Genomic DNA, 142,459 nt, shown 5'->3' on the forward strand with positions numbered 1-142,459 from the left:
TGTCATAGGAAATATTAAGACGCCATTGTATAAATTTACAATGAAAATTAAATTCAGACTTACACAAAACTGATTCGCCTGAAGAGTTAAATCTTTTTAGAAAAATTGTTCCATGAGAATCTTCAGCTCTAGATGTACTAAAATTTGTATTTCAAAATAATTTATCAGAAATGGATCCCAGTGCAGACACAGCCTGTAAAATACTCTTCAGAGCTCCACTAACAGTTTTATCAGCAGAAAGATCATCCTCAAATTAAAAATGATCAAATATTATTTGCAGTCTTGCAGCCGGCAAGGTTGATCGACATCGCTTTCAACTGAGGATGAAGTGGCTCAAGGTGTAATTTTTGATGACCTAATAAATGATGTTGCAGACTTTTGCAGAAAAGAGAGCTGGCAAGATCTTATGATCAATCAAAAGATCATATTAATAAAGTATTATTAATTGTATTATATAAAATTATGGCACAATTTTTTTTTTTGCAACTTGTAACTTAACGTGGTTGCTCATATAATCATTTGCCCCATTACATCTTACAAGTAACAGATTTTTGTAAAGGAAAAAAGTGTATTTTAGTATCTTAGTGTATCATATCAGGTGGTAAATGATGCCTCTGTTGTATTACAAGTGATAGTAAGTTTGAAAACTTGGTTAAGGGCTGTCCACCGGGTTTCTAATTCTCGTGGGGAGGCACTTTGAAGCTATGCCGATATCATGTTTCTTATCACATTTCTGCTTGCCTACTAATTTTAGCATCCATTGCTGATTCTTGCCTGCAACGATTATTATTATGGACCAAAATACCTGAGATATTCTTCACAGAAGTAGCAGAAATAATCCTGATTTGTGTGGAACTATAAAAGACCCTCAAGAGTCAAAGCAATCCAGAGAAGGAAGCTGGAGGTATCAGGCTTCCTTATTTAAAACTATACTACAGGGACTACAGGTGGCTCAACGGTTGAGTGTCTGCCTTCAGCTCAGGGCGTGATCCTGGGTCCTGGGTTCGAGTCCCGTGTGGGGCTCCCTACATGGAGCCTGCTTCTCCCTCTGCCTCTCCCTCTCTGTTTCTCATGAATAAATAAATAAAATCTCTCTAAAGAAACCCCTATACTACAAAGCTGTAGTAATAAAAACATTATGGTACTGGTGCAACAATAGATACATAGACTGGTGGAACAGAATGGAGAGCCCAGAATTAAGCCCTGGAATATCCAGTCAACTAATATTTGAGAAGGGAGCCAAGGACACCCAATGGGGAAAGGACAGTCTCTTCAACAAATGGTGTTGGGTAAACTGGAGAAACACAGAACAATGAAATTGGACCCCTACCTTAGACCACTTACAGAAACTAACTATGAATGGATCAAAGGCTTAAATCTAAGATATGATACCAGAAAACTCCTAGAAAAAAAAAAGTAGGGAAGCTCACTGATACTGGTCTTGGCAACGGTTTGGACCTGATGTCCAAAGCGCAAACAACAAAAACAAATATCAGCAAATGGGATCACACAAAACTCAAATGTTTCTGTCCAGCAAAAGGAGCAATTAACAAAATGAAGACAACCAACAGAACGGGAGAATATTTTTGCCAACTGTGTATCAGAGAAGGGGTGAGGTTAAAAAGTGTGCAGAACTGAATAGTCGGCTTTTCAAAGAGGACATCAGAACGGCCAACAGGCACACGAGAAGATGCTCAACATCACTCATCATCAGGGGGACGCAAAGCAGAACCGCAGTGAGATCCCACCTCACACTTGTCAGAAAGGCTGGAATCAAGAAGACAAGAAACGACAGTGCTGGTGAGGATGCAGTGAAAAGGAAAACCAGATACATTGTGTGTGTGTGGGGGATATAAATTGGGCCAACTGCTGTGGAAAATAATACTGAGGCTCCTCAGAAATTAAAAATAGAGCTATCATATGATCGAGCAATTCTCCCTCTGGGTATATACACAAGGGAAACGAAAGCAGGATTTCCGTGAGCTACGTGCATTCCGACGTTAACCGTGGCATTATTTACGATACGCAAAATACGGAAAAAACCCGAATGCACGTCAATGGTTGAATGGATAAAAAGCATGTGGTATATGTATGCAATGGAGTATTATTCAGCCATGAGAAAGGAGGCTATTCCACCATTTGTGACAACCTGCATGGACCTTGGGTTCATTATACTAAGCGAGACAAATCAGGCAAAGACGACCGCTGTAGGATACCATTTATATGTGGAATCTGAAAAAAAATAGGACCTGTCAGAACAAGAGTAAGATAGTGGCTACCAGGGCACGGGGTGTTGGGGGTCGAGACTGATAGCGTTTGAGGGTACACGCTTGTATTGAGTAGCAGATAAACCATAGAGACCGCACGCGCTGACCATAGGATCACGCTCAATCCTTGCAATATATAAATGTATCAAAGTAATATACTGTAGACCTTAAGTTTGCACAGCGTGGCGTGTCAAGTTTATTCCATAAAAAAATAAATAACAACAAAAAATAAAAGCACCCGTATTAAAGACGTTTACGAAAGTGGTACTTGCAGGATGCATTGAGAGTTATGTCACGGGTTGGGAGTGAGAGCTCTTTGGTCATGCTTTTAGAGAAGAGTAGATAAACACTTGTAATAAAGTTCATAACGGTGGTCCCTGCTTGGGATGAATTAAAGTGTGTTTTTAAGTGGGTGGGTGGGGAATAAAAAAAAAAAACGTTATTGCCTCAGTGTTTGCTAATGGTGACTTCCTAGTTCCGTCACTCCCTCTGTACTTGAAATTTAATTGTAGTAGGGGAGGTCCGGTCTTTTTTCTTTATTTGTTTATGGATATCGGCACGAATGTATGGATATATGTTTTATTCTAAGGGTTACAGTGTATTGCTATTATTTATTTATTTTTATTATTATTATTATTTTTTATCTCTCAGTAATTCCTGAGCACCACTAGCGCTATTATTTATTTTCTCCCTTAAATTGTCCTTGGATTTGGCCACTGGGAGCTCCTCCAAGCTGACTCAGGCGGGCGGGGTGGGGGGTGCTTCTCAGTGTGTCCCCTTTGTCACTTGCTGGCATCACAAAATTTTTCCCTACCCCAGCCCTGAGATCTCCTCTTCCATGTTGCCTTTTCAGGGTGAATTCTGGGCAACTCTTCACAGCTCTGAAGATGAAATGGGCGTGTGTCTCATGATGTGCCCACGTCAACACGTGGTCTGTTCTTCGGGTGGCTGGTCTGGGAGGGGCCCCATGGCCACTAGAATCCCAGAACCTGTGTGTGTGTGTGGACACGGGTGGGTTATCATTATGCAAATGGGTGCTCCTCTTCTTAACCCTGCCACCAGGATCGGAGAACTACTTTCTGGAGCAGCCTGAATGAGTTGGAGGGACTCTACGGGTCTGTTGGGGGCTGGGGACTGGGGCTGGGCGTTGCCCATCTGTTTCACTGACTCTGCCTTGAATGCCAGAGTGTGTCCAATTCTAGGGCTTCCCTGACTCTTGGCCCAGCCAGCCCACCTCTTACCCCGATTTTAACTAGAGCTCTAGCTGCCAGCAGATGATACGGTGCCAGCACCATTTTCCAGAGGAATAAACCCGTGTTGCCAAAAGAGAAATCTAGTTCTCTAAGCAGAGACTTGGAGAGTAAAATCTACGTATTCCAAATGTTTTTAAAATTAAAGGAAACATAGATGCACCCCCACCTCCCCCAAATTATCTTGGGTAGTGGTGGCGGTAGATGGAATTTTGAGAACAATGTAGACTATTTTAAAGTCACTGACTACCATTTAAAGTCCCATTGTTTTGGGTAGTATAACACTTGTAACGCCTCATAATTTTATGGCATCTTCTAGATGGACTGTTTAGGTTTATGGCAAAATCGAGCTAAATGTAAGGGAATAGTTTATTCAGGAAATACTTAAATTTTTTCCAATTAAGATGTTTTAAGTTTTAAAAAATCTTTTAAATTTTGTTAATAAAGGAACTAAACTTTGCTGCCTGGTGGAGACTGTAGCCTCTGCTACGTTTCTGGCTGCTGCAAGCAGTGCAGTTAAGCAGCTCAGCTGGTGTCAGAGGAAAGCAAAGACTGTGATTATGTTTTTTTTTTTCTTTTTAAGATTTTATTTATTTATTCATGAGCGACACAGAGAGAGAGGCAGAGACACAGGCAGAGGGAGAAGCAGGCTCCCCACGAGGACTCTGATGCAGGACTTGATCCCAGGACCCCGGGGTCACGCCCTGAGCCAAGGGCAGATGCTCAACCGCTGAGCCACCCGGGTGCCCCTGATTATGTTTTTAATACTCAGAACGCTTCATGCAGCCGAGAAGGAGCGGATGGAGAACGAGGAAGGCCCCTCTCCCCATCCTCCCCATCATAGGAGGGAATAAATGCCGAGCAGAGCCAGGTGTGAGGATCAAGGTCTGCGAGCTCACTGACCCTGAGTGTCGGCTTCCTGTGATGTTTAATTGTTAATTGCCTTCATTTGGAGAAAGCCTTCCTTATACATCTGTGTTTGTTGATTTTTTTTTAAAGATCTTTTTTTTTCACCCCCAGTTTTGGCCATCTCTACTCAGTCCCTTGACAAAGTCGTATTGATTCGCTACCACATGATAGACGCAATAGGCATCGCGGGGAGCGGGAGGCCGAACCAAGATCTGGGCACCTGCTCGGAGGGATTTGTGTGTACCCAAGGGAGGAAGGACAAGCCCAGCTGATTCTTGGCACATCGTACAGAGGACGTCCCTCTGCTGTATCTATGACTCCATTTGTAGCTCTGCTTGGGAAGCCAGGAAGACCAGGGCTGAGGAATCAGGGGCTTTTGCGCTGAAATCTGCCTTTTACCTGTTTAAATCACAATGCTGAATAATTATGTATGTGTAAAAACTGTCAAAAGTATGCTTAAGTCGTACCTCTGCCGTGCGCTAAAATTACTTTTCATTATGACCCATTTGTACAGCGTTTGAACCGAGTATCTCAGCCCGGAAATGTAAATGTGTTTTTGTTTTTGCTCCGCAGGTTAGGTCAGCAGACGCCTGCAACAAATATGATTGCAAGGGTGAAGGTGACATGATTTACTTAAATCAGGCAATTTCTCCATTAAAGCACTGAAGCCTCAACTCATAAAGACACTCTTTAGCAGATGAACTATCACGTCGCCCAGCATTTGTCATATTAGGTGATTTGAAAGGAAAGAACAATTATAAAAAAGGAATGGAATTCTCCGTTGAGGAAGAAAAGAATCCAGTTTTTGCAGCAGGGGGTGGTTAATTTTGCACAGATAAAAACAGGTTTTAGGGCAGTCCTACAGCTCTACCGTTCTACGAGGGAAACATGGGAAGGAAAGGGCTCCCCCGCCCAAGCAGACGGCGGGAGGAATTAGGGGCCGCAGCTCTCCCCCTCCAGCATCAAAGGGCGTTCTGCTCCCCGTAGGAACAGCTCCGTGGCCATAAACTGTGCCGCTGTCCCCCAACCCCCCACCCCACCCCGCTCGGTTCCGAGCTGCTTTCAATTAGCAGGGATTATTAAACTGGAAACGTTTCCACTGCTGCTGAAGCTGCTTCCCTGCGTTATGAGCTGAGCTAGGGGCGTCACAATAAAAGCTGATTGATTAGCAACGAATGTACTTACAGCAACTGATGCCCAGTGTCATTCTCCATGCGTGTCGCAACCTCTCTCCCCGGCCCGCCTTGGGTTTTGTGTTTTCCCTCGGAGATTAACCTTGGTGTTTGTCTCTCTGGAACCTTCGACAGCCCGGAGGCTCTCCACTCCCATCTCAACTAGCTTGCCCTGGACCTTAGGTCTATCTTCCGAGCCTTATTTCCCAGCTGGACCCCAAGGTCCAGAGACCCCAAGAGCCCAAAAGGATGGTATTAGGGTCCCGTGTCATCAGCTTTTTTTTTTTGGTGTTTAGCAGTTGGTGCATTAGAATGACAGCGCCGACGACACACCTGGAAAGAGCGCAGGCCGCAGAGCGTCCCCGGGGTGGAGGCAGGTGGGCAGGTGTGTCTGTGTCCTAGTGGAGGGTTTACAACACTGCAGGCATTTCCCTTGAAGCATCGTCTCATCCTCAGTCATCTTCTGGCTTCTCCTGAGCTTTCAAAAATTGTCTCGTGTTGATCTTTTGTCTCTCCAACTAACCGAATTAATTTTACAACACAGGCTCTTGCTTAGCTCTGTGCTAAGCTTTGACGACGTATATTTATTTACTCTATCTTATGTGTCTATTTTTTTTTTACTATATGCTTATTATACATTGACTCTATATATTTATTTACTTTCCTACATGTCTATTGACTATTTATTATACAAATACATTTGCTTGTATATACAAATGTATTTATATATTACACGATATTTAGATAAGACATATATTTATGTATTTTTTATGTGTAGCATTTAATATATTTATAGATCTCATTCAGCTCGAACAACAATACTCTGAGTTAGGTGTAGTTAAAACGCCCATTACAGATGAGCGAACACAGTCTTGTGAGGGGCTGAGGCTGACTTTGAAATGAAGCAGAGTGCTTACCTGCCGTGTGGCTTCTTTGTCCAAACCTGTCCCTGCTCTGAGCTTCAGATTCCTAATCTGTCCCAGGATGGGTTTGGAACGGATCCTTGCTATACTTTTCCGGGTTGTTCACTTAAAAAAAAAAAAAAATCCACCGGTTTCTCCCACATGTGCTGGGTTGCGTGCCCCCTTGGCGCCGGGCGTGTCCCCAGGCTCTGGAGTGAGCCAGTCAGGAGCAGCCCCCTTCTCTCTTGGGATCAGGGCTCACGCCCTGGCTTTCTCTGGTGGTTTCTGACCCGCGTGCAAGGTAAGGGCCATCCCTCCTTTGAGTCTCCCTCCGGCTCTCGGGCTCGGTCAGGAGCAAGTTTGGCTTGCTAAGAGAGTGTGGGTCCTGAGTCAGGCCTCATTTACTGCTCGAGAGAGAGGATGCTGAGAAGGCACGTGCGACCGAGCTGGGGCCAGCTGAGGGTCACCTGCCAGGCTGCGATGGATGCCTGTGCCCGCCTGGCCACGCACCACGCAGAAGGAGGTCGGGCTTTTCGACTTTGCATAATCGCCTGAGATGTAAGGCCTCGGCTTGGGTTCCACGAGGGCCGCCTGCAGCCCCCCTACGCCGTCCCCGTGGCAGGCAGAGAGGGGGCTGGAGTGGAGGCCTGGAGCCGGTGGGGGGGTGGGGGCTCGGGGAGGGGAGCTGTTCCCCTGGAGGCGGGGCCTGGGGCGAGGCCCACCACAGTTATTTCTGGATTATGACTCAAAGCACACAACAAGAAGCATTTATTACCTCCCAAGTAGAGCTGGCCCTGTAGTGCTGAATGGAGAGGTGAGCTATGGCAGTTGTTATCTCTTGAACTAACTGCTATTGCGTGTCCCATGACCAGCCGTGGCAGGGTTTTTGTTCCCATGAATGAATGGGCTATAAATCTGTCGGACTTGACACTAGCAGCAGTACTAGAGGGTGTAAAGAGAAAATGTGCAGGAGAATCTCGTGGTCTTTGCTTGCCTGGAAAATGAGTTCAATAAAATGGAGGTGATCAGTGCTTATTTATAGGGCAGACGGATACATCCAGCATCGGCGCCGGAATCCAACTTGCTGGGTGCTCGTCGACGCTCCTCCGTGATGCACATCCCTGCACCGGGCCGGCGGCGCGCGTGTTGCTCGGCGGCAGCGGCGGCAGCACCAGCAGAAGAGGAGACGAGGCGTGTTTTCCCTGCTTCTGAGGTTCAGGAGCCGCCGTCAGCGGCCACTGGCCGGGGCGGGAGGGGCGCTCCGTTCGGAGGTTTGTGACCAGCAGGAAAAGCCAAGCCCGAGCACGGTTCTTTATTTACATTTCGGTTTTGAGGGTGAATGACAGGAAATGGGATAAAATTAATTGCCGTTTTTCAGGCCTCTGAAACGATAAATTCCAGCAACCATAAATTTGGAGCTGGGTTAAGTACTGAAAACAATTTATTGCTAATTTTTCCCTTAATTGCATTCCCAAGAAGAAGGTTCGGTGCTTACTGGTGGGATTATTATATAAAAATTATTTGTTGGAAAGCACAATGAACTGTAAATCAGAAGCTTACCTGAGACGGGGTCAGGGTTCCCCACAACTCATGCGTCCCCCCGACTCGGGCCGTCCCCGGCGAGGGTCTCAGCAAATAGAAGGATCCAGGGTAACGCACCCGCCGGCCCCTCGCGCTGCCCCCGTGCCACCTCCGGGAGATTGAGTGTTGGCTCCGGAGGAGGCCTCCTCACCTCCGAAAAGCCACCGTGTGACTCACACGCGGAAAGGGAGCAGAGAGGACCTAACGGGATGGTCACCGCGTGGCCTCCCTGCCTCGCTTAACCTGTTTTGAGGCTCAGGCTAACTGCCGTGGAGGCCAGGGGACAGGCCCCCCACTGTCGGTGGGGAAAGTTGAAAAAAGCCCATCGCGTTTGTACCAGAATCGGTTTGGGATGAAGCAATAATCTGTTCCCGGGTCCCCTCGGGTGCCCATAGCCGCGTCCCGGGTGAGTTTCCTCTGCCGGAAAGGGACGAGGCTCTGAGAGCTGGCCCGGGCCCTGGGGAGAGGGAGGGGCGGCCCCTGGTTACCGTAGGCTTCTGGAGCCGACCGGGCATCCCCCTGGCTCTTTGGGGCGGGAGGCTTGGCTCCGCAGGGAGGATGGAGGGTCGTCCTCCCGCACGTGCCGTCTGTGCCCCCTGGAGATCAGAGGAGGCCGTCGGGTGGGACTTACCTGCCTGGTCCGTCCTCCTGGTACCTTGCAGGCAGGCAGGGTGCTTGGGGCGCCCGACCAACACAGCCGGAGATAGAGCCTTGGCAGAGCCTGTGCCCGGGCGGGAGCTCCTAGAAGCCGAAATCCCAATTTTTGTAGCCCTTTGGGGAAGGGCCAGTGGGTGATCCTGTAACAGGTGCATGTGGCCACACATCGGCGGGTGGTGAGGTCAGGGCTCCTTTCCCCTCTCTGACGCGCCTCCCGTCTCAGGCCAACGGCAGCTGTGGTGGCCGCCCCCCTGCTGCTGGGCGCAGGTGCGGCGGGGGTGCTGTGCCCCATCTAGGGAGTGCCGTGGTGTCCAGGGACCCGGCGAGGGGGACACGGGGCACACAACAGTGGTGGCACGTCCTCAGGGTACTCAGGAGGTAGGGCTGTGCGAGGGGAGATGAGAGAAGCCTGGGAGCCAGCTGGGAGGCAGCGCATGGGGGGATGACCCGTGGTCCCAATTAGCTCCATGCTGGCCCAGGTTGTCCGCCCATCCCCAGAACCCCACGTGCTCTGGTGACACGTTCAGGGCCTCAGACATGTTGAGACCCCAGCAGGAGGACCAGCGGATTCCAGTCTCCTTCCCAGGCCACCCCAGGTCGGGGCCCACAGATGGGGCAACAGGCAGCAGCGTCTCCACCCACTACCCAACGTGTCTTACGACGGGAGCCCAGCAAGAAACTCCTGTACCCGGACAGACGCACAACCTGAGTCCTCTGTAGCAACTTTCTGGCAGGACCAGGGACAATTTCTTACAGCCCATTCTTCCTTCCTTCTTTTTTTTTTTGGTTTTGTTTTTGTTTTTTAAGAAAAAATTTTACTTATTTATTCATGAGACACAGAGACAGAGGCAGAGTTACAAGCAGAGGGAGAAGCAGGCTCCATGCGGGGAGCCCGATGCAGGACTCGATCCCAGGACCCCAGGGTCACGCTCTGGGCCGAAGGCAGATGCTCAAGCCCCCAGGCGCCCCCCGTACTTGCTTCCGTCCTCCTTCCACCGTGTTGCTTCAATTTCCACTCCTGCCGTGAGCAGATCTCCGAGAAGGTGCTTCCGACGGCAGCTCCAGCCCCAACCCCAGGGCTCAATGTGGTTAAGGGTGGGCTAGACAGGGCCACTGAGCTCCATGGGGCAGACCCCACACGGCTGACGGTGACCCTTTTTCCTCGTGGACCCAGAACATGAGCGCTGGACGCCTGGTCTGGGAATTGTAGGTGGGGGCTGGGGGATGAGGGTGCGGGCAAACCACAGAAACAAGGCTCAGAGGCCCTAGAGCTTGGGTGGAGGGCAGGCGAGGAGGAGGAGGAGAAGGAGGAGGAGGAGGAGGAGGGGAAGGGGAAGGGGAGGAAGGGAGGAGGACGAAGCCTGCTCCCTGGCTCAGCCCGGAGGAGAAGCCGGAGCGAGCTCCCACGGAGGTGGGGTAACACGCCGTCCGCCGTAAGTCATCCTGACAGCGAGTGCTGTGGGGGTTCAGCGCGTGCAAAGAACAAAAGCCAAACACTGCTTTCTGAATAGGGGAGGAACACAAATTTATTTTCGAACATTTGAAAATACAGGCAAGTTTCAAGAAGAAAATAAAAGCCGCCTGTAATCCCACTACCCAGAGATAAACATTGTTAAATTTTTTATGCATTTCCTTACAGACCCATGGGCATTTAGATGTATTATTATTTTTTCAGAATTGGGAATCTACTCTACATACAGTTTTTATGTCCTGCTTTTTTTTCCCCCTTAACATATTGTAAACATTTCCCATGTCCTTAATGGTTTCCACGAACTTTTTTTTTTTTTTTTTAATTTTAAGAATCCACAAAATCGCATTTGCTGGATGCACCGTATCGTTTAACTGGTTCCTCCCTGGTAAACGCCGAGTTGTTTCTGATTCTTTGACGTTACCAGCAGGGTCGTGACAAACCTCCTTTCGCGTGGACGGCTGGTTGCACCTCTGGTTTTAACTGGTCCTGAATTCCCAGCAGAGGAAGTCCCGCATAGGGAGGCCCCTTTATTTTGAAAACCTCGTCCCCAGGGAGGGTTGGGCCTGTGAGGCGCCTGGGAGACGGGCAGCCCCGCTTTCTCAAGCAGGGGATGGTCTTTACGAAGCTGCCTGCTTGATAGATGGAAATATTTAAAATTGGGATTTCTCTTATGATTGAGGTTGAATACATTTTCATATGTCTCCTGCATATGTATATTCCCCCTCCTGTGAATTGTTTGATCATGTGCCCATTTTCTTTTTTTTTTTTTGTTCTTTGAGGAGCGGGTCTCGGAAAGAGCCCTTTATAGCATAAAGATATCAACTGTTCAGCAGTTAATCTTCCCCGGATGGGGCTGAGAAAGGAGGCATGGGGTGGGGGTGGCTGGGGTCTGAGGCAGGCCTTGAGGAGTTGGGGCTGCTTTGGGTGGTGAGATCTGATCTTGGTCCAAAAGGTACCTGGTGGGTGAGTCACGGGGGGAACGATCCGACGAGAACCACAGGATCGCTTTGTGCATCCAGGAGAACAAGTCAAATGAGCGAGGGCAAAATGCTTTTGGTCTTGGTCCTGGCTGAAAATAACACAAATGGCCAGGAGCGCTTACCGATCCACGAGGGGAGGCAAGGCTCCGTGGACGAGTGTTGGATCCCAGCGCCCAACTGGTTGGATGTTTTACCTGGCTGCTGCCCCCTGCAATTTTTGAGGGGGCAGGTTGGGTTTTCCAGGAACCTCCCCCCCTACAGGGGCCCCCCTTTTCTGTGGCCACGGCCCTGTATTTTTTGTGTTTGCACGCACGTGGGATTTTGGGAAGTACTTCGCTGGCTGGTTCCAAGTTTGGGCCCACTCTGGCTCCATGGTAGGCTGCTAATGATCACAACAGCATTTCAGAGGGTGTTGGCAAGGCGATAATGCAATTAACATCTCCCTCTTTGATAGAGAGTGAGGTGAGGACAAGCTGACTTTTTGGAACCTGATGATCACTGATAATTAGGGAAAACCCTTGAGGGGAATGCACTGGGTTGTTTGAACGTTGTACCCAGACGTGCACACAGTGAGTCCGGCTCTGGAGCAGTGGGCGAGGCCGACGAATGCCCACCAGGCCCATCCCTTTGGGGTCGGCGTGGGCACGGCCGCTCTGCGCTTTATTTTTAGTAAATGTGTGTAGCTCATGTGGCTAGAGCCACTGGTGATGTTTCAGGAAATTTATTTAAAATTCAATTTGTACATCGTGACTTTAAGCACTACTTTTGGGGAAGTGTGTTTTGCATTATGCCGTATCAGTTCGGGATTATGGACTCCGAGGGAATATGTATAATTTTTATGCACTATGTTTATTGGCACATTTGTGTTAATAGCCAATAAGATGATATTGCCATCTTAATACCTTGCGAGTCTCTGTGACTCTGTGGCTAATGAGAGGGGGCCTCTGAGTACCTGACTGAGGGGGAGAGGGAGGCGCTGCGGGCTCCAGGGTGTGGGGAATGATGTTGGAAATCCAGATACTGGCTTGGCAGGTTGTGTCCCTGTAACACAGAAGAGGAACCTGTAATGTTAGAGGGGAAATCTGGGCTTAATCAGGGGACAGACCACCAAGGAGGCATTGACATGCTTGTGCAGCAAAGTGACCTTCCTTCGGAGAGAGAAAACCATCCCAAAGATATTTAGTTCTCAATTAAATAAAGCCACGTCCTCCTGACTTGCTTCCAGCGACCCTTTTGCTCCCGGGAACTGGGATCTTGCTTTTTGCAGTGAATTTACGGCTGCTTCCGGACAGATAACAAGAAGTCGGACAGCTGACCCTCCAACTTTGCTCCGGCTCCTTCGTCACTGCGGATTGCGTGTGATGATTTTCCAAGACATACCTCTCGTGTTGAATTATTCATGGAAATGTCACCAAGAAACAGCATAATGTCATACACACACACACACACACACACACACACACTCAGCACAAACATCACATTACTGCAAACCATGTTCATTGGAAAATTAAAAAAAGAAAAAGAAAAAAACCCAAAGCAGGACATGAGTGTTCTCTGCTCCAAGAAACGTGTATTGGTGATGAGGTCTCTGCGTCTCCTTGTAGGTGGCGAATAGAGATTTTGGGCCGCAGGCTGGCCGCAGAAACTCTTGCCTTTACTGGGGCACCAGAGTGGAACACGGCGGTTAAGCAGATTACAGACTTTTTTTTTTTTTGACCTATATTGTCCGGGTCCTGTTGTGAGTCCCTTTTGCACCAGGCTGGGCGATCTGATTGAATTAAAATGTGAAGAAGTCGTCGTATCGACAGGGAGCTTCGACGAAGACAAGTCAAAGAGCAGAGTGGCTTCAGAGGCCTCTGTCCCCGGATTGCCACCGTGTGCTCTTGGCTACGACACGGCTGACTCTGTGGCCGACTGGATCGGAGGAGCTTAGCTCTGTGTCTTGCCTTTGCCCCCGGGCGTTGACCCCCAGGCAAGTAGCACATCCTTATTCTTGATGGTCTTTGCGTCACCTACGACCCAGGGCTTGGTACCCAGTAGGACCTCGGCCAAGATCTGTAGGTTGGCAGGATCCGGGTTAGGGAGCTGTAGGGAGATGCCCCCGCAGCCTGGCCGTCCTGGGGGCTGCCCTGTCTCCTCTCCTTCTCTGCCTCGGCTTCCTTCCCCCCACCCACGTCAAGGTGTATCTGCCCAACGCCCATCCCGTCTGTGTGCCGTCGCGTTGAAAAGAGCCAATATTACTTCTGCAGAAGGTGACCCTCCCTCTCGGGGAGAATCTGCATCTTAATAAAGGAGGTTCAAAGACCATGCTCTTCCCGCCAAAGGGAGAGGCCGGTGACGGTGATACTCTGAGCAGCGGGTCGGGCCGTAGCTAGGGATATTTTGCAAATCCATTCGCAACCCAACATTAGAAAGATGTTCACCTAATTTTCACCTGGGATTTTAGTTTTTTTTTTTGTTTTGTTTTGTTTTGTTTTTTGCCACATTTAAACCTTAAACTGCCTGGGCTTTATTATTGTCATTATTTTAATGGTGTCACGTATGGGTAACAGTGCATTTTAGTTTTTGCAAATGGCCCATCCACAGTGACGTGGGTTCCGTGTTGCCGTGGAGTCCACGGCTCCCGCCCTGGCAGTCACCTCTTTCCCCGGGGCCTGCAGAGAAGCCGAGATGAACAGAAATAGTCCCACAGAATGAACATCGGAGCCGGTGAGATCTGGGTTTGAATCCAGACTCTACCGCGGGCCAGCTGTGTGGTGGGATGACCTACCTACCTGCTCCAAGCCTTGGCCTCCTCATCAGGAAATGGGTCACAGCCCTCCCTGGCTGGCGTGGGGCCCGAATGAGATCACGCATGTTCGGGGGCCTCCTCGCACTTGCGGGGCCGAGAGAGTTCCCAGCCAGTGCGGGTTGCTGCTGTCGCTACAGATCCCTTTAATTTTCACTCAGTTGAAAGAGCAACTGTAGGACCTACACCGCCATTCTCTCAATTGCATCACCGCCTCCAAACTGGCCCCCCCTTCCCCGTGCTGATGCCAACCACCCAGGCATCCGAGGAACCCAAGAAGTCAAGAAAATAAGTCCTCCTGGCCCTGCCTTGTGGTCCCATGGCCACTTCTGGCCTGTCAGGGAGGTGGCCGGGAGTGACCCCAAGCAGGGCTGTAGGGGCAGGCTCTCCCCTCCCCCCTTCCTCTCTCTGGCTTCAGACCCGCTGCTTTGCATCCACGAGCTGGGCTCCGGCCGCCCCCCACCTGCACCTGGATCTCTGTCCACCTGCTGATTGTGCCAGAACACCTTCCCCACCTTCTGTGTCTGTTGAATGCCAAGCGGTCAGCTTGCCTCCTGGAGAAGGGCTCCCTCATTTCCTTCCTTTATGTCCTGGCATGTAGTCTCTGCTCCAGCTCCCCGATTGCTGTAGCTCCCGCACGGGCTGCAGGTGAGGGCCCTCCAGGTGGGGCTGGGCGCCCCTCACACCTGAGCACTGTGCCTGCAACACGGCGTGTCGGTTACAGTGGTGAGAAGCATGAGAACTCCCGTTTCTGGGGGCTGGGGGATGAGCAGAGTCACAATCGTGTCCTGGGACTGGCTGGTTCGGACCCTGACGATTGCAGACTCCGGGGGGCGGGGTGCTCTCAGCATTGGGGGGGCCACGGTGGGAGCCACAGATAGCAGCTAATGCTGCTAATGACCTTCCATTTAGTACCCGGCGCTCCGCGGAACAGCCTTCTGTGTTCCCATTGTACAGATGGGACAGATGGGCCACGTGGCTCAAGGGACAGAGGAGCAGAAAGGGCCACAGGCTGCGGAAAGAAGGCTGAAGATGGGGAACAGTCACTGACATACTTCCCTGCAAACCTGACTCTTCCCAAAGTTATCGCCAAGCAATGACCGAGTCCTCCTCTCGCCTCTCACGGGTACCTCCGGGTCCCGCCCCGCCGGGCCGGGCGGTGCTTGGGGTCTGCTGCTCTGAGGGCCAGAGGCGGTAGCCGCCGGCGGGGCGGGCGGGGGGGTGACACTGGCCACCTTCCCTGCGCCCACGGGCGGCGACGATCTTGTCGGCGCTCCAAATTTCTCCCTTTTACAAAATTTCCGATTTAATAACTCTACTTAGGTGTTTTTCAGACCCCATAGTGTTCGCAACAAGCGTTATGGCTCTATTATGATAATACAAGAAAGTTGCATTACGAAATAAATGCATTTTTAGGTTTTTCCCTGGCAACATAATGTAAGGATCATTCTGCATGTTGGTACTAAAGAATCAAAAACAGTTTAGTCAGTGGATGTGAACACTGTTTCTTGTCATGCAGTTAATGGATCTACTGTAGTATTTGTGTTCCTTCCAGCCTTGCTGCCGTACATCAATGAAAAATTATGTTTTTTTCCTCGGTGCTACAACACCCGTCATCTTTATAGGCAACGCATTCCCCTTCAAGTCGTGCGGTGTAAAATGCCTACCATTTCTCGGCCCCTTCCCCTCCCCGTCATTTACCTGGTTCTCGGCAATAGAGGGTCAGTGCCTCCTCTTATTAATGTTCTGTGTAATAGAAATCAGCGTGCCCGTGTTACTCATGTGGAAGCCCCAGCAAGCAGCGGCTGTTAGTGTGCAAAGGGCAGACAGGAAGCCTGGCTTTATTTTTTTAACCCTCTTTGTTTACTGGATCCCAGCAGTCAATCACAGCCCCTCCTTGCATTTAGAGCAAGGCTGCCTGCCTGCCTGCCTCTCGGAAACAGCCGCCAGCTGAGCACCCACTTGCAGTTAAGACGGGGTGCGCCCGGATGCCGGCCTCCTTTCAAGGGGACCTCCACAGACCTGGCCTCGCCCCGCCGAAAATTTGAATCCCCTGACCTGTCAAGCTTTCCCGGCTCCCGGGTGACCTGGGGAAGCGCAGGGGAACCCCTCTAGCAGGAAAATTGGCTCTCCGAGGTCATACTCTATTTTAAGGCTACGTGATGGTGCGGGTTGCCACGGCCAAGCATCAGCCTCCCTCCCGTTTCCTCATCATGTTGAGATGGGTGGTCAGCATCTGTGGTCACAGATCAGGCGCCTGCGGGGACCAGGCAGGTGGCTGACATCAGTGGCATCCATGACGCGCACGGGCAAGGGCCACCCTGCCCTGCCCCAGCCACCCACGTGGCCGGGTGGGAACGGGATCCAGTTTTGTCAGGCCTCCGCTGTTTACATAGGAGCGATAGCACTGACTGCAGTACTTAAAAAAAAAGAAAAAAAAAAAGGCACAACCTTCTAAATTTTAAATGTCGGGCAAGAGAAGTGAAGGATACCTGCTGTGTGCCAAACCGAGCTGGACCATTTCACCCCCTGACCCCTCCTCCCATTTCCTGGGTTTGCTGTGTGAGCCCCGTCTTGGCTTCAGGGAAGAGGACGGGGATGGAATTGTCTGGACACCGTCTCATCCCACCTGCCTTGCTTGCATGGGTTCTCACGGCCTTGGGGCACTCTGGGGGTGTGCAGTGTGACGTGCCCCAGGTCCTCGGGGAGGGCGGCATTCTCATGACAGCGATGCCACCCGGGGACCTTTCTGCAGCCCCAGCTGCTGAGGTCAGCTCTGTGCAAACATCCCACTAAACCGTGGCTTCCCACACCCATGCTTTGCCAGGGGCTTCCAGGGGTATCGGAGCCTGGGTGAGCACGAGGCAGGAGACACCTGGAAGTTGGGGGAGTCTCACCTGACATCCTGGGTGCCCCTGGATTTGCTGACAAGGTGCTGTTGGGAGTGGGGCCTGAGGTTTGGTTTCCTGTCCTCGCTTGGCGCTATGACCTCATGGCTCTCTCTCCCCATTCTATTCTGAGATCCTTAAGGGCGGAATGAAGGCTTTCTTAATTTTTTTTCCCTCCTTGCTCAGTGTCTCACACTAGCCTCTGCGCTGGTAGATATTCGATTTCAGCTCTTGCTTCCCTAGGGGGTTGTGAGCTGATGGGCTGCTGTCATTAGAGAGAGAACAGCTTAGCCCATCGTGAGCAAGCTGGCAGGTCAGCTCCACGGTGAGAAGAGGTGAGGGGCGCCCAGGGACAGGAGGGCAGCTGGAAACCTTGCTGCCCACGGTCCCGACAAGAACCCACTGAGCAACATCCCATTTGATTCTCGGGGCTGCAGGCAGCAAACATAACCTACTTTAAAAGCAATATCCTTCTACAGAGAGACGACTGGAATCTGCTGGCACAGTGGCTCCCGGCCTGCTCGAGCCAGTCTCAGGGCTGCCCGGCGCCACCTCTTGGGTGCCGCCAAGTCCGATTCTGCTGCTCCGTCAGCTTTCTTGGAGACGACCCAGAGCAAGAGGCCTGTGCACGGGAGTCAAGGCTCAGAGTGTCGTGGTGTCGGTCTCTGAGGCCCAGTGGCTGCTGCCCTAGAGGCAGGTGTGGGTGCCCGAGGGGCTAGGCTGGGCGGTGTGGGTGGGGTATCTATCGGGGTCAAGGTGAGAGACCTGATGCTGAGCCCACGGTGTGGTCTGTCCCACCAAGTCCTGATGGGTCCCAGAGCATTGGCGGTCCATCCCATTGCCACAGCTTCTGCCTCCCAGGGTGACGTAAGTTGCTGCGTGGCCGGGGTATGCTGACTGGCTCTCTGGTTCTGCGCAGGTGTCAACCCTCAGCAGCCGACGACAGCATGGGGACCTGGCCTGATGTCTCTCCCCTGGAACACTGAGCGGCACTGCTGTGTGTTGGCTTTCCCATTCCCAGGTCCCAGTGCAATCCTGGTGGCCTCACAGGGGGTCCTCACAGGGAGAGCACGAACCAGGGCATGCGATGGGGTGGCTGTGGGGCTTGGCGCTCAGGCCAGGTTCCTTGGAATGTGGTGGGATTCCTTGGACATGACCATCATCTTCCTCCCGATGTGGCTTTCTCCGCTTTGTTCTGTTCGGGGCCTCTTCTGCCTTCTGATTCTCTGTGGGGACACCCTTGCAGCTGCGTGGGCTCTGCTGCTCCTTCATGCCTGGGTCGGTGGGCCCCAGCAGGGCCGGGCTGCTCAGGATGCGTTTCATCCCAAGCCGTGGCCGGTCAGCACAGGGTTGGGCCAGTCTTCGCCGGTCGGTCCTCTCCCCCGAGGTTGGCTGGACTGTGGGCTGGCGCCGGCTTTGGTCACCGCGACCTTTGTCTACAGCGACTCAAGAGGACAACATTGTGCCCGCTGGATGAGCAACCGGGCAAGAGACGTTCAGAGGTCTGGGAAGCGGGGGTTGGGGAGCTGTCACCCAATGCTTCCCCAGGACTCCTCAAGAGGTGGTGCTCCCCAGCACGGGGATGGTGGTTCGGGTTCCTGTCCACGCTGGGCCCCCCGACCCTGTGGCTCACCTCCCCCGCTGGGCTCTGCGGGGCCTCGAGGGCCGGAAGCAGAGCTTTCCCTGTTCTGTCACCCTCTGACTGCCTCCCCCCTGCCAGCTCTTCCCTCCCCGACTGCCCGGCCACCCTCGTCATCCACACTTGTCTTCCTCAGCTGGAAACAGAAGGCGCGCTGCTCACTCTTCCCCGCAGGCAGATGTGTGATGTGGCCCTGGAGGAGGGTCCCATGTCCAGGTGATGCTGCAGGGAGCCTCAGGGCAGGGGTGAAGGGGGACTGGCCCCCGCACCTGGCCTGACCTCCAAGAGCCCTGGGCAGGTGGAGATTTGCCGTCCGTCCTGGGAGAATTGCATGTCGCATGCCTGGCTGGCCCAGCCTGACCCCTTGGTCTGTGCTTTTCCAGACTGGAACTGTCTCCCGCCCCCAGAGGCCCTGTTCAGCTGAGCGAGGCCTTGGTCAGCGCCACTTAGTGTTTCTGCTTCATCTCCTGGACACAGGGTGAGCTGCCTTTCTTGAAAAGTCTCGAGCCAAGTGGAAAGCTCTGTTTTCAGTGGTTTCTGTTTTTTTGGCTTTCTTTTCTTTTCTTTTGCTGAGGAAAAGGGAAGACCTCACTATTTGCAGCATGGGGGACATACCCAGGCACCCTGACCCCACTCAGATGGTCACGGTAGCCTCTTGGGCGCCCTTTGGAGGGGGCCAGGGCTGAGGATGCTGGGGTATGGCCTGAGTGCAGGGGACACTCACCGGTTTTGCTGGTCCAGTGGGGGGTTGGGTCCCACCCTGTGGGGTCAAGGGGTGGAAGATCTGGTTTAGACCAGAGAGAAAATGAGTTTCTTTCCTCTCAGGAGGTCTGTTGAGTGAAGGCTGGCTCTGTGATCCTGGGCAAATCCTTCATCCTCGTCAGGCCTCGGTGTCTCCCCTTGCTCCATTAGGGCGAGAATGCTCTCTGGCACTTGGGTAAAAGTGTGAGGAGATGCTTTGCACATGAAACTCATGGTGTGGCCCATCATCAGGAGGCCATTGCTGTGGGCTCACAGCCATGGGAGTGGTTTACTCTTGAGTTACTGTCTTACCGGGTTTAGAGTCATCCACCCACTCATCCACCTGCCCATCTATCCACTTTCACTCATCCACCCATCCCTCAGTTTGTCCATCAATCCACCTACCCATCCATCCATCCACCCACCCACCCACCCATCCACTTCCATCCATCAACCACCCACCCATCTACCCAACCATCCATCCACCCATCCATCCATCGTCAATGGTCTTAGACACCATATGGGGCTGCAAAGATTCCTGCCTCCGTGTCCCTGCCCTCAGAGGGCAGGACTCATAATTATGTGCTTGTTTTACTTGGCTTTTTACTCCTTCTGAGTCTTATAGGCTGGAGACACACAAAGTTCATTATTTACTGTAGCTTAGGTAGCTCATGGTGAATGCTCAGAGGGGAGGACAGATCAGTTCTGGCTGCAGGGATGGGGAAGGCTTCAGGAGGTGCCATGTCAGCCGAACCCTGAAGCCCACACGGGAGCGGACACAGCGATGGTGAGGCAGGGGTGTGTCTGGTGTGGGTGTGGGGCTTGCTGCTTATGGGGGGGGCCCAGACGTGGGGGCTGGTGAGGGTCTCTCTGCAAGACCTTCCCTCAGGGGAGGAGCTGGCTCTGACTGCCTCTCCCCTCATGACACTCAGCTTCCCCTTGGTGGCCTATGGGTGTCTGCAGGCCTGTCCCTCGTGCAAGACAAACCGACTCTGTGAGGAGAAGGCTCTCAGAGGAAGGCCATCTTTTCAGACCTTGGGGGAGCTCCCTCTGCACCCAGGTGGGATTCCTGGTGGCCACGTGAAAAGGTGCAGAAACACCAGCGCACAAGGGGCCCATGGTGGTCTAGAAGAGGGAGAGGGCAGTTGGCCGGTCCATTGGTGGATGGGAGAGCTGACCCCCCAGGGCCCACCCTTCCCAAGCGAGCTTTCGGGTTAGCTGGGGAAACTTTGCCCAACTTAATGAGAGCAGCAAACAAAGTTGCCGGGCTGAGTGATTGGTATGCATTGTTTTGTTTCTTTCATTAATTCCTGCTGCCATTCGGGATGCGGGGATGAACAATAGCAGGGGCCTGTACAGATCAATACCAGATTGCTGATAGTGCCTATCTGTTCTTGGAGCAGATTATTTGATAAATGGTGTGGTCCATACGTTTTGACAGGTGTTCGCCGTACAGCCCAGACTGAGCCGGTTTGCTGGAGCCCCATCCCAGGAAGCCGGGCGAGCAGAGAGGATATTTCCTTTTGGGCACAAACCCATCTAGAAATTGTTGCTTTTAAGCTATAGGTAATGAATCTCCAGCAAGAAAGGGAAGGAGGAAGGTCAGGAGGGACCTGGGTGTTACTTCCCCCGTAAATTAATCCCCCCAATGCCTTGGGGTCTACTGGTCCTGGCTTTGATAGGGAAGAGTGGGAAGGGCTTTATTGGGAAGGCCAGGCGGCGCCCAGTGGGATGACTGTTGACAGGTGGGACGAGCCTTGCGTCTGCTGAGTCTTGATAGGCCTTTGGGGGAAGCCTGATGGGGCCACAGAGGGTGGTGTGGGTCTGAGGTGGGATTTGCAAGAGGGACAAGGGGCAGACAGAGTGGGGGTGTGGGGCACGGAGCTGCCGGGGCCCAGGAGAGCCCGGCCAGTGGGTGGATGCCATTGGGCGCAGGCCGTGCACACCCTCTTCATTTCTCCTGTGTCCAATCCACATTGGACCCATGTGGTGGGCTTGGCATGCCCCTGCCCCGCTCAACAGAAGGGGATGGAGGTCCCCGCTGTGCAGCCACCGGGACCAGGCCTGCCGCTGCCTGTCTTTCCTCCGGGGGACGGTGGCTCATAGATGGCAGCAGGGGGTAGGGTGCCGGCAATGCCCTTCACCCTCTTGGCTGCCCTGAAACCCACCCCCTGAGAAAAGAGGGGGACCCCAGAGGCCCCCATGGAGCCGTCCTTCCTGGAATGCCGAGTCCTTCCCCCGAGGACTTACTGCTGGAGGAGAGGCAATTACACAGGGACGGCGCCCCTCGCCTCACAGAGAATGCCGGGGAGGCGGGGGCGATGATCTATGGGACGGCAGGCGTTATATTTTAGACTTTGCTTTTAAAAACCTCCAACAAGCTCCTGAGGAATGATTTGACATCCTTAAGTTCAACACCGGGCACAAATAAAGCTTATGGCAAAATTAACATAAATCATTAGCATGAATCACGCAGGGTTATTGATAGGCGGTGTGGGCATGTGTCCCAGTCCCGGCCAGGGGTTCGGGCTGGCGGCGCAGCTCGGGGCGGCAGGGCCGGCTTTCCTTCCTTTTTTTTTGAAAGATTTTATTTATTTATTCCTGAGAGACACACAGAGAGAGGCAGAGACCCAGACAGAGGGAGAAGCAGGCTCCATGCAGGGAGCCTGATGTGGGACTCGATTCCAGGACCTGAGCCAAAGGCAGACACTCAACCATTGAGCCCCCCAGGGGCCCACGGTTTTCCTTCCTAACCCTCCTCCACAGCACCAGCATCACAGGTGCTCCCGTTCCGGGGCCCTGGTGCCGGCCACCACCTGGATCACCTCCTTCTCCCTTGGCCTCTCAAGTTTTGGAAACCAGAATTCCCGTTAGGGTCACAATCCATCACGGTCCATGCCTGTCACCTGCCACATGACCCAAGAGAGCAAAGCTGCTGGATGACACTGAGCGGTGGGCGGCTGCCACAGATGGGTTTCAATTTGGCCACCTTGACTTACTTTTACTTACACGCTCCTCTCCCAAGCCCGGCATCGCTCCCCACCGAGCCCCCACCCTGCTGACATCCATGGGCTCACGCCGCACCACCCATGGGATGACACGTGTGCACTCACACAGGCCTAAGGTGGTGGTGGTGCCCTGGAGATGTAGAATGGAGTGAGAAATGAGACGCTGTCACTGTGGATGGCACTGGCGGAGCAGGTGACCCTTGTCAAAAAACGAGGAGGATCTGACCTCGCCGTAGTTCTCTCCAACTACGATGCCATTGTGGTTGTATTCATGGGAGTGGAGTAGAAGGAATGGTGGAGGTGATAGGAAGGAGCTCTATCCTGCTATGCTGACCAAACCACGCTGCGATGTGCTGTGCTCTGTGAAGACTGGGACAGGTTCAGACACCCAGAGCAAGGGTGTGTGAGAAATGAATAAAAAAGGTTCATGGCAGGGGGACCCTGATTTCTAGCTTCGCGTGTTTGAAGAGCTTCCAGGGGAAGAGGGAGCAGTGAGTTCTGAGCAGCCCTGAGGGTTGGAAACTTCAGAGGTGTGGATAACCGCCCAGAACAAGGGAAAAACTTGAGACTTGGCACTGACTAAAAGCAGGACCGTCTCCAAGGGAGGTGGGCAGGGAGGTCTCCATCAGCAGACACGATCAACCTAGGTTGTGTGGCCATTTGTAGGAGGGACTGGGGAGGAAAGAAACGTTGAATCAGAGATCTGGTTCTCCCCATGCAGAGGGGAATTCTGGAATTCTTGGAAACTCTAAGAATCTCGTGGAGAACTCAGAAGTTCATGGTTGTACCCTGACTTGAGTGACAGAAAGAAACGACAGAGCGGTATTTCTCGACCTCTCTTTCCTGCAGGATGTGGGGCCCTTGCTCACATCTCCTCTGTCCCCTTTTTCATAAGCCTTTGGCTTCACGGCATTGCAGTGGCCTCAAAGCACACGACTGAACCTTGCAGGGCTGTGTGGTTCCTTTACGGAGAACTTGGCCGGTGGTGGTGGTGGGGGGTGGGGAGGGCATTTCTAACCTGTTTCCTCCTCACGTGGGCCAGCAGAATCCCAGAGAGGCCAGCAAGCCCGGTTACCAGGGGTGAGGTAGTCAACGATGGGCTCGGACAGCTCAAAGAAGGGATCATTTCCAAATCCCAAAGACTGGGATGGTCTGGGGTTTGTGGAACAACCGAGGTCAGCCGCAAGCAGTGGGGGCAGCGTGACCTGGATGGCAACCAGCCCTGACCCCTGGCTCTCCGAACGCCATGGGGTCCCTGTCCTTGGAACCAACACAGCTGCCTCTCTTGGCCATTGTTATCGGCTCTTGAGGAACACTTGCCTGGAGTTCAGTCATCTCTAGGTTCGCATGTGCCGCAGGACATAGGATTGTAGAAAGGACCTTCTATGTTCTGGAAACGCCGCATGAAATGAAAACCGTCCAACTCTCACTGGGTTAAGTAAGAGAGGGACGCTTTGGCCTCCGTGAACAAGAAGTTTCAAGGCGGCAGTTCTGCTTCAGGTGAGGTTCCATCCAGCAGATTATAGGACATCACCAAGGGTGCGCTTGGTACTGGCTTCATCACCAGCTTCGGTGGAATCTTACCTCCCCCTCCCAATACCTTCCGTGAACGCAACGTTTCTGGCATCGCAAGCTTTGTGTTTATACACAACCATCAACGACTTGGTCAGGTTGGGTCGTGAATTCCTGTGGTCAGTGTAAAGGCAGATATCGATCGATTTAGGTCAAGTTAGGGTCCAACTTTGATGCCGCATGTGGCGTCAGCCCGCCCCAAACTTCACGACTGAGAATAGAGGTGAATCCTTCACCAAAGGCAAAGGCAATTTGGGGCAATTATTCTACCTGACGGATAAAGATGGACTCAGGGTGGAGAAGCTAAAACACGGCCACCTCAACCTGAATGCGTCAAGTCCTTGGAAGCTGGTTCCCCACCAGAACTTTTCTCGTCTCAGGTTATCTGGTGGGTGGGTCTCGACACCTCTTATTTTTTTCCTCTGCCATCTTTCATCCAAACTCTTTGCAGAGCTCAGGCTTTGAGGCGTCTTAATTTTCTTGGAGAAATTAAAGGAGGTGAATGCAGCTGGGGAAGAGCCATTCTCTTGATGCACATCTTGTTGGGCCATTTTGGAAGCACCAGAAGGAGCCGATGCCCCACCTTCCATGAGTGATACATTTGTACCATGCTCCTTGGAATGGGGCTGGCTTGGCCTGAGACCGGCAGTGCCCTTCATCGGATACGTGCAAAAAGCTCAAGGACTCCTAGAACCTGGGCCAACCGGTCAGCGGGATTTCTTGATCTGGCTCGTGCGATAGTTTGCCCGGGCCTTGGTCTGCTTCCTGTGGCACTGCTTGCTGTTCCCTGGTGCTCCCGGGCAGCCTTGCAGAGCATCATAATGACTGGGAGTGGCACCGTGGACAGGCATGAATAGATCCCTTAATTTCATGGTTTAAAAATACGTTAGTTGACCTCAGTATAATTCCTATATTTTAGTCATTTACGTGTCATGACTCAGTACTCATTCATTAAATATAGTGCTTTTCAAATGAAGAACGGAGATGAAAATTTTTCTTAATGATGACAAGTGATATAATTTAGTTTTATTTCTGTCGTATCATGGTGCCCGTGAGCCTGGCCGTAGCTAAGGGTCTGTCTGTGGCGCCATTGTGAGCTCCTTTTAGCAAAAGGCTCCATTGGGCGCGTCGGGCCAGCCAACTCTGGTCCTGTGGGTCCAAGCCGCTCCCGACTTCGATCATGCCTGCTGTTGAGTTTTCTGGCTGCGTGGAGGATCTTCTCGACAAAGACACGCCTGCTCCGAGGTGGGAGGCCTGGCTGGGGCGGGAGAGGGAAGGTGACCTGGGGAGGGGAAAGGATGTTGCTTAGAATCTTGAGTTTTATTGCCACGAGGGCACTGGGCAGAGGGCTGGAGCTGGGCCTGGGGATGCATGGGGCCCTCTTTTCCTCCGTAACGCCTCTTTCTGGCCTTGCCGTGTTGCACGCTGTTCCCAGAGGAGGGTGGCTGGCTCTTCAGAGAGGCTCAGTTTGGGATGCCATGATTTGCACTGATGGAGCTGGTTTTTGTTAATACCCTGGAAACGAAGGCCTCAATTTGAAAATGGGAAAAACACCCCCTCTCAACAGCTGCCCAGATGTCTTTTCCCAAGTCTGAGACCAGGGACACCGGGATTACCCTGTAGCAACCGGAGCTCTTGCCCCTGGGACTCGACCCCCCTCCAAGGCCCACTGCCCTATTTTGTTAGTTTCTTTGGGGGAATTCAGTGCTACTTGGATCTGATTGCTTTATTCTGTGTTCATCTGAAGGGTATTAAAACCATTAACGCTTCACTGACAGGGGTGGGGGGCTTGGTAGAGTGAAAGGAGGTGGGATCTACGCCTTTGCCACTAAACCTCCTATGAGGTTTTAGTTTTCACCAGAAACTTTTATGTTTTTTATTTCTTTATTATAAATTTATTTTTTATTGGTGTTTAATTTGCCAACATATAGAATAACACCCAGTGCTCATCCGTCAAGTGCCCACCTCAGTGCCCGTCACCCAGTCACCCCACCCCCCGCCCACCTCCCTTTCCACCACCCCTAGTTCGTTTCCCAGAGTCTTTCATGTTCACCAGACACTTTTAAAAGCGAACTGTCATGTACGTTTAGTGCCTCACCAATGTGGTCAGACGGCTCCAGCCCGGACCTGCCACTGGCTCTGGGTTATGATCCTTGAGGCCACAGTGATGGCAACATCCATCCTCAACTTTTTATTATTATTATTATTTTTAAAGATTTTATTTATTTATTCATGAGAGACAGAGAGAGAGAGAGAGAGGCAGAGACACAGGCAGAGGGAGAAGCAGGCTCCATGCAGGGAGCCCGATGCAAGACTCGATCCCGGGACTCCAGGATCACAACCTGAGCCAAAGACAGATGGTCAACTGCTGAGCCACCCTCATCGTCAATTTTTTAAAAAAGTCCCGGTGCCACCGTGCATGTAGTACTAAAGAGTGCCCTCCCCGAACAAGAAGAGGCCAGATGGCGTGGGCCCTCCTTGGGGTGGCGGGAGCCCTGAGGGCCAGGTTTCCCCTGTGGGCCAGTTTTCCCTTCTGTAAAATGGCCTGGGTGGTCTCTGACATCCCTCTCAGCCCCAATAACCAGCAATTTTCTTTGTTTCAGCTGCTATTTGGGACTGCCGGCGAGTGTTTCTAGAGTGTGGGCTGTGTCCAGGCCTGCAAGCGTTGGGAGTGGGGATGGGTCTACGTGAGACCATGAAGCCTTGGGCTCGTCCTGCGGGGTGGATGAGGCAGCAAGGGGCATCTTAGCACGTTGCAGCAGACTCCATGAGGACTGAAAGGGATTTGATACGGGCCTTTAGGGGGTGCCCAGATGTTCCATCCGCTTGAAGATGGACGGGGTTGATGCCAGGGGGTGATGGAGAGAGAAGCGCAGATACAAGGGAACGACATGGTGTCACTGCCATCCCGGTTCCCCTGTCCTGTGACCTCAGGGACCTCACTCAGGACACTGCCATCCTCATGCACCCCAGGGGCCTGCAGCGGGGCAGCGGGAGGAGGCTTCCCCTCCTAGCTCAGCTCCCAGCCACCATCCTAGGCCTGGAGGGACCCCCCAGGGCCCCGCTCAGATGGGGTTCCGGGAAGGCTGGCTCGGGTTTTGGGTCTCTCTTCCCCCTGCACGTGGTCAGCCTCCTTCCCGGCCCGCACGGCTTATACCGGAGCTCAGGGGAGGCTGTGGGACCGTGTCCCGCTGCATTTAAACAGCCGGGGCCGCGCCCGTGTCCGCGGGCCACCAGAGGCGGTGCGGTGGTCGTGACCGGCTCCTCGGCGGCCCCACCCGTCCATCGGCGAGCTGAATGAAGCCCGGCCGAAGGGCTTGGGGTGCTAAGACCTGCCTCGTCTTCCCATAAGCCCCCAAAGTGAGAAATGCACAGAGGATCCCCCCACTCTCGCCCCCCACAGAAATCTTATTTTCTGGGGCGCAGGACACAGGCGGCGTCGAGTAGTGAGTAGACTCCAGGTGCACTCCCAGAGGGGCCGCTGGAGGGGGGTCCGATGAGAGGACCATTTACAAAGGAGCAGGGGGGCTTCCAGGGTCCCCACGGGTGTCGGGTCAGCGGGGCGGGGGAAGCCGAGCCCCGGGGGGTTGGGGGACAGAGACGGAGGGAGGGAGCCACCAGTAAGCAGCATCCCTGCCCGGAGGGAGCCTGCAGGATGACCGTCCCCACCCCTCGGCCCCTCTCCGTGCCCCCCTGGCCTCTCCGCAGGCTCCCACGGCCGATCCCATGACACGGGACAGAGGGTCCAGAGGGGCACAAAGGCCCAGCCTGCGGCCGACTGGGGCGAACTGCTTCTGCCCCGGCCCCCTGCCCGTGTGCCCTGGGTGCCTTGCTTGGAAAACCAGGGGTGATGCTTCCCGTCTCACAGCTGTGAAAACCAGATGATAGGATGTGGGCAAATCACGGACGTAAATTCACAGGGATTTTGGGTGTAGGTAGGGGGCCCCGCGTTCTGCGCTGTGCAGGGGATTATGGGTGTCCCGGGACGCCCACTGAGGGCCGCGGTCCGTGTTTGACTCCAGGCAACCCGCTCTCAGCCCCGGGCCTTTCCCATCTGACCTTGGAAGTGGCTCATGAAGCTGCGTGAGACGATGGCGAACTTTCGAGGAAGCCGGAGCCGTCCGTCCGTCAGTCCGTCCGTCCATGTGCCCGGGTGATGCAGGGGCCTCTCCTGAATATCCGAGGCGGCTGCCTTAGTGGGTTTATGCTGCGGGGGCTCTGGCATCTCCTGCACGCTCGTGTGCGGGGTGCCCTGTGGGGACAAGGGGCTTGGGGGACAGCTCTTGGGAGCGAGGGGCCTCCTGCTTCTTGTATGTGGTGGCGGCATCGGGGGGACGGTTTGCAGGACGAGCCCCCGAGCTTCACAGCGGCCCCGGGCACAGACTAGGAGCCCCGTCCTCGCTCCAGAAAGCAAGCTCCACGCTTAACGGGCCCCACGCGGGGCCTCTCTCAGCCGGGGGCTCGCGTCCACCTTGCAGACCGGGGGCCGGAAGCCTGCGTAGCCAAGCGTGGGGACAGCTCACAGCCGGGTTCGTCTGGGGATCCGTGGAAGGAGCCCCTTATTTATGTTTCCCTAAAAAAAAAAAAAAACCCACACGTGTTGATGATTTCTGAAGAGTTTAAAAACAATATAGCTAATTGCTATGAGTGATTTCAGAGCTCATTAATGTAATAAATCTCCGGAGAGAGATGTTCTTAGTTAACGATCAGCATAAAATCCTGAGAGTCCCTCAGCGTCGGTGGGGGCTCGGGTTCGCCCTGCGGTGGAGACAGGGTGGTGGGCGCGGTGGGCGGAGGAGGCCTGTCTGCGGAGGGACACGCACCCACGCCTGGGCGCCCGGTGGGGGCTGCCCCCCAAAGCAGGTTCATCGGCTTCATCAGAGGCCCCGTGGCCCCGGGACCTTGGCACCCCAGCTTAATGAATTTAGTTTAAAATGAGAAAAAGAAGGGGGCCCTGCGGGACCGGGCAGCTGCCATGGGCTCCCTCCGTGAGCGAGCACTCTCCGGGCCCCCCAGAGCGAACCACACTCCCGATTCCAGAAACCTCCAAGCGTCCCTCCCCGTCTGCTCTACAGCAGCCAAAGGCAGCCCCGTCCACCCCCGTTGTGCAAGCCCAAGGTCCGTGTGCACCGGGGCCCTCAGCCTTGGCCGCCCGTCTATGCGGTGCAGCTGCTCCGGTGCTGGGGACCGTCCTGTGACTGCCACCAAAGGCTGTTAACTAACAGGCCCTTTTCGGGGGGGCTGGTCCGCTTCTCTGGCCTCTACCGAGGGACGCACCTGCTGGGCTGTGCAGGGCGAGGGCCAGAGGCCCATTTGCGCCCCTGCCAGCCAACCGCCAACCCGTGGCCCGATGTGCGGCCAGGGGGCCCCGTGCGGCCCAGGATGTCCAGCCGGGCTCGGCCTGTCTGACGCCGCCTGATCTGGGGTCCCCGGCCTCGGCTTATGGGGCCGGCCCACACACCGCCCTGACCCCTCCCTCCTCCATAAGGCCCGCCTCCTGCCCCCTGCAGGTGTCCTGCTCCCCACACACGTCCCTGAGACGCCCGCTTCTCTTCCGCCTGCCCCGGGTCCCCCGGCTGCTGGCCTTGCCGGCAACGGGTCACCTGCACCCGCTCTTTCCCACGCACGGTGCCCCTGCCCATCTGCGGCCTGAGGGGCCTTTTTGGCAGACAGATCGTATCGCTCGTCTGCTCAGCACCTCGTGAAGGCTTTCGGTTCACTTAAAACATCTCCTCTTAACCTGGGCCTGCGGCCGCCGTGGCCTGGTGGGTCTCTTGCTGGGATCCCACCTTTCTGGCCCTTACCTGCTCCGGCCCATCTTCCTTCTGCTCCTGGTCCTGCCTCGGGGCTCCTGCGCTTGCTCCCGCCTCCACCCGAAAGAGGCTGCAGCCCCTTGTCACTGGTGTCTCTGTCCAAATGTCTCCAGCTCACAGAGGCCTGGGTGGGCCCAGAAGATGGGGGTGGGGGCTCTCCTTCCAGCACAAGCCTCAGCGGTCTGCTGTTTCTTTTTTATCTATTTTTAAAGATTTTATTTATTTATTCATGAGAGAGAGAGAGAGAGAGGAGCAGAGACACAGGCAGAGGGAGAAGCAGGCTCCATGCAGGGAGCCCGATGTGGGACTCGATCTCAGGACCCTGGGGTCACGCCGTGAGCCTGAAGGCAGACAGACGCTCAACCGCTGAGCCCCCCGGGTGCCCTGAGGTCCACTGCTTCGAACATCCGTCTCGCAGCTCAGAGTTCTGACTGAAGCCCCCGCTGAGACTGGAACATGCTCCAGGAGGATGCTCCGGGTAACCAGGGAGCACATCCGAGTCACAGTCATGCATGGGGGGAAATGCCACAGACGACGGAGCCATCACGGGGGCACCTGGAGGGGTTGCCCTCTCGGCGTCTGGTGGCCTCGGGGGGTGGCGGGGTCCTGAAGCTCCTGAAGCAGGTGTCCAAGCTCTGGTGAGAGATTCGGGGCTGAAGTCCCGGCCTGGGTGTGGATTTTCACTGACAGATCAATCTGACCCCCCCCCCCCAACACCAGACCCCTGGCCCTAGGTTTAGTGCTGCTGGGCTGGCTCAGGCCCACGTTCCTCGGCTCCTGTGACCCAGGCTACCCCACGCAGCGATGTTCTCGGACTTGAGCTCAGAAGAGAGCCCTCGTCTCGGCACTAATGGCCCGGCCTTGTGGCTGGTTGGTGGGAAGCAGCATCGGCGGATGACATTCCCAGAAGCCCGTCACTGGCCAGGTCATCCCGGGGACGCTGAAGCTTTGGGACCTAGCTTTGAACACACCGGGTGGGGCATCGGACTTTGTGTCACTCCTCCACCGCTTGTGGGGAGCTGAGCTTCTTGCAGAGGAAAATCCCGTTTCTACGGTTGGCGACGGCAGGGCCCTGGGCCTTGAGAGGGTTGGTGTGATGGAGCCCGGATGGAGAAGGGGGGGGCGTGCCAGCGGGCTAACCCCTGCACCCTCCTCCCTGATGGGGGGGAAGGACAGAGGCTCAGGGCCAGCAGTCTGGGGGTCGAGTCCTGACCACACATGTGAACTTTAGCAAATCCTTTGAACCCACGGTTCTCAAACGGGGGTCATTTCGGCACCCCGTGCCCACCACTTGGCAACATCTGGAGGTATTTGGGGGTTGCCATGATTGGGAAATTGACCCGCTGGCAACGGGGGGCCAGAGATGCCGTGGGAAGGTACGATGCACGGAATGGCTCCCACGGTGAAGAATTACCTGGGCCAGAATGTCAGTAGTGTGAGGTCGAGAAGAGAGCTTTCACCTTCCCAGCTGCATGTCCCGCCCCTGCAGGTGCCCTTTGCAGGGGGCGAGGGGGTGAGGAGGTGAGGAGGGGCCTCATGAAGGGCAGCAAAGCAATAACCGGTGCACCACTAGCTTTGCACACTCCAGCCACAGAGACACCCCCCCCCCCCCCCAAGCACACAAACGCAACAGAAAGAAAGAAAGAAAAAAGTCAAGTATGAGATGGTGCCACGGGGTTCACCTGCTTTCCAGCCACTTGGTGAGTGTTGCCCCAGACTGAGCTTGCTGGAGGGAGGGGGTCAGAGCGTGCAGGGCCCTCGCTGGGTCTCGGGCCCTCTTGCCCTTGGAGCCAGCCCCTTGGCCCCCACAGGGAGGCCCCAGTGGTTATGAACGTCTGTAGTTTACGTTGTTGCGTGGAGGCAAGGGAGTCTAATCTGGGCTCGAAGCTCCAGATTCGAGAGTACACGCTCTCGGCGTTTGCCCCCGACCTTCCCCGTCCCCATCCTGGCGATGACAGGGGACGCGCGGCCAGGCCTCGGAAGCGATGACACTTGCAGTCGTGCTGATGCGGGTGGTGTAACGACCGTCGAGGACCCCCCAGCGACTGGGTTCAGACGCGTGCTCGCCCTCCCTCTGGGTTTCCGCTCTGGGCCTGCGAGCGCCACCCGGGGAGCGTCATCAAGGCCAGAGGCGGGAGGGCTGTCGCCGCGGCCCGTGTGCCATCCCCGTGCCTTTCCTTTCTCCGGTCGAAGAGAACTCGCTCTTTCCTCCTGCAGGTCTAGCGAAGATGCCCTAACCCCTCAGCCGATGACATTACTGTCACCTGCTTAAAAACAGTCTGGCGCGCTTCACGTCTTGGGACATTCTCTAGGGCTCTCCGCTTTCTAGGAAAGCATTTATTTCAGTCAAAATCCTTCATGCTTTTTTGTCTCTACCCCGACACTTCACCGGAGAGAGAGAGATGGAAGCAGCTCAGAACCACCGTGTCAGGTGGAAAGGAACCATCGCCCGGCTCGACACAGAAGCCTCCTCTGTCGCCTGGGGTCCTGCGGGGGGGCAGGGGTGCCCCGGACGGCTGCCCGTGTGTGCCTTTGGGGTCCTGGCCGGCCTGGGAGGGGCTGCAGAGGCCCGAGGGGCTGCCCCCCGCCTCCGAACAGCCTCCTGCCCCGGGTCGCCGGGCCGCCCCGCTGCACCTGCGCAGGGCCAGGTGCCCCTCCGCGGCCCCCCTTGCACGCCTCTCCTCCTGGAGGGCCGGGGGCCGCCTCCATCACCCGCATGATGAACCTTTTGAATATTCGGACGTGGGCTCCTGGCTGGAGATGTCATGTCTTCCCTTTGCTGTTAGCCCGGAGACAACACGGACTCCCCTGGTTTACCTGTGTAGTCCCAGGGCGTCTCAGGTGCCAGGAGCCGCTGCCGTGATGGCCCCGTCTCCTGTCAGATGTGGTTGGCGAGAGACGAGGACAGCATGACCACTGGGCACCGCGCACTACAGAGGTCAGCTTGCAAGGACAGCGGGACGGCAGTGATGTGGCCGTGACTAGTTGTCAAGCGAGTGGAGAAAAAAAATCGGGAGCGGCGGGCGGGTTGGGGGGGCGACGGGACGTGGCAGGCAGGGCGATGGAAGAGGGGCGGGGGGCACCGGGAAGACAAGAGCCCTGTCATCCCTGATGAAATATTCAGTGTTGTCGGTGGTGTTCCATAGGCCGTTTCCCCCAGGGGGGTGGATTTCTAGATCATTCTTCAGGCCCCTTGCAGGCGACTGGAACGCTCCGTTGACTAGATCGGCGGTGCTCGGCAGAGACCTCTGTAAGGCGTTAGCAGCGGTTTAACCCGGGGTGGGTGGGACGCCGGGAGGTCCGGGTGGCTCATTCCGTGCGTCAGCGGGTGCACGCAGGCACGCGGGTGTGCAAGCCGGCCCTCGCACCCGGGACCCACGCGCTCTCGGCCCAAAATGACTTTTGCCTCCTGCCCGCCACCTTTTTGAGCCTATAGAACTCCGAAACCGCCGTATAGTAACAAGTTTGTGAGATTTTGGAAGGGAAAGCACAGTAATGATGCCAGTTCTTATGATCATAAATAATCATAATTAACAGGACTGCTGTATATTTATGTTGGTTTGTTTTCAGACACTTTTCATTTTATTTTGAATTTTTTCATATTGTGTTGACTTGAAACACTTCTGTCTATAGCGTGGCGTGCTCTGCAGAACACTGGGGAGCAGCATACTTTATTTGTCCTCGGAAACAGACCACAGCGACGTGGTAACTTCTATCAGCTGGCAGGTTCACAGGATGGAGATATTAGCCGCTCCGAAGCCGCTGGGTATTAGCGAGAGAGGATCGGGAGCCGACGGGGCCGAGTTCTCCCTTGGACCAATAACGTTTTCCTGTCCTCATGCATCCAGGACGCTGCCGCACGAAGGCGCATGTACTTATTTTTCAGTTTAAATTCTTGATAAGCTCGGGTAGGATAACTTGACTGTGAGTAATTGCTCTGTGCCCGAAAATGTATGATGACTCATGGCTAAAAGCCCGGGGAGGGGAAACCGCTCTCGCTCCGACGCTGAAGGAGAGGCTGTGGTCTGGGTCCTTAGTGATCGATGATCTATAGCCCATACATTGATCCTGGGGCGGGGGGCGGGGGGGGGGTGGCCGGTGGGGGATGCTCAGGAGCTACAAGGCGGCGTGAGAGTGCGGGTCAGTGCTCCCTGGGGTGAGAAATCAGACCTGGCGCCCATCCCTCTGACGTTGATCAGCGTTTGGCAGCTTTTTCTGGGGGCAAAGCGCACCCCGCCGAGGAGGACATTCGAGGTTGTGACTTTGTGGCGGGGTCTCTCTCCCTCCCCTCTGCCCCTCTGAGGACGGACAGCCCCCGGGGCCCTTGTCCGTGACAGTGACCCCGTCCTGACTCCCTCCGTGGGAGGCGGCGGTGGGCTCTGGCCGGCCCGGGGGTGGGGGGACGGGGATGTGGGATGGGGTGACCGCAGACAGCTCCAGAACAAAATGATCTCGCCGGCTAGAAGAAGTGCAACCCAAGTTTTTGTTTTTCCTCCTTTCGCTCTCCGGCTTTCCCTGGGTTGTGATTTCAAACTTTTTAATATGTGCATACTGGTGAAACATCGTCCCTACTTAAATTATTTGCCTCCCTGTATGGCAGTTTTGTTGGGGAATGAACTACTCATGGAGCTTTTAGAGTCGCCATGGGTTTACATTCAAGCCTTAGGCCAGGTCTACACAGGCAAAGACCACAGATGATTATGATTATGGTTGCGGGCCTTCCTTCCTTGTGATTATCAGGATATTTCATCCAGAAGCAATAGCAATTTTATTCTTTTTTGTTTAATTTCTTTAAAATTCTGCTTCCTCTGGCTGGGGTGGGGAAGGTTGGGTGGGGGAGGCGGGGGGCTCCCTAGCCGTGGCCTCAGGGGATGTCGGGAGCCTCGTTCTGATTCGTCAACTCTGGGCACCTGGGTCTGGTGCCTTGTTCCACAAAGGAGAGGGTCCCCAAAGTGCCGCCGAATGGTGTGTGTGGGGGACCCTAAAGGGCGCAGTTTGGGGCAAGGGTTGGGGGTGGGGGCCGATCGGCAGCGTCCTTGAAAGATGAGGAGTGTGGGGGGGGTTACCCAAGGGCCTGGGTGGCTGAGACCCCCACGTCCCCTCCCTCAACCCTGCAACAGGCACTGCTCTGGTGCCCCCTGGAGGTCTGGGGAGACCGTGCCAGGTGGTTACCATGGAAACGCATCAGCCAGGGGCGCCAAAGACCAAGAGCCTGGACGTTGGGGGCCCTGTGAGGTGTCTGCACCTTGTTGATGGAGCAACGACGTGTGAGTGTTTGAAAAGCTCCCGTTGAAGAGTCTAGGGGTGACTGGGGGGTGATCGGGGGTGGGGGGCCGGGCGGGGGGGGGCGAGAAACAAGGATCTAGAATTGAGGCAGTGGGAGCTGCGGGTCCGTGTAGCTTTGGTGTTTAGAGAGCCTGGTCTCACTTCAGCCTCCGGGATGCAGGTGACGTGCGGAAGGACCAGCTTCCCAGCCCCGCCCAAGGCCAAGGCCAATGCCAGGCGGGTGTCCCAAGCAACCCACTGGTGCTCCTCTCATCGTCTGACTCACTAGGTCCGTAATCTGGTTAAATCCCAAATGCTGGTGCGCACGCGCGATGTGTGGCCTCCCTGAGAACACACTGTTCTCATTCAAATGGATATTCTGATGACCCGGCAGCAATGGACATTCTCTTACTGCTTTACACCTGCTCCCTGTCATCCCCCTCGTGGCTCTCGGAGGTGGGGAGGCTTCTCGTACCCATTTTACAGATGGAGACATGGGGGCTTAGCAAGATGAGCTATCACAGGCAGGTGGAGCGAGGGCCGAGGTGGGGGCGCTGAGTGCCAGCATGCTAACTCTAGGGCCTGTGCTCTTCACGCTCTTCACGGCACGACGAAGGCCTCGCCCCTGAGTGTTTCCACCAGAACTTGCTCAGGGATCAGGAGCAGCGGGTGGGGAGGCAGGAAGGTTGAGCCCCTCCAGCTGTGGCTGCCTCTGTGGTCTTGACTCAATCACACGGAGAGGGGCTCCTGGGCTCTCGATTCCCTTACCTGTCGCCCAGCCCAGAGGCTTGGACTGGATTAACCCTCGGCTCCACCCCGTTTCCAGGTCACTGAGGTCCCCTAAAATGGCCTGGGGCACTTGGCAAGCACTCGCAGGACCGAGCAAACATTCGGGCGCCCCTGGTCGCCGTGTCCTTGCAGAGAGGACCCAGACGTGGCATTTCCCCATTGACGCTGCAGTGTCAGAGCCTGGGAACCAGCTGAGGTGGGGCCTGGGGGGTGGGGAGGGCAGGTCCTCCTCCTCCCTGAATCTGCTGGCCTGGGACCTCAGGGTGCGGGGGTGGGCGCGCTCCCTAATGAGCCTGGCGGTGGTGGGGGGGCTCCTTGTGCCAAGTTCTTGGAGAACCCTCTGAGGGCAGAGACGTTTCCTTTAAGCCAGCCTGGAACTCTGCTTCCTGGGGTAGCGGACCTCCCGATTGAGGGGACCTGAATTCCAAGGCATTTTGAAAACTCCTTGCAGGGTGGACCCTGCTGCTCCCTCTGCCTGTGTCTCTGCCTCTTGCTCTCTCTCTCTGTGTCTCTCATGAGTAAATAAATAAAATCTTTTAAAAAACCCCCAAAACTCCTTGCAGAGAAGTGTCATATTTTTCAAACGTGGGCCTGAAGGGAGATTCTGGCCCCGCCTGAGACCTGGGAGCTGGGTATTGCCTCCAGCCCTATGCGCTTCCAGGCTTCTCGGCCCTTCCCTGTGCCCCCCGGAGGCCGGCAGCCTGGGCTGCCCTTGCTGGCTGGTTCTAACTGGACTTGGCCATTGGGAGCCCTGCAGGGGAGTCAGAGGCAGGAGAAAGGAGGAGGTGAGGATGCTCAGTCCTCCCTGCTTTGGGGCAGACCCCATCCCAGCCTCCCCCCTGGAGGTGGGGGGGTCCTTCTGAGGTCCCTGTGTGCACTGGCTCTGGGAACACTGCTTCCTCCCAGGTCCCTCCGGGGACCCCACTGTTCTGGGATGACTTCCGTTTCCTGCCCCCACCCCCCGCCCCCCAGCCCAATGCAGCCTCTCTCACCTAGTGGTGCACCTGCTGATACTCCTCATACCTCTGCCAGGTAGGCGGGGCCGGCACGGGTGTTCCCGGACCACCCAGGCAACTGAAACCCAGAGTCACAGAACAGTTGTACGCTCAGCTGAGACCCAAACCAGTCTCCTGATTCCAACTTTGGTATAATTTCCACAATTCTTCTCACCCAACTGGTAGGCTAAACTAAAAACTTTGGAGCGTTCCTGACAGAAGGGCTTTCTTAAATATTTAGCTTCGCAAATAGAAGCCAACCGGGCATCTAATTCACAAATTTTCCAATTGTTTCCACTGCCAAAGGCAACGGCCCTCATTCAGTCTTACGTGAGAACCTATAAATTTTAAAGAATATTAATGATACTGAGATACATAGGAAGATGCTTATTTACCCTGTTGACCAACACGAGCATATAAAGTAAATGATTAGCGAAAGACAAGCGGAATGTGTATTTACATGTTATGATATATGCAGGGGTAACATGAGTGGTACAAATGTATTTTTAATTTGAGTGTATTTATTACTTGTGAAAGTGAAGACTAATTACGCTGTCTCGATTCTGGCGTTACGAGAGGGGTTCCTGGGGAAGCTCACCCCCTCCTCGCGTTGCTTCCAACATTGCAGGCTGCTGCTCTGCTGGGGTGGGTGCTGGGGCGGGTTCCGGAAGGAGACTGGAAGGACGAAGGGGAGAGAGATTTAGCTTCCCTTCACATTGCCCGGCCAGGTCCGTGCATAATTGTGACGTCCTCTCGCAACTTCTCCGTCTTGCATCTGAGGCCGTAATTCAACTCCCGCTCGGTGGGCCCGACGGGGGGGCAGCCCGCCAGGAGGTGCGTGTGAGGTGTGGCGAATCTGTCCGCTCAGGTTTTAAATCACTGGGCTCGAGCCGATGCCGTTGGAGGCCCGGCCTGCGGGATTGGAATCGTGGTGAGTTCTTTTTTTTTTTTTTTTAATAAATTTATTTTTTATTGGTATAGTTCAATTTACCAACATACAGAATAACACCCAGTGCTCATCCCGTCTAAGTCTAGGCTCCCACTGGTGCCCAAAGGCCGTTGCAAACTCCATCCGGGGCAGAAGCGGTTACCCTTGCTGACGCAGATGCCCGGTTAGGAGGAGAAGGCAGAGAAGAAGTGGGGAAGGATGAAGCGGGGTATGGCCTCCGTGAAGTCATTTCTTCATCTCTAGAGGCTTCCACTCGGGCCATTAGTGGCTTACTCCTCTTCTCCACCCTCTGATCTTCATCAGATTAGAGGCCTCTACGGATGGGTGTGAACTGAGGGCTTCCAAGCGCTCGGAGGCTTCTCGATGCACCGCAGAACCTTCGGGCCCGCGTTGGAAACCCCAATATCCGAGCAGCACCCTGGACCATTTCTATCAGGGTAAGATTTGGCTGATTCCACTGTGCAGCCGGGGTTGGGAATCACCGCCCCGAGTTGCGGCTGATGCGCTCTCCTCAGGGAGGACTTTTCCCGGGGCCCGGTGGTGGGGAGGAGGGGCCCTTAACCAAAGGCGGCGTCTGTAGGATGGCGCTGGGGACCTGGCAATCTTATCACAGCTTGAGGTTTGGTTTGCAACCTCACAAAACTAGATTTTATTCAGATTCGGAGAGTGGGTCTGTCTTTGGGTCTAGACTCCCATTGGTCAAGGTCCTGAGACTGATGCACAAACCCCGAAACCCAACGTGTTGCACCACAGTGGCCGAGAGAATGGTCCCCCAGGGGGGCTTCTTGCGTCCATCTGAGCTGGTCCTTCTCGGAACCAAGCGACTACTCCCTGGCAACGGTGTTTTCTGCTTTTCACGCCTTCTACGGGGACCGCACCTGTTTCCGCGCCGTCCCTGCTGCTCCGGACGGGGGTGTGAGCGAGGGCCGGGGGCCAGGCAGGCAGTGCGTCTGGGCCGCCCGGGTGTGAGCTGCTTCCGGGGAGACCCGTGTTTGAGGGGCCCCCCAGCCGGCAGCTCCCCGCGGACCCATGCTGGCACGGACGGGGTCTGCGGGCTGCTTTGGGAGAACACGCGAGGGCGGCTATCGCTGCGCGGTCTACACCCATCCTCTTCAATAATAGCGATTACTAATAGAATAAATGAAAAATGCATATTCCTTTAACACCGTCCTCTCCCGGTGATACGCATCTTGAGCTGATTTGCAAATGCGAGGTTCTAAGTGGCGCGTGGTCGGCAGCAGTTAGCCCCTAATGTTATGCTGCCGCATGGGCAGCAGCCGAACCTATTAATGAACTAATCCTAGACTCTCCAGCGGAGGCCGTCGGGGCTCCTCTGTGCTGCACTTTGCATTTCAGCTAAAATCAACAACGTTAAAGAAAGAAGAATTTAAATGGATTAGGCCGCTGATCTCCTGAATCAGACACTGCGCTCGGTGGCTGCGGGAGCGGGGGCTGCGTGCGCGGGATCTTCAGACCCCGGGAGGGACATTAAAATCCTGCTGGTCACGCACTGGGCACCTTGCCCCATCCCGCAGCGGCCGTGGGGGGTCAGAGGCTCCCACTCGGCAGCTGGGCCTCCCGGTCCTAACACGCCGTCGGGTGGTGTGATCCTTGGAGGATGATTTAGCCTCCCCGGGCCTCAGTTTCCTCATCTGTGAAATGGAGCTGGGGGATAAGGCTTACATATGACGGCTGCTCTGAGGGTTAAAATGAGTTACTGTTTTCAAAAAAATAAATACACTAGTCAGGCCAGTTCTTCTAGTCTACAAATATTTATTGAATATCTGTGTATCCCGCGCGGGGCAGAATCGTTAGGGCTGGGGTCCACCTTGAGCAAGGGGAAGCTCTTGGCCACGTGGAGCGTACGTTCTGCTTGGGATGCTCAGAAAGAGGTGGTTTCAGAGGATCTTTGTCACCGTGGAGATCTCTCGGGTCCCGACACGCAGATCACAGAGAGCCTCGTGGATGGGGACATCTGAGGGGCAGCCTGGCCGGGGTCCCGCGGGGGCTGGAGAGTGACCGCCCGGGGCCCAAGGTGGGCGTGGAAGGGAAAGCACAGGCATTAAGGCCCGGGCCTGCCGGGGCGGCCAAGGGAAGGGGTGTGTGTGTGTTTGGGGGCTGCCCCTGCCTCCTCTCCCCTCCTGCCTCCTCTCAGAGCAGAAACACCCCAGCAGACAAACACCCCGAGAGCTTCGCACGTATCCAGCTCTGGCTCGGGGCCAGGGAACTGCCTGCTAAAACTGCCTTTTCAAAGTATCCGTGGGCTTCGTTTCAGGGAGTGACCTGCCAAAGGCGTAATTTAGAATCTGCGGTGGTTCCACGGCGGGGACACGGCCCACCTCCTTGTCCATCCCCTCGGAGGGGACCCACCGGAGAAAGTTCTCTTAGGCCTCAGCCGTAGAAGAAGCGGGTCCACTGCCTTTTTGCCTTTTTGTTTTAGGGACTGGAGGTTCTCCTCTTCATCCTGGCCCCGCGGGGAGCTCAGGGCCACCTTATCGGTGTCCCTCTGGGCGCTCATGTCCGTGTGACCGTGTAGTAACCTCACTTCTGGTTCCAGCACGGACGCCCCCGCTCCGGCGTTACCCGGTTCCTCCGTCCGCTTGCTTCAGCCTTTCGTTCTGTGGGCATCCTTCGGAGAAGGACCAGAGGCCTGAGGAAGGGAGGAAGGAACAGGTCCCAGAGGATGCAAGATGCTCCTGCCATAAAGTAAAGGTGGAAGCCAGGTGGGGGCGCCCATCTTCCAGGGAAAGTGCCTGGCGCAGGGGTGAAGCCAGGGGAGCTTCTGCCCCAGTTGACCTTGACCCTAGCAGTGGCAAGCCTGGGCCCTGGAGGCCGTGGGGGCGTGGGGGCCTCTGACAGGCGCCTCTCCAAGCTGGGGTATCCTGCCCTGGGTTTTGTGGATTGTTCTGTTTAAAGATACACATTTGAAAAAACACAGCATGGCCTCCAAAGGCAACTGAGGAAACAATGTCCACCGAAGACAGAGGAAAGGCTGGCTGTGCCGCACGTGCTGGGACCGTAGGTGGGTGGTTGTCCCAGTGCTGGGCTGACAGAGGGACTTCCAAGGGTATTTTTCGACCCCACCCCCATTTCCATTTGGACGTTGGACTCCAAGTGGCCGTGAGTGCTGACTCCACTGCCTGGGTGGACCGGATGGAGGTGGCGGTGGTCGGTGGGAAGGTGGAAGGGACCGCTGAGTGTGACACAGGGCCCCCCGGGGTTCATTATCTCCCAACAGAGCTGCCCTCCGTGAAGCCCTGGGGGGCTGGTGGCCAACCCTTGCCACCCTGACTCTGATGCGCACGGTTGACTGGCTGCTTCTCGGGCCAACGTGGGTCAGCGGAGCATCACCTCCCTGGCCACCTGTTGGAAGTGGGGCCTGACGCTGGGTGCTGGGTGCGTTGTCTTGGCTACAGGCTGTGGGTCTGACATGGTTTCCTTGTGCTGAAGACGTGGTGGTGAAAATTCAGTGGTTCCTGTTCCGTGGCCGCTGGTCTTTTCACCAACATCCCTCGCCTTGTCATCGCTCTGGCTCACCTGACGTCGGCGGAGCAGTGGCTAACGGTGGCACCTTCCCACTGCTGGGGGCACAGGTCTTTCTTCCCAAGGCAAGGAGAGAGAGGTCACCCTTTGGGTCTTGGAGCCAATGAATGCAGCCGAGGCCGGGAGAGCCCACAAGTTGGAGTGTCTGAAGATGGGCCCATCAGCCTTAATTTGCACTGCATCACATTTGCAAGTTGCAAAATGGAATTTGCAATTGCTTTTTGGCAATGTTCAAATTAGCACTTCTTAGCATATTAATGAACTACTTTTTTTTTTTTTCATTATGTGACCAATTTTAATGTAAATAGCAGTCTCAATGCGAGGATTAGGTCAGTGTTTTATGAGAGCAAAGTTCCAAAGCTTTCCAAGGAGGCAAAGAATCTGGCTTTTGGGGATCCCCAGTGGCTCAGTGGTTTAGCGCCTGCCTTTGGCCCAGGGCACGATCCTGGAGTCCCGGATCGAGTCCCACATCCGGCTCCCTGCATGGAGCCTGCTTCTCCCTCTGCCTGTGTCTCTGCCTCTCTCTCTCTCTCTATCATGAATAAATAAATAAAATCTTAAAAAAAAAGAAGAAGAATCTGGCTTTTGGGCGATGGCTTCCGCACAGAATGTGTGGATTTTTCAGCCCCCCTGGCCCGGCAGGTTTAGGTCACAGAGGAGGCCCGTGGCTCCGGGCTCAGGAGGCTGGACGGTTAACCACAAGGGGGGTGGCAGGCGCCCTGCCTTGAAGAGGCTGGTGGCTCAGCCGGTGGGGCAGGACAGCATGTTCACGCCCGCGTCTCCGACAGGGGTTAAATGTGGGTGACGTGCCCCGGATCACTCTCAGGGCCACAAAGGGAGCAACGTCCTTCGGAACAGGCGAAAATCCGCCACGATGAGGGTTCTCTGTGAATTCCCCTTCCTGAGATCCTTTCCTGCCTGATGCTCCTCTGGGGTCTGCTTCAGGCAGCCGGGCCCCAAGTCTGGAGACACAGTGCCCACAATTGGTCAGGAAGAACCAGAACTATCCCTCCCTCCCAGGATCTTGTAGCTCCGGGGGACAAGAGCTGCCCAGGGATGGGACCCGACGCACGGAGGAGAAGAAGCCACCTCGCAGGATGCTACGATAGGTCCAGAGGCCACAGAGGTGGTCAGAGACAGGGTGGGTGTCAGTAGGGGCTCCCCGAAACCCTACTCCCGCCGGAGGGAGAGGCCGGAGCCCGGGCAGTGGGCCTGGGTGGGCCGCTGGGCTGCCTCGCGGGAGGGGCGGTGACCTTCTGCACAGCACGGTGGCACGGCCGCACCGGGCTCTCGGAGACCAGAACGGACTCCCAGTTTTCTAAATGGCAGCGCTTTCTGGGTTCATTATTCAAAATGAACTGATTATTCATCCTCAGCTTGAATTACCAGCTAAATAGTATTTTCCTGCTGAGTGTACATTTGTAATGCCATCCATTTCGTCCTGTGATAGCATTACGTTCCGGGGGCTTCAGCTACCTATTCTTTACTATCTATAGATGGGTGCGTGGGTGTGCTGATTGCATTTTCAAAACAGGAGTTTGTGTATCTGATGGGTCTGGAAATAATCAGTAACTAAGGTAGCAGAGGGGGGGAAAAATCCAGCTCTTGATGAGTAATTTTTAAAACTGTGAATACTTCACAGCTTGATAGATTGCCGGAGAATCTACCCTTCGGTCACAACGCCTCCCAAAATGTAACCGGGACAGTAGGTGCTTTTTTTTTTTTCTTCTTCTTTTTTTCTTTTCTTTTCTTTTCTTTTTTTTTTTTTCTCAGAGGCCTTAGGAACACGGTAGACATGGGGAGGAACCTGGGAGAAGCCTTCCTCTCGTTCCTGGCACTTCACAGTGAGCTCTACGTGTCCGTCAGTCCACCAGAGAACAGTTGGCCTCATAGCCACGTCTCTTCCAGGAAAGCCCAGGGTCAGATGGGCTTGTCAAACCACAGAGTGTCTTGGTTCACGGGACTGAAAAATCCCAGGGGGCAGAGCTTCAGGTAGGGCTGGATCCAGGGGCAAGAACACCGCCAGCGCGGTTCCGTGTGATTTCCTCTGCCTTGACTCCACGTACGGGCAAGATGGTTGCCAGCACCTTCCCCTCCCAGCTCCCGTGGGAAGCACCTCTTTTTACGCAAAGACCTATTATTGAGTCCGGATGGCCCCGAGGGGGTCCTGCACCCACCCCCGGGCCAGTCCCAGAGGCCCGTGGAACGCGACCTCCCTGTTGTCACAGTCTGGGTCACCGGCCCATCCCTGAAGCTGCAGGCGGGTTCAGCTCTACCCAAGGCCACATGGATTGAGCAAGGGGGTGGGGGGAGGAGTGAGTCCTCAAGGAAAATTGGGATGCTATTTCCAGCAAAAGGAGGAAGGCGGCTGGGCAGGCAAAAACAACAGATGCCCACCCCAACAGCTTTTCAGTTAACTATTCACAGAAGTCCAGGAGCAAGTTATATCCAGAGAACAGAAAAGGAGTCTGATTCTACTGATTTAACTCTATTTTCTCAGTGAGTGATTGGCCCACAGTCAGCGGGTTTCCTTTTATATGGAGGCTAGTAACGTTCACTCCTATTTGCAAGCCCCTGGGTCTGCTGAGCTCTCCTGGCAGAAGCTCCCCGGGCTCCCCGGGCTTGGGGACGCGTTGCACGGGAAGCCTTGCTCTATCTGTCCCTGGCCGAGGGGGACGGGGTTGGGGGCGGGCGGTGGGGGGGGGTCAGGCCTGGTGCCTCCACGGGCTCCTTCGGCTCCCACCTCCTGAGTCAGAAACAGGCTCCAGGAAGGCTCCTTACAAGAAGGCCACCTGTTCTAGAACATTCTTTTCCTGAGATGTGGCTTCAATCCCCCATCCTCATGGTCCCAGACGTTGGTTCCTGGGGTGATTTCTGGAAACTGTGGCTCATCCGGTGGCCGTGGAGCTGAGCTTTTCTCCTCTGACTCTGGTGGCTTTAAATATTTGGGTCCCAGACATACTGGAGGAAGCCACTTCCCAGATCTCCCCATTATTCCGGGGCCTTTGGGAGACTGTCTCTCCGTGTCTCTGTGTCTCTTCTCCCTTCAGCTCCCGTCTTCTCGTCTCCTTCCGCTTCCCGCTCTCCCTTCTCTTCTCCATCCTTCCTTCTCTCCTAAGCTCCTCTGGCTGATGAGTCCTGGATGCCATCGCTGGTGGCCTCTTAGCCCCGTAGTTGGTGCCCCGTTCCATTTCCCCCGGGGTGCCCCGGCCTGGGGTGCGGATAGGAGGAAAAGCTGGGAGAAGCAGGCCAGAGGCTGCCCTCCCGGTCCCGTGGTGCCCCACTCCCGACCTGGCACCTCGAGACTCCTGGAAGGGCTAGGGACAGCCTTGGGCCACACCCTGACAGGCTCGTCGGCTGATGGTTCGGCCTGGAAGTGACCTGCACGGTGTCCGGCCTGTCCTCCGCTGCCCGTTCGGGGTTCACCATCCCCTCAGAGGCTGGGCTGAATCCCGGGAGGGCGATTCCCAGGCAAGGGGCCGTGGACGCCTCCTTCCCACTTATTAGGGCAGCATCGCTCCGATGAAGCAGCAAGGGCCCGCCAGAGCCTCATTATTTTGGGCTTCATTGAAATGCGCAGAGAGCCATCCCTAGTACTTTATGTACTAAACTTAACCACAGTAATGTATTCAAATCATTCTGAATTTATCTAGACTGAGCATCCTTTCTATCGTCCTCCTCCTCCTCCTCCTCCTCCACATTTTTTTTTTTAAAGATAGCAAATGTGCTTTTTGAGACAACAGCTTAGGGCCACCTATTCTGCATGGGAGGGACAGGTGGCCCCTTCCAGCTCCCCGCTCTCAGCAGCGGCCACCTGGGCCTTACCTGATGGTGGTGGTGCTTGGGGACCTGTGGTGCCGCGTCCAGGGCCCTGTCCTACCCCAATCACTCCTTCCCCGCAGCCCCTGCCCTTACCAGAGATCTGCCTGTGAGGCAAGGGCGTGCAGAGGGCGGAAGGGCCCAGAAGAAGGACTTCCTTTGACCAGAGGGTAGGGAGCCAGGTCTCACCCCAGTTTGGACACTGATTTTTGGGGGGATTTGGGGACACTTTGTGCTCTTCTCTGGGTCTCAGTTTCCTTGATAGGAAAACTCATGGTGGTGAGGGCAGTGTCTCTGAGCCGATGCTGGGGCTCTTAGGCTGGGGACGGCCATGTGTGAGCCTGGGGTGGCCCACAGACCTCTTGCAACTGTAAAGGACATGGTGCTTTTTTCTGGGAGAAAAAGTCCAGAGCTTTCACTGGATTTTTCAAAACGCTGTTGTCCAGCAAGGGGCTAAGGTGTCCGACATTCACAGGCACTCAGGTCCCAGGCACCTCCGTGTGCATCTGTCCTATGCCCTGGTTTTCCAGAAGGTACCACAGAGGCCCAGAAAGGGGGTTGCCTGGCGGGAAGAAGCTGGGCATGGCTCTGGGGGGACCACTGGAGACTGATCCCGGTGGATACCCGGCCAGGCCCTGCTGGCCTCCCTCCTAGAACCCCGCTTTCCGGAAGTGATCTGGGAGTCCCCATGGAGAGGAGACGTGACAACGAGTGGAGTGGGATCCACACACACCAAAGCTTTTGGCCACAGTGGCCAGAACCATGTGGGATTGGCCAGGGACCACCGTGCGCTGAGGGTTTCCACCTGCATGTCTGACTCCCAGGCCTCATATGGACGCCGTGGTCCGCGAGGGGCGCTTGGACACAGCGGAGGACACGCGGCTGTGCCCGGGCCCTCTCTCTCTGGGTGTAGACTGGATTCTTCATCTCTGCGTCAGTCAGCTCCTCCACACTCTGGCCGACCTCAGTGTCCCGGTGACGTGGCCACACGAAGAAGCGAGCTGCCTTGAGTCCGTGGAGGGAAGGCACCCTGCTCCCCCCTCCCAGGCAGGAGCATCTGCTCCTCCTTCTGCTGACTCTAGAATTTTTCTCCTGTTCTCTGTTTAACCATATCTGTCTGGCTGGAGGGACACCACCGTGGGCCACGCTCTGAGTCATCCTGTGGCTTCTTTGGATGTCAAGCAGTCGGGCGTCCCCAGCCCTCCGGCCTGGGCTCCTCCTGACCTGAACTTGTAAGCGAGCTGCTCTAAATACCCCACGATGGTCTGTGCGGCCACAGGTCAGTCTGGCCCCCACCGGGGGACCCTGCACCTCTCAACATGCCCACCTGCCTAGAAACCAGTTCTCTGCAGCCTTCGCCAAGCGGAAAGGCCTTTCAGAAGCGCCTTTGCTTAGTATTTACTTCCAGTCCTTGAGCTAAATCATGCTTTCACTCTCTAGTCATGGAGAGAATATTAATATAGAGTCTTTTTTTTTTTTTTTTTTAAATTTAGTTAAAAGATCCGGTTCTACTGTCTTTCCAAAGCCAAAGGCGAGCTCGCTCTCTGGTCATGGCGGCGGCGTCGGCGTCGGTACGACCGGGGAAGAAGTTCTGTGCGTTCACCATTAAATAAAATTTTATAATGAAAATTTTGTCTTATGAAGGTGAAACTTTGAGAACGTATTAGAATTCTCATTTTTCTATGCACAGCAATCAAACGACCTTCCTATAGTGCCACATAAAGTATGGATTTAAAGTTCAATGATCCAGTCAGTCATTGAACATTTTCTTAAAGAGTAATTTCTTCTGTAACTATGGATGTTTACATATGGTTTTCTTTTTGGTATTTACCTTTTAAGAATTGGAGAAACACTGACATTCTTTTTTGGAACTGTATCTTAATAGCCTTTGTTTATTTTTAATATGTGGCGTTCCAGGCCCTTGCTCTAATGATTTTTTTCACACTGCATTGATAATTAAATTCATTCATTTTCCCAGCTGCACAATTCCTTTAAATAAAAAGTTATGGGTAATAACACCTCTCACGCTCAAAGTACAGAGGAGAAAAGGGCATATCGGGCTCTCCGTCGAGGGGAGTCGCGCACACAGCGCGGGTCGCAGGTCAAGGCGAAAAAGGAATGTGCAAGGGCTCTCAGGTATCGGGGCGGCTCCATCCACAGACGATGACCTGTGGGTTCTGGTTTCATAAAACTGGAAAACATGAATCTGCACCCCTGCCCCCTGCCCAGCCCCGCTTTCTGTTCACAAAAATGTAATTTATCTCCATGTCTCCTGTTGAGATTTTTAATTCATAATTTGTATTAATCTCGTCCTCAGAAGCACCAGAAGCGTCGGTTTCTCCTAAATGATTGGAGATGCTTTGCCTGCTGTTACCAAGTAGCATCTACGGAAGGGGGGCAGTAAAAGTGAGCTGAGATATTTAGTGACATAAAAAGAACCGTGTAGATTTGTGAAAATGTAAAACTGTGATCATGCAAGAGGTTTTTGAAGTAATGAGAGAAATGCTTCGTCCCTGGGCTAGTGATTCACTTGTAGCTTCTGTAATTTCATGGATGCTATAAGGATTTGGTTTTTACACATTTTAATTTAGTCCAGAGATGTTCCTATTTTAATTATCCATACACAAGGGCACAGTATCTTTCTACGGTTATTGCTATATGTTACATTTATATATAGCAATAGCAATTCGAAAAAAAAAAAAAAACCAACAAAATGCTTTCACCTAGATGACCAAAGGGTTATACTCATTTGTTTTAATGACACTGTATGGACCTCTGCATTCTTAAATAGGATTTTTAAATACACGGGATGCAAACACTCATGGATGTTCACACAGACAGTTTCACACAAGAGAACAGAAGAAGAATGTGTTCAGTGTCCCTTTTGTCAAGGGTTGGGGGATGCAGCCCTCGGAGCGGGATGCCCAGAGCCCCTGGTTTTCCTCGTTGAATCCAGAGGGCACGGGATGGGCGATCTTGAGAGCACATTGACTCCCACTGAGCCTCCCGCTATCACATTTCAATAGAGAAAAAGCCATTTGGAGAAATGTGATACTTTAACTATTGTATTGGGCTCAATCTGTAGATGCAAGGAAAGATAAGAGACCATATATATGTGTGTGTGTGTGTGTGTGTATACATATATAATATATAAAATAAATACGTATATAAATATATACCCAAAGTTATTGATATTTGTGCACACTTATAATACATAATACATCGTAGATGTATACATCTCATGTGTAATATATAAAAAGAACAATCTGACGGAGGCAAATGTTGACAAAAGCAAAAATTCCAGCCGCCCAGCTCACATGCCCTGGTGCTGCCGTGGATAAGTGATTCCCGTACCACCGAGGGGGCGACGCTACCTCCTTCCAGGGAGAAACAGCGAACAGAAATGGGTCACATTCAAGCGAATCCCCGGCAAATCCTTCCCTCCCGAGAGGTTGTGGAGCATCGTGCTGAGCCAGAGGGGCTGCTTCCTTTTCTGGCAGTTCTGCGGGAACGCCTGGGGAGCTTCCCAGAAACGGCCCCCCGCCCCCCATGTCACACGCCCGCCCGGAGGAAAGCCTCCGAGCTCTGCCGGCGGCCTGGTCCCCACAGGCCGGCCCAGGGCCCCGTGGGAGCTCGGGTCAGGGTGTCGCCCAGCCCCGCCCTGCTGCAGCCCACGCTGACCTTGAGCTCCGCCCGCAAGTCCCTTCTGTTTCGTTGGGCGACACCCGGCTCCAGACAAGGAGAGGAAGGAGAGTTCTTCCAGGATCCGGGGACGGCCAGCCTACGCCAGAGGCCCAGAATGGGGGTCTGGGGTGTGCGGGGGGCAGGGGGGCATAATCGACCCACAAATGTGTTCTGCTTGCTCCTAAGGTGATTTAAAACCAACATGACTTTGTTGCTAACAGTTAATAATTGGAGACTTTACCTTAATCATCCAGACGTTTGGCTTCATCCTAATGTTTGGAAGTGCGGGGAACCTCGGGGGCTTGCGTCAGAACAGTCCATCAGAGCTGACCAACTGCCCCTTTAGGTGGCCCGGACCCCCACGCCCATCCCGACGTGGCGTCCGGACCAACTGCCCCTTTAGGTGGCCCGGACCCCCACGCCCACCCCGACCCCAGGCGTCCCCAGGCCCCGTTCCCTGGGTCTCACACCCTCGGGCCTGCCCACCCGGCTTATCCGTGTGGCCCTCCCACCGCCGCCGCTGTGGGCATTTATAAAACTCTGGTGTCTGCGTGGGGACAGTTGGCCACTGCCTCCGATGGCCCTGCCTCCCTCCCCCGTGTGGCCTGCCGGGGTTTGTAACAGGTGACAACCGCCCTGAGACTGTCAGCCGCGGTGCCCGGAGGTGGGAGGATCCGCTGAGACGCCTTCTTTCAGCCCCGACCACCCTCCTCCCAGCCTTCTGGAAGGGCCCAGGGGTGCGCGTGCGCGGGGTGTGCGGCCCAGCTCCCTTGCAGTCTAAGGCAGCTGGGGCGCTCGGCGAGGTAAGAGTGCGGGCGTTCCTTCTGTGTGTTTTTTTTTTAAAGATTTATTTATTTATTTATTTATTTATTTATTTATTTATTTTTTTATGATAGACATAGAGAGAGAGGCAGAGACACAGGCAGAGGGAGAAGCAGGCTCCATGCGGGGAGCCCGATGTGGGACTCAATCCCGGGACTCCAGTCTCGCGCCCCAGGCCAAAGGCAGGCACTAAACCGCTGAGCCACCCAGGGATCCCTCCTTCTGTGTTTGAAGGTGCTGCTGCCTGTGGCCTTGGCACCTGCTGAGGTCTGGGGTCTCACGACACTCTTGTTCCCCATGATTCACTGTGGCCCGTGGGGACGAGCTCAGGGGGTGATGGCCCTGGGCAAGGCCTCCCCAAGAGCCCGCAGGTGCTTAAAGGTCCCGTTCACGGTCACTTCTCCCCTGCTGGCCTGGGAGCTCCTGGAGGACAGGGCCACGCTCATCTTCCACTCCGTGTCTCCAGCACTGGTGTTGGCTGGTGTTCCCCAAATGCCCAGATGGAAGGGTCGACAGTGAGCTGGTTCTGGCTCCCCCACGCATCGGGGGCAGGACTTGCTCCAGCAGCGTGGCTGTTGCCTACGGGAGGCTTGGGAAACGCATAGAGAAGCGGCCCGGGCTGGGGGACGTGTGCCAGAAGGGCCCCGGGTCAGCGTCCCAGCCTTGACCCTGTCACTTCTCAGCCACTGCCTTTCCCAAAAGAAGGACGGAGCAAATCCGATTTTTAGGGTCTCCCCCATTGAAGCTCTTGGTTCTCCCCACACCTCCCCAGGCCCTGCAGCGTCTGCTCAGCAGAGCTGCCAGGTGTGACCCTGGGACACGGTTCTCTTGAGACCCTGCAAGACCTCACAGTGACCTGGGCTGCAGGGCCCGTCACGTAGCCGCCAGCTGGGACTGGGTGCCACAGCGCTTTTGCTAATCAGGGAGGACTCAGTCTCCCCAACTTGGACACACGCCCTTTCTCCCTGCTTTGGCCAAGATGCGCTGGCCCCCTAATCCCGCTGCAGCCGCCGTTGGCACTGGGACCTGGCTCCTGGGCAGAAGAGGCAGCCCCCCTGGCGCCCCCCCTGCAGGCCTGCCCTGAGCAGGTGCTGGCCGAGATGGTGGTCCCCCCCGAGGAGCATCCGATCCAAGCTGGGTTTGGTCGGCCTGGAAATCCACATTCAAAAGCTTGGGGTTTTTTTGCTCATTGTGTCTGAGGGGAAATGAAGACTACGTCGGGATTCGGGACCCGGGAAGACAGAGATGCTGCGTCACGCCAGGCTCCAAAGGGGCCCCCTTCAGCTACCGAAGGGCAGGATTGGGAGTGGGGTTTTGAAGGGACGCACAGGGCAAGGGAGCAGAACCCTCTGGCCAAGGAGCTTTAGAGAGAAGTGTAGATAGATTCCCTGACTCTGAAAGCACAGGCTTTCTGAGAAAAAGGAATTGAGAAAATCCAACTGCAGAACACATAGGATGAGCGAGGTGGTGGTTTGGCTAAAGGCCTCGGAGGAGGGGAGTCCTTCCCTCGTGTTGAGACTGAAGGCTTCCTGGAAAGGTGTCAGAGCAGAGGACGGAGGATCGCGGACTCAGGTGCCTCCCCAGGCCAGATGGGACGCGTGAGGACCCCAGGCTGGCCGTCTACCGGGGCAGGGAGGGAAGGGGGAGGACCCTCTCCTTGTCTCTGTTGGCTGGACTCTACCAGAATGTTCAGAGGGGGAGGACCTGGCATGGGTTAGTCTCTCTGTGTCCTGGGAGGGTCACCTGTACCCACCTCTCTGCCCCCGCCCCCCCCGCCCTGCTACTTACTCGCTCCTCTCTCAGAGCTTTGGCTGCTTAACTGTGCCCTGGTGTCCCCAATCCCCAAGAGCTCCTGGTTAACCTGGACTGGTGTCTGGACATCTGGGTTTTCTTGCCTTGTGCTCTCAAGACTCTGCTCGTTCTATGCCCCACACTTCCTCCTGTGCACACACGTGCGTGCACACACACATGCACAATGACCAGACTGACTGCAACCTCCCCGGGGCGAGGCTGGGTAGCACTGTCCCCAAGCAGTCCCCACCACGGAGCAGCACAGCACTGCCCCCGCGTATCCCTCCTTGCTGGTGGGTCCACAACGTGTGACCTACGAGGTTTTGCAGGCCTGGGGTTCTCCCCACGAAGACTACCCCGGGACAAACTGGGGACCCCTTTAAACATACAGGCCTGAATTTGAAGCAAGCCCTCGGGTGGGTCTGAATCGTCTAGAGGCGATTGCAGCTCCAGGCTCTCCAAATCCTGCCGTAGAGTCATGATTTACGGAAACACAAGACTGTTCTGCTTTTACTGCTCAGAGCTCTCCATTCCCAGCTATTTGTTTTGCACATTTTCCCCATTAGAAAATGAAGCAATTAGAAGACAACCCGGATTGTTTTGCACTTAGGGGTTTTCACATATCTACTTGGTAATTTCATATCTGCAGCGGCTTGGGCTTAGCATCTTTAAAGAGCCTTGTTTGGATTTGTCTGGATAATGTTTTCCAGTTCAAAGTAATGTTAGAGCGGTAAGCAAATGCTTGGCAAAACTCAGATCTATTAGCCTTGCCGTTCACACCTGCAGTTTCTCTCCATCCAGGTGTGGGGTTAACGTAGGCGCCTCAGGTATTTGCAAAGATTCTTTAGGAAAGAAGGAACAACAATAACAACAACAACAACAAAAAAAACCCACCCAAGATGCTTCATCAGAAATTACCTTACTGGGACTAAAACCTCAATTCACAAGAATTTATAAAAAGGGATGTTTTTTAAATGCCAGGCAAGAAATTTGGAAGCATTTTGGCAGATTGGGATGCAGGGACCAACCTGCGCCAGGTTCTTCTTATGTTAATAAATATTCATTTTGTTTTGCTGGGGTGGGGGGGGGATTCCAAGTCCTCCGGCAGAGGGTCCTTTTGGTAGAAGTGAGATCTATTTCTATGGCAAAAATCGCAGGTTCTTCAGGATCAGGTAATCTTTTCTAAAAATTTAACTCTTTCCTAACCATTCAAGCCTCCGGTGGGATGGATGCAGCCTCGGCCCTTTCTTCCTGCGTGCAGCTAAGCAGAGCCAGGTGTGAAGACGGTGCACTCTCCCCTTCTCAGCCACCTTTGTCTCTTTGGAGGGGCACGCAGAAAAAAGCCTCAGTCAATATTGCTGGCGTTTCCATATGTTAAAATCAACAGCAAGTCAGGATTCGTAGATGAAATGTGTATAGATGGCATTTCCCCCCACCGTTTCACCTTTTTGGGACCCGAGGAGTCCATATTTTAAAGGGATTTTCTTCTCTCCTCCAAGCCTGCCATCAGCCTAGCTATCACAGAGCGCATGTCCAATTGGTACCGGAATGGTTCCTCCTGAAACGTCCTGAAGATGACATTAATGTTATCATTAAAAAAAAAATCTATTCTCCACTTGTGTTCAATTTAGCAAATTTTTTTTGGGGGGGGGTTTGGAGGAAAAAAAAACCCTTAAAATAATTTCCCTTTATCTGGCAAAGAGTCACGTTGCTCGTGATAGGTAAAAATAAATGCTTTGTCATTCTAACAAATATTTTAAACCAAACCAGCAGATAGATTCCAAATATATTTCACTTAAATTTATTTGAAAGGCAGAGAGAGAGACTGAGAGAGAGAGAGAGGGAGAGAGGGGGAGGGAGAGGGAGAGGGCGCCTGAGTTGCAGCTGTCTCCAAAGAGTTCGGGCACAAATATTCTTTCATTCCTTTGCATGATTTCGATAAAATTAGGTCAAAGAAATGTTCATTTGAAAACACTGCTTTGTCATATTATCTACAACACATGTCTAGCAAATTTATGAATCCGGCATTCATCGGCGTGAAGTTCCAAATCCTAATGAATGGTTTAGACAGCATTGTCATCAATTTTCCGCAGGTGCAGCTGAGGCAATCACTCACTTCAATCAAAAGCCTCCGTCAACTTGCGTGGCGCTGTCATTTTTTACACGCGGATTGCTGAAATTAACAAAAAAACCGGATCCCGCCCCGGATGCCTGTACACCCCTCCCGCCTTTGGGTGGCGCGTTTGAGCAGCGCTTTGCCACCAGCCGAGCCCGCAGACCTCACAGCATCCTTTTTTCTCCTTTTCCTTTTCCTTTTTTTTTTTCTACTTTATACTAACATAATATTTCTTTTGTGATATTATGGAGATAAAATTGCACTGTGTGTTTTAACACACGTTACAACAACCTCTGAAGGCAAAAAAGTAAATGCATGCCCATGAGTTCTAGAAAGTGCAAAGATTTTTGCTGCTGGTGGTGCCCCCCCCACCCCCCATTTGAGACCACGCTGGGGGAGGAAGGCTCCTCCGGGTACCTCTGCAGTTGTCAGGGTCTGAAGTTCTCTGCCCCTTCCCCCCACCTGGGCCAGGCCGCACCCGGTGGATTGCAATCTGGGCTCTGAACTTCGGAGCCGTTGCTTTAAGAGTTAAGATTTGGGAGCTTTCCCCTGGCTTCCAAGGACGAGGACGGGTCTCTGGGAACCTTCTCCAGGGCAGACTTTATTGGCAAGGGGAGAGGCACGTTTTATTACAGTAGCGGTGATGGGAGTTCTCTTCCTACCTTTGCACCTACTGAGCCCTTTCTCCTCAAATGGTTAATAGCAAATTCTTCAGATCCTCTCACTTACCTTAAAGGACTCCAAGAGGATCCAAGGGAGGGAAAGCTTTGGCTTTTTATATCATTGCAAAATAACCTTGTTTCCAAAACTCTGTAATCCAAAAAGGATCTCAGTAGTACGGGCAATACAAAGAGAAAACTGCAAGAGATACTCTGCATATGCCGAAGACCAACACGCCTGTCTTTACCCCGAGAACACCACCAGGTGCCTTCTAAATCTTTAAAATATATGGACGGACAGAAAGCACTTAGCATCCATTCCTCCATGATGAATAGAGTTAACCTTTGTAGTTTGCCAAAAGTCAGTAAGTTTTTCTTTCCCATTTATTTCAGGAGAATCAGGAGCACAAATGCAGGTAGGACCAGATAAACTCACAGTGTCTTGGCCATTTTTTTTTTTTTCTTTAAACGACAGCAGTCAGATGGCTCACAGCAGCGGGGAGGAGAGATGTACTAATATTAACTTATTTAAATCATCGGGTTTACCTTTATTGGCAGGAGCGCTTGTATGTATTAAACTGGCTTGCAAAATATTTAGGCTGCAGGTGCCACTAATGGTCAATTACCCCCACGTTTCCGTGGCCACCGTCAAAAACACACGTGGTTTCTGAAGAATGCAAATTCTAAGGAATATAATAAAAATGTACTTTTTAATAACTAGTTGTGTCACTTTGCAAATAGCTTTGATGTAGGATTCCTGCCTGCATAAAGTTGAAGCTACATCTGTGTCATCCATACCTGCGTTTATGATACCTTCCCTGAGAGAGCAATTAGGGGCTGGCGGAGGCTGGAGTCTTAGCTAATATTTGAAACTACATGTGCGTCTGCAGCTCAAAGGGGGGAGAAAAGGGCTGTGATCATCTGTGAACAGAGAAGAGAATTCTAACAGCTTCCGCCTTCTAGACACTTGATAAAAAATGCAGGTGGGGGGTCCCTGGAGAGTCTCGAGGGGGTGGCTTTTCCGCTGAGAAATGAGGAGTGGCACGCGGCAGCCAGCCGGGCTTGCTGGAGGGAGCCTACCTCGTGGCTGCTTTTGCTGGAGTTTGAAGTTAAACGGTCCTGTCTGCTTCTCCTCTGGTTGTGTCACTCATTAAAGATCCCTTGAAAGGCACCGTTCCTTTCGGTTGATTAGAACGGGACCCAACCAGTCGGTGGGCATTTGGGCTACCCCTGATTTCCCCCACGGGCCTCCGGAATAGATCTCTTCTTTTACGTTTTCATGGCCAAAATACGAAAACACTGGACTGGCTGTCATTCGTAATGTACCTGCAGATCCCGTCATACAAGGTGACGTGGCATCGAGTGCCCGTAAATCAGACACATGGTTGCCCAAGAAAGAATCCACCGCACGCAGAGTCACAGATATGTAGAGTCTTAAAGGAGATGCTTGGTGCTGTGTGTGTGCGTGTGTGTGTGTGTGTGTGTTAATCTCTGCTCTCCATAGGATGTTCCCTGTTCCACCGAGAAGGCAAACATTTCCACGTTCGATATATATATATATATTTTTTCTTCCCATTTTTCTCTTACAACCCAGAAGAGAATTTCCGTGTCCCCGTCGTTGTTTTCTTTCTAAAGGGAAGGAAATGAACGTTGTTTTTTTTTTTTTTTCCCTCCCCCCTCGAATATAGGCTGTGGAGAGGTTCCGGCGTGTTTTGTCTAAGCATGCAAAATGTTTTATTAATCAGAGCAATTGAGTAGAAATGAGAGCACTACGTCTTTAAAAGTGCCTGGCGTCCAGGTATATGGGGAGAAGGGTAAAACCGTTGACCAAGCACAATGTACGTAGACAAATGTCTTCTCATTGTGTGATGCGTGAAGGCCATGATAGATGGCTTCCAACAACAAAGCGTGGCCACCGAGACAAAATTAGTGTTGTTTTAATTACCAGTGTCTGTAATGTTATCTATCCATAACTGCCTGAAATAGACCGGCACCAGGGTCAGGGGAGGCCTGAACGGGTACTTCCACGACTGAGCTTTATTGGCTCTCCAGTCACTGCGGTGCGCGCGCGCAAAAAAAAAAAAAAAAAAAAAAAAAAAAAAAAAAGTTTAATGCTTCACTCGAAACATTTACTTACGGCAAAAAATTGTTTCTTGTTTAAGAGAAGCGCCTTTATCTTTTTCTTTCAGAGCGAAGAAACAAGCAGATCTTATTAAATGCTATTTGGAGGTCAGAGTAATGGGCAGAAAATGGAACCGGCCTTGACATTCTTCAAGGAAAGTTTACACTCTCGGAGCTGTGTTTTTTGTCAGTCACAAATAGCATGATGACACTAATAGGAAGGGAGATTCTTTATTTTTGAAACCTCCTTGAGCCGAGATGGGCCGCTCTTCAGACATTAGTAAGTGTGTATATTGTGAAGATGAAGTATCCCTTAGTTTCTGAGCTTGCGGGAGATGAAAGATAGGCCAGCTTTTGAAAATGGCCTGCGTGGCACATGCTATAAATGAGCAGGGAAAGCAATCGAGCTAATAGATTACAGTAATTATCCAATCTTTGGCTAGTTTGTATTGGCAAACTATAAATACAGTACACATTAGAACAAGGTGCTTACAGAATGTACATGAAAGGTCATTGTAATTTGCAAGTCGCTAGTCATTAGAATATGCTAAAAACCATTGCTTCAGGGCTCAGATTTTAATGATGAATACATTGATTATTAAGTAGCAGAGGAAAAATGTACAAGAGCTGCTGTGGTGTAATGATAGGTCGCTTTATTTTGGGAAGGAAATCAACTGAGTTCCAGAATGCATGCATTGAGGAATATAATTGCAGTGAAGAAAATCCCTCAGAGGAGCTTGGCACATATTAAAAGCAAAAACTTGAGACATGTTTGTGATAAGATTACTAATAAATCTCTGGTAAGTCTTAGACTCCTGACAATAATACAGCAACAGAGTACTTCATCTTCTCCAAGCTTTAGAATTTAAGATCAGTCACAAACAATCTAAATTACGACGGATGCTAGGCAGATGCAGTACTGGACGATGTTGCTCGTCATAAATCTCTCGTTCCTTATATGCAAATTAAACTCCATTTTAAAAGATAATTTTTCACATGGCGATCGCCTTTATTTGCAAAATGCTGGTGGTTTTTAATGGGCAGAGGAGCCCGCCAGGCTCCAGGTCTGGGAGGGGGGGGATCTCGTGCGAGAGGGGCGGCAGGAGCGCGTCACCTGGGCCGCTTCAGGTGGGGGCACCGCCAGGGGCTTTGGGGAGAAGTCACAGGGCCAGCCCCGGCAACTGGCCGCCTGGGTTCCCTGGGCTCCACCCACGCTGCCACGCTTGCCGACTTTCCCCCTTTTATTTATTTATTTTTAAATTGCAGAGTGGGGTGCCAATTCCCACGTGTTCTGGCGTGGGGGGTCCCCTCCTCCCCCGGCACCCGCTCTGCCCCGCACCCCAGCCTCAGTTCCCCAGCTGGCGCCCTCATCCCTCACGGGGCTTGGGCCAGCATCCTTTTCACAAAGGGAAGTCGGAGTGGAAATGGGCCTGTAGTCCCGAGCGCTGTGCCAACAGCCATTACTTTTTCTTTTCTTTCTTTTTTTTTTTTTTTTTGCATTTTGGGGGTAGAGGAGCCTGTTGGTATCTGCGTCCCGATAGATAGAGACGGGGGACGGCTTGTTTTTCCAAGTCACAGCCTGTGCTCTTACAAACGTCTGTCTCTCAAGCACCGACTTTTTACTGCGGGGCTGCTGGGGGGAAACTTGGAAACAATAAAAATGATTTTAAGGAGAGGAAGGAGCGTCTGGCTTTTGTGAGATCGCTCATTCCGCTACGTCACCCCTCGATGCCTGCGGTTTATAGGAAATGCTCGCGCTCCTGGGTGGAGCTTGGGCCCGCGAGGCCCGGGGGGTGTGCAGAGGCCTCTCCCCAGGGACAGTGAGGCTGCCTGGCGCCGATCGGGCAGGACGGCCAGGCCGGGGGCTTCCACGCCCCGCCTGGCAGTGGGGTGCTCCGGCCGGTTTCCGTCTTCATGCGTCTCCAAAGAAAGGTCACGAGCGAGGGGACGAGGTGCCCGGTGTGTTCCCCTGCAGGCAGCCGCGCCGGACCGGAGGGCTGGGCAGGTGCCTGCCTTCCCCTGGCACCGCGTGGACCAGAGTCCCACTTATTTTTCCATTGTTTTCTTGGATGGAGCCTGGCAGGTCCCAGGGAAGTGTTGTGAGGTCTTTGTGAACCTCTTTGTTTATCTGCCATTCTACCCCCACACCCTGCGTGTACACACACACACACACACACACACACACACACACACACACACGGTCTTCAAGTTAACGGACTTAACACAAAAACCAAGTGCTGTTGATCAGTGCTGATAGAGACCCTTGCCAGGGAGGAAGGGACAGGCGGCTCCTCAGGGGCGGATGCCGTGAGAACCAGGTGGCGCAGCGCGTCCCTCTGGGTCCTGTGCAGCCAGTGATTTCATCAGCCTGTGCATTACGCGGCAACACCGCACAAGGGTAAGAATATAAATATGCTTTACAATTCTCAGCTCCCTATCGTAAGAATACTTCCTGAGTGGATGTAAATTTACAACAGGTGCTTATCAAATGTGAAAATGCTTGCAAATCAGAAACAAACTTTAGGGCCGTGAACATATTTCAGCGACGGCTTTTGCAAGGGCTGTGCTTGATGCCGAGCAATAATGTTGTTCCTCTTTAGTTTCTACACGAAGTGTCTTTCCATGCTTTGCCACAGGGAAAATTATGATGGCTGAGGCTCAGATTCTGGTGTTAAGATGCAGATTTGTTTAATGAAATCCGTGTTTACACTGGGGCACAGATACAGCCAATATGTCCTAAATTCACAGGAGAGAAATTGACTTTGCGGACTAATATTTTCATTAATTGCATGTTTCTACCAGAAGGCAGGCGTCCCCTAACCATCTCTGCAGAGTCTGCAATAGAAACGTTTTTCAACCGTCCCGTTCTTGGTGACTAAAATGTGCTGTTTCCATAAAACAGGGGGATGGCTTCTTTCCCTGGTTTGCCTGCCCTGAGCGGCGAACGCCTCAGTATAATTGGGCTCTGCATGGTTGTTGTTGTTGTTGTTTTTCTCCTGAATTGCACTTTTTTTTGTAGCTTTAAAGTAGTCCCCACCCCCATGCCCCCTCAAATCTTTAAGTTTTGCTTGCAAGATGTGCTTGTTGTGCACAGAGTAATTAGCCTGTTACAGAGATATTAATTAACATGTTGGAAATGTTTCCTTTATTAATGAGAAATTCACACATTCTATTTAAATTAATTTGTATAGTTTAAAATTAATTTATTGTGGCCTTTGGTGACCTCGAATCTACTAAGACAAAACTGGAGTATTGTACTAACTGTTAAACCATTCATTAAACATTTTATGCAAATAGTGTTTGTTTATAAACAAATTAACTGCAAGGATTTTCAAAACAGGTGCTGTGTTGTGAATGCGTACTAAATGATGTGGTACTGAAAGAATTAATTAGACCTTCAGATGTAATTAGTTGCAATAATTTGCGTGATTAGCGGCTTGGTTAAGAAGTAAGACACACGCATTGTAATGCATGGGGGAGTCACTGCAGTGGTTTTGTCTTTCATATGGTGAGGATGAGCCTTCTCCATGTTTAGGAAATTTTTCAAAAAATTGCTGACATAGCTGGAGTTAATTGCCAAGTGTCCTGTGGGGGGGGGATTGTTTTCTTTTTTGCCCCCCTCTCTTTCTTCCTTGGCTTCTTCCAACGTGCACCACTGGATGCGCTGCTGTTTGTTCGCACCTTTATGAATTTTTAAAAGAGAAAGTTGTTAACCCCAGATCTTTCCAGCCCCAGAGGAAATGACGACACTTAACACTTTGAGGGTTAAAAGATAGAGCACAATAATTATAAGCAAATGAAACATGTCCTGCATTTCAAGATCGGCTGTTGTCGCTCAGGGAATAGCTCCAGTCATTTTTTTTTTTTTTCCTGCCACCGCCGCCGTGGAAGCATCTTGCCTGTTCCTCCAAGAGATGGGCTGCCACGGAGAACAGTTTAGTCTGATGGGCTGTGGAAACCGGCAGTCGGCACCGCTGATGGCTTGTTTCACGGGATGCTGGTGTTCGAGACGCGGAGCCACTGGGATGCCCGGCCCCTGGCCTTCGGCTGGCTTTATTCTCTGGGTTCTCCAGGTCTCGGGGACCTTTGGACCCCCTGTCCTTTCTGCTCGGGGTCTTTACATAAGCGTGATCTTTGCTTTGGACAATCCTGGCGAAAACCAGACTAAGATTATTGCCTTCGTTCATTCGTTCAAAAGTCTTCGTGTGCCCTGGGGATGCAGGAGTGACTGATGCGGATGAGGTTCTCTTCTGACGGAGCTTCGTGGAGGGTGGAGGCAGACAAACGGGCTTCAGCCGTGTTCAGCTGTGATAGACATATGAGGAAAATAAAACACAGTCATCCTGCCGGAGAAGGACGGGGAAGCCGTAAGACTAAGTCTGCCCCGTTTCTCGGGGGTCCTGAGTGGGCCCTGCGTGCTTGTAGGGTTTGCTCCGTTCTACCTCAATAGGAAAGCCCTGTGGCTGTATCGCGTGGTAACTTGCTGGAGTGTGGGTGTGTTCAACGACACCGTATGTGCATAAATACCCAGCACGCGGGGCCTCCTGGCACACAGTAGGTGCTCAATAAGTGACGGAGGGATAGGAATCTGGATCTTCCTTGATCAGACTCTATGAATTCCCCACAAGTTCTGGAGAAGAGCTTGGCTGACTGCTTCTCTCTCACTCATGCGATTCCTTGTGTGGTCCCTCTGAGCAGCTGTCACTCCCGTGCCCTTCCCTGGGGCCATCCCGTGCTGAAGGAGACAGGATCGAGGTAGGGGTGATTGGGAAAGGCCTGGGGCCTCAAATAAGCCCGTTAGTTAAACGTGTGCGTGTGCACCTGCACGCGTGCATGTGAAGGGTGTGCCCCGCTCTTCCTGGACCCTGTTAAGCGGCAGAAGGACTTCCACGTTTTACGGAGGGCTCCTCCAAGGGAGACTCAGGTGAGCAGCCCTCCTCCTACCAGGCTCGATGGTCGTTAGCAGGGCTGCGCTGATATCTGAGTTTCCTTCCAGCTCTAGGGATCAACGATCCTGCCCTTGACCTTGGAGAGATTGGACGTTTAGGGACAAAAATGTAGGAGTTTCCGCAAGACCAACGCTTTCGCTCCTCTGAATTTCTTGGTGGGGTCCGATTCCGTTCATCCTCATTTCAGCTGGTGTTTGCAAAGCAGCCTTTAAAATAGGCCCTTTTTGGATGATGTTTGAACTTGAACGGAATTAGCATTTGCGTGTCATCAGTAGCTGCCGTGCATCATTCTGGGCAGTGAAGGATGAAAAGTCAAAGAATGTGGGCCTCTTGATTAAAATGAACAATCAAGGAAAGTTCTGGAAGATGGATACGTATAGCTGGCCCGTTAATTTATGTGGACTCGATTCCAATTGCAAAGGGACATTTTTTTTCCCCCTCTGAAACTTTTAAGAAATTAGGTTTTAAAGCTGAACCGGTGCACCACTCAACTTAAAATAGAAGAGAATTTGATTTTATGTGGTGCCTTTCCCATTCCGGCACTCTATAATATTGCCCATCAAGAGCTCCTGGTTGCAGGGTGTTGGGGAGGCAGGGCCGGTGTGCGTGATTCCCGAGAAGGTGATGAACAACCTTTGCTCAACACTCGGAGAAGCCCTTCCTGTGGGGTTTTAGCCTCTCTGCCCTGGGCCTTTGCACCTCGGTCTACCCTTGCACTGTGATCTGACAAGCATTTACTGAGGTCTTAGGAGCTCTGTCCACAGATTATCTCCTATCCCCAATGACCATCCCGTCCTGCAGGCTTCAACCTGAATGTGGTCTCCTACTCCCCCCGGGTGTCATTAGTTGTTCTTGCTTCTACAATAACCTCTGTGGCGGCGTTGGTGTATTACCACCCTCTGCTCGTGGGCGTCCTTGGGGAGGTAGCTGGCCTTTACGGCGCCTGGACGGGGCCTCCGCCACGGGGCCACTCACATGATTGCCTGAAGGTAGAGAGGGACGGGCCGCACGGACCAAGTGTCGAGCGCAGCACACAGGCTCTTGGCGAGGTCAGCGTGTCTCCTTGCTCCTTCCATGTCTGCCCGGGGAGGAGAGCTGATTGGCAGGCCTCAGACAACTGAAAGCCATTTCCTCCCACGGGCTTGCTGTCGTGTCTTTCTCCTCCAGACGGGAGCTTGGTGACTGTCCTGGCTGGTTCTGTCTATCAGATGTTCTTGAGATTCCCCCCCCCCCCCGATTACAGGAGTGACCGTCTATTGAGAACATACCCGTTGTTTGCATGCTACCAGGGAAGAGCCCAATGCTAATCCGAGCTGTTCTCCTTAGCGACGTATCCCCCCTCTTCTGAGCCTCTGTTTCACCCCTTGTAGAATGAGTAGTTCTTGTGCATTGGAGTTCCTTCCCTTTCTCTGATACTTTATGAGCCTATATTTGTCTTGAAACAAGTATAGAACTGGGGGATAAATTAGCCCAAGGTATTTCCTTTGCCCTCTTTATGTCCTCTCTAATTTTGGGTTATGCATTTATTTTGGGTCTCTCTCTCTTTCTCTCTTTCCCCCTAAGTGTGAAAAACACAGGGTTTTAAATAGTATAGAAAAACATTTGGATTTGACCAGAATTCTATTTCCAGTATGCGCTCAGGTGATTCCTGCTTAAGCGTGTTTGGGGTGAAAAAGAATTGAAAGGGGATCTTTCCTTAGACTTAGGTAGCTGAGTCTCGAGAGAGGTTGCGACGAAGAAGGAAGGAAGTATCCAGAGAAATCCTGTGCATCGCATCAGGTCTGGCTGCTTAGGACACAGAAATGGTCCTCTGTGCCTGGAGGGCTTGGGCGATGTTAAAAATGAGGAAATAATCTGAAAAACTACAATGATTAATATGAACACTCGTCTTCAAAGAGCCATGAGATCTGTAGTATCTACAAAATATACGAGGCTTTGGTTGAAGTTTTTATCGGAGAGATGTATCTGGGGCTCTATTTCATCTTCGCTCAGCTGAAGGCAACCTTGAGGGCTGGATGGAAGGGGGTTGAGGTGGGCGGAGAAAGGTCTGATGATAGAGAAGCAATATCCTTGCAGAGGTGCCTTGGGAAACTTGGTGTCCTCTCTTGGCTTAAGGAAAATACACTAGGCGAGGCCGCCGGCTTGAGTGGCACCAGTCCTGGGTGTTGGTCTCACCTGGACCCCTTGCTTGACGTCCCTGGGCTTTAATTTGCTGCACGCCTATCAAGTAGGAACGGTGAGCTCTACCTTGCAGGGTTGTTGCAAGAATAGAGAGATTATATGGAGCAGGTGCTTAACAGGTGCATTGTTCCTAAACAGATTGCTAGCATCCCCTCCGGTTTTCCAGTGCCCGTTCCAGCTGGGGTTTGTCCTTTCTCGCCTCTCCTCCCGCCTTTTGGAAGAGTGAGTTGCTCTTCAAAGCAGCTAGTGGTGAACTGTGGTTCCAGTCCGTATCGGAGGCCCCAGCCTGAACGTCTCCGGGTTAACGTTCTGGAAAAGTAGAAGGAGCTAGAGGTGTGTGAAGTCTAGCATCAGAAGAAGGCTCAATGAAGAAGTCAGGTCATCTGATCAATAGGAGTTCACACATCTTGGCCCAAAGACGAGGTTATGGGCAACGCCCAGGTGGTGCCCTCCCCAAGTGGTTTGTTTCTGCTTTTCTACTGGGAACTCCCTTTCCACATCTGAAGCCTGAGGAGGACTCCCCTGACTATCCCCCTTCGTCCAATTTCCTTTGGGCCGAGCTCGATCCGGAGCTCAGGCCCGACGTCTCGTCCCCTTGGCACGATGGAAGGGACGCTGGAGAAAAAGTTTCTCTGGTTCGTAAGCATCAGCAAATTCAAGAACGTGTCCAAGGTAATTGTATTAGGCAACATGCTAGTCCCGCGCTAATGGTCTTTATGAGCCCCGATGATAAAGTGTGTATGTTCCAATGATTATAGGAATTTTATTTTCATCTGTTTTTTTTTATTGCTATAAATATTTTGCATTTACCAAATAAAGTGGTTGCTATGTAGAGATCATAACTTCTGGGACCCAAATTTGCTTCAGATGATAGGCAAATTATAGACTACAATATGTGATCAAACAGCAGTATGGGGAACTTAAATAGAGTGAGCCCTGAGGACGGAGGCTGCTTAAAACTATGGGGGATGGAATAAATGGGAGTTTTAGCAAAGCTATCGCTGATTCCAGCAGATAAATTATGCTCTGCCTTTTTGTATCTCTTTGGGACTGTACTACATAAATTATGACCAAATATAATTTAGGCTATCAGCCTATATTTCTGAACATCCATCTTGTACATTTTAAGTACAAAATTACCATTTTGCAGAAGTATAAAATTGAGACAAATTTTTTTCCATCTGTGCATTTAACTTCTGCATACTTTATAGCAGCTAAAGGGTTCGAGAGGACCTCATTACCATCCAGAGGGGACGTTAGCCCCGCGACTATATAACTGTATTAAGATCTACATAAACGGGAATAAAGTTCGAGGGACAGTGGAATGTGGAATTATATATTCTTTCTTAAATGGAGATGTAACTTTTATATAAAACGGCTCATCTCTGCTTTCCTGAATAAGGGTGACTGTTTATAAATTCAAACTTGCTGATGAAGGAGTCGGTGTTTATGAAAAGCACTTTCAGAATGTGCAGACAAGGGCAGGCTCTCGGTGGCAAAGAGGACACCCATGGGGCCTGCCAGAGACCTCCAGGCTATTGATCTCTGGTGTGGGCCACACAGATGGCAGGAGCCACCTTGGAGTCCTGTTGTACTATCACCCGAGGACAGCCTACCTCAGGTTTCTGAGTGATGTCAAGTGGGGACTTTGGATAGCTTTTGTGCGCACCCATCGGGGATGAGGCACTGGGCTCCTGGCTATGACTTCAGGCCATTGGCTCCTCAGGAGGCCAGGGTAGGGTTGGAGGGCTGCGCCTAGAAGTAATGAAGCTGGGAGTGGGGGGGCCAGGTAGGTCCCTCTGTCCTCCTGGCAACTGCCGGTCTTCCGAGGGTGCCGGGGCCAGAGAGTAGGAAATCAAGCCATAGGCCAGAGAAACCTATGGCTTGATTTCCCCCAAAGCTCGGATGAGCATCATTGCATTGGAGGATGATCTTTCCTGGAGCTGGACTGCTGGTTATCTGAGTTGGAAGGGAGCTTTGTGTGGTGTGCACCATGGAGGATGGCGGGCGGAGGTGAGTAAGGCTTTAGACCCCTCAGGCCAAGTGGGCAGCGCTGTTTAACCTTCAACTCCTTGCTCTTCACTCCCTCGCATACCACAGAGGGTTCCCTTTGAAAGATCTTGGTGAATTTTCTCCCTTAATCTTTCTTTGCTTCCATATAGGACTCCTTGATGTCTTCCCTCTCTTCCAAAGTAGTTTTTCTATTTTCCCGTGTCTTTTCTCCTTTCTTGGGACGGTGTCTCTCCAGCTCCTCTTTGTCTCACTGTCTCTTCCTTGCCTTTCTCTCCTTCTCTCCTTTCCCACCTTTCCGCCAATGGCCAAGCTGAGGGTGAATGTGTATTTCAGCCAAATAGGGTGGCTCCCTGGCCTAGTCAGGGTTCTCAATGGGGATGTTCCGCTCAAGGTGCTGAAGGAGCTACCCCAACGTCAGCCCTCGGGGGGTGCAGTGCGGGTGGAGAGGAAGGATGGCCAGGGGCACAGAGAACAGACAGCAAAGGGCTCTTGTTCAGCTGGAGGTTTGAGTGGAACGTCCATGGTACATTCAGATACAGGAACACCGACCCCGGGCACTGCATTTGCTGCACGTGCCAAATAACATCTTAGATTCCTGTTTCCTCACGAGTTTGGGGAGAATCAAATGAGATCCAAGGGAAGAAGGGCTTTGGGAAGGGAAGGCACCTGGCCCTGCTTTGTAGGGTTGGCTTGAAGAGGGTAAAAGTTCCAGCTCCGTTGGCTACTGAGCACACTGCTCCAAGAAGGCATCCACAGAAAATTCTTCAGGGATAAGGTCTGATCATATCTAATAGAAAGGATTTCTCATTTTCCACAGGGGACATGAGCTCACAGAGGTGCCCAGGGGACTGGATCCAGGATGGGCCCCGGGGCCCCCTGTAGGATCCGACATGGTCTTAAGTTCTCAGAATTCAAATCGGAGGAACCCTGGGTTTTACCTCATGGGCGAAGTGTTTGGAGGAGCAAGTGACAAGAAGCAGAACCCACCAAACCCTGATAATCAGGCTCTTAAGTCAGAGGACACCAGCTTCACCATTCCTTTACTCACTGCTAAATGAATGCTTATTGAGGACTTAGTGTGAGCCAGGCACGTCCTACCTCCGTAACTAAGTTAGATCAGCTTTCAACCACCAGACAATAAACAAGAGAAGCAATAAGTGAATTAAAAACCCCACTTGGTGATAATGGCTGTTTGCATTTTCTTTAGAAAATGACACAGAGAAATCATTGAGGAAGTGACATTCCTCTCCATCAGTTGGCGGCTCCCCTAGATTGGGTGGCGGAAAGTCCTCTCTAGGAGGAGACTGGGAACCTGAAGCCTAAAGATGAGAAGGAGCCTGCCGTGGGTGGATGACTCGCAGAGGGTGCCTCCTAGGGAGAGCCCGGTAAGGATTGTGAAGATCCACCCCATTGGTCACACCCTGTCTTCTCTGACTCTTAATAGTTCTGGTGATAGCCATGGGGGGGCCTTGAATGAACCCCACTTTCCCAAAAATCACTCAGATAATGAGCAGCAGAGGGGGCACCTGAAGGCAACCTTCCTGGTTCCAACTTCCTTCCACTGCCCTCTGTGTTTTTAGGCCCAAACAGAGCTTCCAAGAGGTGCAACAGAGAATATCAATGGCCCCGTGTCATCTCCATGATGACTGAGTGACATCAAACCCTTGAGGAGGGTACTCCTTCCAGTGGCCACCTCTCAGCACTTCCCAGGGGCTGAGACATGGCATGACTGTAGGGGCTTCCTTGTCCCCGGTGGAGCGAATGCAAATAGGGGCCTTCCCTGTGCACCAGGGGGGAGCCACCCCTTGGGTCACGTGTGCCCTGGAAACACCAAGCACAGAAGGGCTAGAGGCCGGCTCTGCTCTTCTTGTCAACACTCAACTCTTCTCTAAATCAATGGCTCACATTCAGAATCGGTGTAACTGGAGACCCGTCTAGAGAAGGACAGATGGACATGTCCATGATCATCATGGCAAGGAGGATAGCTGACCCTGATCGCCCATCAGAGGCTGGATTATCAGAGTCGAGTTGGGCTTCCACCTCTCACAGGTACTGGAGGAACTAACCATTAATTTGACATGAAGCATGCAATGACCCTGACCCAGAAATGCTCCCATTGGTGCTATCAGCGCACTTTATCTCCGTGGTCAATCACCCCAGGAAGCCAGGCTGTAATCCGAAACCTAACTTATGAAATCTCCATGGGAAAAAAAAATCACAGACACTGGGTTCTTATCGTGAGCACATTCTTTTTGTTGAAGGCAACTGGAGATGTCCAGCCAGTTTGGACCTTCGCCTGAAGTCTGTGGGAAGAGTTCGGGCTGGCTCCTGGGGTGGCAGGGAGAGGAGTGGGGGAAGCAGGGCGAATTGTCGATGGGTGCCTGGGGAGCACCGACACCCAAGGGCAGGTTGAGAGCTAGGAAGCATGGTTGGAGCTGAGCCCAGGGTCCGGGGGTAAGAAAACCAGAGGCCATGGGGTTTCAAGGTGACGAGAGTGGTCACCAGTGGCAAGTGTGCGGAGATGTCAGGAGTGTGAGGACTGAGAAGTGTCCTTTAGGTCTGCCTAAGGGAAGTCATGGGTGACTGGGGCAGTCAAGGGTGGCTTCTTTGTTGAGGGTGGGAGAGCCTCGACCAGTGATGATGCAGAGACTAGAGAAGAGGAGAGAGAGGACCATGGGAGGCGGGAAAGAGCAGGGTGGGAAGGCCGGTCTTCAGCTGATGGATGCTTGGGTGGGGCATTGGGAGGAATGAGGAGCCCATTGGGAGACCGAGGCATGGAAGGCATGGCTGAGCTGGGGGCAGACCTCACTTTCACCACTAGTGCTCAGCAGTGTGGGTTTAGGAAAGGGAAGAAAGATGCAGCAGAATTCAGCCGAGGGAGGTTAATGACAGAGGGAAGAGATGGAGGAGGTAAGGGAATGGGTGAAGGGCTGGGAGCAGTGGCTTTACCCCAACCAGGTGGATCCCAGGCTGACCTGGGAAGAGTGGCCGCTCGGAGGAGCCGCTACAGAAAGGGAGAGTGGGATCGAGCTCCCGGGGCTCTCCAGCGAGTCAAAACCAGGGTGTCCGAAGACAGGGAGGTAAAGCAGCTGCGGTCAGACAAGCGGGTGTGGGGGTGCGGGCCTTCTGAGAGCAGCAGGCCCTGCACCTGTGACACCTGCTGTAGAGACAGCACCTGCTGTGGAGACAGCACCTGCTGTAGAGACAACACCCTGCTGGGGAAACTCTGGGCAGGGTGTGGGGAGGGGGGCTTACAGGTCCCTCGGGCTGGGAGTTAGAGATGGGGGCTTGCACGGCCCCCGATGTGGGGTCAAGGCCAATGAGGGCCTCTTGTAGAGCCTGGTCAGGTCTTAGGGGGATGAGAGTGCACCTGCTGGGCAGGCCCCGCCCTGGGGGTGTCTGGAGCACGGAGGGGTGCATGCCTGAGCGGGCTGTGAGGCAGGGGCAGGCTCAGGGGGGTGGATTTACCATCTCTGTAGTTCCAAGGGTTTCTTCCTTCTGGACTCCTGTCTCCGTTTCCCCATAGGTGGGATGGAGCTTTGGAGAAGGTGCCGCCTTGGTACCCTCCAGCCCCCCCGTCCTCTGGTTCTGTCTCCCCGTCCTGGAACATCACTGCACGGCCCCCCTGTGGGGTGGGAAGTGCCTGGTGACGGAGGCACGTGGTTCCGGGGCCGCCCGGGTTCCCCTGACCGCACGGTTCCCCCACCGTGAAGCTCCTTGCACAGATCAAGGACGCTGCAGCATATAAAGGACGAGCATTTTGGGTGGAAACAGGCCTTGTCCCCCAAAGCGTGACGACTCTATGGAGGATTAGACGCGCAGGACGGTGGGGGAACGCGGTGTGGGGTTTCTCCGAGGCCTCCTGGAGCAGCGTCTGGGTGTCGGTGCTCTGACCCCACCAAAGCCAAGGGGGCTGCGCAGCGTGGGGATGGGGGGGACGGGGAGTGGAGGGCCAGGGCACCGTGTGGCCTCACTGTCCAGAATTTTCCCAGCAGCCCCCCAGCCCCTGGCCTCTGCTTTGGGTGGCACGCCCAACCCTGCGTTTGCTAACCAAGTGGGGGGTGTTGTCCTCCTCATGCGTTTGGGGACAGCGTGGGGGCGCTGGAGGGTCAGGGCGAGGGCGGGGAAGCAAAATATGCATCGAAAACACCAAATTCCAATTGGGGGGGGTGGTTTGGGGGGGTTTGGGGGGTAGGCCGGGGTGGCCACAGAGGCCAGACGTGCGCCGCAGGCGGGTGAGGCCGGCCTCCTCCTGTGCCACCTGCCTCTGACTCTGTGATTTTTGTCTCCCGCCCCGCGCTTTGCTGCAGGAGAGGGGGCGCCCACGGAGCAGAGCGGGGGGGCCCACCGAGGCACGCGATCTTGCCCTTGTTTGTCCGGGGCCCCGCTTGTTCCCCACACAGAACAATGACCTCTCGGAAGCCCGTGTTTTCCGACTTCACCGAGGGTTACTTTGCAGCTCGGAGTCCTCCCCTGATTATCTTGAAGCCTGTCAAGCTGTACGGCTCTCTCCCTCTCCTCTTTGCTCTTTCTTCCTAATAGACACGAAACAGTCCAGTCAATAATATTTTACTTGTCTTCCCCCTGCGTGTCTCTTCTTCTGATCAGTTTAGGCGGGTTTGACTGCGCGGAGTCAGAAGGGAGGTTAAGATCTGAAAAGTTCAGCCAAATGTTATCAGCCTCGGAGATGTTGCTAAGGGAAAGGCCCCCCAGCCCTTGGCGACCGGAGCCAATAATAGCCTCGATTCGCGGATAGCATCAACGCCTGTCAAGGAGCCAGGCGTTTGCGGTTCGTCTGTAAACGCAAACACCTGTATCCAGTCAAGCTATGATGGTTATCCGCTCTTTCCCTGTCATTCCCATTGGTTCCTTGAAGGGGCTGCCAGGATGTTCTAAGCTGTGAGTTGATTTATAAAGTGAAGGGTCTCTGCGAAACTTTGGCACGGATGGGGAAATCGACTCACGCGCGCCTCTCTTTCAGGGGGTGACAGGGCGTTTTGACAACGGGTAAATCGACGGGCTTCTTTTAATTGCATTTTTGAACCCGTGGCACCCACCGGCCGAGCTGTGGGAAACGGGGGCTTGGGCGGCTTTTGCCGCCTCGACATGTCCCCACCCGGCCACCCCCCATCCCCGCCCCCGGAAAGGACGCTCAGTGCTCGTTTGAGATCTTTGTGTGTGATGAATGAGATCAAAGTGACTAATAAATAAATGCGTGTGGAAGCGCTTCGGAACACAGTATAGACACAGCTGAGATGGTTTCGAGGTTGGACAGGCAAGGTTCAGACTGTGTGATGAGCCTCAGCGCGGGGAGCGGACGGTGCGGACCCGGTGGAGGCCTCGTTGGCTTCGAGGCGTGGGTCGCCAGCCGCGGTGACCTGGAGCGGAGAGAGGACTCGAGATGGTGTCGTGCCCTCCCCTCCGAGCGCCTGGGAGGGTCTGGGGGAGCTCAGGTGCCATGAGGCCGGGCTTCCCGGCGCAGCGGGGTGAAGGCACCACTGCCCGGGCTGGCCTTCGTCCGACAGTCCTCCGTGTGGCTGCCTGCATGGGACTGCCCATGTGGCACATCTCAGTCCACTGTGTTTGCTTGTCATGTGTCATCAGAACTGGCAGCTGGGGAGGGACAGGGAGAGGATAAAAGGGTTGGGGGAGCGGGTCAGGGAGGAGCGCCCTCGGGTAGGTTGAGGGCGACCCAGAACAGGCCAGGCTCTATGTACCACGTGCTTGAACTGTGTCCTCCTCCCACCCCGGTGAGCTCCTGCAAAAACGCGTGAAGACACTGTCACTGTGCTTGTTGCGAGGGCTATAGGGGCTGATGCATTAGGATGAGCAATATAAAAAATCGGACCTGCAAAAACGGCCGTTTCTTCGGGCGGTGACCTGAGAGGCACTGAGCGAGGCCCCTGGCCCTTGGTAGGCCCTCGGTGTCAGGGGTTGCCGTGACTCTCCGTCTTCCAGCCCAGGCCTCCAAGGTCCGGCAAGTCTAGTTTTGGACCTGAGGTGAGTGAAAGAACTCAGATTTCCAGCTGCTGGCAACTCAAGAAGAAAAATAAACCCAACAGTGATCTGACCGAGAACGTGCAAATCCATGCGTCGTGCCCCGTGGAGGCGTCTCGGGCTCCCCTCGAGCCCCAGCAGGCGGGCGGGAATGAGGCCAACCCCAAGGCCAGTTTCCAAGCTGTGCGTCCTTTGGAGCCGTGTGACGGCGCTGACGATGCTCTTCGGTTTAAAAGATCGCGAGCGTGATGCTTATCCCGGCTGTCGAGGTGAAAACCCCCGAAACTTTTTTGATTTTTGGCGCACAAAGGTCGAGGTATGCTGGTTTTATGCTTTAATTGCTCCTCTCTGTTTTAATTAAAAGTAAAAAAGGGCTGCAAGGGGACAGAGGTCTGGCCACAGAGGCCAGCAGGAGGATCCCATACCGTGTTGGAGGCGCAGGTGAAATTCTGTTTCTGAGCCCGGCTGAGGCTGCCTGGCAAAACTTGTACGAGTTGTGGCTTGGAAGCATCTACAGGACCCCTGGGGAAGAGGGTCTGTTCTCTCTGCCCATTGATCGCTGGGGCCTCCTCATGCCCACGTGGCATCGTCTGAAAGCCCCAGCCTCCTTCTGGTACGAGGTGGATTTGTTCTTGGGCCTCGCCTGGGCTCACTCAGCAGCCCGGTGGGACCTACTTCCGCAGCCTGGTGGGTGCGCCCTTACGTGGGCCACCACAAAGCCTGGAGACTCTGATGATTCGCATGTTTTGGTAGGTTTACACCAAGACCTCCGTGTCTACTTAACGCGGGCCACAGCCCCCACCGCCTGCCTGGGACTGTCCTCCTTTGAGCGTTGAAGATGCTGTGTCCCGAGGCCCTAAGGGTTGGCCACCGCGGGATAGAGAAGAGCACCTCACTCCTTTATATGTTGAAGGAAAAAACAAACAAACCAGCAGGAAATAAGAGGATGAGATAATAATACGGCGAAGCGCAAAGAGTTCAAGAGAATCGGGTGTGATTGGTTACTTCGGGACGCAGGGCGCTGGCGCAGAGGGAAGCTTCGCTGGGATGCTGAGACCCAGCGGCTGGGGAAATTGGTGGGCCCTTCCTTCCCCACCAACCACTTTATTTATTTTTTACTTATTTATGATAGTCACCGAGAGAGAGAGAGAGAGAGAGAGAGAGAGAGAGAGAGAGAGAGGCAGAGACACAGGCAGAGGGAGAAGCAGGCTCCATGCACTGGGAGCCCGACGTGGGATTTGATCCCGGGTCTCCAGGATCGCGCCCTGGGCCAAAGGCAGGCGCCAAACCGCTGCGCCACCCAGGGATCCCTATTTTATTTTTTAAAGCTGATTCCTGGTGGGAATTTAGAGCCCAGCCCACCAAGATTTGCCGAGGCAGTGAGGGGCTGCGCAGGGGCAGGAGGCCACCTGGAGCCTCATGGCCAGGCTCCCGCTGTGTCACCTGCTCCCCGAGCCTCACCTGCATGATGCGACCTCTCGGGACAGGGTGTGAGTCACAGCAGCCGCGTGCCACCTCGGGGTGGGGGGGGCGTCCCTTCCACTGCTGTGGAATGTCCGCGACCGTCCTTCCCAGCATGGGGCTCCCGGAGAAGTGACCTTTGAGACTGCTGCTCTGCATCCCACGGGGAGTCGTGCCCAGGACACCACCTACCTGACCACGAGCAAGGGGCGCCCCCCTGCGTCCCCCCTCACCCCCCAGGCTCCCCGGCATCTGTTGGGAAACAGCTTCCTTTGTACCAGACAAGCGAGTCTTCTCCACATTTCTCACAAAAGGCAAAGGGTTGCATGACGGAGGTTAAGATAACAATCTTCTCTTATTACAGTGATTTATGTGTGCATAACTTCGGCGGCGGAATGTCATCCGGGGGGTCTTTAATTGGCAGACGTCGGGGACCGCAGAGGGAGATGACAGAGAGAGCTCCGGAGACACCAGAGTGTCGGCTGCCATCCCTGCCTCGTCCCCGCGGAGAGGCCTAAATAAATCTCAGGGGGAAGGCAGTCAACTTTTAAACTTTTTATTAACCTGCTCCCTGCTAATGAAATACAAAGAGGAGGAGATGATCTTCAACTTGAGATGATTTGGGTCTCGTGATGCAGCAAATGACTGCCTAGGGTTCTCGAGACCACGGAACATGAGTCCTCTGGCAATTTTCGTTCAGAGACAACAATACTGCAGTTTGCAGTGATTATAACTCTAGTGAGTCACTTGGTCTCGTCCTGCCACAGAGGATATGATCATGTATTTTTAGGGATGTCAAAAAACATATATTTTTTAAAGATTTTATTTATTTATTCATGAGAGACACAGAGAGAGAGGCAGAGACACAGGCAGAGGGAGAAGCAGGCTCCCTGTAGGGACCCCGACGTGGGACTTGATCCCAGGACCCCAGGGTCACTACCTGAGCCAAAGGCAGATGCTCAACCACTGAGCCACCCAGGCATCCCCTGTATATTTTTTTTCCTGAAGAATATATTCTAAACCCTAGGAAAAAAAAGATGCTGTCTTAAAATGCAATAGCTGCCGCCTTTGGCTCTGTGGGGTATTTGGGGGCAGCGGCTTGGCCCCCTTGGGGGTTGCTGACTCACGGGGAGGCGAAGAGCCAGCGGCACGGCAGAGGGACTTCGTGGACGGCACGTTCCTGGGATCCGTGTCACTTCCAGGAATGCTGCAGTCTTTGTGAAATCACGATCGGTGACTTTGGAAACATCTGTGTTTACGTGGCCTCAGAGATTGCTGGGGACTTTCTAGGCACTAAACCCCACCACCTAGGGCGCGGCGCTACCCAAAGTGTGCACCAGGCTCCTTCGTGGCGCACTGGGCTTCTGACAGAGGATTGGAAATTTATGAACCTGCATTTGTTTTCCAAATCAGAGTTCGCTGAAAATACGATGTCTTTAGGATGGGTTTCCCCAGGAGCTCATCTCCTCAACTGGAACAGGAGTGCAAGCTGTTTGGTTTGTCGGGTGATCCCAGGACACGCAGGCGGGTAGGGGTGGGAAAGGGAGATATAATGGTTAATTTTATGTGTCCCCTTGGCTGGGGCACAGTGGCCCAGATATTTGCTCAAACATTATTCCGGATGTTCTGTGAGATTAATATCTAAATGGGTGGACTTTGAGGAAAGCAGACCACTATTCGTAGTGTGGGTGGGCCTCATCCAATCAGTTGAAGGCCTCAGTAGCACAAAAGACTGAGCTCCCCCAAGCAAGAGAGGATTTTGCCAGCAGAACTGAACTTGAACTGTAGTGCTGGGTCTTCCCAGAGTCTCCAGCCTGCGAGCCCACCCAGTGGATTTTGAACTCACCAGCCCCCAAAACATGAGCCAATAAGTCTCTCTCTCTGACTATGCATACATAACCTCTCGGTTCTGTTTCTCCGGAGGACCCTGGCTAATAGAGGAGGTTGTTAGGTCTCATGGTCTCACTTGGCCTGGAAAGAGAAGACAAGGAAGCTGATGTGGACTATGCTAAGGAGTAGGTTTCTGCTCTGAGTAGTCGGGTGGGAACTCTGGAAGGGTGTAAAACAAGCCTCAGGGTTTTTCCAACTGCGAGGGGAGATGGTTGGGGTATTAGCCCCCCGACTTCTGTGGTATCAGCAGAGGGCTGTCCTGGGAGCATTAACTCTCCAGCACCTGCTTGCAGCAAAAAAATCAAACAACAACAACAACAACAAAAACCCTTTGGCGTCTGTTCTAGAACCATGACCACTAAGAAATATGGTGGACCATGGAGAGCTCCAGACCATGGTGTGGGTCTATAGAACTCTATGCTTAAAAACCTTTTATCCTTCAAAGTGATAGACTTACGCATCTGGTGGTGGGTTCCACCATTCAGGAATGCAGAGAATACATTACGGGCTGTATCTCCACGACAGGAGCTATTCCCCGTGTCACTTTGCCGTAGCCTAGTTTTGCCTAGCTTTGGCGCGGCGGTCAGCGCGTGTGGGCTGCGGAGTGAGTGGGATGGAGAGACGGGCGGAACCTGTGGATGGCTCGTCCTCATGCCTGGCAAGGGTGTGGGTCAGAGAAGAGTTAACCCCAGTGCGCTTGTATCTGAAGGTTCCCGGGCTGCAGGTCTTGGAGGATAGAAGCCTCGGTTGACGGTGGCACGTGGCGTCTTCTCTGTAGGCAAACTCTGGCTCCCTGTGGATTTCCAAACACGGGCAACAAAGCAAACTCCAGTCTCTCAAACTTGCTCTGTTTCTTTCACGTGTTCGTTACTGGCAGAGGCTCTCCATCCTTCCCTTCTCCAGGCCAGACCCCTGGGGCCAGCTGTCTTCCCTGCTGCTTTTCTAGCCACGTGGTCATAGCATCCCACCCCCTCTTTCTTCGAAGGCTCCCTCCATCCTCAGAACCTTGACTGTTGTTACTATGTGAGAGGAGGACACGCTTGCTAGGCCACGTTTTACATTTAAAAGACATTCCTGTTATATCATATGTTGGCAAATCGAACTCCAGTAAAAAATATACATATTAAAAATAATAATGATAAAAAAAATAAAAGAAAACCTGCACAAATTGGAAACAAAACAAAACAAAGCAAAAAAAAAAAACCCAAAAACAACAATAAAAAAAGACCTTCCTTTGCTTGTCGTGCTGATGCGTTAGGGGTCTGCTTGTGGAAGGCAGGCCGTTTGCTGCCCGGCTCTCTGGGGTGATGGCTGTATCGTGCCTACCCGTGAAATGTGAAACGTTTGAAGCGGCTCATACATAATAGTGGGTAAAACGCACCCAGAGTAATCATTTCACATGTTTAATAACCGATGTGCACACGGGGCTGCCGGTCTCCGCCTCGGCAAGCTCCGAAGGGTGCCGTGTTTTCCTGATCTTGGGGGCTGCGGAGGGGGAGCGAGCCCTTTAAAGCTCAAAGTGGTTTGGGTGTTCTAATGGCCCTCGCTCGCCTTGTGTAAAAACCCGTGTGTCGGCGGGGCTCGTGCGCCACTACTCACGGGGTGACAGCAGTGATCAGAAACATAATTTTCAATATTTATGATTGAAAATGTAATTTAGAAATGAAAGAAAGGGCACTTGTTCCTCCTTAGCTTGAAGTGAAATCATTGTTTGGAGACGTGTTCTCTATACGGCGAATCTGGCCGGTGTGATTTACCACGCGGCGGCGGAATTGTAAGCCTGGCGCTCTATTCATCAAATAAGACTTATTTGCGCAAAATGCATACGAATTAGTAGGCGTCGAGCGGCGCCGTGGTGATGTGATTTCAGAAATCTGGAGGAGGCCCCGCGGGCGGGCGATCCACGGGCTAGAGGCAGGACAGGTTCCGGCCGGGTCACCGGTTCGAGGGCCACCCGTGGGGCTCACACGTCAGATCTTCGGGTCCTTCTCCCAGCTGCTCGTGAGGCCCGGCCGCCACTCGCCTGTTGGGACTCGATCCACGGAGTCCCGCGAACGTAAAGGAGGAGCCCCGAGGCTGCTGAGGTGTGCGGCTTGCACGGCACTCCGTGGGTGTTTCGCTTTCCACTCTGGGGTGATTTCAGTTTCCCGAGAAGCTGTAAAAATAGCGCCGAGAGTCCCTGGGTCGTCTTACTCCAGCCTCCCCCACTGACGATATCTTACGCGACTACAGGACAGTGTCACGACCAGGAACTGACAATGACTCGCCCCTCTCAGGCTTTTTTTTTTTTTTTAAAGATTTTATTTATTTATTCATGAGAGACATACACACACACAGAGGCAGAGACACAGGCAGACGGAGAAGCAGGCTCCCTGCAGGGAGCCCGACGTGGGACTCCATCCCGGGTCTCTAGGATCAGGCCCTGGACCTGTGCTAAAACGCTGAGCCACCCGGGCTGCCCCCTCTCAGGCCTATTGGAGTTCCCCATGTGGGCTCTTCCACTGGCTGGGTGGTGGGTGGGCCTTTTGCATTTGGGGGAGCCGGGTTTGCTCGTGCCGGGCCTGTGTTCTGCGGGGAAGCAGGTGCTTGAGTTCGCGACCCCGTAGGAGCTGCTAGAGGCCCCCGTGGCAGGCCGGGCACCGTACCACTGAGTACCTGCCGCGCTGCAGGAGACGGCCTTGTGCTTGCAGCCAAACTGCAGATGCACAGGATTGTCATTAAAAGCCTTGGGGACTCTGGAGGGGTTTTGGGGCATCAGCAGGGTCCCCCCTGGTGCACACTGGCCCTCCGTCTGAGCTGCGGGGAGGCCTGCGGGTTCGTGGCCACCCTTTGGCAAAGCAGTGGAATGGAGTTGGGGGCCCGCACACCCCGCACATTTCTCCTGTTGGGGGCGGGTTAATCCGTAAGCAAAATATGCTTGGATTCGGGTTCCAAGGACACTTTCCTGTCTTTCCAGGGGCAGGGAAGGTGGAGGATTGGATGGGGGTGCCTCACAAGTGCCATCCCCGGAGACATGTCAGCACAGCAGGGACCACTGTCTCCTCCCCAGACTCAATTCCGCCAATGCCTATGGATGCCTGCGATGTGCCAGGCACCATGGTAGGCGCTGGCATTGTCACAGACGGATGCAGCGCAGCCAGTGTCCTGGAGGGGCCCTGGGTGCTCTGGGGAAGCACCGCCTCCGCCACTAACAGGACTGGCCGTGCGGTGCAGTGGGCACTCTTTGATGAGGACGCGATGGATAAGGCCCGACGCCAGTGGCTGGGGCTCCGCGTCCAGATGGCACTTGGAACGCACGCACCATTTGTGCCACAAATAAGGGCAACAAAAGCAACAGGTGTTTTCTGGCAAGCTGTCGGGGCAGGAGGCTGGGTGGACATGGTGATAGGAGTGGAGAAGGACATGGCATGAGTATCTGCAAAGCACGACAAAGAGAATTTCCTTAAGAGCGTGGCTCCTTCCCTGCAGAGCAGCTGCTCCTCCCTGGCCTTGTGGTGTTAGAGGATTAGTTCTGGATTCTCTTAGTAATTAATAGCATTTAAGTTCCAGGGCAGTCAGTTTTGATTAAGCAAACATTAAATTAATCCAATCTGCAAACACATACTCTCCGAGCACTACTTGGGGAAAGAGGCGGCTGGATGGACAGAAGGGTGCATCCTCATTGGATTGCCAGCCACCTCCGAGTAGTTACAGCTGGATCAATACGGCTCCTAGAGCTATAATAAAATGGCTTCGACATGCTCATCTGTGGCTGAGAACACAGTATACACATTGATTTCCTGGCCTGATATAACCCATTTACCTATTCAGCTACTCCGTTCAGGAAGGTGGAGGGGTCCCAAGGCCCAAGGGAGCAATGATGCCTGTAAGTAGGTTAGCGGACGCTTGGAAAATGTCTTAATCGGCCGCACAGCTCCTTCTCAAGGAAGACGTGTTTCCTTGAAAAGAAAAGGGCTCCTTAGGATCTTATTGGCATCATCTGGGGAAACGTTGGGAGTTGGGGTGCCACCTTTCCTCGCTCATCAGGATTGGCCCTTCCCGTCATTTAAAACTTCGGTGGTCAAACAATTGCCTTAGCTTCATGGGGGCGTCAGGGGCTGACGCACAAGCTCATTCCAGGCACGTCTTCGACTCTGGCTTAGGTGAATTTGGAGGATCTTGTAGAAGATGCACATGGATTGCTCAGACAGGAAGTGTGCCTTTTTTTTTTTTTTTTTGCTTTCCAGTATGATTTTTATTTATTTTATTTTTAAAAAGATTTTATTTATTTATTTGTTTATTTATTTATTTATTTATTTGAGACAAAGAGAGAGAGAGAGAGAGAGTGAGGGAGAGAGAGAGAGAGGCAAAGACACAGGGAGAGGGAGAAGCAGGCTCCATGCAGGGAGCCTGATGATGGCCTTGATCCCAAGAACCTGAGATCATGCCCTGAGCCGAAGGCAGACGCTCAACCACTGAGCCACCCAGGGGTCCCTCCCGTATGACTTTTAAAAGAAATAGAGGCCGTTTAATATAAATTAGTGAGACAACGTGTAGTATCGCATTTAGTAGTCGTTGCAGTTTTGTTAAATACAGACGTAAACTTTAAAACTGGTCATTGGGCTCCTATAAATAGTCCTATTATCCATAGTACTCAGCAAAACAAAGCTAGTATTGTCAGAAGCATTTTTAGACCTTTAGGAATATACCTGCTTTTTTTTTTTAATTTATTTATTTTAGAGAGAGAGCAAGTGAGCACATGAGCTGGGAGAGGAGCAGAGGGAGAGGGAGAGAGAGAGAATCTTAAGCAGATTCCCCCCCCGCCACCCGCCCCACTCTGAGTGTAGAACCTGACACAGGGCTCTATCCCAGGACCCTGAAATCATGACCTGAGCTGAAATCAAGAGTCAGACACTCAACTGATAGTCAGCTGGACGCCCCAGGAATATGCCTGCTTTTTGGTGGATGCCTTTGGACTGGTATGATTTTATGCCCTGAAAGTGTTCAGGTGGGTTTCAGAATGGCCAGGAGTCATCCTGAGCCTCATGTGGCAGTCAAGTTGGGTCTGGTCCCTTTGGGCAAGAAGCTATTTCCTGGAGAAGAGAACGAGATGGTCTGTGGGCCAGAGTGTTTTCCTTTTGCCTGTCACAGGGTCCAGCAAGTGTTGTAGGATTTCCTATTTCCTCGTAGCCAAACTGGCCGATGTTTAAGACCTGAGGGTGGGAGGAGAGGCTTGGTCATTACGGCAAAGACCCAATCCCTGGGGTTCCCCCTTTGGGATTTCGTGCAGGTCTCCCGAGTGTCGGGAGTGAGTGTGAGGGTTCTGCTTAGGCAGTGGAGCTTAGTGTAAGAGCATTGTAGGAAAGTCCACAGCTTAAGAAAAAAAAATCATTGCTGGCTACTATTTCCTTCAAAACCATGCTCCCCTTGAGAGATCAAAACAAATGTCAAGTTTTCCCCATTTCCATTCCTCACCTGACATCCGGAGCAATCTTTGAGGCTATTTTCCTTGTGCTCACGCTTCTTTTTTGAGCCTGTTTCTCCATCTAAGCAGAATCCTGCACTTGGCCACTTTGGGATTTGGAGGGGACGTCGGGGTCATCCTGGACATGTTCTTGCTTCTGCTTTGGCTGCATGCTAAAGCTCTTGACCAGAATCCAGCCCTAGAAGGTTCTTGAATGTGCTGGACATCTCCAGTTCTTGTTTAGCTCATTGTTTCCAAATCGTGTTTCCAAATCGTGTTCAGGGAATCCTGGTCAGTTGTGAGATACTCATGAACTCTGACCTGGGTCAGCTGGGGAGGTCAACTTTCTTTTTTTAAATTGTTTAAAATTTTTTTTGGGGGGAAGGGGTAGTCCACTTTCTTTACCTCCCTTCACTGACCAGGTGTTTTCATTCCCTCTGTGATGCACCTACGAGCATCCTGATTGTTCCCTGGGATAGAGTTTGGGAAGTGATAGTTTTAAGTTGACACAGGATTAATTAATTAATTAATTAATTTATATTATTTTTTTTGCCCCAATCAATCCTCAGGTTGATCATGTGCTGATGTGCATGGACTCACTCCTTGCATCCTCACAAAAATCCTGGGAGGCAAGGGTTGTCCCCTGTCACAATGAGGGAAGTGGAACTTGCAGAGGTTGGTAACGTGCCCAAGGTCACACAGCAAGGGCGCAGTAGAGCCAGGGTTTTTTCTCCCCTGGGGAAGTCCGCTGCAGATCCTAAGCACATAGCCACCCCACTCTTCTGCCTCCGAAGGGAAAGTCCCAGCTCACTTCCACATCGTCCTACTGCCTGGGTTCTGCGTAAAGGACTCAGGACATGAGGTTGAATGGCTGACTTAGGAATGCTATTAAAACATGTTTCCAGCAACACGTTCCTCCTTTGCTTCTAGAGGCCACCCCAGATACACTGAGCGTCTTTTATGGCTACATGCATTTGTTCACATTGTCAGAAATAGCCGGGCCAAGTGAGGACAACACGCGCACTGCTGCAGAGACGTCACGTCTTCATGGCACCTGCTGTCCTGCCATTGTCCCACGGCTCTTTAGCTTTGCCCCCAGGGACAGGGGTAGTGAGTGCGAAGGCTGTGTGGTGGCATCACCCTCACACCAGGTCTTTTAATCTCTCAAATGATTATAGTACCTGTTAGATGTTAACTCTGGCTTTTACGCGGCATCCTTTTTATTAGGCTGCATAGAAAGCAGCCTTTAATATCAGTGTGTGTCTTACATGTATGTTCCGAGAGCACATTACGTTAGAAGGTGCTGGAAAGGAAAGAGATGCGAGCGATCTTAAGCGCGTCCAAGTGCCTTTATGAGATGCAATCAACCATGTCTTAATTCCCTCTATCCATCATTAGTTGAGTGGTGAAAATATATGCAAAAGAGAATGGAACCTGGGTAGTAAGGTAGTGAAGAGGTTTTATAAATTAGATTATTTGAGTATATGATTCCACAGACAGAAGGATATTGTCCAAAGGGCTCTTTAATTATTATGCACTTCCTTTGGTGCACGAGAGAATATTGTCAGGGCCACAAGAGCACTTCAGTGCAGTTCAGTTGAAAGGATGACCGTCAGACCTAGGGCTGCGTCCACGCTGGGTGCAGTAGGCCGCAGGCAAAGCATTTCTGTTACTCTGTGCGGGGCGGGTGCTTTTGAAGGGAAGAGGTATTTGCTGATGGGGTTACTCCGGTCAGTGCCCACTAATGTCCGGTCGACATTCCTCTGGAGGTGGCCGAGCTGCCCCAAAGTCCCAATCCGCCTCTTCTTTGAGGGCATGTGCTCTGGTCAAGTGAGCTACATAACCATCCCTGCCTAACATTTAGCCTGAAAAAGCCCAGCCATCCGAGACGATTTTCCTTTTTTAAACACATATGAGTTCTAAGAATAAAACCGAAAGAAAATAGTAACAAACAAGGACAACCTGATTTCTAGTCCTTAGATTCCTCCAGCAGGTGACTTCCTGCTTGTGTTTGCTTAAATGCAAATGCTTTGGTGACACAGTGCCATCCTGGGGTGCCTGGGCTCCCTTTACCTGGGATATTTTAGGAATGTGCCCACTTTTTCTGATGAGTTTCCAGAAGGATGCAGGTCATTGCATTTTGAAGGAAAGCTGAACTCAGAAGTTTTCTCAAAGGGGCGGTGGGAGATAAGGCCATCGCAGTGTCATGAACTGTCCGTTCACAGCGTGCCTGAGACACCTCACGGCAGGGCAGAATGAGGAAAACCAAATTTGTTACGGTCAAGAATCAGAATGACGTCACGGGGAAAAAGCTGGGCCTTTCTGGACTCTCTTGGACTTAATGTGTGTTTATTATTTAGATTTTTAATTATGCGTTGTGGAGGAGGGGAGTTGGGGAGCCCCGGGCTCTTTCCTGGGATCTTCCTGGGGTGGATCTCACGCTGGGAGAGGCTGGCGGAGGCGTCTCTGCTGTCTGCCCCCCACTGGTGTCCTTTCCTACTCTCTGCTTCTGTTGGCCGGGGGTCTCAGGGCACAGCCGCCGGCTCCTATTGCTCATTGGAAAAGAGAGAGAGTGACGAAGTTTCTGAGAGCTGGTTTCTGTCTAGATGATCTAGACTCACTGCATGGTTGTAATAATTCCCAATGGTGCCCTTCCACCAAGTGCCTTGCAGTGAAAGACTTCAGTAGATGTCTTTATTACCCCCTGCCCAAGAGGGGCGAGTGGGGTTGCATGGCTGCGGTCCCCCGTGCCTGGCAGGTGTGCTAACGTGGCGAGGGCTTGGCCATGTCCTTGCACCTTGTACGTGGCTCAGACAGCAGGTTTGGTTCACCTCCTGGTGTGAATAGTGACATAGAATTAAAATTAAAAAAAAAAAATCTCGATGTACCTAGAGGGTGTGATGCCAAGTGAAATTAGTTGATCAGAGGAAGACAAATTCCGTGTGATTTCACTTATAGGTAGAATTTACAAAATAAAACGAACAAAGGAAGAGAAAAAGAGACAAAAAATTAGACGTCTAAATCACAGAGAACAAACTGGTGGTTTGCAGAGGGGAGGTGGGGGAGGGACATGGGTGAAATAGGTGAAGGGGATTAAGGGTGCACGTGTTGTGAGGAGCTCTGAGTCACCTATAGGGCTGCTGAATCAGTACATTGTACACTTGAAACTAATAGAATGCTGCTTGTTAATTTATACTTTAATAATAAAAAGTTTGGGACACCAGGTGAGTTTGCCTTCGGCTCAGAGCATGATCCTGGGGTTCTGGGATCGAGTCCTGCATTGGTCTCCTTGCATGGAGCCTGCTTCTTCCTCTGTCTGTGTCTCTGCCTCTCTCTCAGTGTCTCTCATGAATAAATAAATAAAATCTTTAAAAAATATAAAAAAAATTGATCAGTGGCCCAAAAGTAGGAACAATGAAATACCTAGGATTTTACTTATTTTAATTAAGGTGGCTCCACATCATCTTTGTTCTAGATTTTTAGCTGCTGTGTTTACTGACCCTACCTATAAGGCCATGCAGGTTTTCATTTATGGAAACTTTCCCCACTTTCTGTGCGGGGTGGGTGGGACAGAGGCTCCAGCAGGGGTGTTCGTGTTTGCTGCTTGCCTGAGCACTGCGACTGGGACAAGGAATCATCTCTTTGATGTGCCATCTTTTTTAGCCAGACAGGTGAAGTGCTAATTGATTTTGCTTATTAATAAGGAGGGTCCGTGCGGACGTATAGGGTAAATGGGTGTCGGAAGTGGCGGGGCAGGAAACGACACCCACGTTCCCCACCCCACCGTGCCTCCACACTTCTCTGCTAATGTTCTGTGATTCTCAGCCTCTTGTTAAAAATCAACCTTCTTTTTCTCCATGTTCATAACTAATACATACTCACTGTGGAAAATTTAGAACACTCACATAAAGAAAATTAAAAAATTAAAATCATCTGTAGTCTCAGCACTCAGAGATGGGAACTCAGCCTTTGAAATACATCATTTCATTGTTTCCTGTGCGTAGATATAACTACATATCCATGTATAGATTTCTGTTTAGAAATGGGTCAGTTTATATTCATTTTATAATGTGGGCTTTTCTTTTAATATATCGATGGCTTCCCTCACCATCCCCAAATATTTCTTTAGCCTATACTGTATATTCACTTACTATATGTCATAAACTATGATTCTGGTCACACCTCACGTCCTGATGACTATATCATTTTAATGGTTAATACTTGCCTATTACATGGAAATTCCCTTATTGTTGGATATTTTTACTGTATAATAAACGAACTTTCTTTGATTTCGAACTCAGATCGACTATTTATGTGTTCATTGGACCCTGGCATTTCCAGTTTTTTGAATTTCCTGTTTTTTTTTTTTTTATTTGACAATCGTTTTCCCATTTGATTCGTGATAACTGACTATGGATTACAAGTGTAAAAATGTTTTGTCACGTTATGTCGCAGTATGTTTTTGTTTAACATGATTAAAATTTTGCTGTTGTGAAATGTTAACACACACGTACCCCAGGGAGAAACATGTGGTTCAATAGCAATCACGTGTGAACAGCCACGCACCTGACGTCCACGCCAACAATCTGGAACGTCCCCATGTCTCTTCCTGCTCACTCCCCTCTCTTCCCCAGCAAAAGCAAAACAAAATGAAACAAAACATTGTGCTAACTTTCATGGCGTGAAATTCCTTTTTTCGCTTTATAGTTTACCACTTGAGCGTGTATCCCTAAACACTATAGCTTTAGTTTTGTTAGTTTTTTGAACTTTGGATAAGGAGAACACGCCCTGTGTTCTTCCTGTTTATTGGCTGTGGATCTAGATCCTGGCTTTTCATTGCTCGGTGGGTTTCCCTTTTTTGACTGTGCCACGATGTGTATTTCCGTTATTCTGTGGGTGGACACTTAGGTAATTTCCAGCTTTTGGCGCGATGAATAGCCTGGCCACCAATACTCTTGTACGCGTCTCTTGGTTCACAAACCTGTGCATTTCTTCTGGGTATGTAACAAAAAGGATGCTAAAGCATGGGTAGATTCAGCTTGGGTACATGCTGTCGAACATTTCTCCGGAAGGGTTGTTCAATTTATACCCCACTCAGAGCGTATGAGTGTTCTTGTTGCTCCATGTCCTTGTCAAAATGAAGTACTTTTAGGTTTTTTTTTCTCAATTTTTCAATCTCGATCGAGATATGTGCAGAGTGGTATCTTGTTGTGGTTGTAACTGGCATTCCCTAGATGACTATGAGGTTGCACACCTTGTCACGTGTTTGTCGACCATTTGAATATCCTCTTCTGAACATGCCTGGCCGTGTGTTCTCCGGCTTATGTTTTTCTTACAGCTTTGCACATTTGGTTAAGATTCTGTGTTAGTTTTATATGCGACAGGTATCTTCTCCTGATTTGTTGTTTTTTCACTCTTCTTCTGGTGTCTTTTGATGAACAGAAGTTCTTAGTTTTAATGTAGTAAACTGCGCCTGAAGGTCACGAAGACCCTGTCCCATGTCGTTTTCCATCAGCTTTATTAGCTTGCCTTTTATCTAGATCTACAATCCTCTGAGAATTGCTTCTTGTGGATTGTGTGAGGTAGGCATCAGTTATTTCCCCTAATAAATACCTAGTAGTTACATTACCATCTCCTTATGAATCTGAAGCACCATTTTCCCATAAAGCAGAGATTTCTAAATGCATGGATATGTCATGTTCTCTATCGTGTTCTGTTGATCAATTGATCTGTCCTTGAACCAAGGCCGTGGTGTTTGAGCTACTCTAGCTTTGTAATAATATCTTGATATCCAGTAGAACAAGTTTCTCTTCGCTTTATTCTTCAAGGCTATCTTTGCTGTTTGCATTTTCAAATACATTTTGGGATTAGAATGGTAAGTAGAATCCTAAAATGGCCCCATGATCTTGCTTGTGATATTCACACTCTTGCGCAATCTCCTCTCCTTGACCTTTGGCAGGACCCTTGGCCTGTTTCTGATCAATAAAATATAGCGTAGGGAATGGGGTGTCATCCCCTTGATGAGGACACACACACACACACACACACACACACACACCATGCAGTCCTGCTAGCATCAAGTAGACTCTTCTCTTGGCCTTGAAGAAACAAGCTACGATTGTGTAGACCAACTCTGGAGAAGAACATGTGGCAGGAAATTAGGCAACTTATAGGAACTTGGGTCTCAATCTTATAACTGCAAGGAACTAAATTCTGCCAATAACCATACAAGCTTGGAAGAGAACCCCAATGTCCAGAGGAGGACACATCCTGGCCAACACTTTGCATCCTCATGAGACCCTGAGCAATGACCCAGCTAACTTGTGCCTGACCTCCTGATCCACACAAAATGTGAGATAATAAGTGTGTGCTTTTTAAAGCCTCTGAGTTTGTGGTAACTTGTTTTGTAGCAATAGGAAACTAATACAACCGGCTTGTCCGACTTCTAAAACAACAACAGGAAGACTAACTGGGCCGGGATTTTTATTGGGATTGCACTAGACTTATAATGTTGGGGAAAACTGACATTTCTGAAAAACTGAGTTTCTAATCTATGAACATGAAATATCTCTAGGGCTTATAATGTTTTTAACAATGTATCTTAATTTTTGCTGTAGAGCTCTTCATTTTTTTTTTTTTTTGGTTAGGTTTATTACAGGGTTTATTACAGTTGCTATATACTTTTATTGAGGTTTTTTATAAAGGATGTTTATTAATTTTGTTTTATCTTTGTGATTGATAAAGAAAAACAACAACTTTTTAAATCTTGAATGTAGCAATGGTGCTAAGCTCATGTATTGATTTTTACCTATTTGTAGATTCTTTTGGATTTTATATCTCCACAACTTTTTACCTTCTTTCCAATTCATGTATTTTTTATTTCTCTCTCTTGATTCATTGTCAATTTCAAAAGGAAGCTTTTTGGTGTTCTATCTTTGGAAGCTGGTTCTTCCACCCCGTCTTGCTGAGTGCTGGGCAGCAACCCTTGATTACTCTCTGGGCCTCCGTTTCGCATTGGTCATAGCTTAATAATTCTTCATTATTTTGTTAGCTTTGTGTTTCCTTAGTTCTTAATTTTTAATGTGTCATCTAGTTTTTCTAGTTGCTGGGGGGACAGAGGATCCAAGCATCTATTCCACCATTATCAAAAGTGGAACTGTCACAATAATTTTAAAAATGTTTAACACCTTATTGGGGTTTAATTTATATGCTGTAGTGTCTGGAGATTATAAATGTGCAATTCAGTGAGTTTTAGTAAATGTGCAGAGTTGTGCAAAAACAATTGCAATTCAGTTTTAGAACACATCCATTACACATGACTATTTGCAATCGAGCCTCATTCCCACCTTTCAGTCCCAGACGACCACTGACATGCTATCACATGGATTTGCATTTTCTACAAGATCCACTTAATTTTTTAAGTAGGCTCCATGCTCAGCATGGAACCCAATGTGAGGCTTGAACTCATGATCCTGAGATCGAGACCTGAGCTGAGCTCAGGCATTGGACACTTAACTGACTGAGCCACCCAGGCGGCCCTCTAAAAAGTCCATTTAAATGGAATCTTCCCATTTGTAGTCTTTTGTATTTGGTGTTTTTCATCTCATCATAATGATGTTGAGGTTCATTGGTGTTGTTCTATGTAATGATTTGTAGTTTTCAGTGCACAGGTTTGGTAGTAATATAGTTCTTATACACAGATATTTCACTTCTTTGTTTATTCCTGAGTATTTGTGCTGATACTATTATGAATGAAAGTGTTTCTTATTTTATTTTTGGGTTATTTATTGCTGCCAAATAGAAATACAATTGATTTTGTATATTGATCTTGTATCTTGTGACTTTGGGGAACTATTTGTTTAGTTCTAGTTGCTTCTAATGTTTCCTAGAAAGAGATTTTCTTCTTTCTTTCCAATCCATATGCATTTCATTTTCTGTTCTTGCTTTATTGCATTGGCTAGTCTGTTGCAATGGAGAGTAGAAGTAACAGGAGACATCTTTGCCTTATTCCAGCTCTTGGGAGAAATCATGAGCATCTATGAAAAACCTATAGCTCTTTATCAGGTTGAGGAAGTTTCTTTCTATTCCTGATTTGTTGACAGTTATTATCATAAATGGATGTGGATTTTGTCAAATTGAGGAAATTGTGTGGGTTAATGGTCCTTGATTCTATTAGTATTATGTATTATGTTAATTGATTTTCAGATATTAAGCCAGTCTTGTGTTCCTAGGATAAATGCCATTTAAAATTTTGTATAATAATCCTTCAAAAATATAGCTGGGTTAAATAAAGATTAATTAATATTAATTAACTTTCACCAATAATTTTTTTCCTACTTTCACTAGTAATATTGATCTTTAGGTTTTTTTCCTTGTGATTTTTTTTCCCTGACTTTGATATCAAGGTAATACTGGCCTCAAAGAATGAGTTGGAAATGTTTCCCTTTCCTCTAATTTTTGCAAGAGTTTGTGTAAGTTGATATTGTTTCTTCAATATTGATATAATTTATTAATGCAGCCATCTGGGTCCAATCTTTTCTTTGTGAGATATTTAAATTATTAATTCATTGTATATACTTGTTACAGTTCTATTTAGATTTTCTGTTTCTTCTTTAATTTTGGTAATTTGTGTCTGTCTTAAAAATTTGTTCATTTTTTTCTAAGTTGTTTAACTTTGTTGGCATAAAGTTGTTGATAGTCTCTAATCCTTTTAATATTTGTAGGTTTGGTAGTTATGAAACCTCTTTCACTTTTGTTTGGTAGTGTGTGTATTATCTCTTTTTTGATTGCCCTGTCTTGATAAAGGTTTATCAAATTTGTTAATCTTTTCAAAGAACCAGCTTTTTGTTTCATTGATTCTTCTATATTGTTTTTCTGTTTCCCTTTTCATTCATTTCTGCTCTGACATTTATTATTTTCTTTATTTTTCTTGCTTTGGGTTAATTTGCCCTTCTTTTCTAGTTTCTTAAGGTAGAAACTTTGAGTATTTATTTGAGGTCTTTCTTCTCTTTATTTTTTATTTTTTAAAAGGTTTTATTTGTTTATTTGAGAGAGAGAAAGAGAGAGAGAGAAGGTGGGAGGGGCAGAGGGAGAAGCAGACTCTCCACTAAGCAGGGAACCTAAAGTGGGGCTCGATCCCAGGACCCTGGGATCATGACCTGAGTAGAAGGCAGATGCTAAACCAGCTGAGCCACCAAGATGCCCTTCTTTCTTCTCTTTAATATGAACTTTTAATGCTGGAAAATTTACACTAAGTGCCTAACTTCTTGCATCCCACACATTTTCATAGCATTATTGAAAAATAAATGACATGTAAAAAACTGCACATATTTAAAACACAATTTTTTTTTTACAAATTTTGACATTTGTAAAAATATCCAAGGATTGCACTCAAAATAATAAACATTTCTATCACCTTCAAAAATTTAGTGGTCCTTTTAATCTATCCATTCACTCTTCCTTGTTGCTTCCAATTTTTAAATATGTTTTGTTATCATTCTCATTCAGAATATATTCTGATTACTCTTCTGGTTTCTTCTTTGAGCCATCAGTTATTTAGTAGTGTGTTGTTAAATTTCTTAATTTTCAAGATTTCTTTCTGCTTTTAATTTCAAATTTAATTCCACTGTGGCCAGAGAATATCCTTCAAATTATTCAGGTTGCTTTAAATCACTAAGGCTTATATTATGGCCAGATATCATTAAACCTGGAGAATGTTCTGCATGTACTCCAAAAGAATGTATCCTTCTGTTGTAGGAATGTTCTATCCATGTCAGATCAATATAGTTGATAGATTGTTTAAATGGTTTATTATCTTTATTGATTTTTCTGTCTAGTTATTCTATTATTTAGAGTGAATTATCAAAATCTCCAACTATTATTATTGAATTCTGTTTCTTCTTTCAGTCCTGTCAGGTTTTTCTTCTTGGTTCTGGGGTTCCATTATTAGATTTATACACATTTACAACTTTTATACTTTTCTGATGTGTTACACGATTTAGAAATATCTCTTGTTCTCTAGAAAAATTTCTTAAAAGTGATTTTGTCTGAATTAACATAGCCATCCTAACTATATTAATCTTTACATGTTATACCTTTCATTATCCTTTTACTTTGATATGTTTGTAGTTTTGAGTCTAAAGTAGGTCTCTCATAGATAGAATATACTGGAATCTTGCTTTAAAAAAATCTAATGAGATAATCTCTGCCTTTTTTGTAGAATTTAGTCCTTTCATATTAATATGATTATTGATGTAGCTGGATTTACATCTGCCATTTTGCTGTTAGTTTTCAATATGTCTTATTTATATTTTTGTCCCTCCTTTATTGCATTATTTTGTGTTCAATTAGCATTTTAGTGTATCATTTTTATTCTTCTATTTTTTGAACATGATTTTTTTCATAGTGACTTCTCTATGGATTTAAAATACACATAATGAGGTACCACAATTTATTTTAGGCTAATATCGACCTTATTGAAGTAAAATATAGCCACTTTGCTTCAATATTGCTCCTTTCTTTCCCCCTCCTTTCTAGCATTATTGTCATATATGTCTATATGATTTATAAGCCCAATGACATGATTTTATAATTACCCTTGCAATCTTATATTATTGGAAGAAACACAGAGAAGAGAAAATTTAAAAAATGTATATTTAAGCAGTCCTTTATGTTTATCCACATATTTAGTACTTTTGGACTCTGCATTTCTTCCTGTGGATTTGAGTTCCTATCTGGTGTCATTTCCTTTCATGTTGAAGAAATTCTTTTAGCATTTCTAGTATGGCAGGTTGGCTATAACAAACTTTCTTAGTACTTATCTAGGAATATACTTAGTTTGCTTTTATTTTTGAAGAATTATTTTGCTGGATATAGAATTATTGATTAACAACTTTAATTTTCCCCTTAACACTTTAAATATGTCATTCCATTGCCTTCTGTCTTTCATTGTTTTGGGTGCGAAGTCCACTGTTAATCATATTATTCCTCTGTACATACTGAGACATTCTGCTCTTGATGCTTTCAAGACTTTTTGTTTGTCTTTCAACTGGCTTAATACAATATACTTATCTTATATTTGGCATAAGCTTCTTGCACCTGTAGACTGATGTTTTTCACCAAATTTTGGAATTCTGTGGCTTTTTTGGAACTTTTTGGAATTTATTTCTTTGAGTATTCTTTTTCTTTCTGTATCTCTCTCTTCTCAAATTTGGGATTCCCATTATATATGTGTTGGTATGCTTGGTGTTATCCTACAAATCTTTACATCTCCGTTTATTAAAAAAAATCTTTCTCTGTTCTTCATGTTGGCTGAGTTCTATTTTGTTATTTTCAAGTTTACTGAGTTTTTATTCTGACATCTCAGATATGATATTGAGGCCATTTAGTGAATATTCATTTTGATTATTATATTTTTCCCTCTAGAATTTTCATTTTTATTCTTTTTTTATTAAAATTTTTTTTATTGGGGTTCAATTTGCCAACATATAGCATAACACCCAGTGCTCATCCCATCAAGTGCCCCCCTCAGTGCCCGTCACCCAGTCACCCCCACCACCCGCCCACCTCCCTTTCCACCACCCCTTGTTCGTTTCCCAGAGTTAGGAGTCTCTCATGTTCTGTCTCCCTTTCTGATATTTCCCACTTGGGAAATACAGTCCCCCACTACCCTAATTATTTCCCACTTGGGAAATATCAGAAAGGGAAACAGAACATTTTTATTCTGTTATTTTTAAATTTTATACTCTCTATGTTATTTCCTCTTTGGAGTCACTGTCATTGTATTTTCCTTTAATTCATCAAATTTTTTTATTGCAGTGATATTCACATACATAAAATTAATATTTTAAAGTATATAATTCAGTGGCATTTGGTGCACTCACAATGTGGTTCTAAAATATTTAATCACTCCAAAAAGAAATTTTGTACCCTTTAAACAGATGCTTCCAATTCCCCCTTCCTCTAGTCCCTGGAAACTATCAATCTGTATTATGTTTCTATTAATTTACCTATTCTTGGAATTTCATATAAATGCAAAATTATGCAATATTTTGTGTCCAGTTTCTTTTGCTGAGCATGTTTTTGAGGCTCACCTACATTATATTTCATTTCTCTTTATGGCTGAGTGATATTTCATTGTGTGTATAAATCACGACTTATTTAGCCATTCATTCATTGGTCGACATTTGGGTTGTTTCCATCTTTTTCTTATCATGAGTATTATTACTATGACCATGCATGTATGTGTTTTTGTTTGTGTATGCGTTTTCAACTCTTTGGGGTATATTCCTAACAGTGGAAAATTATGGGTCATATGGCAATTCTATGTGTAGCTTTTTTTTTTTTTTAAAGATTTTATTTATTTATTCATGAGACACAGAGAGAGAGGCAGAGACACAGGCAGAGGGAGAAGCAGGCTCCATGCAGGGAGCCCGATGTGGGACTCGATCCTGGGTCTCCAGGATCATGCCCTGAGCTGAAGGCAGTGCTAAACCACTGAGCCACCCAGGCTGTCCTATGTATAGTTTTTTTGGGAATCACCAACCTATTTTCCACAGTGGCTATACCATACTACTTTACAAATACAGTCCCCCACTACCCTAAATTATGCAGTCACATTTCACACATTTGGGAAAATCATAGAGGTCAGCATGAGGAGTGCAATGGGTAAGTTTGCCCCAGGAAACCCACCCTCCTGATCATGGTGTCTCCACTGCCAGGTAAGTGTCTCTCTAATTTGCTGTTGTTGTTGTTCACACTTTTGGTGTCCTATCTAAGAATTCATTGCCAGGTCCAAGATCATGAAGACTTGCCCTTATGTTTTCTTCTAAGGTTTTTATGGTTTTGCTCTTATTTAGTTTCCTGGTTCATTTTGAGTGAATATTTGCAAATGGTGTGAAACAACAGTTTTTCTTTAATTCTTTAAACATAGTGTTCTTTAATTCTTTGAACATGTTTATTATAATAGCTGCTGTGAAGTCTCTGTCTGCTAATTCCAAATCCAACATCTGGGCCAAGTCAGCATTAGTTTATAATGATTCCTTTTTTTTCCCCCTGAGTATAGTTCATACTTTCCTATTTCTCTGTGTGTTGCAATTTTTTTTTAAATTGAAAACTGGACGTGTAAAAAATATATTGTAGCAACTCTGGATTGGGGTGTTTTTCCTGAAGGGTCTTTTTCCTGAGCTTAATCTGTAGGATTTGTCTTCTATATATGTGTAGCTAAAAGTATTTGTTTAGTTTTTAAATTCTTATTTTTATTTCATTCTTTTTAGCTTGGCTTCTTAAGAGTTTCCACTGTATCTGCATAGATCTGTAATGAGATGATGATTGGGAAGATGTTGTGCACATATGTCTTGGGCTCTTCCACGAACCACATTCTGCTGATTGATTTGTACTTAGATTGTGGGGTGCAGTCCATGTTTAGGCAATTTTTAATTTTGCCTTAAGGTTTATTTTAATTTCTTCTGGGTTCTTTTGAGACTTACCTGCACTTGCCAGAGTTTCTCTGGGTAGCCATGGATGTGTGAGTAGCTTATTTAGCTCTTCTAATATCTCCCCATTACATTTCTGGCTATTTCACCATTCACATCAAGTGTGGCTGCAACCTCACATTTATAAATCTATGGGATTTCTTTCACGAATTTTCTTCTGAGTTTGCACTTTTATTGAGAGTACCACCAGGTACAGGATTGTCTTCCACCCCAAAACAGGTCAAGCCCCTTTGGCAGTAGAGATGATGTTTTTTAATAGCTAGCTTTGCCCTGACAAAATTATGGAGCCAACCAATGTAGGGAAGTGGACAGGTGAAGCCCTAGGAAGAAAACCACAGATTCCCACTGACTCTAACTTCTAGCAGTTTTTCATGCATAACCACTTCCAATTAGTCATTTACCTTTGGTCACTTCCCAGAATCCTTAAATGTTTGTATTTGATGACTTGATTCAGTTTTATGTTTGTTTTATGGGACAAAAGGTGGCTGATCTCTTTTCTTCATGATGGCTGGAAGTCTCCCTACCATGATTTTTGTTTTTAGGTTTGATTTGTTCATATTCACATAGTCAAATATTCAGTGGTTTCCCTAGTGTCTTACTTAGGATTTATTTATCCCAAGATTACATTGTAATTAACAGAAGTTTTATTCTACAATATCATGGCTTAATTTTCCATTCAAATTTTTAGTTATTTAAAATTTATTTGTTTCTTTGTAGAGAGGTAGGGCTCTAGCTTATTTTTTTCTCTTTGTTCTTAGCTAGTTAGCTGTCCCATCCCATTTTGAAAATAATCTCTTTTTTTCCTGCTGATCTGAAAAACAACTGTTTGAGTATTTGAGTGATATGTTTGCTTACTTGACTTTTTATTCCATTCAATTCATTTGTTCTGTTTTTACTCATCATTGAAAATGCCACAGTTTTAATTATTATACCTTTAGAACAGAGTCTAACATAAAGTGTGACGAGACCCTCCCTCCTGCCTCCTACATTTCGAATCACATGGTGGACTTGCATTTTTCACACCACAAAGTTAGCATGCATTCCTTCACTCCTGCATCCAGCCTTTCATCCCACAGATGTTTTGTGAGCTGGTGCTGCACAAGGCACCTGAGAAGGGGCCAGGCAATGCAGTGGCTGGGGGTGTGATGGCGAGCCATGCCATCTTGGTCTCCACCTTGCTGGGATCTGCATTCTAGCATGGAGGCAGGGAAAAAAGCAAAGAGACAAATTAATAAAATCACTGAAAATGACAACCCTGACTATGAAGCAAACAATCAAGGTGGTGAGGTGGAGAATAGCAGAGGGAGCCTGTGTTAGCTGGTGTGGTTGGAAGAGTTCTGTTTGATGGTAAGTCAAAGCCTGCAGGTAGGCAGCAGCCATGCAGCTAAACATTGCTTTTTGTTTCCAAACACTTGTCCATTTGTCCCAACACCATTCATCCTAAAATTCATCATTTTCCCACGTGGGTGGGAGGAAATAGTCCGTACAAAAAGGATAGCACATGCCGGCATACCCTGCCGTGGAAAGGTAGCCCAAGGGGCTGAGAGAAAGCCTGCGTGGCCTGTACCTAGCACACAGGAGGGCTTGGCAAGGGGCAAGAGGTAAGGAGGCGACAGGTCTTGCCAGGCCTTGTAGACCAGAGATGGGCATTTGGAATGAGTTCTTCAGGCAGTGGGAAGCCCCTTCAGGGTCGTCTGCAGGACAGGGAGGCGTTATGTTTTCAGAAGACGTCTCCTGTTGCGGTGTGGAGAAACGCCTGGAGAAGCCAAGTGGAGGGAGGCGGAACACGAGTTGGCAAGCGTTTGCCTGGTCGGGGAGGGCTGCTGGGGGTGGTGGCTGTCCAAACTGGAGGGAAGGCGGGGCGGTGGCCGGGGCATGGGTAGCGGGTCCTGCTGATGGCCCAGACCTGGGGCAGATGGAAAGGCAGGTGAAGAGCCCGGGGACAGTTCCATCCACCTGAAGCTTCTGGAAGCGGGCCTTTAGCTATAAACTGGAGAAGGACCCCAAAGGAATTTCTGCGTGGGTGGGCTGCCCCTTTCGCAGGCGGCTTCCACCCTGAGCCCAGAGCAGAAGCTGTGAGTGACTCGGGGGACGGTTGACACGGGGACGGGGCGCACTCCGTTGGGGATCCGGCGGCGTGGCCGGTGAGGGAGTGACTCCGAGCCTCCCCGTCAGCATCGCGCACCAGGACCGGGAAGACCAAGAGCGCAACTGAAAAGCCAATCAGTGTGAGAGGAAGATGTAAACAATTGACAGAATGTTATGGGCTGAACGGAAATGTCAGGGTATTAAAGTGGGTGTCTGAGAAAACAGAAAGTTGCAATCTGAGATGATGAATAAGCCACTGACAGTTGTCACAGAATGTGTGAGAGCATGTGTGAGCGAGGGGAGGCAGCGCTGCACCCGGGGTGGCAGGCAGCGGTGGGCATGGCACCCAGCCAGGGATGGAGTGAGATGCTGGCCCACGGGGCCCTGGCGCCGCTGCCACCTCCGCAGCCAGTATTGAGGTTGGCCCCACCGGCTGCGAGCGGAGCTCCGTCAGGGTGGTGTGCCAGGTGGCCCCGAGATTCCCGCTGCCCGGGGCGGGTGCCCCACGGAACCCCTCCCCGGGAACCTAGGGGAGACGCGCGACTCTGATGGGGCACATGGCAAAAGCGAAAGGATTTCGCAGATGCAAAGGGAGGTCCCGAGGGCGTCGGCTTCGAGGTGCATCAAGAGGGCGACAATCCTGGGTGGGCCTCACCTAATCAGGCAAACGCTCTAAAAGAGAAGAAGCCGGGGCCTTGAAGCAGCAGAGATCCTGTGGGTCCTGGAGAAGCAGCTGCTGCGCTGCGGCAGGGGCCTGTGGGGGGTCTGGGAGCCGGGGGCCTCCTTCCTGCCACCGCAGGGAACTGGGTTCAGCCACCACCTGGGGAGCTCGGAGAGGGCCCCTGGGCCTCAGCGGCAATCAGACCCCCCCGGGCCAACATCTTGATTGCAGCCCAAGTGAGACCCTCAGCAGGAGACTCCCCTGAGCTGTGCCCGACGCCCGACCCAGGGAACCTTCGAGCTAACAAACGGCTGCCTTAATTGCTGAGTTTGCACTAGTGTGTGTGCAGCAATACTCACGCAGGCCTGTTCGATGCGGCGTCCTAGCGCCGGGCACACGGCCTGTCCGCGTAGTATCCAGGGGAGAGTCTGTCTGCTGAGTCGGTGGCCGGGGAGCTGTGTTGCTGCTGAAAACCACGGGGGTCGTGCGTGTACCTCCGCAGTCCGTGGGGTTCAGGCCGCCTGCGGGCTCGGGGAGGCCCACGACGGAGGGGTTCCTGACCCCAGCACGGCCCCAGGTTGCCACCGCGTGGGTCCCGGGTCACCGGCTGGAGGGAGCGTTTGCACAGCGGTGCCAGACTCTGTGGGGTGCGGAGATCGGCAAGGCCCCGGGCTCATCTCCGAGGGAGGCACCAGGCGGCTTAGGGCTTGGACGCTTCATCTCCGGGTGTGGTGATGGGACCCAAGCCTGGGAGGCCTGGGGCGGGTGCGGGCACAGCGGCGCGGGGCAGGGGTACAAGCCTGATGGGCCAGCGGCTGGATGGAATCGTCTGGAGGCTTCCCCGTGCCTTGGAATAGAGCCCGCCCGGCCCAGGTACCCACCGGCCCGACATGCACCCCCGGGCCTCAGGTGCGCGCCTCCTTTTCTCCCACCCGCCGCGGCCCTGGCGCCGCTCTGGCCACTCTGGCCTTCCTCTCCGCCCCCCAGCATGCGGGTCCCACTGCCCGGCCGCCCCCTCTGCCCGCATGCTCCGCTCCGGCCCCTCTGGCAGGTGGCCCCTTGCACCTCACGTCCCCGGAGAGGCCTTTGCACACTCGTGTCTGAAGACACGCCTGCCGCCTGCGCGCTCACCCCGGGTCACTCTGTATCACATCAACGGGTTTGTGTCCCGCACGACGTTTGTCACTGGCTGAGACGATCGGGCTTGCTCCTGTGTGTGGCTGCTTCCCGGCGGGGTCACCTGCTAAGAACGGGAGCCGGGAGCTGGTCTTGCCCGCCGCCGTGCTCCCGTGTGCTCCCGTGTGCTCCCGTGTGCCCCAGGCCGGCAGGTGCTCGCATAGCTCCCTGGAAGGGAGGGGTTGGCCTCTTGTCTTCGTTTCTCTGCCTCTAAGCAGCTTGGCCTGTCCTGGATGACCTAAAGACACAGCTCTCCGGTGGACACATTTTCAGAAGTGGCCTGTGCACGGGGCGCTGGCCGGCTCGGGCGGCTAAGCGCGGACTCTGGATTTCAGCTCAGGTCATGATCTCAGGGGCGTGAGATTCAGCCCCGTGCGGGGCTCCGCGCTCAGCGTGGATTCTTTCTCTCCCTCCCCCTCTGCACCCCCCACCCCACTGCTGCTTTCCAAAAAAAAAAAAAAAAAAAGAAAAAGCGGACTGTGGCCACCAGTTTATTTATTTATTTTTTTAAAATATTTTTTTAAATTTTTATTTATTTATGATAGTCACAGAGAGAGAGAGAGAGAGAGGCAGAGACACAGGCAGAGGGAGAAGCAGGCTCCATGCACCGGGAGCCCGACGTGGGATTCGATCCCGGGTCTCCAGGATCGCGCCCTGGGCCAAAGGCAGGCGCTAAACCGCTGCGCCACCCAGGGATCCCAGGCCACCAGTTTAGAGACGACTGGATGAAGTCTGCACATTAGCAGCAGGGCAGAGGGGGGTGGAGCAGCGGGGACCAGCCCGCATGCCCCCGGCCGGCGCGGAGTCCCCAGCTCCCGGGGAGACCCTGGGGAAACCGGCGTGAACCCCCTCTGGCTGCCACCTTCCTATGAAATGATCTCAGACTCTCAGAGAGCTGAACATGTTTTGCCAACAGGACTTAATACCCTAAGGTTTTAGGACAACCGATGGTTTGCATAGTGACCCGGAGTTTATGGCCCAGCAGGTTTGAACCTAAAGAAGAGCTCCCCTCTTGCCGTCTGGGGGCTTGGGGGGCAACAGGGTGAAGTGGGACAAGGGATAAAACGTTTCGAAATCCTTGTGATTGAAAACCCTCAGGATTGCACGTGTTGCTGACCGTGTGGGTCCCTCACTCGGCCAAGAGCCCTCAGTGGAGGGGCCCCTGGGGGGCTCAGCCTTGAGCATCTGCCTTCGGCTCAGGGGGTGACCCCGGGGTCCCAGGATCGAGTCCCGCGTCGGGCTCCCTGCTTCTCCCTCTGCCTGTGTCTCTGCCTCTCTCTCTTTCTGTGTCTCTCATGAATAAATAAATAAAATCTTAAAAAAAAAGATTTAAGAAAAAAAAAAAAAAAGAGCCCCCAGAGGAATGTTCTCGGATGGTCCCAGGGAAGGCAGAGTTTTACATCGAGTCAAATACACGAGGCATGTGCTCTGCGTATTTTCGTGACCAGATACGTTCTGCAGGAAGCAGGAGTGACTCTGGACACCTCCAGGAGGGAGAGGGTTAATACGGGGGCGGGGGGGTCTTGCCTCTAAAACACGCAGACGGGCGGGAAGGGTGATGGTCGGGGCTGGGCTCCGCTGCCCGGGAGCCGTGACTGTGCTGGGGACCACGGGCAGCACCTGCAGGTGCCTCCAGCGCACAGCCCGGTGCTCCGCAGGCTGCCACCAAAGTTCCACCGCTGTCAGAGGGCCAGTGACCAGGCCTCGGCCTCCTAACTGCCGGGCGAGTTCTTCTCCCTGGCAGCCTCCAGGAGGTTCCAGAAAATGTCCTTGCTAGCGGCTGCGACACAGTGGAGGGAAGAGAGCGGGGGATCCTGGAGCTGTGCTGCTAAGGGACAGTGTGGGGTGCAGGCCCTGCGTGGGCTTTGCCACAGAGCAAGCGGGCCACCCCGTCATCCTTAGGCTCACGGATTTTGGAGCACCCCTTCCTTTTGCTGGTCTCGTAACCGTGGGAGATGGATGCTGGGGACCCCACTGAGACGGCGAGGAGCTCGGGAGGGCACGTGATTCCCCGTAAGCATAGAGCAGATGCCCTGGCTGCAGTTTCCTTGGCCCCCTAGAGCCTCCTCTGTCACAGCAGGAGGAGAGGAGGCCGCAGTCACAGAAGGGGTGACGAGGCAGTGCCGCCGAGACACGTGTTCAAATGGGGACTGCAGGCCAGGGGCCAGGGCTCAGGTAGGGCTGTGTGGCACCCGGGGAGATTCAGGGCAAGTGGGACGGCTCGTGGGACAGCCTGTGACGTTTCAGAGGTGTGCTGTCCAGCGGGGGGTGTGTGCACCTGTGTGCACGTGCCTGTGTGCACATTTTAAGTAAAATAATATACAGAGTTGAAATAAAGGGAGGTTTTTTTTTTTTTTAGGATTTTATTTATTTATTCATGAGACACAGAGAGAGAGAGAGGCAGAGACACAGGCAGAGGGAGAAGCAGGCTCCCCGCAGGGAGCCCGATGGAGGACTCGATCCCAGGACCGTGGGCTGGGTCATGACCTGGGCCGAAGGCAGTGCTCAACTCCTGAGCCCCCCAGGAGCCCCTAAAGGGAGATTTTGATTCTGGTGGCCAAGCCCCATCCTCCAGCAAAGAGGCCAGTTCCTGTGAATCAGCCTCCTTTGCTAGTTGGCTCCTGGTCTGGGTCTGCCCACTTCCGGGGGCGAGGACGCGTGTGCAGGAGGCGCCGAGTTCTAGCCAGGTCCTCACCGCACGGCCCCGGTTCCGCACAGCGCAGGCCCCCTGACCTAATGAAGCCCTCGAGGGGCCGGGGCCGCTGGGAATACTTCGAATCTGAGTTCAGGTTGGCTCAGCGATGGCAGTTGGCTTTCTCCTTGCCCGGGACACGCAAGCTTGAGTTTGTGCTTTCTGTCCAGGGGCCGGGGCCAGGGCCAGGTGCAGGGAAGCCCAGACCGTGGGGGGGGGGGGGTCCTCAGAGGGGCGAAGGCTGATGTGGGGGCGAGGTGAACCCGGAGGGCCCTCCCTTGGGGTCTCAAAGGGGCTTCCAGGGTGTCTTTCCTTCTTCTCAAATTGCAGTTCCTGAGCACGGGGCTGCGTGTAGACAGAAGAGAATCTGTGTCCGAGGGTCCAAAGCCTTGTCCCGGGTTCTGGGGGCCCTTGCATGCCAATTTGACTCTTTGGGATGGAAAAGGTGGTCACACAGACTGACCGACCAATCCACCCTGGCCCTGGCACCCTGGGCTCCTCCCCTTGTGGGTACAACCCGTTCTGGGGGCAAAAGGGGAATCTTGAAGCCAGAGCCCATGGCTCCTACTGCAATGCTGAACTTTATCATCTTGTGATTTATTTTTTGTTAAAGTCACGCAGAGTTTGCATGGTGTTTATTAATAGCTGCGTCTGCTTTAGTGTGAAAGAGGGAGTTTGAGGCTGATGACATCACGCAGAGTGAACTCGAGGAAGACATGCGCCCCTCACGCCGTGGCTCCGTGCTGTGCCCGTCTCCCGGCTCCGTGCGGCCGCAACCCCGTGGGACTAGTCCTGAGACTGGTCGGAGGGACTCTGCTGAGAGGGCCCTGGCCCAGCCTCCCGGCCTCCTTCCACGGCGGCCTGGCACTCAGGCTCTGGCTGGGGTCTTCAGGGGAGCAGCTGAGCTGTCAGGGTTCTCCAGAGAAGCAGAACCAGCAGGCTCCTGGAGGCCCGGGAAGAGGTGACCTTCTGCCACCCGGGCTGCCGGGCAAGAGGCCTCTCTGCCACCCGGGCGGCGGTCAGCCTTCCCGTTGCGGTCAGGCCTTGAGCGGGTTGGATGGGGCCCACCTACGCTCGGGCGTGCTACCTGCTTTACTCGAGCTGTTGACTCAGGTGCTAAGCTCATGCCCAAGCACCCTCTCCGAGTCCCACCAAATATCTGGGTGCCCTGGGGCCCAGGCAGGTTGGCGAAGATGAACCCTCCCAGCCGTGCTTTGGGCAGGAATGAGGTGTCAGGGCTTTTCTCTGCTTGGCCCTTGTGTTTTCCTCTACTGGGAGCCAGAGCCTCAGGCTCTCCTCTGGAGGGAGGCGGTGAGGTGCCATTCAGGGAGGTAGACTCTAAAGCACCCACCTGACCTGGCGGGTGACGGCACAGGCGTGTAAGGATGAAGCGGAAGGACTTACCTGGTTTCTTCTCTGTCCAGGTGGGTCAGGGCCTCGCCTGTCCCAGATCTGAGCCTGGGGTGCGGGGCTCACTGCGCAGAGCCTGACGCCACCTGCCCTGCAAGCCCTGAGGACTCTTGTCTCTCGCCACCAACAGCAAGCCATGCCCACCCCGACCCTGAGCCCCGTCTTCTCCACCTGCCTTAGGCCTGGCTGGCTCTGGGGCCTTGCCGACCGCCCCCGACCCGCTCTGTGGACCATGTGCCCGCACCAAACCCTCGTGAGCTCCGGGGGCTGAGACGTGGCTGCACCTGCAGCTGGGCCTGGTCCACACAGGGCAGGAACAGGGTTTGGGGGCCCAGCCTGAGTAGCCAAGTACCCGAGTCACGGTGCAGGGACAAAACCTAATCACACAGGTTCTGTCTTTCTTTTTTTCTGGCCTTCTCTCCGGCAAGAGGAGAAAATGTTTCTTCCAGCCTCGATGCGTGAGCTTCCAGCCACACACAGAGCTGGGTTTTCGATTGCTCCTCACACTTCATATAGCAGCTGGTTGGGGATTAAAGCAGCTTCCATTTAGATAAGTAAACAACAACAACAAGTCAGAAAATTAATAACCCGAAAGATACACTCATTTTGTTATATTGTTTCTGAAACAAAACAAGGCGCAGGCTGTGGACAAGCCAGGCCTGGGGGACGGAAGGTGGACAAGCCCCGCGAGGGCGAGCTGGGTGGTCCCCCGGGCAGGTGTGGCGGCGGAGGAGAGGCTGATGGCTGGGCCTGGGGAGGGACCCCAGCTCAGCAGCTCCCCCTGCCCCAGCTGGTGGGTGGGGGCGCCGGTCTGTGAAATGGGCTGGGCCAGGCCTCCCTGGTGGGGGTGGAGCCACTTTCCAGCCGATGGCCATGACCTCGTTCCACCCCAGGGTTACTTTCCCCTCTCTGTGGCCCCTCCGAAGTCCATCTTGCTCAGAATCCTCCTGAGGGTCTCAGCCCCTTCCCACCCGTGTTCCTGGCTCCGTTTCCCAGGCCCATGTCCTGCCTGGGGTGCACCGGTGCCGTTCACCAGCGCGTCCTGGGTGCCGCCAGGGCCTGTGAGCAACAGTCCCCATGTATTGGCTCTTGTAATCCTCACGGCAGCCCCGCCAGGTGGGTGCTGGTGAGGTTCCCCTCGCTTTACAGATGAGGACAGGGAGGCCCAGAGGGTGCCCAGCGGGCGGAGCTCCAAACCCCAGCATCAGGCTCTGGTTACAGACTGCCAGCGACCCGGTCAGGGACGGAGGCCTGAAACAAATAAAATAACAATAAATTTATGATGAGGGAACTATCCAAACAGGACTAAAAGCACTGAGGTACATCTGGGGCACCCGAGTGGCTCAGTCGGTTAAGCGTCGGACCCTTGATTTCAGCTCAGCTCACGATCTCGGGGCTGTGAGATCGAGCCCCGCACCGGGCTCTGAACGGGCAGTAGAACTCGTTAACATGTGGGTGGCTCCACGGGTAAGAGAACCAAGCTGGGGGTCCCCCGGGCCCCAGGGTGAATTCAGCAGGTTCGGGGTGAACCCACAAATTCTCAATTACTGAGGGTCCCCGGTGGTGCCGCTGCTTCCGTTCCGGGCCGCGCTTTGAGAACCGCTGCTGTGGGCAACGCAAGACGCGAGGCCAGTGCGTCGACAGTGGGTTCTGACCCTAAGGATACGTTGGCCTCGCGTCTTGCGTTGCCCACAGCAGCGGCTGTCACAGCGCAGCCCCACACCTGCTGAGTGAGAAACTCGGGGGCTGGGGGTGCCACAAGCCCTCCACGTGAGAGCTAGGGAGTCAGCAGCCCACGAGAAGCCAAGCGTACCCCTCTGCCCACCCCGAGGAGCCTCTGTGCCCGGCCCCAGGGGCTCTGAGTCGGGCAAGGGGTGGTGGGGAGAGCCCTGAGCAGCTGGGGCTCTGCGGCTGGGCGGCCTGCGAGGGAGGGTGTCAGCGGAGAACATCCCTGTGGGCTGTGGGGTCCATGTATCTGCCACTGAGCCACCTTGGTGTTGAGTTTCCTTTTTTTTTTTTTTTAAATAAAGATTTTATGTGTTTATTCAATAGAGACACACAGAGAGAGGCAGAGACCCAGGCAGAGGGAGAAGCAGGCTCCCTATGGGGAGGCCGATGCGGAACTTGATCCCGGGACCCCGGGGTCATGCCCTGAACCGCCCAGGTGCCCCTGAATGTCCTTTCCTCTGGTCAGTGGTGGGCCCCACAGACCAGGCTGTGCTCCCTGTTGTGCTCCCTCCCTGCCATCGCACAGACGCCAAGCCGAGGCGACGGGGCAGGGCTGACCGTGATGCACACGGCGGCGTCCCCACCAGAAAATACGGGTGCGGTATGGCGTGGGGTGTGGTGGACACGTACCTCGGGGGTGGGGGTGTGGGGTCCGGAAGGTTCCAGGCTCTAAGCACCAGGACCAGCGAGTGAAGTCGGAGCGTGTCGAGGAGGCACGCGGTCGTCTTGGTTTGGTTCTCCCCATTTTTTTTTTTTCTCAGATACATTTTTTTGTTTTCTTTCTGGAATGACTTTAGGTGTGCAGACGAGTCTCGAAGCTGATACACGGCGTCCTCACACGCCCCTCACCTAGTGCTCCCGAACGCCAGCGACTGCCCTTCCCAGGCCACGTTTGTCAGAACCGAGACACCAGCCTGCATCCGATACCAGTGCTCGAGTCCCAATTTTGTCGCGATTCCACCAGTTTGTCCCACTAACATCCTTTTCTTTTTTGTGTGCGTGTGGGGGGAGGCCGCTCTAGGATCCCATATTAAATGTGGTCGTCGTATCTCCTGTTTCCCGTGACTTGACCATCTCGATGGATCCCGGCCAGGTATGTACAATGTTCTTCCTCCTTCTGATAGAAGCAACAGCAGGTCTAGAAAAACTACTCCGAGAGGTGGGATATTTCCAAGAGGAGCTTCCTAATTTTTAAATGTCACTGGTTTATAGATGCTGGTGACGACTATTGGTCACGAGGCCCCATTTGCATCAAGTGGGAACGCCAGAGGTGGTACGTCCGCGGTCGTCGGTGGAGCTCGGCAACAACGCCTAAAATCAAGCATGTTAATCTGTGATTTTTAGAATTTCAGTTTTAGGCCATTTATATTATTATTATTTTAAGATATTAATTCTAGGGGATCCCTGGGTGGCTCAGTGGTTTGACGCCTGCCTTTGGCCCAGGGCGCGATCCTGGAGTCCCGGGATCGAGTCCCACATCAGGCTCCCGGCATGGAGCCTGCTTCTCCCTCTGCCTGTCTCTCTCTCTCTCTCTCTCTCTCTCTCTCTATCATAAATAAATAAATAAATAAATAAATAAATAAATCTAGAAAAAAAAGATCTTAAGATCTTAAAAAGATTTTTAAGATCTTAAAAAAAAAAGATCTTAATTCTAGGTTAGTGAGTGCACAGTGTTACGTTAGTTTCAGGCGTGCAACATAGTGATTTGACCGTGCTCATCGCAAGAAGGGAACTGCTGATGAAGCATTTTTTTAAAAAAATTATTTATTAGAGAGAGAGAGAGCACAAGTGCACACAAGTGTGAGTGATGGTGGGGTGGGGGGAGGCAGGGGCAGAGGGAGACACAGAGTCCCCTGAAATCATGACCTGAGCAGAAGGCAGATGCTTAACCATCAAAGCCACTCAGGTGCCCCATCATTTTATTTTATTTTTTTTAAGATTTTATTTATTTATTCCTGAGAGACACAGAGAGAGAGAGAGAGGCAGAGACCCAGGCTGAGGGAGAAGCAGGCTCCATGCAGGGAGCCCGACATAGGACTCGATCCCGGGACCCCGGGTTCATGCCCTACGCCACCAGGTGCCCCACCGTTAAGCATTTTTAAAGGCACATACATGCCCTAGAGTCACACCGCAGCCCTGCGCACCGCGTGGCTGTGGCCCGAGTGCTTTCTTCGCCGGACGATGTTTGCTGGCTGCCCAGGACGATGGGTTTGCAAAGAAGCAACCTTATTAGGTTTTGTGAGGTTGACTGTTCAATCACGTTATCTCATCTGCCACCGTCTTCCCGCCGAGCTCAGCCTCCTCTGGCCCGGGTGACCGGGGTCGGCTGAGATGTCCCCTCCGCCCCGAAGGTGGGCCTGGCAGGTGCCGACGGGCCAGGTTGATAAGGAACGTCGGTCCCTCAGGGCAGGAGTCGTATGGGAAACGGTCCTGTCTCTACGCTGCTCTAAGAGACTTTTAGAAACTAGCATCGAAATGTGAGGGGCGTGTTTCCACGCAGGGTGTGCTGGGTGGAGGCCGCCCTCCTGGGCCCGGCTGGGGGGACCATCCCCTCGACCGCAGCCATCGGCCACCGCCGGCCCCTGTCACCAGGGCGTTAGGGATGGTGCTTGCAAGTCCTCACTGCTGCCTCTGTGCCCTGCCCTTTGCAGCCGAGGGCGCTGGCCCGTGACGGTGCGTCTGCTCCGGGCCTGACACCTGCCCCATCCCCGTGGCCACGGGATCCAGACTCGCGGGCTCTGGGCTCTGCTGGCGGAGGGGGCCCCAGAGGCTCGGTGGCCGCCTAGCGGGGGACGGGGGGTGGCGTTTGCAGGCCCACCTGCTGGAGCCTTGCCGGGGCTTGTGGGGCCTCCAGCCCCCCCGAGGTGGCAGCAGAGTCACCCCAGGCAAGGCGCGGGCCTCCACCTCTGCGCCTCCCGTGCCAGCCGAGCGCCCAGGGACAGCCACACGCGGGGTCTGTGCAAAGCCAGGTTGTCAAAGGCCCCTCGGCTGGCGGCTCCCGGGCTCCCCACTGCAGTTGCGTGGGGCCAGCACCATCGGGGCAGGACTTTCTGTCCCCAGGGAGTAGTCATGGGGCCCAGCCCGGGTTCGGGGGGACGGGGCCTGAGGCTGCCCGATGCCCGGAGGTGGGGCCGCAGCGTCTGGGTGAAGCCGTCAGCGTGGGTGCTGCTGCGGGTGGTGCTGCGGGTGCTGCTGCGGGTGCCGCCTTGCGGGGCCTTCGCCGCCGAGGTCGCGTTGCCGCCCTTATAGGCAGGCGGTGGGAACATTCCAGTTGTTTTCCCCCTTATCTGCGTAAACAACAGAACTTTGTCAGAAAATTGAAAATGTGCGCTTTGTCCCATCAGCAAAAACGGGCTGTCAGATAAGGGTGTTTTTTTGTTTTTTTTCCCCCTCCTTTCTCTGTTGCATCCGATGAATGATGTAAATGGTTTTTGGCTCTGTTTGGAATTTTTTTTTTTATGTGTGTGTGTGTGTGTGTGTGTGTGTGTGTGGTGCCCGGCGCTCGAGTAAATGATCAGCGTAGTAACATCTTTAACCTTATCTATCATCCTGAAACATTTTTTCTGCCTCCAATAAAACATGTCAGAGTCGATTAAGGACACTTTTCGGTGAGGTATAAGGCACAGATTTTAGTAGCGAATCCAAGAGCACCGAAGTATTGAAAGAGGCCGTGGGTACTTAATTGCGGGTACGTTCCCGTCCTACCTTTCGCCTGAGCTGCCCCAGCGCCTTGGAGCCCTGCGCGGAGAACGTGCGATCGGGCCGCCGGCGGCGGGGGTCGGAGGCGCGGCAGGTAGGATGGCCGGGGACGTGTCACATCGTGTCTGGTGACAGGGCCGTGAAAGATACGGCGGCTCGGTACGTTCGGCGGTGCTTATCTGGTACATGAGTGCACATTACTTCCCAAAGACCGGGATCACTTTGGACAGTATCATTAAATGCCACGTCATTACCTGTTATGGAGCAGAGCTTTAGCTTCAAGGGCCTCTCGGGACACGCGCAACAGTCGGAAGAATGATGGGCCAAGACGGAGCCGGCATTAAATTTTCAATGGAAGCAGTATTGGCTTTGACTTTTCAGAAGCCTTATCTGTTAGATGGTGTTTGTCACTGGGCCGCCGAGCGCTGGATGATCGTCAGTCGGAAGTTGCAGGCAGTTGAACGGTATGGACAGGTGAAGGCTCCGCGGGGACCGGCCCGGCTCGCGGAGAGCTGGAGGGGGTAAATTGAAGGTTTATTTATCCCATTCGCTGTCAAGGTCAGCTTGCTAGAGAGCTGTCCTATGGATGCTTACAAATGCCAAAATCCTGGCAAATTGTCGGAAAGAGCCTCCAAATCACTGACCTTTGTACAGCTCCCATCAACGTGCCCGCGTGTCTGCGCGGGGTCCTTAGAGGGAGTTAAATGGTTGGTAAAATGAGGCGTACGCTGTTGCTGTAATGTCAACCGGGCTGCCGTGTGCGCTTTATTTTTGTGTTTTCAGCAAGAAGGATGCAGTTAAAGATGCGACCGATGAGCGGTGTGGTGGTGGTGGTGGTGGTGGTGGTGGTGGTGGTGGTGGTGGGTGGGGGTGTGTGTGCAGAACAATTAGGCCGGTGTGGGTTTTGGCGGGCAGGTGGGTGTGCAGTTCTACATTTCAGGCTCCGCGCCAAGGGAGGCATCTCGGTGTCTCCGTTGTTCCCCGTCGAGGAGGCGCGTCTGGAAGTGCCTTGCGTTGTCCCTCCTCCCCACCCAGGGAGCCGTCGGCCCGGCTGTTCCGAGCGACGTGCTCTCCCGTCGGGGACTCCCGGGCTGCCTTTGCCACGACAGCTGTTTCACGGAGCCAGGACAGGGCCAGTCCTGTTGTCCTTCTCTCCCTTCGGCCGGCGGTGGGACTTCCCCAAAGCATCCTTGCTGTGCCGCGCACCCCAGGGGAGGAGCACGCCCGCCACGGAGCAGTGTGCATCCGCTAACAGGAACGGCCTCGACTATACCTGTGGGCCTAGAGATGCGTCTTCCCTTGAGAGTGAAGGGAGTGGAGGGGCTGGTGGGGGGAGCTGGTGGCCTGTCCTATACCTGTGGGCCTAGAGATGTGTCCTCCCTTGAGAGTAAAGTGGGTGAACACCGTGATCAGACTTCGCAAAAGGACAAAACCACCCTCTGCCCACGGGAGGCTGCATAAAACACGTGATGCCCCCCAAATGTGAATTTGAACTTCATTTTTTTTTTTTAAAGATTGTATTTATTCATTCATGAGACACAGAGACAGAGAGAGGCAGAGACACAGGCAGAGGGAGAAGCAGGCTCCGTGCAGGGAGCCCGACGCGGGACTCGATCCCGGGACCCCGGGGTCACACACCCTGGGCCAGAGCTTGACAATCAACCGCTGAGCCACCCGGGTGCCCCCTGAATTTGAATTTCGGGCAAACAATACATTTAAACTATTTAAAAACAGTTTTAAAAATGATTCGGCTGTCTGAAATTCAAATTTAATTATATGTCTGCTGTTCTTATTTGCTAAACTTGGCAACTCCCGTCCTCCCCCACGTGCCCCCCCCAACCCTAACGTGTAAGACGTGTGCGAATGCGGCCTGTTTGTATGCGGTTAGACAGGCGTGAGTAAAGAAACACGCATCCGAGAGGACGCACAAGGATAATTTCACAAGGGAGGGGCCGCGTAGGGGTGGATAGGACACTGTGGGGTGGGGGACGCAGCCGGAGGGCAGAAGCAGGGGGGAGGTGAAACAGGAAGAGTGTTCTAGATGCCCCGTGTCGGGGCCTGGGCTCTGCGAGGACATGGCTGGAGCCCTGGCCCCATGGGCTCGCCTCCCGGAGGGGAAGGCCGGCAGGGAGCAGGCTGCCACGGGCCCTGTGGGGTTCCCGGTGGGGGGTGGGGTCTCTGCATGGGTCGGACAGTTGGCAGTTCTCAGGTTGCTGGTTTGGGGTAAAAAATAAAAGGTTATGGGACGCCCGGGTGGCTCAGTGGTTGAGCACCTGCCTTCAGCCCAGGGTCCCGGGATCGAGTCCTGCGTCGGGCTCCCTGCATGGAGCCTGCTTCTCCCTCTGCCTGTGTCTCTGCCTCTCTCTGAGTCTCTCACGAATAAATAAACAAATTAAAAAAAAAATAAATAACAGGTTGCATCTCCTCGGGTCTGCATCCCCGCTCTGGGAGTTCCTCTGGGCCTGACCTTCCTCCTTAGCCCCCTGAGCCCAGCAGTGATGACCAGGGCCTCCTCCCAGCGCACACCCGGGGCCCGGTGGCCGGTCACAGGGAGTCACAGTGGCGGTTGCGGGGGCGGGGGGACGCCTCGGTCCCCCTGTCTGCGTGGAGGCCCCGGTGCCTCCGCTATTTACGAGACCGCTCAAGACTCTCCTTCTTATTTCCAAATTCAATTAAAGGGCTGTTAATATGTCCCACGTCTGTTGTAACGAGCCCATAACCGAAACTGACATCATTATCAATTCAAACAAAACACAGACGCTTCATCCCCTGCTTCCTCGGGGGGACCCCCCTTCCCTGCGCCTCCCGGACAGGGGGTGCCCCAGCCGCGCTGCTTCCTGTCCTGCACATGCCAAGGGAGGCCCCTCTCCCCCCCACCGCCCCCCAGAGCAGCCTACCTCCTCTGGTCAAAGGAGACTTACATAATCGTGATTCTGGAATGTTCTTTCTATAGACGGCGTCCCTTTTCAGACTCCTTTTGGGAGCGGAGCAGCTGCACAGAGCCTGTGAGTGGGAATTTTGCGTGTCCTTATGTGGCCCCAAATCTCTGATGTTCTGATGTGGCCTCAAATCTCAGCCTCCCGTGATGCCAGCTTTTCGAGGCTCCGACGATCCACTCCCCGGATCGAGGAAGACACGGGCCAAGAATCCCATCTGGGAGGAAGCGCCGAGAGAGGAGGAGCATGGGGTTGGAGGGCGGTGGGAGGGGATGGGGGCAGAGACGGGGGACCCTGGCCAGACCTAAGGACGCACGGGGTTTCCACTGGACGGGGCGCCCACAGGGAGGCAGGCGGGGTGGTGGGGAGCAGGGACGTGAGCAGCCCCTGAGCACGCAACCGTGGGCCGGGGATTGCCGAGCTCCCAGGTGGGTGACATCGAGCCTAGCCGCTTGTCTCCGCCTTGTGACGGTCTCAGGCCTTAGGTTAGGACGCCGAGTCCCTGGGAGGTCGTCTCGTTTGCTCAGCATCACAGGAGAGCGAGGCAGCGGTTCAACCTGAGTTCACAGCCCTGTGCTGGGCACCTTGGGCGGCGGAGAGGCTGACGACAGGCCGGCTCCTCCCCAGCCGGTGCTCCCGGGAGCGGGGACTCCTCTGCAGGTGACCCCCTCCTAACAGGGCCCTTGGCGGCCCAAGCACAGAGCCGCGGTGGCCCCCGTGGGGTCTTTCCCTGCACCCTGCACACCGCCCTCCTGTGCGTGAACCCCGCATCCCAGAGGCCGTCCCGGGCACTGGGGACGTGTCCATGCGCTCACACGGATTTAAGGGGCCCGCCAGGTCCATGAGTCTGAGTCTGAGTCCCGTGCGCCGTGGGGTCGGTGCCGTGGCCGGGCAGCGCACCTTGGCCCTGGCCGCCTGTTGTCTGCGCCGCCCTGGGGCCCGGAGCCCTGTCCCAAAGACCCCACGAGCCTGGGCAGTGGAGGGGGCTGGTGGCCTGTGCTGTGTCCACCCACTGCCCTGCTCCTGGGTCCCAGGGACCCTCCGTCTGAGTTGGTCTGAGGGCTCGCGTGGCCCCGACCATCCCTGCTGGAAAATGACCAGGGTTTCCCGCAGGGACGCATCGGCTGGCTCTGCCTCGGTGGCTCCCAGGTGCCCGAGCCACGTTCCTCCTGCCGCCTCACAGACTCCGAGGAAGGATGGACAGCCCCGGACTCCGCGATGGGCCAGGCTGTGCCTCCCTGCCCCCCCACCCCCGCGCCCCCCACGTGTTCTTCAGCGACCGAGGGTTCACCGGATACTCTCTGGAGGTAGCGGACTAAGCAGGCACGCTGCCTGCCTTCCTGGAGGTTATATGCCTTGGGGCAGCGGGCGATGGACAAAGAAATAGGAAGCTTTTCAGAGAGTAGGGGGTACTCGCCAAAGAGAAAAGACCACCGGGGAAGGTGATGGGCAGCTTTATGCGGGCCTCTGGGAGCTGGGAGTCTGAGGGGAGCCACCAAGGGAAGGCCTGACAAAAGATCCGTCCCCCCCGCAAGGCACATGCAAAGGCCCTGGGGTCAGAGGAGCTGGTGTGACAGAAGCTTAGAGAAAACACCGAGGCTGCGGTTGGAGGGGAGTCAGACAGGCGGGCAGAACGGGGTCGTGCAGGGCCTGGCGCCCACACCCAACAGCCCGATTGCATCCTTAGCTCGGCAGGTCACGGGCTCCCAGAGGGCACAGCTCCTGTCGTCCCTGTGGCTTTGCTCCTGCTGCTCCCTGCCGCCCCCCCACCCCGGGGATGTCTTCTCTGCCCCCTGGAATCCTACTTGTCCGAGATGTGCCCTGTCCCACGGAGGATCCCAGAGCTGTCCTTAAACGGCCAAAGGTGAGGCGTGTCTTTCTCACCCCGGGCAATAAAAAAAATAAAAATTAAAAAAAAAATCCGATAGTCCTTGAGCGGGGGGCAACCTCTTGCAGATGGGCGCTGTGTGGGGACGTCTGTCAGCACGGACCCCAGGATCCTGGCACCACCCCCTCCCCGAGCAGGCCCTCGGCCTGTGACGACTGGTCTGGGTCGTCTCTAAGCTGCAAGGTGTCCCCGGGGGGCCCGGGGGTGGTGTTTCTGGGAGGGTCACTCCCAGTTACCAGTTGAGCGTCCTGGGATGGAGTCCCGCTGGGATTTCCCTTGTGTCCCCCCCCCCCCCGGCCTCCAGTGCCCCCACTCCAGCCCCGAGGAGGTGACACACGGATCCACCGCGTGGCGTTTATTCCAACAGAGCCCACCGAGCACGGGCTCCGCTCCGACCGTCGCTCCGACCGCCGGGACCTGTGTCCTCCAAGCAAGGTGCCCGGAGCCGCGGGGACCCTCGCTCTCACCTCTCCGGCTGCTGTCCTTGGAGAGACAGAGCCCGTCTCCTCCTCCTCCGTGGGTGACCCGGCCTCTTTCCCCTGCTCCTATTTTTAGGGTCAAAACGCGGAGAGAACAGGACGGTTGGCCCTTTGGGCCAGCGGCTCACGAAGCGCCCTGTGCGTGCCCCTGGGGTGCCGGGCATCAGGACCAGGGACCCGCGCCCTCCGCCGGCTCCGAAGCCCCGAGCCCAGCGCACAACCGGGCGCCGAGTCCCTGCTGGAAACCGCCCCCGTGGCTTTTGAGGGGAGCCGGTCTCCACCAGCAGCCCAGCGTCGCTGAGGGAGGTGAGACCGTGACCCTGACCTTGAGGCAGTGCCCTTGTCAACAGAGCCCCAGGGCTGTGCTCAGGGCCGCCTGCCTGGGCCGCACCAAGTTGCAAAAAAGTCTCAGGAATATTTACAGTTGGTCTTTAAACGGCAGTGGGTATGAATAAAAGAGCAATATCTCACATCATTAGTCCATAAATATGCAGTTTAGTTTTATTTGTCAAATAAAATAACCTGAGATTGAGCTGCCTGGTTGAAAGACACAGACATACATACACCTGTCTCCGTGCGCTGCCCGCTTCCCCGACTGCACGTCTGCCGCCCTTCGGGAATGTTCTTTGCCCGATATGTCCCCCGCCCCCGCCCCCGTCTGGCGTTCCCGGGGAGGGTCGCTCAGGCAGGTTTCCTGCCCCAGCCTCTTGAGGGGAGCAGCTGAGTGCCCAGGCCCTTACGGTGGCCGCGGGCTCAGGCTCTGCAGGGGAGGGACAGTTGGAGTCCCCTCGCCCATTTTCTTTATTTAAGGGTGACTCATTTCCATTCTATAAAAGGCTCCGGAGCCTGTGCTGGGCTGGGAGTTGGCTCCGCCGGTCGTGGGAGACCGCGCTGTCTCCCCCCGTGGGGACAGAGTGGGGAGGGCTCCGTGGCCCCGCCGGGCTGGGGGTCCAAGCTGTCCCTCTGAGGCCGGTGGGAGTGTGTCACCGGCAGGGAGCCCTGAAATGTGAGCGGGAAAGGGGGCGATGTGTTTCCCCGGGGGGGCTGGGACGTCAGGTCGGAGAGGGCAGGTGCGCCCCGTCCTGGGGTACCTGCCCGCCCCTGGGCACCGGAGACCCGGGATGCAGGTGTGCCCTGGGCGCTGCTGGCGGAGGGGCCCTGCGAAATGAGGAGGGGCTCCTGGGGGACCCCAGCCGGCCTCTGGAGCACGGCCTTCCACACGTCTGAGGGCGACGCTGGAACTCGATCTAGCCTGGGCACCTGCACCCACACACTGCAAACCGCATTCTGACCCGGGCTAGAACACGTGTGGGCAACTCTTAAAGCAGGAATAGGAGAGACGCAGGAATGCGGTCAGCCTCGGTGTCACCGAGCCTCAGCATGTTGCATCTGAACTGTCTTGCACGGTGGCCCTTCTTCTGCAGAAACGACCTTGACTTTCAAACTAATGTCCCCCGTCTAGGCGCCGAGGCTGGGCCCCGTCAGGGCGACTGAGGGGCGTGGGTGGCGAGTGAGGCTCTCGGGTGCGCTGCCCTGTGCTCTGCGTGGCCCACGTGCAGGCGGCTGCTGGGTCCTGGGCTGGGGGCTGCGCTTCCGGCCGGCCTCCCCTCGCGGCTCAGCTCTGGCTTCCTCCCGTGATCCCGTGGTGCCGGTGGTCACTGGTCATGGGTTTGGGGCTGGTGGCCGCAGCGCCCTGCGGGATGCAGGCCTCCAGCGCGTAAGCAAGTCCCAGTGTGGGGACCGGGGTGGCTCAGCGGGTTGAGTGTCCGCCTTGGGCTCCGGTCGTGACCCCATCCTGGGGTTCTGGGATCGAGCCCCACATGGGTCCCCGCTCAGCGGAGAGCCTGCTTCTCCCTCTGCCTATATGCCCCTCCCTCTGCCTCGCTCGTTCTCTCTCTCTCCTCAGGCACACACGCTCTCTCAAATAAATAAATATAATCTTAAAAAAAAAACAAGTCCCAGTTTTCTGTTTTTTAATTTTTTATTAAAGATTTTAATTTTTTATTCATGAGAGACAGAGAGAGAGAGAGAGGCAGAGACACAGGCAGAGGGAGAAGCAGGCTCCATGCAGGGAGCCCCACTTGGGACTCGATCCCAGGACCCTGGGGTCATGATCTGAGCAGAAGGAAGGTGCTAAACCACTGAGCCACCCAGGCGCCCCCCCCAGTTTTCAGTTAATGTGACTTTTTCTTATCGTTCCTCTTTAAGATGCATATATATGGTTTTTTATTTATTTATTTATTTATTTATTTATTTATTTATTTATTTATAGATGTTGTATTTTTAAGGGCTCTCTCCACCCACCATGGGGCTCGAACTCTCAACCCCAAGATCGAGAGTGACACGCTCCACCTGCGGAGCCAACCAGGTGCCCCTGTGAGTCTTCAAGACATTATCATGCTCGCAGGTGTCATGTTTCCTAGACCAACCCGTGTTATGTTTTTAAGAGGGGAGGTGGCCAGGGATCGACGACCGAAGCCATTGTGTGTGCTTCCCAGCAAGACGCTCCCTCTGAAAGGTTCTCCAGAGGCAACAAGGCTTCTGGGCTCCCAACTGACAAGTGATACCTTGACCGAGGGGTCAATTCTTCCTAAAGATCCAGAAGGAAATAGAATTGAACGAATTGTGAAAGTGGAAGGAGGAAGAAGGTGGTCCCCGGTGCGGCCTCCCGGTCAGGGTGCTGTGGCCGCCACGTGGGACGTGTGCACGATTGGTAAACGCCATCCCTGGGGCCGAGTGGGCTGGTTTGAACCCTGGGGAGTTTGGCAAGAGGCGAACAATTCTTTTTATTTTATTTTTAAAAGATTTTACTCATTTATTCATGAGAGACACAGAGAGAGAGGGAGAGAGAGAGAGGCAGAGACACAGGCAGAGGGAGAAGCAGGCTCCATGCAGGGAGGCCGATGCGGGACTAGATCCCGGGACCCCAGGATCACGCCCTGAGCTGAAGGCAGATGCTCCACCGCTGAGCCACCCAGACGCCCCGAGAGGAACAATTCTGACCCGAGTCGCAGGCTGGTCTTCGGGACGTGGGGAGGCCTGGCCTTTCTGCCTCCCGTGGAATCTTACCCTTCTGGCGTCCTAGGAATTTCACCCTTTTGAGCGATGGTCATTTTCCTGGTGCCAAGATGCTGTCTTTGTGTGGAGCACTTGTCAGAAATTGTGACGTTAGACAGCAACGTGCGCTCGGTGCCACGGACAGAAAGGGACGCGTCTTGTTAGCGCACGGGGGGCGGGGTACACAGCCCGGGTGGGTGGCTGTTACTGCCTTGGCACCGGAGGCGAGAATCGTGTCCAGTTCCCTGATGCTACACCCGCGGGGGAACAGGCCAGAGCTACCCCAGGAGATCTCCCTTGTTGGCCCACACAGGCCTTGAACTGCGAGGCCACAAGGCCTCAAGGCCGGGGGTGGCCACCGTGGGTCGGACGACTTTATACACCGGTTCGCCGTGCGTCTCCTTGCTTCTTACGGACGCACCTGAGAACATTTTTCCCCTCAAATGCTTAGCCTGGGCTCACCTGCAGCACAGCGGGCTCGTGTGCCGTGCACCCCAACCCCGAACCCGATCCCAGGGAGCACGGGAGCAAGGAGCGCTCAGCAGCCCCGTTCTCCCCACCGGCCGAACCCAGGCCCCGTGTCCTCAGAGCGAACGCAAGGACAGGCTCCTCGCAGCAGGGGTAGCAGGCTGGGCCTCCGCGCCGCGTACTGAAAACGTTTATAAAACAAACTTCAACTTCTTCCAGGAACAAAAGTTTCACATGAGGGAAGGAGCCTCTGCTATATCGGGGTCTTGGATTCTTTCCCTCCTGGCAATTGTGAGCCGGCGTGCAGATTTTGAAGTTCCCTCCAGAAATGGAGGGAGACGGATTTAGCACGTACGCAGAGAGCCCACTGCTGTGAAACCCCCCGAGCTCCCCCCACCCCACGCCCCCCGGGAGGTGAAGCCCTTCTTCCCTCGAGGACGATAGACCCTAGGGGTCGGGAGCACATCTGCATTGCTCCCTGCTACTCCACGATCCTTCGCGGAGCTGGGTACCTGTGTGGCACCCAGACGTGGGTGTTGGAATGGAGACCAAGTGGACGTGTGGGGGCCTCAATCTTTGCTGCCTCTGCGGTGACCCTCAGGTACTTGTTACCCATGTCTGTGAACCCACAGGGCTTCCAGAATAGACCACGCCTCTTGATCTCACTGAGCTCCTAGGGAGCCGGACGTATTGTATTTTTGCCTCTCCGGCCAGTGGAGGCCGTACTTGGTTATAAACATTGACGGAGGGATGCTGATTGCTGATTCGGTTTGCTTTGAATCGGCTACCCTGTCCCCAATTCCCCATAAGGCTGAGTGGAGGTGGGACAGGAGGCGCGTGGATGGTCTGGTTTTAAGAACACAGAACATCTTCTTCATGAGCACATTGGTGCTTTTTTTTCCCCTTACATTTTCTGAGTGCCGTTGTGCACGCCCCGCGCCGGAGACGGAATCGCACCTCCCCTGCTCCTCCGGGATGTCTTCCCCGCGGCGTGCAGGGTGGACGTGGGCAGTGAACGAGGTTCGGGCTGGGACCTGCCAAGGGGTGTCAGCGGGAAGAGGGCTGGGAGGGCAGGCCTGGGGAGGGAGGTGTGAGCAGCCTGAGGGATCCGGCAAGGGGCTGGGGCGGCTTGCGGCGGCGGCAGAGAGAGGGAAGGGGAGCACTTGAGCCTGGAAAGACAGGGTTGTGAAGTCAAGGAAAACCTATCTGATGGCTAAGTTTGGGGACGGCAGCCCCGGTTCCAGTCAGTACCCCCACACGGAAGCCGCAAATGAAAGTGACCCCAGAAAACATTGAACAAGCTGGTAGCCGACATTGAGGACATGTGGGCAATCACAACAGAACTTTTTTTTTTTTTTTTCCCTGGGCGACATTATTTCAGTTCTTGGTGGGTAAGTGTTTTTATCCCTAAAGATAGTCCTGGAGTCCCGGAGAGCCTCCCTTGGAGAGAGAGAGAGCTTCTGAAGAATCGGGAGCAAGCGGGCAGGAAGGAGAGGCCAGGAGGGAGGGCCACGGTGGGGTAGGTCCCCCGTCTCCCTCATGGACCGTGGACATCACCATGTGCCCACGGGCTGGGACAGCGAGCATGGGGAGTGTCTCTGGCCATCAAGCACCGTTATGTCTCAGTGATCCTCAACAGGCTTTGGTGGAAGAACAAAGTAATCAAAAGAAAAAATGTCAAATAATAATAACAGTAACCAGAAAAATAATAATAATACCGGAAGAAAGTTCAACGCCATTGATCAGATTCCCGGAGTTGGGGGGAGAGCGTCTGCTGATGCCATGGACAACACGGTGCCAGGTTATGTTCCAGGGACAGATAAAAAAGAAAAAAGAAAAAACACCCCAAAAAACAAATCACGGACTGCCTAACCGCCCCCACCACTGATAATGCAAACACACCTGCAAATAAACATGTCAGCTGTCGACACACAATGCACACGTATGCACAATCCATACTTCGGGGGAGTCTTTAGCTTTGATCAAAGCCAACGTCCTCTTGGGCCTCAGAAACAACACCATTGGGCAGCCCCGGTGGCTCAGCGGTTTAGCGCCGCCTTCACCCCAGGGCGAGATCCTGGAGTCCTGGGATCGAGTCCCACGTCAGGCTCCCTGCATGGAGCCTGCTTCTCCCTCTGCCTGTGTCTCTGCCTCTATCTCTCTCTGTGTCTCTAATAAATAAATAAAATCTTAAATAAAAAAAAAGAAATGACACCTTTAATTCAGTTTTGGGGTTTGGGGTAAAGTTTGAGGGAATAAAAGAGGGGAGGCTGATGCAGTGGTGCCCACCGGGGACTCGGGCAAGCAGAGACTTTCTGCGGGAAGGTAATTATATCTTCATTGACCCCTCCTTGGCTCCCCCAGCCTGGTGTCGGGGGCTCTCTGCCTGGCGGCGTGACATCTCCTTTCGGGATGAGCTGCCGTCACCTTGCTGAGCGCACCCCCTCCCTCCCCACACCCCACCCCCCTCCCTGGATGCATTTTCTAATCAGTTCACATGATTGAGCTTCCACCAAGTGATGCTTTACTTAATTCCTTTCCACCCGTAGGGGTGTGAGGCTTGGAGGGCCGCTCGTCAAAACTTTGGAGGGCTCTTGTCAGTTTGAAAAGAACATGACCTTTAAATTGTATCAGTATGTTTGCTGGTGCATAAGGGAAAGGAAAAGGTTTGTCCTGATGGAAAAACCACTCGGAGACCAGGGAGTAATTCAGAGGGAACCGGCCCGGGAAGTTAATTTGTTTATACATAATTGGCTTAAGTGGGGCTGAGAATGGGGGTGCACGCACCTGCTGGCTACAAGGACCCCCCAGGCCCCGGTCTGGGGACAGTTGGGCCTATTTAGGCTGATTTTTCCCCCTCCCATCGCTTTCCCCCTCTGAGCCACGTCGATTATGCGACGGGTAACCAGCATAGTCCTGTCCTGTGACGGAGGGACGGATTTTTTTCTTTAAGATTTTATTTATTTATTCATGAGAGGCAGAGAGAGAGGCAGAGACACAGGCAGAGGGAGAAGCAGGCCGCATGCAGGGAGCCCGACACGGGACTTGATCCCGGGACCTGGGGGTCACAACCTGGGCCGAAGGCGGGTGGTCAACCACTGAGCCCCCCAGGGGTCCCCGGAGGGATGGATTTAAGGAGGAATTTGCTCCTCTATGACCGACCGACCAGCAGCTCTGGAGCTGAGTCATTAGCTTCGCTAATGACTGGCAAGGGCTGTCCGGCCAGTGCCAGGTGTGGTGGAAGCTGAGGACCGGTTTGGAAGAAAAGTCCATCAAAACACTGCTTTTTAGAAATCAAGGCGTGGATTGTGATTTTTATTTTAAAAGTGTCGCTAGAATAGAAAGAATTTGGGAGGCCCATCTGTTTTACACACACGCACACGCACGTGCACGCACACTGCCTTGTATGCGTTTGGTACACTGTGTACAGTTTTGGCTGTTTATTTGGGGTGCGTCGCTCCTTTTTAAGCGGTGCGACTTCGAATTTAGGAAACCTTCACGGGTGAGCCTTGGCGTCAGGGTCTGCGACCGCTCTTCTCTCTCTCTCTCTCTTTTTTTTCCCCCAGTTAAAATATTTTGATGTGTCACGCAGGAAAAAAATGGGACGTTAAGAAAATGGGCATTTCCTGCTTTTAAAGAGGTGACCAAAAAAATAAATAAATAAATAAAATAAAAAAAAAACAATCCAAAAACAAAAACAAAAACAAAAACAAAAACACAAGATTTGAGCTGGGAGCAGATGTATACTTTTTTAAATTTTTTTTCATTGGGAACATGTTTATCTTTCAGAATCAAGCAAGCTGCCCACGTTGTCATTCCTGTCCGCTCAGGGGAGAGAGATGGCTAGTCCCGCGGAGCCCAGGGAGCGAGCATATGGAGACGGGGATTCAGTAAAAACATCTGGTGTGCTGGGCTCTGACGCTGGGATAGAGCACCTTGCTCTCCGGTGGAGGGTTATGTGATTTCTGGAGATTAATAATTCTGGAGGGAAAATAATAATAATAAAAAAAAAAGGTGGCTTCTTCAAGAGGCCCTCGCAGGAGGAGCAAGATGCGTGGTGCGTCTCCGTATAAACGCCTTGTGACGAGACAAGGTGTTTGCAGGAAGAAAGAGCAGTGAGTGGGTTCCTAACTCCGAGCCCCGTTTATCCTCGTGCTGCGAAGCAGAAGCATTTGTCAGGTGGGGTGAAGCCCCTGTGCCCGACCGCGGGCAACGGTGCTGTGAAGTATTGACTGAGTCTCGGTTCCTAATGCAAAATGCAAAATGGGAATTGAAACGTACTTGATGGAATTAAAACATTAGTATTGGCTTTCAGCTCCTGCCTCTCTGGCTCCCGTAATAAATGCAGGGCATCTTAAAAATAAAAGCCAACAAACCCAGAGAACACAGCCAGACGCCTTTGCAAGACAGAGGAGGCACCAAACCTCTCTGCGAGATTTGAGAATTGATTTTCTCCAGTGTGAACTCCGGCAACTGTTTCATCTCTAAGTTTGACATACACTTTTCATTTATTTTAAGTAGAATGCTTTTATTTTTACTACGGGGATATGAAGACCCTGTGACATGTTGATAGATGGAATAATCCTGCTTGCCACGTTAAACCCTATGTAGGGGACGTCGGGACGGGAATGCTCCGAAACACCCACCGTGAATACGCTGACCCTCGCATCATTAAGCACGTGTGTGCGCTGGGCCTCTCCACGTGGGGAGAAGCGTAGGGTTCGGTGTCTGGTCCCTTCCAAGGAGGGTCATGGGGCATTTCATCCGAGACAGCGTCCTTTTGTCCACGGGCTGGGTGTGGTCCTTTGGCACATTGTCCTTTACCGAGTAGGCTTGGTGTTCATCAAGATGGCAGGAACCAACATGCGGGGTTCTCTGCGCCTGGAGGCGGTTCAGGCCTACGCTTAACCCCAAATCTTGGGAGTCTAAGTCCACGGTGACGAGGAAGCCCTTCGACCCCCGGGGAATCCAGGCCCAATGCTTTAGTTCTAGTTTGTCGAGGCTTTGAGGAAATCTGGGTTTGGGTTTCCAGCCTGACGCTCCCCAAGGGGTAGTGTGTTTGGGTCGAGGAAGCAAAATGCCCCATAGGGCCCCGTCGGGGCTCCACACATATCCCTTCACTGAGGCTCGTGACATTTCCAGCAATCTCAGCTGAAAGCCCAGAAAGCCCTGGTAGTCTTTTCTAGCCACCGGCTTCTTTCTCGCTGCCCTCCTGAAGCCTGGCGCTGTAGACATCTGTCTGGTTCGGGGCCGCTCTTGCACGGACTCGACTCCTGTCCAATCCCAGTGGGTCCTCGGCCCCGGGGAGGTGAGAGGGAAGACGGGGGAGGTCTGGGAAACAGGGGGGGAACTTCATCCCAGCCCGTCATCATTGGTGGAGGCCTCCAGGGAAGCCCGCCACTCACCTAGTGCCCACCTCGCACGGATCCCGGGCTGGCGCTGGGATGGCTTATCCTGACCTAACCCCAAGGTTTCGGGGTCCCTTTCGGGTCCCAAGCAGGCCGCCCCTCCGGGGAGCTGAAGAGCTAAGCTGCTAGACTTGTTTTTAATCAGTACGATTTGCTTGGGCCTCCCGGTCTCGTTCCAGGCTGTGGACTCCCAGGCTTCTGGGACCCTGTCTGGCGCCCCAGCCGCCTACCTCTCCCGAGTTTATTTTGAGGACACTGCAGGCCGAAGCCCTTGACTTCTGGTATGAAGAGCTCGGGGTAATTCCTGGCGATTTCCTGGAGGGCTGTGGCGGGGCGGGCTCCCGGGTTGGCACCCTTGGCGGGTGCATCCTGCTTTGGGTTGAGAGCGGGCCGCTTGGCCTGCGGAGCACTGAGTATTGTCCTGGGGTCTGAAACTTTCCCGGGACTTGGGCCTGTCTGGGCGAGGTGAATCTGTGGCTCTCCAGACACGTTTTGAGTGAATTGGTTTCAGCTTTCACAAAATGCTAATGTTGATATTGTTTACGTCTGGTTGCATTGTTTTTCAGTTTAAAATTACAGCTTTAGTACATTAAGCTAATTTCATAATACTGTATTAACTTAATATTCCATAAATCACACATGTCAGATTGCATTGTTACGGATGCACAGAACCCAAATTTACTACTCAGGCTCTCCAAACACATGTATTCATAATTTGCTCCAGCGAGCCCTACGCCGCCATATAGGGTTAAGGAATTACACATTCCAATGCCAGGCACAGATCACGCTGCTCCCTCTCTCTCTCTGCAATTGTTCTCCATACAAATTGAAACAATATATTTCCAGCCATTTTCATAGTTGTAATTACTAGCAAAAATCGTAATACCGCGAACATATTTTAAACACCTGCACTTTTGGTCCGACGCGTATATATGTATTTTTTTTCTCTCCCTTTTAAGCTGAGTGTTTCCATTTGAATGAGGTTGAGAAAGCTCACTCGTGGTGGTGGTAGCAGTCGCTGGGGGACGTTTTGCCTTCTGGGGCGGGGGGGGGGCGGGGGACGATGATAACTTTTGACTTGGAAGGGAGAGGAGGAGAGAAAATGGCAGAGGCGCTCAGCCTGCATGCGTTCTCCTCTCTGCTCTCCGTCTGTCTGTCTGTCTGTGTGTCTGTCTCTCTCTCCACCTTGGCAGAAGGGACTTAATTGCAGCGGGACTGGCTTTTCCGTGCTGCTGCGGGGGGCCCTGTTGCAAGGGGGCAAAGTTCTGTGCCTGAGCCCGGCTCGCGGGTTCCGGGAACAAAGGGATGCTCTCTGTGGGGGCCGTGGCGGTCGGTGGGCTGGGGCACGGAGGAGCCTCTGTAGGGTTTTAACCACACACTGTCTAATCGGGCTCTGACAAGTCCATTGTAAATCAAAGGTCTGGTAAGTGGGGATGCCAGAAATGTTTGATCTCCTTCCAAGCCTTGAAACAACTTGCTTATTTTTTCTGCAGTTTGGCTCCTCACTAAAATAAAACATTGCGAGATGAATGTTCTGACGGGTCATTGTGTGTCAAGCTGTCACTCTGTAATGGTTACATATTTCAGCTGGATTGAGGTGGTGCCGGTTGGGGGAGGTCTGTGGGAGAGAGAGAGAGAGAGAGCGAGAGAGCGAGAGGCAGAGAGAGAGAGAGAGAGAGAGAGAGCAAGAGAGCGAGAGGCAGAGAGATAGGGTAAGGAAGGAGACAAAGAGTAACAAGATTTCTGCTTTCTCCTTGTGGCTGATCTTCATTTAAACCAAACACTTGTCATGTTCAGGGGAAGTTTTATAAATTTTTAATGATATTGGGTACAACTGGTGCTTTGAAATTTGCTGTACTTTAATTTTTTCTTCGTTAGCAAAGGTTCACTAATGCATTGAAGTGCTAAGAGCGTATCCTAGGGATGCCACGATAATTGTGTTGTTAATAATATTGTGGCACTAGTAATGTTCTCCTGGTAATCAAGGCATGAGATTTTTTTTTAATATATTCAGTTATTACACTGCATCTCGTACAAATCATGTCAATTACAATTGCCAGCCTGTGACAGTTAAAATAATTGTATACGTTTTCTAGAATTTTCCATTGGCTTGGCTAATCAAGCTAAAAAAAAATCAACACATTATTTGCATTAATTTTGTTTCTGGTCTAGTCCCACTCCTAAATCATTTGTCCATCTACTTCAAAAGGCAGAACAGTAAGTATTTTAATAATAAATATACGCACACATCCGCACCGACCTAATTTAAGGATACTTCTGTAGGTCTGGCAAGACGGAATCATCCGGTAGGGATGTTTTGTGTGACTGGGTTTATGGCTTCCAGTGGTGTGCACGCGTGCTGATGCTGGGTTCACGTTGTATGCACTTGGGATATGTGGAGTCTATGTTGATAGAGACGAACCTTGTAGGAACATTGGCTTTAGCATTTTCTATTTCTGTATTCAGTCCGTAGTTCTGTCTAGGTCAGGGAAATTACACCATTTCGGTCTTTCCTTTTTGGCTCCACTGAAATAGCTCAATATCCCTCTGCACCAGGAAATGATGTATGTAATACTTTGCAGAGCGGCGCTGCGAATTTGCAGCTCAAACACTAGTCTTCCACTTCCAGGAGCTCAGCGTCCTGACCGGCACTGGAGCTTTCTTTATTTGGAACTAAAATCGCTAAACACTCAGAAAGTCCCGAACATGTGAGACCGGCTGCACACGGAGTCCCCTATGGTGTCTCAGCAAACTTCCCCAAGGCCTGGACTCTCTCTCTTTCTCTCTCTCTCCATCCCCGTCACCCAGGGGCCCTCCCTGTCACAGCCCCGAGCGGGGAGGGGTTTTGGTGACACGGAGGAGGCATTTTTGAATATGGACCCCCAAAGTGCACAGGAGAATGGGAGGAGGGCCCGGGAGGCTGGCAGGGGAGCCCTTAGCTGCCTGGACCCAGCAGCCCCACCGCACACGGGGACAGTGTGTCGGGCGGTGGGGGGCAGCGTGACACGTGCGCCCGGGGAAGGCTCGCAGATAGACCCTGAAGACTGAGTCAGTCTGGCCTCTTCCATCTGTGGAATAAAAAAAAAAAGAGGATCGGAAAGCAAGCAGGACAGTAACCATATCACAAGGGGCCCTCCAACAAGGAGGAATGCAGCCCTTTCGAAATAACAGCAGCCAGAAGGATCCGAGGAACGACAGGTGGACAGACACGACCATTTCAGCAATTTTCGGGCACCTCGGCAGAATTATCTGGAGAACGCTAAATAGGTCCCCCAATTCCTGAGGTCCTCCCCGCCCCCCTCTCCCCGCCCTTGCTCTCTGCGCCCTCCTAGTCCATGCCTATGGCGTCAGGCTTTTGCACGAGGGTCGGCGGCTACAGGTTGTGAGGGTCAGGGAAACCAAATATTTTTTTTTTCCCTTCTTAATGCAATCATATTCTCTTAAACATGGCTTGAACAAATCATCTCTCAAAACGTAGAATTTATTTCTCAACTTTGCCTGGAGGTACAGTGGAGAGAACAGATTTTTTTCCTCTCTCTGGCCCTTTGAGTCCTGACCATGCAGAATGGATGGCTTTAGAACTGTACACGGACAGGAAAATCAATGCGTCATACCAGGAGGCTTCAGGGGTTAGGTTCCCATGTCCATGTCAACAAGGCTATTGGTTTTTTTAATGCTCCAAAGTTATCACTTCCCGCCTGCAAGAGCCACCACTGTGACTTGTGTGGTCAAACCTTAACAAAAGAATTTCCCTTTGCCCACCGCGCGGTGGCACGGAATTTAATTACCGCGTAGGGAGAATTTTTCCAAGTATGACAATCGAAAACAGGCAGGCAGGCCCCCAACAGGCCGCCGTTCCCAGGACACCTGTCTGGGGTGTTGCGGAGGGGGGGGTGCGGGATCTTGCTGGGGGGCCCACACACCACGGCTGCAGGTGGCCTCCACTCTCCCATGTGACGGCGGAGGAGCCCGGGGGTCCCTGCCGTCTCTGGGGATGCAGCTTGCTGAGAACGGGGACCCCCGGCCTCCTCTGGGCGGGTCATCTTGGTGCCCGTTGGGATTTGGGGTGCAGGGAGTGGGGACCGTGGCCGTTGTCTCCTGCCTGAAATGCCACTGTTCCGGGAAGGCGGCTTCGATTCGTCAGTGGAATCACGCGCCACCAGGTGAAGACCGTGCTGCTTCCAATAATACTTGTTGTCAGTAGATTTTCAACCGAGCATCCGAAAATGAGGCCTCGGTTAAACCTCTGTCGATTCCAACAGTCCAACGACCGCATTTGGTTTATCGAGCCGGGAGGGGGCCCGGGGCCCCGGCAGCCGCCTGGGTGTGCGGATCCTCGAGCCTGCAGCCGCCCTGGGTCCGGACCCCCCCCTTCGATCCGTCTCCCTGCCGGCCGCCCCCTCCCCCGCGCCGTTCCCTGGGCTGTCCTGTCGGCGGTGACACAGTGCTAACGCCGCGGTGCTGGAGGCCAGGGTGAGCATTGCTCACTCGCAGCAGGCGGATGAAAAGGCAGTGCAGATGTAATTTGTTTTCAATGGCTGTTTCAAAAGAATAATTGTGGTGACATTGCGGGATCAATATTATAGATTTTTGTTTTCAAGTACACTGTATGTGTGGTGCTAAGGGGAGGCAGGAAATACAACACTGCAGCCTGAATACAATAAAAATGGATTGAGGTCTGCGGGCATTTGTCGGCTGCTAGCCATCACGGCTTTGGAACATCATTGGTGGGATTACCGAGTTTGTCCTCTGGGTTGGCACTTCGTGGCGAATGTGCGCACATTTCCTGCAGTTTTCGGCCTCTGCTTCTTTGGGGACCCGTTCCGTGGATTCGTTGTAGAGTAACTGGAGATGAGTTTCCACAACCCGAGGCTCGGCTTTGCCCGCCGCCAAGGGCAGGTGGCGGGGCTGGTGTGTCCGCGGGTGCCAGGGAGGCGGCGTGGAGGGCCACGGATGAGGCTGGACCTTCCCACGAGAAAACATCAGCTTGTCACCCAGGGCAGGTGCCGGCCGGTGCGGCGGCTGCAGCGTCCTCCTGCTATTGGGGGGCTGGGGTGGGGGGCTTCTGAGGGACAGGCCTCCTGACCTTGCCTGCGGGTCCCAGGTGGACCCTCGTGGTGGGCGCGCGTCCCCAGGCTCCCCTGCAGGAAGCCGGGGGCTGCACCTTCGTCCCTGGGCAGCCGGCGTGCCCTTTGGAGACGCGCGTGGCTCAGGCGGCTTGTCTGAACTGTCGCTCGAACATCCACAAATACCAGAGGAGGTGAGCGGGGCCTCCTGAGTTCAGGCGGGTTCCCTGACTTGGGGTAACTACACAAAAAGGCAGATCCCAGGGTGAAAATTATATGAACAAAGAAATTAGTAATAAAGCCGAATAAACGTAATGAGATGTGAAAGAGAGCGAGGTGCCTGTTTTCCCCCTGTCTGTCGTAATTAGCCCTTCAAAGAAATGGAAATCCCGGCAAAATACCTTTCCAGCTGCTGGCTTCAAGTCACACGTGAACGTGGCTTGTGCGGAGGTGAGGGGCAGAGAGAGCAGGATGGAGAAGGACACCCGGGGGAGGACAGCGGGACCATCTGGCCCAGTCGGCTCATTTGACAGATGGGGAAACTGAGACACGGAGAATCTTGGGGCCCCGTCTCCTCTTCCAGGGAGTTCAGAGAGGCTGCCTGGTGTGACTTCCAACCCAAAGCTTGCCAAAGCCCATCCATGAACTTGGCTCCTCTGTGGGCTTATTTTATCTGGATAGCGTGATGTCTTTTTTGGTCTCCTTCTTCTTTTTTAAAATTGAGGATAAATATAAAATCGAGAGAGTCCCATAAAAACCCAGTTTTGCTTGCATTCTTTTGAAAGAATCCAAATATCTGGCAGCACCGGACCCATATCCCGCGTGGCGGCCCCTACCCGCCTGGAGCGGGTCCCTGCTGCCTCTTTGGATGGGGTCTCCGCTCTCAGTCTCCTCAGCCCAGCGAGCGTTGGGTTCATTGGCCCTGTTGTAGGGCATTTGGCAGCATCTGTGGGGAGCTGCGACCTATCTGAAAAATTTGTTAATTTGGCAGAGCGAGTGCCAGGGCGCATTTCCCTCAGGGTGAGATTCCCTGCGTTCTCCTACAAAAGAATAGGGTCAGTGAATGTGAGCTGATTAGCACCCTCTGACCCTACGTGAGCAGTGTGTGTGTCTCTGTGATAGCAACTGTCTGGAAGAAATAAAAAAAAAAAACAAGAATCATCTCCAAAAGAGCCAGATGTTTACGTTCACACTTCCTGAGGATGTCGTTCAATAAACAGTCGCCAAGCTCCTTGCTTAGAGCTCAGACAAGAGGGAACTCCTTCTCTCAAGGAGCTCACAGTCTAATGGGAAAAAACCAAACCCTCCTCCCCCGAAACACGTACTAACTGCTTGAAGCGTAAAAGTAAATTCAGGTTGTATTTCCTGAGCATTGACTGTGTACTAGGCCCCGTGATTATCTTCTAAGTCACCAGACAAGGAGAATACCCACAAAAGACAGATTATAGTGAAAAAGGCTCTATGGAAAAAAAAAAAAGAGAGAGAGAAGAAAAGAAAAGAAAAAGACTCTATGTATGTGTTGCGTTTGAATCTGGTTTAAGGCGGAATGAGCGTCTTAATTTAATGGATAGTTATTGTCAGCTCTGCGCTTGGCATTGTGCGAGGAGCTGGAGGTATAATGGTGAGCAAAAGAAGCATTAATCAGGGGAGGACACAGATATGTAATTCAAACTAAAAAGTGTCATGAAGGAGGAGTGCAAGGCGCCGTGAGCACGTACATGTAGTGGTCATCTGACCAAGACTAGGGAAGACCAAGGACTCCTCTGGCTTGACGTCTGAACGAGGCATATGACAGAGGACCCCCGTGCAAAGACTCTGAGGCAAGAGAAGGCAAGTCGTAACTGAGGAGCCCGCAGAGGACCAGGGCGGGTGGAACACGGAGAGCAGGGAGGAGAGGTGCGGGAGGGGGAACTGCACACATGGATCGCTGGGTCCCAGGCCAAGGTCCCAGGGCCTGGACCTTTTATGGTCCAGGGCGAGACGTTTGGTCTTTGTCCTCAGGGAAACAGGAAACGAGAAGAGTTTAGGCACGTGGGTGTCTACACGTGCTAATGCAAATAGGCCTGTCTTTTAAAATAAGAATTCGTCCTAAGTTGGGTTTCCCAGGAAGCGTTTTCTGAGATTCCGAGATTTGTGTGTAGAACGTTCGCTGGGGGAATCTCTTAGGAGCAACACCTGCGAGGTGTAAGGAGAGCAGGGTCGGACGGAGGGAGATATCAAACCATAATGGAGCTGCAGCAGAGGCCTCAGCAAATCCTCTGGAGCTTTCTGGAGCCGGGGTGGCTCTGTACAAATGTCCTTCTACCACTACTCCCATCTGGCCAACAGCCCCTGGATGGCGGCTGCCTCTGGGAAGGGGGTGTGATCTTGCGTAAGGCTTGGCTAAGTCCCATCATCTGAGGACGCTTCCACAGAGGAGCTCGGCTGAGGGCTGTCAGCCGCCGATAGTCTCAGGAGCCGGGGTGAGTAAACCACACGCAGGCCACTACAGTCCACCCTTTGTGCGCCACGCATCTACTTGTTTCCTATGGTAAGTGTGGTAAACAGCTCTTCCAGGATCCTGGTTGGTCTCTTCTCCAGGAGGGACCTACAAGAGGAAAGTTAGTGGGACAAGCGACAATCCCCACCCCTGAAGCTGATCTTTGGCCACTTCTGTGAGTCATCATTTCTGTTTTCTGCTACCCATTATTCGTATCCTTGGCTCGAAAGTCTACTGGTCCGAGTGACTCACCTGCTGCAATGATCACCTCTAGAGGCCTTCCGGTCTCCATGCCCTTTCCGATCCACGGCTGATTCATTCATCCGTCTATTTCCAAGTTAGGGCTCTGGGCCGGCCGGCTGCCCGAATTATTTAACAACAATCCTATCTCCTCCTTTCCTTTCGTGCTCGACTCTTAGCATAGGAACTCCAAACGAACAGGTGACAGTTACGGCTAAATATGTAATGGGACTCTTGCTAAGTCCCCCGGTGGGGACCAGTCCCTGGTCTGGGAATCAGGACCACTAGATATACTGGGCTTAGAGTCACAGGGACAGCAAACCTAAATTCTCCAGACCTCTAGATGTACTGGGCCTAGAGTGGTAGGGACAGCAAGCCCCAATTCTCCAAGCAGATCATCAGGAGGGATGGTAAGTGGAGGCCCACTGACTTCCGCCTTGGGTTCCTGACCCCGTATATGCTACTTGTTAGAGAAACAGAATCCTATAATTTTCATGGCTTTAGAGTGGCTATTGAGTCCTGGAGGAGACTATCCTATTCTTTCAGGATGTCACCTCCAGGGGGGTGCCTGGCCTGGGCCATTCCATTCCTCTATCAAGCTGGCAGCTTCCCTTGTGGGGAGGTGAGTGAAAGGACCAGTGGGTCTCATGGCCGATATTCCCATGTTATAAAGCAGGGCCCTTGCATGATGTGCAACATTATGTGAGATCCGGCTTTGGGGTTAACCCTTGCACACTAGTCCTGGCTAAGGCCCTGTGGGCAAGAAAGGCAAACTCTTATCCAGAGTATGTGTCAATTCCGATCAAACTGAATCACTAGAAGGGTAGAAGCCGTGCAACGTCATCACGTTACCACCAAGTGGATGGTTAACCCTCTTGTGGTATGGTGAATCCATATCAAGGATTCAACATCGGTCTCTGTTGCTGGCAAGTTGGACATTTGGCGGTGGTAGTAGCTGCATTAGTCTTAGAGAAACAGGGTCCTATGATACTGGGTCCATGCATCACCTTTGGGCTACCGTGTCTCTGCTCCTTGCAGAGGCTGCCTGCTATCACCTACCTATGTCTTTCCTTCTGCTTGATGGCTTAGTACCTCCTCCGTGCTCCCTCGTGGGCACTATCACGCATTACAAACACCCTCGCCCTGTGTGCCCTCCCATATCCATCCATATACCTCTTTCTCTGATCTCTTTGTCTGCAATATTCCAATTTTTTTTTCCTCCCAGGCCTCTCTACCATGCAACTAAGCCATCCTCCACTGCCCATGATTCTCTATATATTCCTATGTCAAGTCACCTTTTTTCCATCTATAGAGTGAATTACCAGGATCACCACCCAAAGCTCAGGCTATTGGGAAGATCTTTCCTCCCTGCTGTCTCTTAAGGTCTTTGCTGTGTGGGACCATGGTCACCAGTGGTCTCTTTGAAGCTTATATCCACATACTGATCAGAGAACTGAGTTCAGCCTTCTTCTTTCTCCATTAGTTGGTCACAAGGGTACCTATGATACCGGAGGTGTTAGCTGGGGGAGGCCCTGGTGCTACAGTAGTGGATGACACGGGGTCTGGGATACCAGTTTGCCCGCTGGCCCTACTAATGCCAATCCTTCATCAAATTCTTCCATATTACAATGGGCTGCTCTGGATTTACCTGATCTTACAATTTGGTAGGTCTGATGAAACCTAGTTCACCACAGCTAGCTCTGATCGCATGCGTGATATTCCGCGGGCAGGCACTTTGTCTCTGTGAGGGCCCAGGAGCACACTTGAGGTGTTGTTCATATGGTTCATATGGTGTCTAATTCCTTGCTGCATACACTGCATAGTCTTTTCCCACCGGAGTCACTTCTAATAACACCGCGTCTTCCGGGCCGTGAGGGATCGCCTGCCTCCTGGACCTGCTGCAGAGCCTTTCCCTGATCTGGGGTCCCTGTCCAAGTTGGAAGACACTCTCATCGCTCAGCAAATGGATTGGAGCGATGTTCTGAAACGCGGAATACCTGTCTCTAGAATCTGGGGGTGGGGGGTGGGGGTGAGCTGAGAGAGTGCTTTCTTTTTATTTGTGAGAAATGTGAGATGCAATAGTTGTTTTTTTTTTTTGAGATGCAATAGTTTTGATTGGGACGTCCCTGTGTGTCTTTGACCACGGGATTCCAAAAACCATTGCTGATTTGATGGGTCCCTGAATTTTCTTAGGGTTTATCTCTCACTCTCTGGAGGGCATGCATCTGATGAAGTTTGCCCATCGTCATGTTTTGGGATCTGTTGGATTTCTGTAGGGATCAGACTGGTGAATTAAATGAGATATGCCAGGAGCCACACACATATTTACCCTCCCGGCCGGGCACAGGAGCTGTTTGAAACACTTCCACTTGGCTTTCTGTACTACGAGAGCTCCTACCCAAAGGCCCAAGGAACTAATTTATTTATTTTTATTTTTATTTTTTTATTGTTTTTAAAGATTTTATTTATTTATGCATGAAAGGCACAGAGAGAGACAGAGACATAGGCAGAGGGAGAAGCAGGCTCCATGCAGGGAGCCTGATGTGGGACTCGATCCCGGGTCTCCAGGATCATGTCCTGGGCTGAAGGCAGTGCTAAACTGCTGAACCACCTGGGCTTCCCTATTTATTTTTATTTTTATTTTATTTTATTTATTTATTTATTTATTTATTTATTTATTTATTTTATTTTATTTTTATTTTTTATACATATTTTTTATTGGTGTTCAATTTGCCAACATATAGCATAACACCCAGTGCTCATCCCGCCAAGTGCCCCCCTCAGTGCCCGTCACCCAGTCACCCCAACCCCCCACCTACCTCCCCTTCCACTACCCCTTGTTCGTTTCCCAGAGTTAGGTGTCTCTCATGTTTCGTCACCCTCACTGATATTTTCACTTTTTCTCTCCTTTCCCTTTAGTCCCTTTCACTCATTTTTATATTCCCCAAATGAATGAGGCCCTATAATGTTTGTCCTTTTCTGATTGACTTATTTCACTCAGTACAATACCCTCCAGGTCCCTCCACGTGGAAGCAAATAGTGGGTATTTGTCGTTTCTAATGGCTGAGGAATATCCCATTGTATACATAGACCACAGCTTCTTTATCCAGTCATCTTTCTAGGGACACCGAGGCTCCAATTTAGAGGTTTAACAACTTCCAAGTATGCCCATTTCAATTATACATTTTCGGGACTTGGAGATTGCCACCAATCAGGCGGACCTACCCAGAGCTGGATGGAGGCCAAGATTTCATTTTTCGCGTGGCCCTCATGTATGCACACTCAGGTCGTTTTGCTAGGGAGCAGAGAGGGTGACCCTCCTCTTCTTCTAGAGAGAAGTTGGAGGTATTGAGTGCTAGGGGCTGAGTCTGATTTGAGTCCTAGACTGAGGAGGCTGGCGGGAGGTTTGGTAAAGTAGCTTGGGGTGTCCCAGTGTGTGGGACGTGTGAGTGGTGTTAGATAGTATAAGGGCGTGGTATTAAGTCAGAGTGAGTCACAAGGTGGGCAAGTTGTTCCTTTTCCAGTTCAACGTGTTGGAATATTTGCTGGTTCCCAGATGGACAGGTTGAAGCCTCTTGAGTGGGAGTTGAGACAGAGATGGCGCGGCAAGTGGCTGATTTTTGTAGTATTGTCTTCCTCCAACTCCGAAATAGGACTTATTCTGAGACAAGAAATAGCAGGACAGCTTCCTGCGGAGGAACCAGTGAGCTTTGTCCTCTTGGCTTATTTCTCCAGCCTGGTCCCCACCTTGGAGGTGATGTGCCCACCTCTGGGTCTTGAGGGCGTGTGTAACTGGTGTGAGCTGGGAACCCCGAGGGGCCACCCAAATTCCTCCAGTCTAAGTGGGAGGGAAAAGACTTCACCTTCTGGTTCTGAAAATTCTACTTTATGTGTAACAGAAAATGCCTTCTAGAGCCTAAACGGACTAAATGGTGAACTTCCTTGGGTCAGCAGCTGCCTTCCAAACTTGACGTGTCCTCTCTGCCATCTTTAGTTACTGGGCTCAGCTCAGGGTAAAGACCCACCTCGCTGGAACTCACGGATCTTGTGAGGGAGATCAGAAGGGGAATGGCCTTGGAACTCAGACTTTTCTGACCAACGGTTTTTCTTTCGTTTGGGCAAGACATCAGAAGACCGTGTATGAGTCTCCTGTTGCCGCTCTGCTAAATCACCACAAACTCGGTGGCTTGAATGACACAAGCATAGTATATTGCAGTTCTCTTGGTCAGAAGCCTGACACAGGTCTCGTTGGACGGAAATCAAGGCATTCCTTTCGAGGCTTTAGGGGAGAATTCATTTCCTTGCATTTTTCTAGCTTCTAGAGGCTGCCCTCATGCTCTGTTTCATGACCCTCATCTTCAAAGGCAGCGAAGTGGCATCTCTCCGACACTGTTTTTCCTCTTCATGTCTTTTTCTCTGATCAAAGCCAGGAAAGGTTTCCTTTTTTTTTTTTTTTTTCTTTTCTTTTCTTAAGGCTTGAAGTGGTTAGTTTGGGCCCACCAGGATAATCCAGGATAATCTCCCCTACCTCCAGGATTTGTATCCTTAATCCCATCTGCGAAGCGCCTTTGCCATGTAAGGTAGCGTATTTACAGTTTGTGGGCTTCGCGTGTGGACGTTTCTGGGGGTCATTATTCTGTGTGCTACAGACTGTAACATTTAAAAAGGAATCTTAGATTCTAATCTCTGACCTCCCACTAGTTTGGAATCCCTTCTGAAGCATTCCTGATGGATGTGCATCACCCTGTGATCGCGCGCCCCGTCGTAGTCCACTCGCCGATGCTCACTCTATGCGCTCTGTTCCCTGTTCCTAGCGACATCTCTTTAGGTTGTTTGTTTGCCTCTTTGTTTGTTTGTTTCAATCAGATCTGAATCTGGAATTTTGTAGAATGAACTCGGTAGAAAGCTATCTCAGTAGGACTTTGGATCGGCTGCACAGAGCCGTGCCACGAACAAAGCTGTGTGTGCAAGTGGGTTCTGGGTGTGAGTTTGGGTTCTTCCCCCCAGACACAGGATGCAGGAGGTGGCTCCTGGCACTGAGCATCAGCTTTGAGTCTCCTCTCTGTCTCGTGAGAGCCTGGGAGATGACAGTGTCCTGTTCACACGGCCCATCCATTTACTTATCCACAAATACCTAATGAACCATCGCCATATGCCAGGCACTGTTCTGGATACTGAGAATGAGCACTGAACAGGCCAAGTCCTTTCTCTCCCGTAGCTTCCATTCTAATGCTGGGGGTAGGATGAGAAATAATAAATGAATAAGTCCCTTTTGTAATATCTGAGAGATAACAGACGCCGAGAAGGAAAACACAGCAGATGAAGGGCAAAGGGTGGAGATGGATGGGGCTGTCCTATAAGACATGGTCAGGAAGCCCTCCCTGGGGAGGAGGCGTTGACCAACGTGGTGAATGGACTCAGTGATTTCTAGAACCAGGAAGACCGGTGGGTGTGATGTTCTGAGACTTTAACCGAGGTCTCTTATCGTCCCTGTGTTCCCCGGACCCCTCAGGACCTGGGTCATCCTGCCACCCTGCTTCCAGAAGAAGTTGCCAGGGCCGAACCACAGTGCGAGCAAAGGGACACCTCCAAAAGTTTCAGAATAGCTTCTAAAACTCACGGCAAAGGTTTTGCTTTGTCAGAGCCAGACTTGGTGGACAGCAGAGCCCTTAAGACCTCGGGGTTTGAAGTTGATGTCATAAACGGTCAGCCCGGAGGGACAGTAAGCGGCAGATGTCCCGGGGTGCAGACGAACATCCCATGGGTCGTGTGGGACGGTAAGGAGAGCTGGAGTCTGTCCCCGGCAGTCCCCGGCCACGGTGAGCTGCACGTGTGGGTGGTACCGAGAAAGGAAGTCTCCTGCTGACGGCGACGCAGCGGGGACGTTGTGTAGGTGAGCCTCTGGGGCTGTGCCCTTTGCCCTAAGCTTCTGAGCCCAGGTTCCAGTACCTGAACCCCTCCACTAGTATCCGCGGGGTGCTTCGTTCCCAGCCGTGACTCCTGAGGACCCCGCGCGACCCCGGGGCCCTAAGAGAAACATCCAGGATTGATCGGAGCCGACAGAATCTGGCAAACAGAGGATGGACGGGTCTCACCGGTCCGCTCTGGCCTAGTAACTGCTTCGGGGACGTTTCCTTCGTGCTGCTTGGCTTGAAAACCCAAGGTGCTCGTCGAATAGGAAATAACTGAATATTTCCAGTTTGGCACGCTCTCCCCCTGAACTAGTCCACAAAACCCAAAGCGTGGTGGCTGAGCCCCCAGGGCTCCCCTTCTAGATCCTTCTAGTGGCTTTGCTTCTATCCCTCTTTCTCACTTGTTGGGCATAGGAGAGCTTTCCCCCTGCGAGCAGACTGAGCCATCGCGCTCGAGGACCAGCGTCGCGCTCAGGGCAGGGCGAGGCTTTGCTTCCCGGGCAAGTTTCTAATATAAGCAGCTGCCAAGGGCTGGGGAAGGCTGCTGCTGCCCTGACTAATAAGGATCGAATCCCAGCGCGGCCGTCAAAACAGCTGGAGAAGCTGCAACCCCCGTTGAACCAGAATTCGGGCAAGTATCTTGACGCAGAAAAACCGCGTGAGCACCCCGGTAGAAATTATACTTTTATAGTTATTTTTACATCCAAACATTACTCTTCGAGTGCCGTCATATTTTATGAAAACTTTTATTAACATTTCGAAATGACCTTCCCCTCATGGTGAGGCTATCAGTCCCGGGAGCCATAACCTATTTAAAACATTTTCATCTTTACCAACACAATAAAGTAAGCTGTCTTCAACGTAGATTTGTAGATCTCATTAGAGATACTTTTTACAAAAAGGTAGTGCGTCCCCGGGGAACGTAGTGACAGGTTGTAATCTTCGCATGCAAAGTTTTGAAACACGAACACTTTGTGCAAATGGATTGTCTCATCTTGGGGGCACGGTTGCCGCTAGATCTGCTTCGCGAAGGCTCTGCTATCCGGCGGGGATGGCGGAGGCTCCGCTTTTCCAGACGGGGCAAGGGACGTTGGGTGGGGTGGAGCTGGGAAGGGGGTCCCCACGGGGTAGGCCCAGATGCGGCGAGGTCGTCCGAGGTGAGGCGAGGGGCTGGGGACCCAGGGGTGCTCGGGAGCTCACGCAGGGACCAGAGACAAACGAGGCCTTTCCTTTGATTAAAGCCTGCTTGGTCTTCTAGGTTGTAAATGAGGCTTCCCCCTTGGGTGGTGACTGGCTTAGGTGGCAGTCGAGGGGGTAATTTCTCAGAAATGCTGCCTCCAGCGGGCCAGTGTTCTGGAGGCTGCCCTGCTTAAATGGTCTTTTTATGCAGCAGGATAATGGCAGCTTGCACACTGCTAAATCAGGCCTATTTTCTGAGGAATGGTTGCATTCAGGGCACTTCTAATTTGTCAGAAGAAATGCAGACCATCTCTCCAGGAGTCTGCTGGAGAGGACATCATTTCTCTGCGAGCTCTGCCTTGGGTCAATGTGCGGCTCGCCTAGCATGCCATCCCCTGTTGCTCTACCTCCCAGGGACCGCTGATTTATTAGGATTAAACAAGCCATGTCCTCTTCCTGACTCAATCCCCGGGATGAACATTCCCTCTCCCGCCACCCCTCCGCCCCGCTCTCCGGCCCCTTCCCTCCGGAGCCACAAGACAAGGGAAGGGGCCCTTTACAACATGCTCCCCACGTCCTGTGGGAAGCGGGGCCAAGCAGGTGCCACTGGGCCGGGGCCAGCGCTGGCGGGCTACGGGACACAGCGGGTCTCAAGCAGGGCTGGGCCTGGGCAGCGGGCAGGCCTGGGGAGTGGCTGCGCTTCTGGGTTTCTAACCATGAGATGCCAGTGAGCCCACAGGGCTTCGCGGGGCTGGAGAGATGAAGCCAGAGCCGTTGGTAATAGAACACAGTCCTCTTCCCCAGTGTCCGACTGGGGAGCGGGTCCCAAGGGAACCACACTGCTGATGCCCCCAAACGTTCTTCGTGTAACCGCTTTCATTGCACGATCGCTTGCGCCCCCCTCGCCCCCCAGGAAGCTCACTTAACGAAGCACCGCTCTGGCCCGGCACCCATTTAAAGCGTTTTGTTTGGCGCACGCTTAGTCCGTGGCTATTACTGTCAGGCTGCAGGGGATGCACATGTGGTCTGGTCCCCATCTGGGGTCCCCTCTCCATCCTCTCACCCCCTGGTGACGGCCTCCGTGCTTCAGCAGCAGGGTACGAGGGGGGCCCGGTGCGAGCTCCCCAGGGCTCTCCGTGGTTCTGGCCAGATGCCGTGGGCCTGCGGTGGGCACCCCTGGGAGCCGCGGGGAGCAGTAAAGGAGCCGCCGGGTGGCCGACCCCAAGGATGGTGCTTGGCAGGTGTGGACCCTCCGTGAGCAGAAGCTCCCTGACTGCTGTGGTTTCCTGGGCGCCTTCTGCCCCCCTGGGCTCTTCCGTCCTGTAGCCGGTTTCCCTCTGCCGAGACCCCAGGACCTTTCTCCATCCCCCCGGGTGTCCAGCCACAGGAGCAGGTGAGGTGAGGACGGTGCAGGCTGGACTTGGGGTTTGAGGAGTCGCTGCCTCGCCAGCATCAGGAGGCAGGCCTTGTCCCAGCCGGGCGGCTCCGCCTTCTGCACAGGGGTGCAGAGCCGCTGGCCTCTGGCCTCAAGGCTGATTCGGGGGCACAGCCTTGTCCCGGGCCCCGGGACGCCGAGCCACCCAGCATTCTGAGGGCAGGGCCTCCGGTCTGCAGCCGCGCCCGATCCGGGACTCCTGCCCTCCTTCACCTCGGCGCTTGAATGATGGTTCTTTACCCCCTTTTGAGTCTGGGTCTAACTTCCCCGGCTGCCCAGCTCACCCTCCCGGGCGCCCTCGGGGGATCCCACGCACCGGGCCCTTCTGAGGGCCGGCCCGGCGTTCGGAGGCGCGGGAGGCTATGCGTGCCTGCTTCCCCTTGTTCTAGGCGGAGGCTGGCAAGGAACGGGGACTCGGCCGTTTACGTCTATCCTCCCCTGACTGTATCTGTTTTGGCGAAATGACATTTGGCGGAAGCTTCGGTGGTGTTGGAAAAATTTGGTCCAGTTATCAAAGAGCGAGGGCATGAGGCCCAGTTCCTAGGTTAAGTCAGTGAGAAAGGATATTGGAAAGTAGGGCAGCCGGGTGGCTCAGCAGTTTAGGGTCTGCCTCCTGCCCAGGGCATGACCCCGGAGTCCTGGGATCGAGTCCCACGTCGGGCTCCCCCCAGGGAGCCTGCTTCTCCCTCTGCCTGGGTCTCTGCCTCTCTCTCTCTCTCTGTCTCTCATGAATGAATAAATAAAGTCTTTTAAAAAAATTGGAAAATAATCCACCTCCCCTTCCTTTTTGTCTAACAGCATTTCCTTTTTTTTTTTTTAAAGATTTTATTTATTTATTCATGAGAGACACAGAGAGAGAGAGAGAGAGGCAGAGACCCAGGCTGAGGGAGAAGCAGGCTCCCTGCAGGGAGCCCCATGCAAGACTCGATCCCAGATCCGAGGATCACGCCCTGAGCTGAAGGCAGACGCCCAACCGCTGAGACCCCAGGCGCCCTGTCCAACAGCTTCTCCAGTGGAGAAGCTGCATTGAACATTTTCGACTGGGTTTCGTGGTTCGGCAGCTAGAAACTGTTGCCCTCCTCAACCCAGACATCTCTCCAGCTCCCGCATCCCGGACGCTGCTCCAGCACATCAGCCCTCATGCTGCACACACGCAGGTGTTCAGGACGCCTCTGTCACCGGGGTGGAGACAGAGATGCATGCTGGCACCCAGTTGCATGAGCGCCCAAGCCGTGTCGATGGCATGGGAGGCAAGAGGCTGTCATCGTTCACATCAGAGAGACAGGCTAGAGACACCTTTCTCAGGAAGACAAGTGACAAACTGTCACCCCCCTCACCTCGGCCCCCGGTAATCCAGGGGCATCCCTGGGAAGCCATGGGATGCAAGGCACAAGCTCGCATTGATCACAAGCCTTACGATGCTCCCAGAATTGTGCTGTCTAGGAAACCACTTAAACCGGTGAGCAGAGAATACAGCATTTGACAATGGTTGTTTTGTTTTAAGACACATGCATTAAAAATACATCTGAAATCCGGGGCACAAAGAATCCAAATAATGTTATTAAATTTCTTGTTGAGGAAGGTCCCCTGGGACAGCTGGCTCTGCTCTTTTACAAAAAAACAAAAAAAACAAAAAAAACTTGCAGAACTCAACTTGTTGCGCGAACAAAGCATCTTCATTTCTTTCTGCTTCTCTCTCCTTCTCTCTCTCTCTCTCTCTTTTTTTTTTTTTTTTTTGCATTTTCCACTTTCCCATTTCTCCAGAGGAGACAAACAAATCTCTGAGGGGCTATTAAGCTGCAAATACACCGGAGCCAAAAATAGAAGATGCAGCCTTATAAACATTTTGCATATTTTGGTGTAATTTGTTGAAAATAGCACAAAATATGCTCACAGTTGGTATCTAGAATGCAAATATTAGGAATCCGGTCCCCTGATACACGATGGTTTTTCAGCAGCGTGGTGCGGGCTCGGCCAATAGCTGTCGCCCGGCTCCGTGGTTTGTGGGGGCGTGAAGACTGGCGGCACTTGTGCGTGCAGAGCACGAGGGAGCTCCGCGGTGCCAGGTGACATTGGCGGCCCTAGAGGTTCCGGGGCACCAAAGCCGAGAGTGGAACTCAGGGAAGACCAGAGACGTGTATTTCCAACGTCAACGATGCTGCCTGTTTTTGTGAGCCGTGTGCCTGAGACCACGAACCGAGGTGGCGGGCCACGCGTGCAGGGGGCTGGCGGACACATGGCCCTCTCCTCCCGTCCCTTCCAGAACATGGGGGTTAAGTGGTTAAGGGGCTTTCGGGAAGGAAGCCTGCGATCCGTGGGCGGGCTGGTGGGAGTCTCTGCCACCAGGGCTTGAATGAGGCTGCCTGGTTTTACGGCGGACGGTGACTTCGTCTTCCCTCTCCTCTGACAGGTGAGACGCGGCCCTCCTTCGCCCCGGGGGGTCCCCCCTGTACATCTGGCACCCACCTCACAGGTGAACCTTCCCGCTCCTCAATGATGACTGGTAAGAAAAACAAGATGTCTTTCTTGGTTATAAATTTAACTCTTCTATGATTAGTCTGGGCAATTAGGACACCCCTGGGGTTGAGTGTATGGCTGAGGCACAAGCTGGAAGTCTGATTAGCTCAGGTCTCTTGATGCTTGTTCCTGGTAGTAAATGCCTGGCACATACAGTATTGATTTTCATTTAGATATCTTAATGTTTCCAGACAATCCCGGCAGATGTGGGCTGAACTCAGATCCGCGGGAGCGCCGGCCTGCAATCTGCAAACATTTTTCTTGCCACTTTGTTTCATTTTTCCTAAACTTAACTGATTTGGAATCGGGAGATATAAATGAAAAATGCCGCGTTGGCCTATCAATCACGGCCTGCGCAAACACGGCCACTGCCCTCTCCTAACATCCTATTACCACCGGGTAGTTGGCTAGTCAAACAGGAATAAAGATTACACTGCAAACATCATAAGTTAGGCTTGATTTGTTGAGCAAGTAGCCTGACAATTCGGTAAGAGTTATATACCTCAGCTTCGCTGAAAATCAGGCTTGTTATGGCTCTGGTACGTCTATAAAGATTGTTCATTTCATATAAAACAGCTACCTGCACTGAACGCCCTAGAAGGAAGAATGATGCTGGTTATAAATATAGAGGAAAATCTATTTGTCTGCCCCTTCATGCTGTTAGCGAGTCACATGGAGCGGCCCTTCGGTGTTTGTCGGCGGCAGGGGGAGATCTGCGCAGCCACCTTCCCCTCCGCCAGCCCGGCCCGGATTGAAGTGGATCATCTCTCTTTGTCATATGAGATAAAGCAGTGAAGTGTGACCGGTGCCACCGCCTTGCTCTCTGCCCACCAGGGGGACGCTAATGATATTGAAAAACTAGACGGCGTCGCTTTGAGACCGAGTGCGAGGGGAAGGCTGTCTGTTGGCCGGCCGGGCTGGGTAACAGTTAACGTCAGAAAAGATAAATAGAAATTATTAGAATGGGTTTGGAAGGGATATTTTATAGGGCAGGGTTGTGTTCGTTTAAAGATACATTATTGGACTGTTATATCTGATTTCAAGCGGCTGGGTAATTAAAATGATTAACATCCCTTACTCATAGGGTTCAATTCATTAAAGTTTTAAGCACCCATTGTGCTCACAACGGAAGGAGGGCACATCCGCGGCGACTCACGCCGGGGATCCCTCAGTCCGGCCCCCCGGTTGTTTCCCCGGGTGTCTCAAGGCCCCGCGTCCCCTTTCCCGGCTGCGGAAGCACCTCGGGGAGAAGGAATCAGCCATGAGCACTCACCCCTCGGGCCCCTGCTCGGAGAGGAGGAAGGCGGAGAAGCCAGAGAAGCAGGAAAACCCTGCTAAGGGTGCTCGGCTCCCAGGTACCAGCTGCCGGGGTCGGGAACCGGCGCCTTTTGGGGGTCAGCAGCGGCGGCCCAGTCGCACGTGCAGCCCCCAGGGACACGACGTCAGCAGAAGGCCTGAGCAGGGCGGCCGCATCTTGCAAATGAGGTGCAACATGCCGCGGACACAACTGTCAACTTAAATGCACCCAAAATAGCGGTTCTGGTGTCGCGTTTCTTATTTTTACATTTAGAAAGTGTCCAGCCAGTGCGCTGGTGGGAAAATGAGACCACTCGAGTGACGGCACAATAAAGCTGCTGTTGTCGTTAGGGTCCACACGGTTTTGCCACCTTGCTCCCCGGTGTTTGGGGAGAGAGAATAACGTAACCCTCTTTACTAGTCTATGCAAACCTTAACCAGCAGTTGCGGTGATTTACGAGACCGTTCGAGACACCAACTGATTTTTTTAAGGCAAAGATATGGCTTGGAATTTATCACCTTTTGGCGGATTTTGGGGGACGTCGGTACCAGCGCTGCCCAGCTGTGTGACCTTGAGCAAGACAGTACCTCTCTGAGCCTCAGTGTCTTTATCTGTAGGATGGAGATAGATACATCTCCTTTATGGGATTGTAAGGATTAGAGAGTGTTAATAGGTAAGTGCCTAGTAGGATGCTTGGCCCAGAACAGGTGCTTAATGCATGAGAACTAATATTCTCACATCCATTATGATGTGAATAACAGTATTTAGAATTTTATGCATGTCTGAATGTGTAGACACGGAGAACCACAAGAAGGTGCCAAACGGAGCCAGGCATTCCTAGCCAGGGGCCTCAGGAGTGTGGCCCATATGCTGAGCTGCCAGTTTCTTTGCCGGCTTAAGAATTCCCCAGCCATCTCTTTGCCCAGATCATTTGTTGACTTGGAAACTTCTGGAGAAACTAGATCTGGTCTATACTTCATTTAATTGATGTCAGAATGCACACAAGTGTGTCTGAGAGAGAGAGAC

General features: G+C 52.4%; 1 non-coding gene across 1 annotated transcript; it reads right to left on the reverse strand.

Annotated features, from left to right (window-relative positions):
• Positions 1 to 92,691: 92,691 nt before the first annotated feature.
• On the reverse strand, positions 92,692 to 92,852 carry LOC121485930. The gene has a single exon (XR_005986432.1). It is a non-coding gene; the product is annotated as a U1 spliceosomal RNA (small nuclear RNA).
• Between the last annotated feature and the right edge of the window lie 49,607 nt (positions 92,853 to 142,459).

This window comes from Vulpes lagopus, chromosome 2 (genome assembly GCF_018345385.1).
Source record: "Vulpes lagopus strain Blue_001 chromosome 2, ASM1834538v1, whole genome shotgun sequence".
Taxonomy (NCBI): domain Eukaryota; kingdom Metazoa; phylum Chordata; class Mammalia; order Carnivora; family Canidae; genus Vulpes; species Vulpes lagopus.